Source organism: Pezoporus occidentalis, unplaced genomic scaffold, assembly GCF_034315485.1.
Source record: "Pezoporus occidentalis ecotype Australia unplaced genomic scaffold, CSIRO_AGI_Poc_V1 ctg214, whole genome shotgun sequence".
In the NCBI taxonomy this organism is placed as follows: Eukaryota; Metazoa; Chordata; class Aves; order Psittaciformes; family Psittacidae; genus Pezoporus; species Pezoporus occidentalis.
Genome location: NW_026914007.1, coordinates 946,889 through 1,077,997, shown reverse-complemented (window position 1 = coordinate 1,077,997; position 131,109 = coordinate 946,889). Strand labels below are relative to the sequence as shown.

General features: G+C 40.6%; 2 protein-coding genes across 10 annotated transcripts; one reads left to right on the top strand and one right to left on the bottom strand.

Annotated features, from left to right (window-relative positions):
• Positions 1–10,941: 10,941 nt before the first annotated feature.
• Positions 10,942–87,803, top strand: TUB (TUB bipartite transcription factor). Of its 7 annotated transcripts, none has more exons than XM_062619849.1 (13): positions 10,943–11,297; positions 47,509–47,560; positions 48,952–49,114; positions 60,587–60,724; positions 71,373–71,540; positions 74,999–75,070; positions 75,988–76,109; positions 76,989–77,180; positions 77,700–77,812; positions 78,984–79,098; positions 84,115–84,213; positions 84,616–84,787; positions 86,028–87,803. In XM_062619849.1, exons 1-13 carry the CDS (start codon positions 11,260–11,262, stop codon positions 86,159–86,161), a joined length of 1,578 nt encoding a protein of 525 aa, XP_062475833.1. In that variant the 5' UTR covers positions 10,943–11,259; the 3' UTR covers positions 86,162–87,803. The 7 variants fall into 7 exon arrangements, with proteins under 7 accessions (XP_062475836.1, XP_062475833.1, XP_062475837.1 ...); XM_062619850.1 differs by having other exon boundaries at positions 10,944–11,297; positions 60,590–60,724; XM_062619851.1 differs by lacking the exon at positions 10,943–11,297 and adding an exon at positions 45,326–45,348.
• Positions 87,804–97,117: 9,314 nt separating this feature from the next.
• RIC3 (RIC3 acetylcholine receptor chaperone) lies at positions 97,118–117,838 on the bottom strand. 3 transcript variants are annotated; one of them, XM_062619847.1, is made up of 6 exons: positions 117,612–117,838; positions 109,652–109,875; positions 109,002–109,080; positions 106,758–106,851; positions 100,733–100,878; positions 97,118–99,644 (listed from the first exon to the last, which is right to left on the bottom strand). In XM_062619847.1, exons 1-6 carry the CDS (start codon positions 117,757–117,759, stop codon positions 99,151–99,153), a joined length of 1,185 nt encoding a protein of 394 aa, XP_062475831.1. In that variant the 5' UTR covers positions 117,760–117,838; the 3' UTR covers positions 97,118–99,150. The 3 variants fall into 3 exon arrangements, with proteins under 3 accessions (XP_062475831.1, XP_062475830.1, XP_062475832.1); XM_062619846.1 differs by having other exon boundaries at positions 100,733–100,881; positions 117,612–117,836; XM_062619848.1 differs by having other exon boundaries at positions 100,733–100,881; positions 117,326–117,754.
• Positions 117,839–131,109: the final 13,271 nt, after the last annotated feature.

The following is a 131,109-nucleotide window of genomic DNA, read 5'->3' as shown; positions in this document are numbered from 1 at the left end:
TTTATACCTGCTCTCATAATTGGGGTTGATAGTGATTTAAATGTGTTGACTGTTGGTCGGTTATACTCAGTGTTACAGTTTTAGAATATTGTTACTGGGTTCCTGGTGTTGTCGTTTAACATCGTGTCTTGCAGCTCATGAATGGTGTTAGGGGACCCATAGCAGCATGCAGTTTAAATAACTGATCTCATTGGAAATTTTATTTCCATCGTTCAGGTTCTTGCCTCCATTGGTTTAAAGTATAAGTTTTATTAAACTGAGTAAGCGATAGCAGATAAAACAGCGCTGGGTGCGCCGAGGAGTCCCCCACTCCGCCCAAGACGTGCACACGTGGTCCCTGGGAGGTGGTCCTTTATCTTTTTCGGTTCAAGGCCCCAGCCAATCCTGTCGCCCCTCCTCACTCGGTTGTTGACATGGCTCTTCCCCATTGGTTCCCTTTGTTGCAGGGGTCTCATTACCGAGAAGTTTCGGGAAGTTTCGAGAAGCTGCCAGAGGCTTCGAGAAGCGTCCACTGCCAGCCTCCTCACCGTCGCAGCCCTCTCCCCTCAAGCGTTGCAACCAGACACCACTTCGAGCCACCCAGCCCCCTTTTCTCTCTCACAATCCTGTGCAGCAATACAACTGACCCCCCCCCCCCCCATTACTTACAGAGTACAACAGTTACAGAGTCAAAAGGAGTATTGTTTCACATAAGGACAGCCACAGAGAGCCTCCCTCCCCCAAACTTCTTGATGAACAAACCCCACACATTACAATTCCCCCCTTTTTCTTTTCATCATTTTTGTTCATCAAATCGTTGTAACACATCTTGGCTTAACAGCAATGAATTTTCTTGTTCTACAGGTTCATATTTTGTTCCTATCAGCATTAGGTGAGCTGCTTTGAGTCTACCTCATGCAATTTCTAATATTTTATTAAAAATACATGGTCCAAATGTTAATCCCAGTATAATTAATATCAGGTGACCTGCTATTGTTGACAGTAAGGTTGTAAGCCAGGAGGATTGAGTAAACCAAGATTCATACCAACTGCATTGTGCCTCTCGTTCTTTTCGTCTTTTTTCCAATCCTTCTCGTAATTTGGTCATAGTATCCTGTACCACCCCTGTGTGATCTGCGTATACACAGCACTCTTCCTTAAGTGCTGCACATACCCCTCCTTGTTGTAAATACATTAAATCTAGTCCTCTTCGGTTTTGTAAGACCACTTCTGACAGCGATCTAATGGATTTTTCTAAGGCCGTTGCTGATTGTTCAATTCTTACCAGGTCTTCGTCTACTGCTATCCTCAGTGCTTTAAATTCTTGGCTTTGTTGTATCAATGAGGTTACTCCTGTGCCTACTCCCATGCCCCCCAAGATCATTAAAGTGGCTATTGTTAATGCCGTGAATGGCTCTCGTTTAGTCAGGTGGTGTCCCTGAGTAATGTATGCATCGTAAATAAAGTTCTCAGGGTGATAAAAAATTTTAGGGACTATTGTTACTTGAATGCAGAAGTCTGAGGATTCATGAAAATGTTTTAACGACAGGCAAGGTGTAACTCCTACAGGAGCAAACCCACTTGGTGTTATCAGCTGGTACTAATAATTTTGCAGATTTCTCAGGTCTTTTTGACCCTATTTTATCAGCGTTGGCACATAACCTCTTTTTGTGTTCTGGAATTTTTCCTACACACAGGCCTTTTCCTGTCACTTGGGTTACGGTGATTCCTGGTTTTTCTGTGTCCCACATACACTGTGCCGGATTAGTACCATTTAGGCGTTTAGGTTTCTTAGTTACTCCAACAGCCTCATAAAAAGGTGGTTTCACCCCATAACACAACCAACAGTGTTCCGTAAGATTTGGATTGGTTTTGCTCAACACCAAGTAACTAGCATGCATTAACTTCCAAAGGGGATTAATTTCAGGGGTTTTGTTACGGGTTGGGTTATTCCCAAGGGTTTCATCAGGAGTTTGGGTGATTCGAGTAATCTTCATTTCTGAAGTTATTGTTATATTGTCTATTTTAGGAATTCTTGTTGTACTATCCATTGTTCCTTCAGCCAAATCATCAGTTAATATCTGGTTAAGGCCTACCGGCAGTGGATCATTTGGGACCACTTCCTTTTTTTTATGAGAATTAAACCGCCCTTATCTGTCCCTGGTTCCGTATACCTCACTCCCCACACTCTTCCAATTATCCATCCTACGTCTTCAGGGCTGGTGACATTTAAGAAGAGGTATCTGCAGTTTCCATGTCCTCCCCACCCTTGTGGTGGTCTGCACCCATATGGACCCCACTGCACCTTTAGGTACCTGTCTATACTACCCGGTATCTAACCAGGGGCTATGGTCTCACAACCCCAATAACTGCAGTAATATTGATTAGGGTAGTTACAATATCCCTTTCCAGGATTCGAACTAGGGCACACATAGAATCCCAGGTATTCCCAGCATCAGGGTCTCGGGACAAGCTGACATAGGGTAGCATTAATGCTTGGTTCTCCCGGTGTTATTTGGGTTGCGATAACCTGTTGGTCCTCAAATCGGAGTAGGGTCCACTTAAATGGTTGGTGGGGTTGGTAGTTCATTCCCTTAGCCCATGTTTGTGGTATACATATTATAAGCAGAATAAGCAGTATGTCTAGGATGTGCCAAAAAGGGTGGAATCTTTTCCATTTTTTTGTTGTTAATAGTTTTGGATCAATTATACCAATATTATCCCTCCAATTAGAACCTTGGATATACTTGTTATAAGGGACTTTCAAGTCCCTTTGGGCATTGAGGCGGTTCTTCCAGTACTCCCGTATAGCTCTAATGACAAGAGTCAGTTCTCCACAGTATTTTACCTCTCTACCTGGCCCGTTGACTTGGTTGCTTCGAGCCACGAGGGATAACATCTTCTCGGTAGCAGGGGTAGTCTTCAGGAGAGGGAGTGCTACTTCGGGTGTTTGACTCCGTTTATACAGTTCCCTTACCTGGTTCCTTTTGGAGTAATATTTTGATATATTCAATTTATATATATAACTTAATGTATTCGATTACCACCGTTCTTGGCACTCTTACAGACAACCGATTTCACACCAATCTCAAAATGTTATTATTGTTATTACATATCCCAGACCCCTTTACGTCCATTTAAACCTTCTTGAGGGTGACTTTTAGATCTCCAGGTGGGCTCACAACTTCCCAAGACTGGTCCAAGTCTCTGATAGGTCCTTTTACACGGCTTGCATGAGTCCAACCCTTCTCTGCTGTCCGGATGGCGGTTTCTGTGGTGAGTAAAACAAGATAGGGTCCTTCCCAACGAGGGATTAGTGGGGATTCCTTCCAAGTTTTAATTAGTACCTTATCCCCTGGTTTTATAGAATGAATGTGCATATTTAATGGAGGTCGTTGAGATATCATACCTCGTTTACGTAATTCCTCTCTTCGTTTGGTTACATGAATTAGGTATGGTCTCAACATTATGTCTTCAATTATTGGATGTTCAACTGGCATTTCCATATTATAACGCATACCATATAACATTTCAAAGGGAGAAACTCCCAAATCGGACCTGGGTTGTGTTCTGATGTTTAACAAAGCTAGTGGTAGACATTTAGCCCAGGAGAGTTTTGTTTCTATCATGATTTTAGTTTATTGTTTCTTGATTTCTCCGTTCATTCTTTCCACCCGTCCTGAGCTTTGGGGATTCCAAGGGGTGTGATACTCCCATTTTATGCCCAGTTGATTCATTGTTTCCCTAATTACCTTTGAAGTAAAATGTGGGCCTTTGTCTGAGTCTATGGCTTCAACAATTCCATATCTTGGAATTGTAAGTTCTAAAAGAATTTTTATCACAGTTCGTGTCGTTGCCCGGGAGGTGGGAAATGCCTCTACAAAATTGGTTAGATGATCTACCATCACTAAGAGGTATTTGTAGTTACCACTCTTAGGCATTTCAGTAAAATCAATCTGTATTCGTGAAAAGGGTCTTACAGCTAATTCAGACCTCCTGGAATTGTTTTTCGTTGATGTTGTTTGTTTATCCTTTGACAAGTTAAACAGGATCTTACTATTTCCTTTGCTATATCATATATTCCTACACACATATACTGCAGGGCAAATTGGTTGACAAGGGCTTGGGTTCCCCAATGTGTTCTTTCATGTATTCTCACCATAATTTGGTGAGCTAAAGTCTTTGGGACAACTTGTCTCCCATCTTCTAATTTCCATTTGCCTTGCTGTTCTTCTAGACCCATTTTAGTCAATTTTTCTTTTTCTACTTGAGTAAATTTATGTGCATCATTTATTTTTTCAGACTCCATAGAGGAGTTTGGCATTATTTTTACAACCCCCAGAGCTGCCCGTTTTGCCTCCATGTCTGCTAAATTGTTTCCTCTTATCTCAAAGGTTGTTCCTTTTTGGTGTCCTTTTATATGGACTACCGCAATGCTTTCAGGTTCTCTCAGGGCCTGGAGGATTTGAATTATTAGCTCTTCATGAATTAAGCCTTTTCCTTGAGAATTTATCAATCTTCTTTCCTCCCAAATTTTTCCAAAAGTATGTACTGCACCATATGCGTATCTAGAGTCTGTATATATCGTGCCCCGTCTACTCTTCAATAGTTTTAAGGCCTGTAATACTGCATATACCTCACATGCCTGCGCGGACCAACTGGGGTTCAGGGGTCCCGATTGCACAACACTAAAGTTTTTCCTGTCTATAATGGCATATCCTGACTTCCTTTTCCCTTCTATCACTCTTGAAGAACCATCTACAAAGAATTTTTCGCCTCCTATTAATTCTTCTTCCTCCAAATCTGGGCATATTTTTACTTGTTCCTCTATATTACGTATACAATCGTGATAATTCTTGAGCCGGATCCCCATATAAAAATTGAGCAGGGTTTTGGAGGCTCATGCTTTCTAATTCCAATTTAGAAGAAGAAACTAGAATTCCTTCGTATTTGAGGAGCCTAGTATCAGTAATCCATTTGTCAGCCTTCTGCTGTAGTACTCCCCGAATGTTGTGGGGTGATAATACCTTTAATTCCCACCCGAATGTGTTTTTTCTGGCTTCTTCTACCAGAAGCGCAGTGGCCACCACGGCTCGTAAGCAGGTCGGCCACCCTCTACTGACTGGATCTAACAATTTTGATAGATATCCTATAGGTTTTTTCCATCCGGCCCAATCCTGGGCCAAAACCCCATACCCGGTACCCTCATCTACGTTTACAAACAAATAAAAAGGTCTTTTTAGATCAGGTAAACTTAGGACAGGTGCATTTTTTCCTAATGTCGATCCATGAACTAACTATAAATTGGGCCTTAATTAATGCTTGCCCAACTGGCGTGTTGGGGTCTACTCCTGAATATAGCTGGAAACCCTTTCGCAAACGCTCCAGCCATTCTGTGGGAGTTTCCTCCTTTTTCTGATGTTCGCTAAAAGCCTTATTGATATTCTGGCCTCTGGGGACCGAGTCTCTTACACCTTGGATTACTGTAGTCCTCAGGTCTTGCATATGACCCCTGTGTATTTCATTTTGGTTATTCCAGTTAGGTCTCTGTAGAGGCCATTTTGTATCAGCTGCGGGACCCTGTTGGTGTTGTTGGTCCCATATTCTCATACCGGCTCTCCTGATCATATCCCTCTCCTCGGCTGTAAACAAAATCCCCAGTATCGCCTGCAACTCCTCCCAAGTATATATATTAGGTCCTAGGAATGGATCCACTCTCTCTGCAACCCCCAAGGGATCTTCCAGCAAAGTCCCCATTTCTTTCTTAAATTCCCTAGCATCTGCTGAATTCAAGGGTATTGAAACATATCCCACTTCTGGGTGTGCCCCTCCCATTGATATTTCCCTTAAAGGGTATAGCGAGGCTTCAGTTTGTTACTTGCTTTTACTTCGTGTGACCGGTCCCTCGGTCTCAGAAGTATCGGGGGGTGCCTCCGGGTCCTCACACGGAGCACTTGGAACATTAGAGGGAGTCTCGGGTGGGGGCAAAGGCTGAGGTGGAGGAGGAGGAGGTATATATGGTGGGGGCGACATGGGAACCTCCTCCTCTGGCCTAGTCTTTTTTCGTCCCCCTTTTTCTTTTAAGGGGTATAGATTGGCTCTGGTCTCTGATCCTATCCACAATTGGGCATATTCACTTTCTTCCAAATCAAAAGGCTCTTTCGAATTGACATAGATATTCAGGGCCTGACATATCCAATTTTCAAAAGACCCATATACTGGCCAATATAGGTGATCAGTCCTAATCTGTTTACCCCCCCATACTTCCATACAATAATGTATCATTTTTGCCCTGTCTTTCCCTTTTCTTGAGGGATAATCATTCCAATACTTAATCATTAAACCTAAAGGACTATCTGGAGGTATCTGAGGTAACTTTAATCTCTCCTTAGAACCTCCCATGGGATCAGAACCCTTACTCTTTTTCTATCCCATCTTCCGGTGTGCCTTGTTTCACTCAGTCTTTCGTATGCCCTCTCCTCGTGGCCCAGTCCCTCGCGGGAGATGGTCCCTCGCACTACTAAGAGGTCCACACTCGCTTCGTCCGCACTTGGACGTCTCACTCATGCACACACCGGGATCCCAACCCCAACCAAACGGATCTCAGTTTCGCAATATACTCACATCCTCTTCATTCGGGCTTCTGTCCTCTTCGTTCGGGCTTCGTGCGGGCTTCGTGCACAAAATTAAGGGGTTGCTGGCTTCATCTTTTCTCTGCTATCAAATTTTGGGTTCGTCGGTGGAAAAGCTGGCAGAATGAACCACAAACAGGGGGCCACTCCTGAGAGTGGGGCGCCCTCCCCAGAAGGTGAGTCCCATTAGAATTTCTCCATCCGAGTCACGGCACCAATTTGTTATCAATATTGTAGCCAATTTTGGTTTAAAGTATAAGTTTTATTAAACTGAGTAAGCGATAGCAGATAAAACAGCGCTGGGTGCGCCGGGGAGTCCCCCACTCCGCCCAAGACGTGCACACGTGGTCCCTGGGAGGTGGTCCTTTATCTTTTTCGGTTCAAGGCCCCAGCCAATCCTGTCGCCCCTCCTCACTCGGTTGTTGACATGGCTCTTCCCCATTGGTTCCCTTTGTTGCAGGGGTCTCATTACCGAGAAGTTTCGGGAAGTTTCGAGAAGCTCCCAGAGGCTTCGAGAAGCGTCCACTGCCAGCCTCCTCACCGTCGCAGCCCTCTCCCCTCAAGCGTTGCAACCAGACACCACTTCGAGCCACCCAGCCCCCTTTTCTCTCTCACAATCCTGTGCAGCAATAAAACTGACCCCCCCCCCCCCCCCCCCCCATTACTTACAGAGTACAACAGAGTCAAAAGGAGTATTGTTTCACATAAGGACAGCCACAGAGAGCCTCCCTCTCCCCAAACTTCTTGATGAACAAACCCCACACATTACATATCCATAGCTGAACCTTTAAAGCACTGTTTTCCTAACAGGCTACCTTGCCCATCAAGCTGGTATCTGAAACTAATTAAGTATGGCTTTTGAAAAGTACAATTCTCTTTACAGATAGCACTTAAAAATCATCATTGTGTGAAAGGGTTACTTGTTACATTCTGGTATTTTTTTCCTGTTTTTGTTGTAGAAGTACTGGGGGAAACTGACACCTGCAAAAAACAGGACTTCCCTGAGCTGTTGAAAATTATTAGAAATGTCAGTGAGCAGATCTGTACCTCACAGTCAATCTTGAGGCTTGTTACACAGCAAAATGGTCACCCACCCACCAAAGATTTTCTTGAAATTCTTGCCCTCTCATTCAGAGTCAGCTCTGTGTGCCATGTAGACAAAGCAGTGGCATCCATAGGAGACTGGTGAGTTGGGATCTTGCTCTGAGTTAGAGAGGTGCAATAGCCCTGCTCTTAACACTGCCAGCTTTAGAGGGCTGAGATTCACCTTTCTGCTCAGCTCGCTGGCTTCCAAAATGGGGGCAGAGCACTGCCAGTGAGAAAGAACTAAAGCTGGGGAGTGAAGCAGTCTAAAAGCAAGCCACCCAAGATGGTAAAGGGATAAGGGAGAATCAGGGTGGGGGCGGATGAGGAACATGGTTGGAAGCATAAATAAACCCTATCAGAGTTTTTCCCTTCTCCCCATGCGATTTTCCTGAGCTTTTTTCTCCTTCATGTCAGCTCTCCCTGATTTACATTGTGCTCTGCACAATCCCATCTTCCAATACACCCTGACAGCCTCCCATTTTGAACATCTAGTAAACCCCATATCCTTTGCATTTGTTAACACAAACATGGTCTTGGGCTGTTTAAATGACAGTGAAGCATTTCCATATTTCATATCCTTTAAAGGCTCAGAGGGATCTTTTTGATGTGTTCACATTAGTTCATCTATCAGACTTTACACTTATGGCTCTTTGAAAACAGATATTCTAATCATCACCTTTGAGAGCTTTTGACTCCCATGACACAAAACTCTTCCTAGTTTTCATCCTCCTTCTTTTCTATGGAAGCCTCAGTAAAAGGGTATGTTTACAAAGCACTCATCTTAGTGGCGGGAGACGGGATCTCTCCTGCAGCTGCCTCCTCAGCAACCACCACTGCCAGTACGTGGTGAAACCTGTTGGTTTACAGTACCAGGTTGTGCTTGACTGGAATGGAGGTCTGTGAAGTCCAGTGCCTGATGCTGGTCAAAAACCCAGCAAACTATTCACATAGATGTGAGGGAATTTTTCCTAAAAAGTAGATCTTATTCTGACTTTTGGAAAACATTTAAATTATGGTTTCTGGCTTTAAAACAAAATAGCCTCTCAGAAGTTTACAACAGTGAAGAAACTGGTAACATTCCTGTTATCTGTTAAGCATGCCATTTTCTGTTGGTTCTTGCTGGCTTCCTGTCCCTACCCATGTTCTTTGGTAGCAAACTCTACCACATGTTCATGTTGTGTGAAAAACTAGCTCTTTCAATTGTTTTTTAATTTGTAAAATCGTAATAGTCTCCTTGGGTTTTTATGCTATAAAACCAAAAACAGAAGTTCTTTTTCTAGTGTTCTGCTCCACTATTTCTAAACACTTTCCTCTAAACTCCCTACTTTCTTAGGTGAACATTTTTTTTCACTCTCCAGTCAGACACGCACCTTTCCACAGCCCTAATCATTCATCTTTCTCTCTAATTCTGCAATACCTTGCAATGGGATAATCTGTGCCATACCCTTCTTCCACATGAGTTCACACCATGAAGACTAATGTTGCAAACTGGTGGTGGCTTAGCAGGTCAGAGCTTCATGTCTTTGTCACTTGGGTGTCCCTTTCCATCTTAGCTTCTCCGTTTTAGCCTCTTCAGGGCACAAAAGGTAGCCACAATTAACTCTTTGGTGGTTTATCCTACAACTCCTGTTCTGTGTGAAAAGGTGACTTCAGCTAACTCATAAAAGTCTTTTCTTTAAGCATCTCCACACAGTACAAATGTTACCAGCAACAAAACTTCTGAGTTTTGCCATTATTCAAAGAGATTATGATGCGCGGATTGACTCCACAACTCGTTAAAGTTGTAAAGTAGGTATGCTTTTTATTCAGATAATTCCTCAAAGTCATGCGTACCTCAGTGCTGTTTCCCTCTGCATTTATTCTCTAAAGTTATATATATTCATAAGGTTGCACAATACGCCTATACATATTCATGTCCTATCCCCGCTTCGTATTATTATGAGCCAGAAGGTCCTCTGCGCCTGCGCAGTGCCCCCTCTGGTCATGGGCAGGGGTCTCAAGATGAAGTAAATGAGTCTTCCTCCTCTGGGTAGGGGTCTTCAAGATGAAGTAAATGAGTCTTCCTCTTCTTGCACTTTTCACCTTTTTAGTCTTTATGTGTGGCCTTAGAGTTTGGTCAGTGTCCCAGCCGTAAATCCTCTACTTCTCCCCTTTATCAGTAGAGTTTGATCAGTGTCCCAGCCGTAAATCCTCTGCTTCTCCCCTTTATCAGTAGATTCAGGCGTCTGCTTATTAACAGGACCGGAGGTCTCTGTTCTGCTTAGCAGGCATTTACAACAGATAGTCCTTTTTTTTAAACAAATTCCTCTAACCCCCTTGTACAACCCTCCTGTACAACCCCCTTGTACAACCCCCTTGTACTACCCCCCTGTACAATGGTCAACCCTCTGTATCAATTATATATTTCATCCATCTTCATCTTTCACTTATTCCTTCTTTCTTCAGATAGTTTTTTTCCACAAAGTCAGGAATTGTTTCTGTAAGCGTATAGTCTGACACAGATTAAGGGGACGAGGAGGATTTACAATAGTTTAAATGGACTTTATTTGTGCTCTGGCTGTAAGGCTGGAGCAGAGCTGGTCTAACAGCCTGTAGGACACTTGTGTAGCGACAGGCGGGGGTCTCAGGGAGCTGTGACCGTGCTTTGGGCAGCCAGCCCCAGCCTCGCACCACGGTTTACCCCAGGAACGCTGCCGGCGCTCACAGCCATGCTGGTCCCAGCTGAGGTGGGCGGCAGACACCATGTCCCTGCGGCTCTGCATCAACTGCGAGGCGCCTGTCCAGCACCAGCGAACAGAAATCACCGCTTTTCCCCTAAGGGCCGCGTTAAGATTTTACAAGCAGACCCCGGCCCGTGGCTCCTCAGCCATTTTGGGTCGAGCTGCTGAAACTGACAGACCTTGCCAGTAGGGCTGCCGGAGAAGCGCCTGGGCGCAGGATGCTTTCTCCTCGCACCTTTTCCGCCTCAGCCGGCTGCCAGGGCCGCACGCCCGCTGCCCGCGCGGAGGGATGCCCCGCACATGCCCAGTGGCGGGGCGGGCGTCGGCCGTGAGTCAGTTGCGGCGCGGCTGACGGGCAGGGGCGGGCTCGGCGCGGGGGCCGGTTCAGCTCTGCTCGTCCCGGCCCGCCTCGCCCGGGCGATGCCTCCGCGCGGCGGCGGCGGCGGCAGCAGCGGGGGGGCGGGGGGGTAGCGGCAGCGGGGACGAGCGCTGCTGCCCTGCCTTGCCCTGCCTTTCCCTGCCTTTCTCTGCCCGCCGCTGGCCCTTCCTCCGCCCACCTCCCACCCCTCCTTCCCCGCTCCTGCGCCCGACCCAGCCGCCGCTCCGGGCAGGGAGGAAGGGCTTGGAGCCGCCTCCCGCTGCCCCTGGCCGCCCCCCTCCCCATGCAGCCCGGCCCGCAGCTGGGAGCTGGGGGGATGTTTCTGCGGCCGCTGCCGGGATAACCGGCGCGCCGTCCGCCCCCGCCCCGGACGGAGGATGCTGCCCGCGCTGTGGCGGGTTCCGACTCGGGCAGCAGCGGCCGCGTCCCTCTCCTCGGCTCCGGGCAGCGTCGCCGCGGAGAGATGACTTCAAGGCACCAGGCGGACTGGATCCCTTACAGGTAGGGGGGACCCCCGCCGGGCTGTGAGAGCGGCCAGAGGGACCGGAGCTGCTCCTGGATTGGAGTCGCTGCCCCCCGGTGTCTTCGGGGGATGGCTGCCGGAACCCAGCCCAGAGCAGATCTGGCTCCGGCGGCGGAGCCGAGGGTCCGGACCATGCCCGGGGCGCTGAGTAGAGGCGGTGAAGAGCGGGTCGTGGGCCAGCCCCATGCCTGCCGGCTGGCGGCTGCTCTCGGAGGAGGCCCGGTGTCGCTTCCCAACTTCGGGCGGTCCCGCTCCGCGAAGTTAAAGCGCTAGTTTCTGGGGAGAGCTGTCAGGCCCGCGGAGAGAGGGAGAGCAATCCTCCGCGCTTCCGCCCGTAGTGACCCCCTCCCGGGTGGGCCAGGCGGCAGCAGGCGGGGCGCTGCATCGTCGGTGGCGGCCTCGACCCTCGGCTGCGGAGACCCCGGCCCCGCCGTGCGCTGCCGGCTCAGCGCCCGCTGCGCGTTCCGCTGGGCGCCGCCGAGAGTGGAGCTGCGCAGGGCGAACCGAGCAGCACGCGGGCGCTGCTCCTGCTTCCTCGCGGCGCGGAGCTCCCGGGTCCGTTGGTGCCGCCATGGCGCGGAGCGGGATCGCCATGGCAGCGCCCGGCGGCCGGCTGCCATTGGCTCCGCCGTTGCCATAAGCTACGGGAGCCGCCGCGCGGCGGCTGCTGCTGCCCGGGAGCCCCGTGCGTCAGCGGCGGCGGGGAGCGGGAGCCGGCCCCGGGACGTGCGGCGGTACGGGCTGGCCCCCGGCCCGGCGGTGCTGGAGCGGCTCCTGCGTGCCCTTCCGTGCCTACCACAGCGCCCGGCCCTGGAGCGGAAGCGTTTGCTGGTGGAAGATGAGAACAGCTCGTTTCTGGGTCGCCGGTGCGAGGGGAAAGCGAGCCAAAGCAGGTCTAGCTCCGGGCGGGCTGGGCTGGGCTCCGAAGCAGGAATAAACCCATTTCTGCATTTGCTTTTCAGAGTGGCGTTAGGGTTCTGAGGCTTCTTAGTCTTCATGAAAGTATCTTTTCCAAACTGAATCATCGCAGAAAGGAATCATGGGCGTTTAAAAAGGTGCTCTGGATAAGCAGCGTTTGTTTCATTTGGCTGGTTGTAAATAAGATAAGGTAGATACAGTAACGTAAATATTTTCCTTCTTTTATTTTGTAAACACTCATGAAATAAAAAATACTTCCAGAGTGTGCTTTAAAACAAAGACAGATGTTTAAACAGCTCAGTTGTAGTTTGCCCTGTTCTAAATGACAATATTTATAGCAACCATATGCCACAATAAGTGCAACCTAAACACAAATAAATCACTCCTTAATACACAGAAAAAAACCCGACCTGATAGACACACAAATGGAAGTCTGCTGCTTCAATCTGTGTGCATGATTGATAGTTCTAATCAATAGAAGAATCAGAAAGAAAGAAATTGATTGCAATGAACCTGAGAATATTGTGGCTCTGTCCAAAAGCTGCTTCAGACCATGTGCTTTATAAGATGTAACAAGTTGGCAATAAGGCTTCAAAAATGAGTAGCGGATGCATTCTGATGTAATTTTGAAGCCCTGTAATAATGGCAAAAATACCACAAGAACAGCTGTTCGTGGCTCTTCCCAGCAGCAGAGGAACTGTTTCTCTGTTCTCCCGCTGTACATGAGGCTCTTCAGAGGCCAGTGCCAAAAGTTTGCTGAGCAGTTTTGTAGCTGTGGCCTTGAAGAAGGAAATAAAACATCTCTTCAGTTCCTGCTTAGTGCAGTTCAGATAAGCAAAGGGAGGCAAAACAGTAGATTTTCAGAGAAACACAGATCTGATAATGCTTATATCTTTTCTAATATGCTATTGAATGTTAACCATATCGAATTGCTGAGGACTGCCCTAGACCAAAAGGCAAACAAACCACGCTTCTGCTCTGAAAGTCTTTGTCTAGGCTTCTAAAATAGAGTTCTCTTAAGAAGTTGGCTTATTTTTAATTCTTCAGAGCTACTTCCTGAGTTAGCAGTATAGCATTGCAAATCTCATTGAGCTTGCTTGTTTAAAGCATCCTCCAGGATCTCCTGAGTGTGTTTACACAGAAAGCGATAGTTTCTGAGTGCACATGTGGCTGAGATTCCACATGAAAACACTGCATTAGCAAATTAGGTCAGAGAACTGTTTTGTACGAGTGAAACACTATGAGAGGGAGAGGCCTGATGTGCACCCCTGGGGATAGTTCATCTGCTCTTCCACCTTCTTTATGGCCTGGGTGGCATGTGACAGCTAGCAATTTCTCTGCTGCTAGTGTGGGGGACAGGGCACAGGCTCTTGGGCATGCTGAAGTCTGTAAAGACGTATGTGACATATCCTGAGCCTCACTGATGTACAGTATGGTAGAAAATACTGCGAGCCTTTCTCCAAGCTTGGCAAAGCTGTTTCAACTTTGGCATGGACTTTAAAATGTTAGCAAGACTCAAACCTGTATTGTTCCTCCTGGCAATCGGTTGTACATGCAGCTGTATACCTGAATTAATTCAAGCAGAAAAGTGTGGTATTTTTTCTTCAGTAGAATGTCATATTTTTCTTTACAAGTGAAAGGAGACAGAGGGAATCAGTTCTGTGTGTGTTGTGCACAACTCATTAAGCAATCCACCTGCATGTCCAAAGCTCACAAAATCATAGAATCATAGAATAGTCAGGGTTGGAAAGGACCTTAAGATCATCTAGTTCCAACCCCCCTGCCATGGACAGGGACACCTCCCACTAAACCATGTCACCCAAGGCTCTGTCCAACCTAGATTATACTTCCACTTTCAAGATGCTGAGAATGTTTTGGGTGAATTAGCAAAAAAGAGAAGGCAATTCTTTCAGTGTCAGTGCTAGCTTTTTATACTGAGATGGATAAAAGAGTCATACTATTTGTGAGTTTGCTATTTTGGCATTTTGCTCTTAATGTCTTCTCTTATATATTCTGCTTTTGAAACGCTAATAGTCATAGGGTGAGGGGATTTGAGTTCATTAATATTATGAAATACAATCAAAAGTTTTTTAGAAATAAATATATGGCATTTATTTCATGAAACTGCATAGATAGAACGTCGAATATATGATTAAGCACTTCCACAAGCCTACACACCAAATAAAATGAGCTAGGAATTATTCTTAAAACTTAATTAATTTAAAACAATATTTCTGTCCTTTATTACTAAGAATCAAAATAGTTTAGACTCCAGTAAAAAGTCAGTTGCAGTTCATGTAGCTGCCCCCTGCCCTTAAGAGGTGGCTCCTGATGGCACTTAAAAGCAAGATGTAACTTCTTGAGGAATTAAGTTCTCAAGCACAGTACTGTTTTCCTTTGGTATCCTTTAGCAGTTTCCAGTAGAAAATAGCAGAAATATCTTGGAATCATTACAGATTCACAGGAGTTTGTTGTTGTTTTTTTTCAAAAGTACACTTTGTTTTCCTGTCCTTTTCCTGAACTCATTTTAATTGGTAGAATTTCTGAAATTAACATACTCATTTTTATTTTATGCTGGTCTGCCTGGAGTAAGTGAACACAGTCCTCATACTGCATAACTGTAGTTAGATGACTCTTGCTTGCTAAGATAAAAATATCAGTCACAGTAAGGTCCCAGTCCCTGTTATTATTTATTATTATGACTTCTTATATTTTCACTTGTTTCTTTAACAATAAATCTTAATACTATAACTTAAAAAGCAGCATTTACAAAACAATCTCACCTGTTTAATGAGAAATATATGAAGACTGTCAGCTGAAAAGCGCAGTCCACAGAGAAATGAGTTTGCCGCAAGTCCCCAGAGTTCTTTGTGAAGCTTCTGGAATTCTACTGAGACTTGGTTTGTGCGGGAAAAACCTTCCATAGCCCAAGAGGACCCCATGAACGGTGCCACAGGGGGTCAGGCACTTTGTGCAAAGGGCTCTGTATAAAGCAGATTACACAGCATGCATTTTGCAGTGGCATAATATATCTTGATATGTACATGATGATGGTAATAATATGCCTTATTTTGTGACATTTTTTATTATGCTCAATTTTTGTAGCTTTCATGAACTTGCTCTGAAGTTTTAAGGCTGTGCTTAGATATTGCAGCTATAAAGAGTCACTAGTTATTTACTTGCAAAGTGAAGGATTACAGTTGCATGAAAATTGTGGAGCGCATCGGTGTTGTAAATTCATGAATCATGGCAGTTAGAGCAGGTAAGATTTCAAAAAGTGTGATGTGTAAAGAAGTTGTGAAACAGGACCAGCCTTGAAGACCAAGGGTGTCCCACACTCACTTCCATGCATTTATTTGAGTTATTGGGGTATTATCTATCCTTATGCCTCAACATTTTAAAGGTAACAGTGATAGTAGAGTGCTCACCCTGCTGCAAGGTGCAGTTTTTGACTGAGTGCATCACAGTGCAGACAGGCTCGCTCTCAGCTGCCTGCTGTGGGGAATGGCATTGATAATTTATGAGAGCTGCTTTTTCTGAGGAAAAGGGTACAGAGAGCATGCGTCTCCTCTAAATTAGGCTATCTTGTCTCAGGTTATTATGATGTATAAAATTAGCCTAGTCATGTGCTTTTAAAACATTTAAGTTAGAGCTTTCCCTTAATGGGGGTCTGCGCTCTTATACAGGGCACTACTGCTCTAGTGCATAGAGACTCCAGGTGAGATCAAAGTCCTGTTTTGCCCAGCATTATTGTTAGGGAGCGGTACAAGCACATTGTCAGAGGCAATTGCTACCCTGAAGCTGATAGCCTAAGTCAACCAGGCGGAAAAGAAAGGCGAGGAAAGTAACGTATCACTTCAGTTTTACCAGGGAGAGAAATAGAGACCTGTGGAAGTTGTAGGGAATTGGCTTGAACGGAAATGGGACAAGGCTCAAGGGAGATCAGCCTCAGTGCTGGGAGTAAAACTTAGCTGGTCTGTGCTTTGCAGTGTGCCAAGGGTGGGTTTAAGTAAGGGGCTGAAGGGTCTTTGCCACTTCTTGCAGGGCGCACTGTGGGCCTTGCAACAGATAAATGGCTTCCCTAACTGCCCTAGGGTATTGTTGCCCCCGACCACTTTTGCCGTATCAACATCCAGATCGAGACTAAAAGTTATTTATTTCATAATTGGCCAGTGGGTTTGTGATAGCGACAGTCATTTTCAGGCTTCTGGCATGACAATCATTTACAAGCCGTCTGTGCCAGATTTAGATCACAGCTGGAAAGCGGATATGAAATGTTATGTCGTCTCTTGCAGTTCCCGGAGTTGGGCAGTTTTGACTCTTACGCCTTAGGGTTTTTGGACATTTACATAAAGCGCCATCCATTTAAACATGCAAGCAGCAGCATTTCTGGAAGGTGGTACTTTTTGTTAGTAACTAAAAATTGCCATAGTAGAGAGCTGGATTCTTTTCACACTTCCACCTTGTTCCTCATTCCCTCACACTAATGACTTATTTTCTAATTCATGCTTTTCTGCTCTTTCTCTTTATGAACAGATTTCTTTTTGCTGTTTCTCCCTACATCTTGTTCTCCGTGCCTTTTGTTTTTCTTTTCTCTTTCCTTCATAATTCATTTTAATGAACACAGAATTCTAGTTTAGCAGCTATATGGTGCCTGCAGAAGATACCTCCTCTGTAAATGTTTGCTATTTAATTTGTATTTTAGTGTTTGTAACTTTTGAATAATTCCAGCTTCTCATTGTATTACTAAAATAGTTTTGCCATTTTTTGACATTTATTTTTGAGATTTTTGAGTTTTTTTTCTTTTTTTTTTTTTTTTGCACAGATTATTAAAAGATTAAGCGTGGATGTTAAAATGAATGTTTATTTTCTATCTCATTGCTGGAGTTTTTGTTACTGTCGTATATGAAGGCCAGTAACTGGAATTAGGAGATCCCCTTCTTGGTCATAGTCTGTGTAATGAAAATGTGGATGGGGGGGAACAGAAGGACTGTTCTCTCACAGTTTTAAAATCTCTTTTAACGTTATGTAGTGGCAGGACAATACCTGCAAGTTCTGAAGACTCTCAGCTGAGAATGTAACACCTCTCTGGGCTCTGTTACTGTTTGTATAATGCTAATAGTATGGAGGTGTACAGCAACAGAGTCTTCAGTCTGAAGAATTTTCAGTTTAGAAGACAAATGCAAAAGAGAGGTACAAGCAAAAAAGATCAGGATGATTGTTGGCATACTTGTTGCTTTCACTTTTGTTAACAGACATGGTCATCAGCATCTTTTGACTATCCCGTTCTTAAGAAAATTGGAATTAAAGGGGTAGTGCTTAAATAGATATGAAAATGTGCTCCCAGAGAAGGGTTTATTGAGTGTGCAAAGGTAACTGTGGGAGGTGGAAAGATTGGAGTAATTATTTTGGTACACATAATAAAAAAATGAAACTTTTTTTTTTTTTCTGCTGTAGTTGTTTTGCACCAGCTCATTTTATCTAATACTTGATGGTAATGTAGCTTTTTTGTTTTATACCAGTTCAGTAACTGTGGGTATATTGTGGGTCATCTATGGAGTAATTTCTGTTTAGGTCTACATTGTGTAGCTTTGTGATATTTGTCTTTAAATACTCAGTTTGCTTTGTAACTAAATTGTTTGCTAGATGTATTTATATTTTCTTCCTTTACATTAACAAGAACCTAAAATACAGCTTTGCTTTTTTTTGGATTGCTAGTAAGTTGTGAGGTTATGTATTTATCTATTATTTACTCTTAAAGGGAAAAAGTGCCCTGATTTCAAGCTGCTTCCTTTGGGGAAATGCAGCAGTGCCTTATACAGCAAATGATAGTAACTGCTTCTGCTAGTACAAGAACTTTGCAGATCTTGGATGCTGATTCTGTGCAGTCAGACTACCACCCTTGTAGTAGTGAGACTACTTCCCTGGAGGTAGGGATACTGCAGCATCTAACACCGTCCTCTGCAACACAGATGTGTGGTTTCTTGCAGGAAGCAGTCACAAAGAGGTGCCACAGAAGCGTTTCTAATGACTTGAAAAGGAATTGGATTGGTTCCATGACCTTCTCTGAGCTCATGTTTTAGCCGAGCAAATAATGGCAAGCAGTCTGTAATACATTAGTATGAATGTGCAAACGCACTTTGTTTGTGGGTGACATACTTACCTTGCTCTCTGACAATGCCAGTGCCCGAGTTATTCTTTCATGGAGTTTTAGCTTGAGTTCTTAGATGTTTACCAAAATTAAGGCTGGGATTGCAGATTTCAGTGGAAACTTCAAGGTTCCTGTTGAGATGCGTGCTAAGACAAGTTTGTGAATATCATAATTCATAATTAATGTAACTCATTTGACGCAGGTAATGAAACCACAGCATGAAGTTTTTAATGGTAATTTTAATTGTAATCACAGTTCTAACTACCTGCAGGTGAAAAATTACAAGATGAAGAAATTCCTTGATTAACTTCAAGTAATGACTGAGTTAGAAACTGTATCTGCAAGTGAAATAGAGATACATCAGTATTTCATCCATTTCATCCATCAAAACAGGTTTGTCTTTCAATTTGGTCTCAGTTTGAAAGCAAAATAAAAAAAGCTAAAAGATGGGTATTTCCATTAATGGTACCTGTGTTGCAGCAAGAGGCATAAGGAAAATTGGTCTGTGTTTTTTCCAGAGCATGTTATTGCTGACCGATGCTATTGTGGCAGCATTTTCACTTGTCTACAGCAACAGCAACAATAAAATAATATGTAGCACCATGTTGCAATTTTTATTTCTGTAAATTTGAAAAAATTATTTGATATATTATAGAAATTAAAGAATAGATAACTTGTTCAGACAATGACTTGGACTTACTGCTGAGGTCAGGTTGAGTGGCAACTGAGAGACTAAGACACTTACAGTACCTTGGAATGCATCCCACTATTTTTGGCAGATATAAATCCTAAGACTCAAGCCAGGAGTGTGAATTTCCATTAACAATCTTTTGCAGACCTAGGGATTGCGTGAACTATTACATGCTTACCTAAAACTTTAAGTTAGTTATATGGGTAAAGAATGCATGTTTTGGGACACTGCATCTGTAGAGGAATGTTAAATAATATTAAAGATGTCTCTCACCAGTGAGACAGACTTTGACAAGTGACTCTTCCAGGTATTGTTTTTTAACATTTTACTGGATGTTAAATCAGTTCACTGGATGTTGGTGCAGATTTAAAAAGTGAAGTACAAGGTTTGAGAGGCAGATTTTGTGCTTGCCCTAGAATAACACTAGCGCTATTTTATTGCCTGTCCTTAAGGCAGAGTTCAGGTGCCTCTGCACATTGCATATTATTAAATCTATGCAGTCATAGAATCATACAATGATAAAGGATTGGAAAAGACCTTTAAGATCACCAAGTCAAACTGTAACGTAAGACTCACTGCCAAGTTCATCACTAAACCATGTCACTAAGTGCCACATCTATGTGAGGTCTTTTAAATACCTCCAAGGATGGTGACTCAACCACTTTCCTGGGCAGCCTATTCCAGTGCCTGACAACCCATTCAGTGAAAAGAATTTTCTTGATATCCAGTATAAATCTCCCCTGGAGCAATTTGAGGCCATTTCTTCTTGTCGTATCACTTGTTACTTGGGAGAAGAGACCGACCCTCATCTTGCTTCATCTTCCTTTCAGGTAGCTATAGAGGGCAGTAAGGTCCCCCATGAGCTTTCTGTTGTCCAGACTAAAGAACCCCAGTTCCCTCAGCTGTTCCTCGTAACGCTTGTGCTCCAGGCCCTTCACCAGTTTCATTGCCTTTCTCTGGCCTTGGTACAGCAACTCAGTATCTCTCTTGCAGTGAGGAGCCCAGAACTGAGCACAGGATTCAAGGTGTGGTGTCACCAATGCCAAGTACAGGAGATAGATCACTTCCCTACTCCTGCTGGCCACACTGTGTCTGGTAAAAGACAGGATCCAGCCTGTTCAGACCCCTCTGCGGAGCCTTCCTATCCTCCAGCAGATCAACACTGCCGGCCCAGCTTGGTGTCGTCTGTGAATTTACTAAGGGTGCACTTGATCCCCCCATCCAGGTCACTGGCAAAGATATTAAACAGAACTGGCACCAGTCCTGAGACCTGGGGAACACCACTTGTGACTGGGTTTAACTTCCCCTGGAGGTTCCCATGCACTGTGCTGGAGGGCGCCACTGCGGATCATGACAGCATCAGAGTTTCTTGCCTTAGTGACAGATGGAAACACAAAGAACCATGTAGCTTTGCTTGGTGTTGAATTGGTTAAATTCTTTCCTTCTGTATTTGATCTCTGTGGTATGTCCATGCTGCATACTGCGGTGCAGTAGAGAGACACTTGGGTGAGCTGCATATGAGCTGACACAGCTCACTGGTATTGAAAGCTGTACAACCACATCAAAAATGCAGGAGTGATTTACTCCTTTGAGGAGCAATGCAGTTCAGTCTGTGAGGAATTAGAGAATACCATAGTTAAATTGTTTCCAGTATATGTATTAGCATGTTTTCAGCTGCCTGGGTATCTGTCATAGCACAGTTCACAATGTGGATGTAACTTTTAAATTATTATCTGGTCTAAACAAATTTATTATCTGGTCTAAACTTTTAATTCAGTATCAGGTCTAAACAAACAATGTTAATTTTTGTGTGTTAAGAACACCAGCCACCTATGAGAGACCTAATCTAGGCTCTGGCTTTTCAGAATACTAGGATAATTCATCTTGGATATGCCAGATACATTGGTAAAGGAATACTATGTTAATACCTAGAGAAACTGGGCCATCATATCAGTGCAGAAAGATCATGACATTGCTAGAAGTTTGAGGCATCCTGGAAGATGCCTTTTAAATGTTAGCTATTTCAAAGAATGATATAATGTAGTATCCTGGCAGTATTGATCCAGCTTGAAAAAATGTTAATTACTTCTTCAGGGCTTGAATATCACAGACAGATTTTAAAGATCAAGAAAAACCAACACAAGAGAAATTTAAATGAAATGAAAGGTTCTCCCTTTTCTTCCTGCCTGCCTTCCCTTTTTCCTTGCTGTTTGATTCTTGGGCACCTTCTGTTATTTATTCATTTAATGCTATATGCCTGAGGCACAGTAGAGGTTGTTCTGTGTAGTATGGGAATGACAAAAAGTTTTCCAATCCTGTGCACTCTGTATCAGAGTGATTTGCAGATTATTTTATTGGAAAAAATGTGAAATTACATTTGCATAGCCTGGAAGGCGGGATATGCAAGTTCAAGTGATGAAGTCTCTGCCCTCTGTGTTTCATACCTTAGGAGGAGGGTATTTCTGATACCTTAGATGAGTGCCTGGGCTTTCAGGTTATTTGTTGGTGTGGCCTGGTCCTGTCCCTCCCACCCCCAAAATTTTCTTCTGAAACTCTGGCGGTCATTGAGTTTACAAGTCCTGGATTTGATGAACTGGCATTCTCTTACAGCACTTCTGGCAAAATAATCCAGTGAATTCTAGACTTGGGCGGAAAGATACTAGGGCTTAGAAAATTGATTTTACTTATAATAAATTATAATTTCTGAAAGACATCATTTCACTGAAGTAGTACCAAATAATATAAGCTGTTAACAAAAACTGAAGGAGACTGTAAGGCAACTAGCAGCTCACTGGAAATGAGTATTCAGTTGCTAAACTTCCAGCTTATTGATTGTTGCATTCCATTAAAATACAAAGATTTTGAAGCAGAAGATTTAAGAAATGTGCAGAATTGCCGTATTTTCACATTAGCTGGCATAGGCCTTTCAAAAGATGGAATGTGAGACTACACAGGGAACCTTGCAGAGAGTCTATGGCTGGATTTTCAAGAGTGTTCAGGGTCACTCTGATTCTCTGCTTATGTTATTTCCTAATTGTGAGCCTCTTTGAAAATCTGAAGTTTCTGATGAAAATACTTAGGTGGAGAGAGAAGAGAGGAGAATGACTGTTGTGCTGTCTAGTCAAAACGACAAACTGCATGTAACACGTTGCAGGTTTTAAGTGTTCTTTGGCAAGAATGGCTCATTCTCGACTGAAAAAGCTTATTCTGATTAAAATGTGGGATACATTAGAGGCATTGAAGTTTTCACTGCGTTGCACAATGAATTGCATGCCCAACTGACATTGCGAGGAGTCCTCAACGTAATTCTCTAGCACTGGGGATGAAAATTCATCCCACAGGGTTTTAGTTTACAGCTAGCTCTGCAGTATTGCATTTACTGTGGACTTGGATTAACAATGCCAAACATGACTGCATATGGGTTTAAACTTAAACAGGGGAAGTTCAAGTTATATATAAGGAAGAAGTTCTTTACTGTGAGGCTGGTGAGGCACTGGGACAGGTTGCCCAAAGAAGTGATAAATGTTCCATCCCTGGCACTGTTCAAGGCCAGGTTGGACAGAGCCTTGGGTGACATGGTCTAGTGTGAGGCATCCCTGCCCATGACAGGGGGGTTGGAACTTCATGATCTTAAAGTCCTTTCCAACCCTAACTATTCTATGATTCTATGATTCTATATTGCAATAAATAGTAAATAGAAAGATGGTGTTTATGGTTTTGCTTTTCACTTTGCTGTTGATGATTTAATCTTGCTGCTAATTTTTCATCATGTCTATGATATTGTTTCTGTATTTTTTATTTTCACTCCGAGCAGGTCTGTACCTAACAATGATTGAGTTACTATTAATAATTCCCTAGGTTAATTACTTTGTGAAATAAAGCATCAGTTTTCTTTTTGCAACACAAAATGCCTGCCTCTGTATTGTGGTGATATGTGGCACTTCAGGAAACTTATTCAGGTTTTGTGGTTCTTTCCCTTTTTGTATGAGTCCTCTATATCTGGAAATTGGATCTGTAGTGCTCTGTCCAGTGTTCTGTCAAATGGCTGATGTTGGTTTTGGGGAGAATAGTGTATGTGCTGCTGGGAGAGTGCCCAGACATAATATGAATTGAGTTAAATTTGTAAGTAAGTCAATGGCAGTATTTCCTTATAATCTTCCAGCTTTTCTTAAATTAAATGTTTTAATGATCCTAAAGCAGATAAATATTTGAGCAGGAGCTGTCATCAAAAGTCTTTCTAAAGCAGGTTACAGATGCAAGCAGAGGTTCCTCTGTCAGCAGTTGGGAGCAGGGAGAGCATGTGTTCCCTGGGGAGAGCAGCATAGTTTGCAGGCACGCATGGCTTCAGCAGTGTGGGTGAGCAGTCTCTGATCACTGCTGTAGTCACTGTTGTGGGGCTGGCAGTCCAGTGAAGCATGCTGCATGCTCCCAGTTTGCTGCACATAAAGGTGCAGCCTGTACACTGATAGCAGTACAGTGCTACCCCAGAATAATAAACTCTTCTGAAGGGTCATGTAGAGGAAGCTGTGCTGTCTTACACATTTCTAGCTTGCTTGTGCTTATGGGCTTGCTTTCCATAATTCTTGGGCTGAACTCCTCCTCATCATGTTATGGTTTTGGCTAAGTCCTGAAAGAGCAAGAACATTGAGCTCTCTACATCTGACAGAATGAAAGTGAATGTGGATCATCCTTGTAACCTTATATTCACAATAAACACAAAGTCATGGGTGTGCATTGAAATATTAGGGCTGTGAAAAGTGTCCAAATAACAGTGATCGCATGCTTGATCAATTTTTGTGCAGTGGGCAATTAGTGTTCCATAAAGCAACCGGAAGATCCACAGCCATATGTAGTTATCTAAGAGGAGTAGAAAAACATCTGCTGGTGTATGAGTGTTGATTAGACCCCAAGGGGGATCTTATTTTTACTCTTTTTTTTAATGGTCCAATAGCTAAAATGATACTTTCTGCCTTTCTCAAATGCATTTGGAAACAGCTTCCCACAGTGCCAGAAGTGGTTTAATTACATCTGATACAGTTAAAAGGGGTCTCCAGCTTTGTCTGATACAGCTTCCCCTCTCTGAGAGTACATGTGCTTGCTTATTATTCCTACTGTTGTCTCCTTTTCCTAGTGCTATATAAAGTATGACTGCGGCCTGAGCTCGGTGGTGTGGGTGTGCCTTGGTGTGGTGCTATAGTGCACTGCCGGTCCTGTGTCTCACCCTCACATGCTGTGTTTTGTGTGGAGCTCTGGGAGATGCTCCAAAGGCAGAGGCATATTACCCTGTATTACAGATGAGGACACTGCACATACAGCAGAAGTGTGGCTCTTCCAGGGTAAAATTTCAGTAGCAGGAATTGTATTTGCTTTATCTTCCACCCTTCTTGCCTCTAAAACAGATTATCTTTTTAATTTCTTTTGTATTTCTGTTTGTCTGCTTATAAGAAATCCAAATAAGAGCCATGCATATATTGACAAGAAAAAATGAACCCAGTAATCTTTCTTCACCATGTGTTGGGGTTGAAAGGGATCTTCTGCATATACCTTGTAATAATTGATCCTAGGATCCCTACAGCTTTTGAAGCCAGAATTCCTATAGCTTTTGTACATCATGTTTCCTTACGTGAATTCTCATTAATAATACTGATCTGAGTCTAAAACCTTCCTCTCCACAGAGAGGCCATTTAAGGTCTTTGACTCTACCCAGCCACCACCTTCATCATGAAAGCTGTTGGACTTTGCTTTTAGTTGAAATTAATCAACTGAAGAAAAAAAATTATGGACATTACGAATGTATAAATCTTTCTTCCTTAAGAAACCAGGCGAAAGGCAACCCCCCCTCATTGTACAGATACTGAATTGGCAGTGAAGGAATTTGAAGTTTGAATGCGCTGGTCAAATTTTATTACGGAACCCCTTTGGACATGAAAATTGTTCCTGAAACTTCCAGATATACATCTGTTCACTGCTTTTTGTCTTTTCCACAACATGCAGCGCTAACACACATGTTTCAGGTGAGACAGAAATGCCTCTTTGTCAAAGAACTGAATGTTTTGAATTTAATTTCACTTGCATGGTATGATTTGCTTCCTGTTCTAGAAAAACAGCAACCAGTCTGATAATCGCGTATTTCTATTCACATTTTACCCACATTTTAACTGAAAATGTTTCATAGGAGGGAACTAGCAGGCTTAGAAATATGTCTGCTTTCAAGGCTGTATGTATGTGGCTCTTCAGTCCCCAGTGGAGATTGATTTTGCTATAATTGTTGCCAACAGGCATTCTAGCAGGTGAATTAGAAGAATTAAAGTGGCAACTTCAGACACATATTAAAAAGAATATGAAAAGGAAGGTAAAAAGCCCTTTCCTGTAATGGGTTGCTTTTGATGTCGCAGCACCTGAACAGCTCTTTGTTCAACAAAAACCTTTACATCTTTGTTGAGGTTTAACCCCAGCCAGCAACTAAGCCCCACACAGCTGCTTGCTCACTCCCCCCTGGGTGGGATGGGGGAAAGAATCAGAAGGGTAAAAGTGAGAAATCTCATGGATTGAGATACAGACAGTTTAATAGGTAAAGCAAAAGCGGCACACACAAGCAAAGCAAAACAAGGAATTCCTTCACCACTTCCCATGGTCAGGCAGGTGTTCAGTCATCTCCAGGACAGCAGGGCTCCCTCAATGTAATGGTTACTTGAGAAGACAAACACCATCACTCCCAGTGTCCCTCCCTTCCTTCCTTTTTTCGCCAGCTTTATATGGAGGAAGAGGAAGGAAGAGCATGGCATTCTGTGGTATGGAGCATCCCTTTGGTCAGTTGGGGGCAGCTGTCCCAGCTGTGTCCCCTCCCAGCTTCTTTTGCACCTCAGCCTGCTCACTGGTGGGGTGGGGTTAGAGGCAGAAAATGCCTTGACTCTGTGATAGCACTGCTCAACACTTAACAAAAATGTAGCCCATGCCACCTACTATGAAGAAAATTAACTCTTATCCCAGTCAAAACCAGCATAATCTCATTCTTCCATTCTTCACTTTACAAGAAGCTAAACGCAAGCTTAGGACAGCCTTCCGGGTAAATAGATTTATGTGTTTTACTGTGCTTTTTTTATCCACAAAAAATGCTGATAAAACTTTTCTGTACTGCTTGTCAACACGCTCTTTCTTTAGTAGCTAATCTGATCTACTTCATCTTTGATCTCTTTAGTTACACAAAACCAGCAGTAGTTTATCTGTAGACTTTTTAAATGACACACTGGAGCAAATTAGTTTATGCTTGTTTTCTTTGTTGAAAAATAGAAAGCACAAAATCCAAGACCTGTGCATCTTGAATTACCTCAGGATCTATTTGTCATGCTTAAACAAATCTGCTACAAATCGTGTGGCTCTCATCAGTGATTTCTCTCTAAGCCTGTGCTGATTTTCAAATTAGAAACGGAGGTGGCTTCATGCAGACATGGTTTTAATTTGTTATTCAAACGCTTGGGGTGGGAAAACATTTGCACTTTTTTGGAATACATGGAAAGTGACATTTACAAAAATCTAGATTCTGATTATTCTTTGTATCTTGAAGTTATTTTTGTCAAGTTGTAAAGACATAGGAAGCAGTACTTCTCACAATATAATTGAGTACTGAAGATTTGTTTGAGCTCCTCAGGTTGAATCCACAGGTTGAAATTCAATGTAGGACTATCTTTCATCTTTTCTTTAAAAACAAGAAGGGAATAAAGATCCGAAAAAAAACAAAGCCAGTGATACCAAATTTTCTGTGTCTGAATTATGTTTTAAAAAAGAGAGTTTGTCTACTCTATGCAGTAAGTATAGAGTAGATTTTTGCTTTGTTATTTCTGGCCAATAAATTTATCTCTGTCTTTCTGTGGGTTCATAATATGCCTGAATCTTGGAGAAAAGAGAAGAAAAAGACAAGGGAAACTGTTTTTGTCTTAATTGGTAAATGAACTGCAGTGTGCTCAGTATCTGTATTTAGCTTCAAAACAGTCATTAGAATTGCAGATTTTGCTATCCATTTTGTTTCGAGGAACTAAACCCGTACAATTTGCAATCCTGTATAATTATAATCTGGTTCTAGAGAACTGTAATTTCTACTGATATTTAGAAATAAATCATTTGAGCTTAAATTTTCAGTACACTCTGTAGAGGGATTAATGGCACAATCTTAATGAGAATTAGGCTGATTACTTTCTTCGATATCATGCTGGTATTTTATCCTTTACTTTGAGAGGTCAAATTATACTGAAAATCTGTAGCACATGACTGGCAAAGAATGCTTGTGGTTTTGTGTTGTAGCTCTTTGGTTTGTAAAACATGGTGCCCTATTTGGTTAGCAATTTTCATATGCTGAAGGACAAAAATAATGCTTAACTTTGGTAAGAACAGTTTAAAAAATAGAAGATTGGATAGATGCTGAAATCTTTTCTTGATCTCATGCCATTGCATGGTTTGTTACAGTTACAGAGAAAACCTGCTTGCCAATTTAAGACACACCCCCCCCCCCAACTTCAGTATACTTTTTTAAATCTAATTATCTCATGCATGCTTTATTTTAAAGAAAAGATTATTCTTTTTGCTTGTAAAATGTTTGTGCACATCCTAGGACTTCGAAAAACAATTTAAAAAAGCATCTTTTATCTTTCCCCTTTTTTTTGGTTATTGCTTGATGGAACTGGTGAATGTTTGACAAACAGTTTAGAAAACAAAGATAAAAATCATTTGTTACCAGCCTTTTCTTTTGGTGTTCACTAATTCACATAAGCTTTGATTTTGCAAATACTTAGCCATTTGAGCAGGCTCAGATAGCAATATTTATGACCAGCAACAGCAATTTGTATTAGTCTGCTCAGGATCAGAACCCTAAACATTAGGTGGTGTGCATGTACCAGACCCTATTTTAAGTCTTCTTCAAATACAGTGACATTGGTGTTGTAGAGTCTGAAATGTCTTTGCATGGGGGACCGATGGAGGCTCTCAGACAGTACCACACAGGCTATTCATGTGAGTACTTTCAAGGCTAGAACAGTAGTTTGGAAAAGATAGTTGCAGCTAGAAATATGAATTAGTTGGGTTGCGATAATTAGCTCTTAATTTTCCAGTAATTTGATGACTGTGCCAACTATAAGCTGTGCACTGCAGAGAAGATTTTCAGATGGAAATCCAAAGCTTTTTAGGGACATCAAATCCCAGTTCTCTGAAAGTGTGAGTCTGTGTGTTTTCTGATTCCTCTGCCACAGCCTTTCCCACCGTTCTGGTTTCTTGCTGGCAGCACACATTCTTGCATGTCCCATAGGTGTTGTAGAGCAAAATCTTATGTTTTGAAAGGAAGGATTGCTATACCAATTAACTGCCCAGTGCTGAAAGAATCCAACATGAGTCCTACCAGTTAAAGATGATACTTTTCCAAACTGTCCAGAAAAAGGTAGTAGTTTTCCAGATATTCTCTCCCAGTTTTATATATATATATACATATACCTATGTATATGTAGTTAAATATGAGGAAATAGTGTCTTGCCCGGTTACCTGTTGAGAGGTCAAGCTGGGCATAGCAGATAGTGTATTACTTTTATCAAGTCATCACACTTCTTGGTAATTAAATGCTTTTTTGTATTTTTCCATTTATATATCACTACAGCAAGGCTTTTCACATAGCTCTTTGTAGCCCCACACAGTATATTATAAAGTGCTGAGAGAGCAATCCAGAGTAATTATTAGACTAAATGATAATTTCACTGGGGGCAGTCTGAGAGAACCAGACTAATCAGTTAAAGGTCCCATTGTCAGGATAATTTGGTTCTCTTGCTTGCTGAAATATTGAGGACATACAGTATATCCGTGAAAGCACTGGGGAAAATCCCAAGGTGTAACCCCCTCCTTATATTTTACATGCTCTACCTTCTGTAGTTTCCCGTAATTTTCAGTTTGTGGTGTACGCAGCTTTCTACCGATACCCTTGTCAACTAAGCTTTCTTCAACTGTGCTTCATTTGCCATGAGATTCTGCTTGAATATTTAAAAATTTCCTGGCTAAACATATAAACATATAAAGCTAATGCTTTATAGTTGAACTTAAAACTTTGCACACCAGGTGGCTTCATGTGTGTTCATGATTCATATCAGGACAGAAAATTCTAGCTGCTGGAATCTTTCTTACACAAAGAAAGACTGCTGCAACCCTGAAAACTAAATCTTTGTGTGAGGAAGTATCAAAAATGGAGTCAAAAGGTCACACGGTAGATTTCCATTAACAGTTGTAGTTTTCTGAGCAAACAGGTATTGTTTCATGTATATATTGTTTTGCAATTCTGGTGGTAGAAGTAGAAGACTTAATAGCTGAAATCTTCCTGTTGTGTGGCACAGGAACAACCCAGGCGTGTTTGTACTTCTTAATATCATTTCCTCTAGTATGCTTCCATAGGTAAAAGGTGCCTCATGATTGCGAGATGTAACAAAAAAGGCCTCAGAGTAGTCAGCAAGAAGTACAGTTAACAAATATTTATAGCAAATATTTGATGTTCTAGTTTTGCTAATTTATTTGAAATACTTGAAGCTGATACACTAAACTAGGTATATAAATTAAAATTGGTGATTTAAGAAAATCAAAGATGATTAAAATTCATGCAAGGTACACGTCTTAGTATACAACAAAAAGAGGTAAGTTGCATAACAGTGCTGACACTGTTACTTGTAACACTCCAAGTATTTATAAATGTAGTTAATGCATTTTACTATTAAAAAGACTTTTTTTTTCTCCATTTGAAACACAAAAATGCATGCCAGCATATCTGGGGTTAAATAAAGTACAGTCAGAATGCAGAAATATGGGTTTCATGGGACAAGTTGGATTTTTTTCCCCTAAAATGTGTCAAAAAGTAGTATTTGTTCCCTTTCCCAATATGTCCTGTGACATGAGAATCTTTGCAGTATTGCTCCTTACTTTGTTTCTCCCTCCTCGTGTTTGTTTTCTCTCTACAATTGTTTTTACTAGAGAAAGTTGGAAACTGACACAGGATGAAATCTGCATATAGTAGTTCAGCTTTCTTGGCTGGGGATTACATACAGGTGTGGAGAAAGTCTCTTCACATATCAGAAAGCTGCTGTGCCTTACAGTAATGCACACTTTTCTCCTCCACCCGTTGAGAACTATTTATAATGGAGATAATTTTACCCTGTGCTAGAGCTATTACACTCTGCCTGATAGTAGTTAGAATTTTATTGCCTCCTGTCCAAGACTGCATTCTTCCAACACAGTACCAGGACTTAACAACATCTTTGAAAGCGAGTTACTTGCTACAGAGAAGGGTGAAAGGTTTATGACAGATTAACAGAATAGTTTGGGGTTGGGAGGAACTATTAAAGGTCACCTAGTCCAGCCCACTTGCAGTGAGCAGGGATGTGTTCAACTGGAGCAGGTTGCTCAGAACCTGTCCAGCCTGACCTTGAACACTCCTAGGCATGGGGCATCTGCCACCTCTCTGGGCAACCTGTGCCAGTTCCTCACCACTGTGACTGTAAAACATTTCTTCCTGTATCTATTCAGAATCTACCCTCTTCCAATTTAAAAAAAAAACCTTGTCCTATTGCTACAGGCCCTATTAAAAGGTCTGTCCCCATCTTTCTTATAAGCCCCCTTTAAGTATTGAAAGGCCCCAGGGAGGTCTCCCCAGAGCCTTCTCTTCTCCAGGCTAAACAGCCAGTGTTGGTTATCTGCCACTGCTTTTCAATAGCTGTTTGCTTCCCAGCTGCAACAAAACCTCTGACCATGTCATAAAGTTTTCCTGCCACTTCCTAAGCCTTGAGAGTAGATTTCACTTACCCACCTTTGGCAGAACACAGAAGCAAAGGACAGAGAGCAGCTTAGTTCTGAAATGGAGAATAATGCTCTTCAGATTGTTTACTTGCAAGATCATCTTTTCAGAGGGAACTGATAAATTAGAAAAGATGAAATGTGTAAGTTCTCCTGAAATTATCTTTGAATACTTCAGACATTACCATGTTTTAGAAAGGAGTGGATACCTGCATATCATTAAAAAAAGGGGGGGAGGAGGGAAGTCACCATCCCAACCTTGTTATTACTATGCTTTTCAAAGATTGTATTAATACCTGGAAGACTCCATCAGAAAAAAGAGTCTCTTTTGTGCAGGCACTGTATATGCACATTTTTAAAATAATTCTCTGTCCCAGAAGTTTATAATTAAAAGTCCCAGTCTGAAAGGGTTTATACGCATGCATCTTTTTTTGCCATGTGAAATTAGTGGGAACATTTTCATGAGTTTGAATTAATATAGCTTGGGATCAGGGCCTGAGTATGTAGATCAGACTGCATGGAATACTTCATCTGCATAGAGTGCTGTTAGAAGTAACGACTTAGTTTTCATTACTGGGTACAAAATCTAGGCCAAATGATGTTTGTTGCTTTTGACAGCCATCGACATCTTACCAGTCTTGAAAATCCGCATCATGTACTCAGGTACCAGCGTCTGACAAACTCATTTTCCAGGATTGTCCAGGATTGTCAGAATTTGCTGCCAGCACGGAAGGTAACTACAGAAAATGAACTCAAACCAAAATGAAAAATCTGTTTTCTTCAGTTCCACCAAAAGAGTACTAGATTGAATTATAAAGATAGTATGTGTGGGGGGAAAAGTGACAAAATATTTTGTTTCAGGGTTAGTATTTATCATGAAATGACATGTCTTCCCTTAGAAACTGTATTCCATAGAAACTGTAAAACCACCTGTAAAAAAGGAAGAAGAATCTCGGCTGTTTCACTACACTAACATTTCCTATCACAGTTGTAATTCTCACTGTATTTTTCTTCATTTTTGATTGTTAAATCAGCCAAGAGAGATTAGGTAGTTTCTTTCACCTTCACAATTTCAATAAATTGATAGCTTAATTTTATTGTTTCTTTAAAGATCCAATAAATACAACTGTGTCTTTTTCCTATCCTGTCCTAAAAACATAGGTAGCAGTGGCACCTCTTAATAAGTTGCTGCATTAATGAATTACCTCAGATATCATCTCTTTCAGCAGCAGGGTATTTGATCTACCTATTTGTGCCTGTGTTTGCATGCCTGCTGCAGGGAGAAGCCTCTTGGAACACCTGCAACATTGAACCTATTGTTGGTATCAGTGTTTTGTTTGTTAAACACTTCACAATTAGACTATTATTTTGAAGGCCAGCATTGTGTTAACTTAGTTGCTGTACCTGTAATGCTTCATTCTTGCATCACAAAGTTCTTTCCAAGAGAAGTTAAGACTTGTTTGTTAATCTCCTGGGTTCCGCAGTAGCAGTCATGTTTTTTCCTTTGTGTTAACTGGTACAGTGCTGTGTTTTGACTTCCAGTTTGAGAACAGTGTTGGTGAAGCCGATGTTCTCGGTTGTTGCTAAGTGATGTTTACCCTGACCAAGGACTCTGTGAGGCTCATGCTCTGCCAGGGAGGAGGGGAGGCTGTGAGGAAGCAGAGACGGGGCGCCTGACCCGGGCTAGCCGGGGAGGTATTCCATACCACAGCACGTCATGCCCGGGGTGAGGGGTAACTGGGAGTGACCCGGAAGGACAGGGGTTTTCCGGGTGGAGCTCGTTTCTCTTGGCCGGTGGTATCGTATTCTCTTCCCTTGTTATTTTCCCTTATCATTGTTGTAGCTGATAGTAGCGGTGGTGATTTGTTGCTGGACTGTTTTTGTCTCAACCCGTAGGAGTTGCACTCTCTCGATCCTCCTCCCCGTTCCTCCGGGAGCGGGGAAGGGGAGAGCCCCGGTGCGGGGAGGCAGAGGGGGAAGACGGACACGGACCTCGATTGTTGTCAGCTCGGCACCACTCACTGGGAGTGAGTGAACAAGCTACCTGACTGGGTTTAAACCACGACAGTTCTTTTTGGCGCCCAACGTGGGGCACGAAGGGTTGAGATAAGAACAGATCTGACTGGATTGATAGTCACTCGTCACAATGCTGATTTATTGGCTCTCAAGGTTGTTCCTCTTGATCTCACAGTTTCAGTATATGATATCTTACGTCCATCCGGTACTTGCTGTATTAGTGTTTTTCAAGTATGGGGCTTGGGCTAAGGTTTTTATCCCATTGTACTTTATGGTAATGACTTGTAATACAATAGAATCATTGATCATGAAATTGATCTGGCTTATGTTCCCAGTGTGGTCACCACCTTTATACTTTGGGAGGTATATGATGGAGGTGCTTAGCAATTACACATCTTTTTTCTCCTTCTCAGGTGCTCAACCTGGGAAGGAGACATCCTTTTACCCTCCTAGTCGTCCCCCCAGACCATTTACATTTGAGAGTTTTGAATTTTTTGAATGGCCTTTTAATGCTGTTGAGACTTGTTTGCTGATGGTGATGGGAATCACCATGCTAACACGCATACAGAGTGTGTTTTACCCACTACTGATTTCAAGAGTTAAGCAGATTCAGGTTTGGGTCTTGTCTGGGGTCAAACGACGATGTAGGAGGACCGAGAGATTTTCCCTGAGGCTGGACAGCCATGAGTGGCAGGGTGTGTGGGATAGTATGGGCAAGTATCTAGGTCAGTGGGCCCCTCCAGTACTTTGGAATTTCACTACTGAACAACTGCAAAATCCAGAAGAATTAGTAAAACACTTAAATGAGGTGTGTGGTCATTCTGGCCATACCAGAGATGGACAAATCATGGCAACGTGCTGGGGCTTGGCCTATGCTTACAGGGCCTTGTTCAACACTATCCAGCACCTTCAAAAGGAAAAGAATGTCGGCGGATCTGAGGGCAAAGCAACAGTCGCTACTCAAACTTTGGCTGCAATGAACAGCACAGCTGTCCCAGTGGCAAGTACAGCAGCTGCTCAAACTTCAACTGCAACAGACAGCGCGGTTACCCCAGCTCCAAGCACAGTAGCTACACCACCCCCAGTAACAAGTACAGTTGCTACTCAAACCACAGTGATAATCACTGCAGCCAAACCAGAGGACCAATTCGTACCAATATCAGTTGCCCCTGTACGCAAGAGAACAAGCAAAAAGGAGGCAAAAAGGGTGAAGCGAGATGAAGAACCAATGAATTCACCACCCGGTCCAGAATCTGATCAGGAGTCATCATCACATGACGAAGAAGAAGAAGAAGAGGTAACTTCTCGACCTCGGACCTCAACCGAGCTGCGGAATATGCGAAAAGATTTTACCCGTCAACCAGGGGAGCACATCATCACCTGGTTACTCCGATGCTGGGACAATGGGGCTGATGGTCACGAACTAGAAGGTACAGAAGCCAAGCAGCTGGGATCACTTGCTAGAGAAGGGGGAATTGACAAAGCAATTGCAAGAGAGAAAAAGTCCCTCAGCCTTTGGAGGAGGCTCTTGGCAGCTGTGAAAGAAAGGTTTCCGTACAAGGACGATGTTACGAGTCGTTCGGCCAAGTGGAATACTATAGACAAAGGCATCCAGTCTCTGAGGGAATCGGCCATCGTAGAGATGATCTATCACATCAAGCCGAATAACGGGGATACACCTATAGATCCAGATGAAGTTGAATGTACACGACCCATGTGGCGAAAACTTACACGGAATGCACCATCATCATATGCCCATTCATTGGCAACAGTAACCTGGAATGACATAGTACCACTAACAGTGGATGAAATGGTTCATAAACTCCGAGAGTTCGAAGACAATCTCACCCCTTCCATCATCTCAGCTGTGAAAAAACTGTCCCAGGACATCGAACAATTGAAGGACAATCTATCTGATTTATCCGGCTCCTCACGTGTACCAACACACGTCTCAGCTATTAACAAAAGGCGTCCTATTGTTCAAGAGAGGAGATACAGGAGGTATACGCCACGGGGTACCCTATGGTTTTACCTGCTGGATCACGGAGAAGACATGACAAAGTGGGATGGAAAACCTACTTCAGCTTTGGAGGAACGGGTGAGTGAACTGAAGAGGGGAGCAAGGGCCAAGACTGATCGTCCCATGAGAGCTACGGCTTCAGTCTCTGGTGATCAGTTTCCCAGATGGAGTGGAAGAGCTGATTTCACTCCAGCTCCTGTGATAAAGAAGAATAATCCCTTTCAACACGACTTAAGTGTCCAATGCTGTGACGACTGTTAGAGGGGCCCTGCCTCCAGCCAGGTGGAGGTAGGGGACAATCGGATTTACTGGACTGTGTGGATCAGATGGCCTGGCACATCAGTCCCACAGAAGTATAAGGCTCTAGTAGATACCGGTGCACAGTGTACCCTGATGCCATCAAGCTGTCAAGGGGTGGAACCCATCTATATTTCTGGAGTAACAGGAGGATCCCAAGAGTTGACTGTGCTGGAGGCTGAAATCAGCCTGACTGGGAGGGAATGGCAAAAGCACCCTATTGTGACTGGTCCAGAGGCTCCATGCATTCTCGGCATAGACTACCTCAAGAGAGGGTACTTCAAAGACCCAAAAGGGTACCGGTGGGCTTTTGGTATTGCTGCTTTGGAGACTGAGGAAATTGAGCAGCTGTCCACCTTGCCTGGTCTCTCAGAAGATCCCTCTGCTGTGGGGTTGCTGAAAGTTGAAGAACAACAAGTGCCAATTGCGACCACAACAGTGCACCGGCGGCAATATCGCACCAACCGAGACTCCCTGATTCCCATCCATCAGCTGATCCGTAGACTGGAGAGTCAGGGGGTGATCAGCAGGACCCGCTCACCCTTCAATAGCCCCATATGGCCAGTGCGAAAGTCTAATGGAGAATGGAGACTAACAGTAGACTATCGTGGCCTGAATGAAGTCACACCACCATTGAGTGCTGCCGTACCGGACATGCTAGAACTTCAGTATGAACTAGAGTCAAAGGCAGCCAAGTGGTATGCCACGATTGATATTGCCAATGCATTTTTCTCAATCCCTTTGGCAGCAGAGTGCAGGCCACAGTTTGCTTTTACTTGGAGGGGTGTCCAGTTCACTTGGAACCGACTGCCCCAGGGGTGGAAACACAGCCCTACCATCTGCCATGGACTGATCCAGACTGCACTGGAACAGGGGCAAGCTCCAGAACACCTGCAATACATTGATGACATTATTGTGTGGGGCGATACAGCGGAAGAAGTCTTTGAGAAAGGGAGGAAAATAATCCAAATCCTGCTGAAAGCCGGTTTTGCCATAAAACGGAGTAAGGTCAAGGGACCTGCACAGGAGATTCAATTTTTGGGAATAAAATGGCAAGATGGACGTAGACAGATCCCCACAGATGTGATCAACAAGATAACAGCAATGTCTCCGCCAACTAATAAGAAAGAAACGCAAGCTTTCTTGGGTGCAGTGGGGTTCTGGAGAATGCACATCCCAAATTACAGTTCGATTGTAAGCCCTCTCTATCATGTGACCCGGAAGAAGAATGATTTTAAATGGGGCCCTGAGCAGCAACAAGCCTTTGAGCAAATTAAACGCGAGATAGTTCATGCAGTAGCCCTTGGACCAGTCCGGACCGGACCAGATGTAAAAAATGTACTGTACACTGCAGCTGGGGAGAACGGTCCTACCTGGAGCCTCTGGCAGAAAGCTCCAGGGGAGACTCGAGGTCGACCCCTCGGCTTTTGGAGTCGGGGATATAAAGGATCTGAGGCCAGCTATACCCCAACTGAGAAAGAAATACTGGCAGCCTATGAAGGGGTTCGAGCTGCTTCGGAAGTGATTGGCACTGAAGCACAGCTCCTTCTGGCACCCCGGCTGCCCGTGCTGGGCTGGATGTTCAAAGGCAGGGTCTCCTCTACACATCATGCAACCGATGCTACATGGAGTAAATGGGCTGCACTAATTACACAACGAACTCGAATAGGAAATCCCAGTCGTCCAGGCATTCTAGAAGTCATCATGGACTGGCCAGAGGGCAAAGATTTCGGAATGTCACCAGAGGAGGAGGTGATGCGCGCTGAAGAGGCCCCACCATATAATAAACTGTCAGAAAGTGAAAAGCAGTATGCCTTGTTTACTGATGGCTCTTGCCGTATTGTGGGAAAACATCGGAGATGGAAGGCAGCTGTATGGAGTCCTGGACGACAAGTTGCAGAAACTGCTGACGGAGAGGGTGAATCGAGTCAGTTTGCCGAGGTGAAAGCCATCCAGCTGGCCCTGGACATTGCTGAACGAGAAAAGTGGCCAGTACTTTATCTCTATACTGACTCATGGATGGTGGCAAATGCCCTGTGGGGGTGGTTGAAGCAGTGGAAGCAGAGCAACTGGCAACGCAGAGGTAAACCCATCTGGGCTGCTGCACTGTGGAAAGATATTGCTGCCAGGGTGCAGAACCTGGTGGTGAAGGTACGTCATGTAGATGCCCATGTACCCAAGAGTCGGGCCACTGAGGAACACCAGAACAACCAACAAGTGGATAAAGCGGCTAAGATTGAAGTGGCTCAGATGGACTTAGATTGGCAACGTAAAGGTGAATTATTTTTGGCCCGGTGGGCCCATGACACTTCAGGCCATCAGGGCAGAGATGCAACATATAGATGGGCCCGTGACCGAGGGGTGGACTTAACAATGGACACTATTGCCCAGGTTATTCATGAGTGTGAAACATGTGCTGCAATTAAACAAGCCAAGCGGTTAAAGCCTCTTTGGTATGGAGGACGATGGTTGAAGTATAAATATGGGGAGGCCTGGCAGATTGACTATATCACACTGCCACCAACCCGCCAAGGCAAGCGCCATGTGCTTACCATGGTGGAAGCAACCACCGGGTGGCTGGAAACATACGCCGTGCCCCATGCCACTGCCCGGAACACCATCCTGGGCCTTGAGAAACAAATTTTGTGGCGACACGGCACCCCAGAGAGAATTGAGTCAGACAATGGGACTCATTTCCGGAATAACCTTATAGATATTTGGGCCAAAGAGCATGGCATTGAGTGGGTATATCACATCCCCTACCATGCACCAGCCTCTGGGAAAATCGAACGGTACAATGGGCTGTTAAAAACTACACTGAGAGCGATGGGTGGGGGAACTTTCAAGCATTGGGATACACACTTACCAAAGGCCACCTGGTTGGTCAACACCAGAGGATCTGCCAACAGGGCTGGCCCAGCCCAGTCAGAACTGTTACATATTGTAGAGGGGGACAAAGTTCCCGTGGTGCATATGAAGAATTTGCTGGGAAAGACAGTCTGGGTAATTCCTGCTTCAGGTAAAGGCAAACCCACTCGTGGGATTGCTTTTGCTCAGGGACCTGGATATACTTGGTGGGTAATGCGGGAAGATGGGGAAGTCCGATGTATACCTCAAGGGGATTTGATTTTAGGGGAAAACAGCCAGTGAACTCAATTGTATGCTGTTGCCTGCTGTGTAATGCTTTTATAGCCCATCAACTAGATGTCTCCAGGTCACCAGCGACTGGCCCTGACTTCCCTCCAGCCATCATCCCAACAGAGAATGAACTTTGAACATCATGGACCGAATGGACTCGGCAGCATTATAGGGATTGGTCCATGCACTAAGAAAATGATTTTTCCTCTTGGTCTGTATGTATATGGATGTATATATGTGGGAGAGCGATGGTGTATTGAAAAATGTGGGATCTGAGCACGACGTGAATGGTATGGAATAAGGGGTGGATAATGTCCTGGGTTCCGCAGTAGCAGTCATGTTTTTTCCTTTGTGTTAACTGGTACAGTGCTGTGTTTTGACTTCCAGTTTGAGAACAGTGTTGGTGAAGCCGATGTTCTCGGTTGTTGCTAAGTGATGTTTACCCTGACCAAGGACTCTGTGAGGCTCATGCTCTGCCAGGGAGGAGGGGAGGCTGTGAGGAAGCAGAGACGGGGCGCCTGACCCGGGCTAGCCGGGGAGGTATTCCATACCACAGCACGTCATGCCCGGGGTGAGGGGTAACTGGGAGTGACCCGGAAGGACAGGGGTTTTCCGGGTGGAGCTCGTTTCTCTTGGCCGGTGGTATCGTATTCTCTTCCCTTGTTATTTTCCCTTATCATTGTTGTAGCTGATAGTAGCGGTGGTGATTTGTTGCTGGACTGTTTTTGTCTCAACCCGTAGGAGTTGCACTCTCTCGATCCTCCTCCCCGTTCCTCCGGGAGCGGGGAAGGGGAGAGCCCCGGTGCGGGGAGGCAGGGGGGGAAGACGGACACGGACCTCGATTGTTGTCAGCTCGGCACCACTCACTGGGAGTGAGTGAACAAGCTACCTGACTGGGTTTAAACCACGACAATGGGTGTCTTGGAAGGTTATACTGTTTGATGTAAAATAGGTCCCGTATGCTGCCAACTGGACAAAACCATGTTTTACAGACTAGGTATAAGAGAGAAAGCAGCCAGCAGTTATCTTACGCGGTTTTTCTCTTGGTTGCACTTGTTCAGTCTTTTCCACATCAGAATCACAGAGGTCTGTTCTAGGTGATGCCTTTTACCAGTGCTATAGTGGAATGGGACATTTGTCATGGTCCCCTGAGGTCCAGGCACAGAACTCTTATTCTGCACTGTATGTGTAAGCACAGTTTTCTTATCCAGACAATACTCCGCTTATTTGACTTACTGTTTGTTGTGGTCGTCTGCTTTGTACATTAATGGGTTGGTTTTGTTTGTGCATGTATTTTATGGTTTTAATGATTGAGATCAGATGATTTTTGATACTGAAAGAGAAATCAGATTGACTGTTAGGGCTGGATCTTTCCTGTGGCTGACAGCAATGTGTTTTCAATAAGCACACTTCCTGAAAGTCATGTCATTTGTCATCTGGATCCATCTGCATTGCAGGTAGTGTGTCTCCAGGTCAGCTTGTTGGTTTTGGGCTTTTTTATCTTTCCAGTTTACTCCTATTAAGGCACTTCTCATCAGTCTACTTTAAACACAATTTTAGCATAGCTCATAAATATCCAAAGGCTATTGTGTGTTTGTGCACCATCATTCATGTTTATTAAATTCGCCTCTCTCTTTTGGGACATAGATTTTGTTTCTAACATTGTGTTCAGAGTTTGTGTGTGTTGAGAGAGGGCAAGAAATAGCCCAGCCATCCACTCTTCCCTTAGGTGTTATTTTCATTACCTGCAATTTACTGCTGTGTTATCTTATTCAGCTCTGTGTAATTGCAGAGAATGAATCTGTACAAATATTAGTTCAACTGATCTTTCCAGGGCAATAGTGGCAGCCCCGTAATTCAGGTTATTTAAAATGCGTAATGTGCTTTAGGGAATAGTTTTGCTTTTTTTCCTCTCATTAGAGCTCTTCCTGGCTTCTTACCATCCTCACTAAAGCTGTCAGCCTAGACATTTCAGATTCTAAACTGTAGTTTCTTTTTCCCAGTGACTTCAGTTTTGTTCTTGGAAGGTGAGTGGCAGTTTTATGATTGAAGTCAAAACCGGATCTCATTAATACGAAGCACTATCTACAGTATCTGTAAGAGCTCCTGTTGTTTCCTTTGGCACAGAGAGTCTGTTGGACTGTTTGCTCTTTGTCAGTGCCTGGTGCTTGATCTCCCGTTCCTTCTGAAGAGGGCCTACATTTACCCTAGCCTCCCTTTTATCACTGAGGCACTTACAGAAGCTTTTTTTGTTACCCTGAACATATCTGGCCAGATTGAATTCTGTCAGGGTTTTAGCTTTTCTAATGTGATCCCTGGCTGCTTGGACAATTTCACAATATTCCTCTGTAGGCTTCCTTTTTGTGTTAGAGTTTGCCCAGGAGCTCCTTGTCCAGCAGAGCACCTCTTCTCATTGGTTCCTCTATCAGTTGGAGAAAAAAGTTACCATCAGTGCCTTCCCGAGCCTCCTGGATTGCTCGTGCCCTGATGTTGTTGTCTCTCCAACGGATACTGGGGTGTTTGAAGTTCCCATGAAAACCAGAGCTTGTGAATGTGATGCTGCTCCTATATGTCTATAGAAGGCCTCCTCCACTTGGTCTTTCTGGTTGGGTGGCCTGTAGCAGACCCCCACTGGAACGTCCCCTATCCCTGCTCTCCCTTTAATCACGACACATAAACTTTCAGTTGGCTCCTCATACATCCCCAGGCAGAGCTCCGTGCACTGCAGCTGGTCATTGACTCCAGCTGATCTCATCTGCCTTGCCTGTCCTTCCTGAAGAGCCTGTGTCCTTCCGTTCCAGCACTCCAGTCATAAGAGGAGTCAGCCTGTCACATCTCTGTGATGCTGATAAGATCACGCCTTGCAGGCATGCACACATCTCTAACTCCTTTTGTTTATTCCCTATTTGTGTACCAGGATGCTCAAAACTGGATGCAGTTGTCTACACTGGGTCTCACAAGTGTGGAGAAAAGGAAGGATGTTAATCACTTCACTTGGTGTAACGGCCATGCTCCTGTCAGAACGGTCCAGGGTGCTGTTGGCCACCTTTGCTGCTAGGGCACACTGCAGGCTCACACCCAGCTCACTGTCCACCCAGGTCTTATTTGGCCACGTGGTCCCCAGTCTGTGTTGTTCTGGAGCCTTCCTTCCCAGGTGCAGAGCTTTACATTTGTCCTTGTTGAGTACCATAAGGCTCCTTATTCTTTCAGCCTGGCAGGGTCCCAATGAACGGCAGCCTTGCAGCAGGGATAACAACTGGCCCCCCAGCCTGTCATCTCTGCAGAGGTGGTAAGCATGCACTCAGTTGTCTTCTCCAGGTCACTGATAAAATTTTTATCTCTTGCCCAGGTGCAAATGTGACTGAGGAGAATGGAAGAGAAAAACATTAACAAATAATGTTCTGCATTGACTTACTGGAGTGCTAAAAAGTTTTCTGTTGTTCTTTTCAAAATCCCCAAAACAGAACTGTTGGACAGACATAACGAGTATCATAGATCTTAATGTACACTGGAGGTTTAGATAAACCTTACTGAAGCAAATGGGATCAGCAATTCAGGAAGGACTCGATCATTTACTGATTTTTAAGGTAGTTTTCCAGGCAGGATTTGAAAAGAAAATACAACATTTGGCTCTGTAATTATTTGTGCAACTACAAATTCAGTCTCTGCTTTCAGCCGTCTGCCCTGCAAGCATTACTTTTAGAGCCATTTGGATCACTGGCACAGTGTTGGATCCTCTTCATCGTCTTATGTTTTGTCACTGACTTGGTGCTGATAATTCTGATACAAATATCAGTGTTTATATTCCTGCCTTTTCTCCCTGTCCTTTGTTTAATCTCTTTTAGGCTTTTTAAGGATCTTCAGAACATCTGGACAGGCAGGCGAAGCAATTCTGAACACTTACTGTTATTTACTGAGATTCACAGTGAAACAGTTTTATTCCTCTGAAGCTTTACATAAAGAAATGCTACCTTCATTTCTGCAGCTGTTCCTGGTGTCAATACTTCACTGCTTAGTTCAGTGGTAACTGTTAGGTGTATCAGATAGGTAATCTCTGCCATATGTGAATATGCTTCTGCTCTTGCTGCTGTTGGCAATAGAAGGGCAAACTACAGTTGAATGTCCTTGGGCTCCTTCTCAATGAAGAAGATGGCCAGGCTTTTGCTTGCTTAGATGGCCTAGGAGCAAAGTTACTAATTTTACCATAAAGATTGTAGCTGCAGCTTTTACTCTGAATCAGATGCCTGAGCAACTGCCTTGGGTCAGAAAACCTTGTTGATTCCTAGCATGAGGGGAGCCCTTGCAGTCTTTCAGAGTGATTTGTTTCATTTAAAAGTCTTTGATTACGGTGTGTGTCTGATTATAATAATGTTCTTCCAAGTGGCTTCAGGTGAACTCAGCATATGGTGTACGTGGAGGAGCAGAACTTATTTTATGTGGGGACTTGCAGGTGTAGGGCTTTGGAGATGTTGGCACTTTATAGACATTGCTGGCTTTAATGGTTAGGAATTCAGTGAATTTCACTTCTTTGAAGAACCTAACTGAGTGCTATTCCCTCTGGAGCATGACTTCAGCCTGCAGGTCCCTGACCCTGTTAATGGGCTTTAACAGTAGCATTTCATCGATGCTGCTAGAAAGCTTATTCCTAAAAGCCTAACAGTAATATTATCCAGAACAGTTGGGTTTTATGGAACTACGGAAACTTCATGGAGGTATAGAGATTATAGAGAAGTGTAATTAGGTGAATATGACAGATGGTATTCAATAAGCCAAGTGCTATCTCTTTGCAGGAATTTTGTTTCATATGTTTTTAGAGACTTCGTAATGTTCAGATTGCACATTGCACCCATTCGTGTCCTTTTGAGGCAGCCATGCTCTAAGAGATCCCACAACACAGCAGCATACCAGCTTTCTTCACAGCAAGAGTGCATGGAAAAGATCTAAGTGATCTTGAAGATTAGTCTGGTATGGTGTATTTTTTTTTTCCCTTTCTATCTGGTTTGAATTGCAGTTGACAATATGACAGAAGAAACTTAAGATGAAAATATCTCCTCTAATTTTCCATTGCTTCTGGTTTAGTGCTGCAAATGGGAGTAATATTTTCTTATCTATCTCCTTATTTTTTTATAATGTGAACTGTTTGTTTCAGGAATTTTCCCTGACGATGTATGTTCATTTTGCTTGTGCAAAGGTCCCTGATTTCACATAGAATCTATGGGTGCTGCTATTAGTAATGTGTTATTGAGAAGTGGCAGAAAGAGAAAACGCAAGGGTGAAAGTTGAGTATTATGAATTTTTGTTTGTTTGACCAGCAACCCTTCTCAGTGCAATTAGTGCTGGGCTGCAGAGATGTGATAGGTATGGTTTTGGACCTTTGTCCTGGTAAAACAGTTATTGTCATGGAAAATATTTCTTTATGAAGCAGTCTCAGGAAGAAACAAAAACATCTGCTCATTTGTCAGGCAGAAACAATAGAGCTGCTTTACTGAGTCAGAGTTTTTCTTTTTAAAAAAGTAAATCAGTGTCTACATGCAGTTCGCACACTCTAATTGGAAACATTTCTTCGTAATTCTTTTTTCTTGCAGTAGCTCACTGAAATGCAAGCAGTTTGCATATTCAGAGTGCTTACTGTGAAATGTGTTCTTGGAATTAAGGCTTTTCTGATTTTACTTGAAATCAGTCCATGTGGAATTACAGTAAAATGTAGCAAGATGTTGACTTACATATTCTTCTGCCTTCATCTCAGAAGTAAATTGTGGAGCTTCATATAATCATGAAACTTTATCCTTAAAACTTGATTGGTCTTAGGTTTTTTTCTAAATGATTTTTAAGGAATACAGATTATGAAAAGCTTAGGATACTAAAGTTCTTGCTTATATTTTTGTCTTCATTATTACATGCAGCAATATAGAAAGCCTGGTTATTTTTGTGTAAATTGAATTTAACGTTGAAACCGTCTCTACAATATGATTTTATGTCTTAAAAAGATGGTATTAAAAGCAATACTTTGGCAAAAAGGTGATTGTTCATTTGATGCATTTTCCTTTACAAAACAGGAGGCAGGAATATGTGAATCAAATGCCATGTTTAACTTTTGGAAAGAATACTATCTAAATTTAAGACTTAAGTCTCTGTATGCCTTGGTCCAGGCTGCTAATATGAATCTTTTCAGTACATAGCTATACGCTTGACTTCTTAACCCCAGCATCCAGTAAGCTCTAATGGGTAGGTTGCTAGAGTTGTGTATAGACTAGGGTCTTCCCTGCATAATTATTTGCAAAGAAATATATACAGGCTGTGATTTGTTAACTGAATTTGGATTAGACTATTACTGCAGAGCTGAAGGTGCTGTTTACAATATCATATATGGTGTAAGATTGCTTTTTGTTTTAAATGGGTCACAGCCGTAGCCAATATGCCAGGTGGATACATGATACTTGACCAAATAGGAGTAAAAATGAACCTTACTGGATCTTCAGGATACTTCAGCATGCTCAGCAGATTGCTAATATGTATGCATCCTCTTCAGTAATTCATTTTTCATGAATTTTAAAGTTACATTTCTCTATTAAGACTGACTGAGTTTCATGCTACTGCTGGGATTTTCTAGCATCGTATCAAACATGGGAAGAACTGTTGTAGCAGTTCTCTATGATACTATTTTCTGTAGTGGTCATGCCATATTAAAGCCATAGTTTTTTCACTGTGCTGGGCCTTTAGTCTCTTGACTATCCCAGTTATCTGGACCACTGAGCAACAAAAAAGTGGCTGCTTCTGAAATGGGGCAGAATAGGTTGTGTCCTCAGCATGAGCACAACTCTTCCAGAGGAGAAAGCGATTGATTTGTGTTCTTTTCAAAGAAAATGAAGGGCAAAGGCTGTCCCGCTCCTCAACTTCTGTGTTTTCCAAAGAAAGAAGAGGGTAGGTTTTCTGGATTTCAGCTCTTGGCCCCTGGAGCATGTCAGAGTGCATGGAATGACAGATGCTGTGGTAAGATCAACTGCCAAATCTTTCTGTAAGGATTTGCTGAATTGTGAGAAAAAGGGTCAGTCATGGTTACACGCACTTCAGAGTCCACTACAGACGTTTTTGAAAGCAGCAAGAGCGAGGGTCTGATGGAATTGCTACAGAAACAGAGCCTATTTTATATACATATGTATGTATTTATTGACAACCTGATGTCCCTTAATGGGCAGTGTTGGGAGTCACCCAGTCTCAGGAGACTGAAAATCTGCGAATGTGAAATATTGGTTGCTAATCAGCAACTCCAGGGTCCACTAGTCCTGTAGAAAATATTAACAAAGTGCATAGTCTCAAGCTGGAGTGCTCTACTGTTATAGCAGAGGAATAAATGGGCTAAATTGGATCCTCTTTTTATCTGGACTTGCATAAGCATTATTTAGGCATCAAGAAAGGATAGAACTGCAGGCTTTTCAGTGATATTCAGTGATCATTCTCCTGCTCCCTTGTACTGTTCAGTGTGTTATGCCATGATATGGATGGTAGGATGGTATATGCATTGCTGCCTCTGCTGTTCTTATGGCCTGTATTAGCATCATTACTTTTTTTTTTTTGCTTTTTTCAAGCATTGTCTTAAATGAGGAGGATTTTCTCAGGCTGTTAAGTCTGAAACTTTAGGCATCTTTTACACAATTGTTTGGCTAATCCATTAGGGTAGTTTTATTTTCTAGTAGTGTAGCTAATACGTATTGCAGTTGTAGTGAAGAACTACTGAAAAAAGCTGCTGACATTGTATGCCATGGAGAAATGTGTGTCTTCTTTTTATAACTTGCTTCTGTAATTCATCGAATTAGGAATGCGTGATGTAAAGAAGAACATTTTTGTGAGTGCGACGGTTCTTCCTGTAATTTTTTTTTTTTTTTTCTTTTTTCATGTGGACTATGAGTACTGCGCTGTCTCTACAAGAGACTGTGTAATTTCATACCCAAGGTACTTGTACTGCACAGCTGAATTCTGTAGAGCATCAGCCTTTTGTAACATAGAACTTGAGTGTAAATTGTGAAAAGCTAATGCTTCATTATAGTCTTAGATAATGCTGGCAGTGGAAAGGTGGCATTCTGCATGCCTTTATTAGCTGTTCTAAGTCTACAATGTTACTGTCTCCTAAAGTGTATATATTGATACATGGGAAGTAATATTTTTATTTTGCAGTGCAGTTTGGTTGGATGTAGGTCAGAATCCAGGTTTGTTTGTTCTGGAGTTTTTTCTTTCTTTATCCTTTTGATTGTTAAGAGTGTTTATAAAACAAAAAGGAGGCTAATCTTTTATAAAAATGTGTTGTAAGAGAAAATTAATTCCACATGTAAGAGGCTATTTTTTTGCTTTATAGCACTTCCTTCTTTTGTAGATGACATACTACAGTTTAAAAGATGTAATTATCTATGTGCAATATTTAACCATAATGTTCTTACACTAGAGACCTTTGTTCTCCAGAAGAATAAAGTGTGGTCAGTAGTCTGACAAAATGCTTCACAAAAATAATTTTCTGACTTCAGTGGCATTGGTTTTTAACATCTAATTAATAAAAATAATTTAATGTGCCAGAGCTAATCTCCCAACTACCAACAATAAGCAGAAAGATTATATGGCAGCGCACCAAACTGTTTGTCTTGCCAGTCTCTGAAGTTGAAGTGTATGGCAGTAAGTGTGACTTTTCAGATATTCAGGAATAAATTCTGGTTTTCAGTGTATGAAAGATTAGCCAGTTAATTTTCTTAATGTAATTTTAAATACTGCAGAGTTGCTAAGCAGCTCATTTATACTCCTCACTTCTTATATGCTTTACCTGCAAATTTTCTGTCAAACCCCATTGCTGTGTACCTCAACATTTTGCGTTAGAAGACAGTGGAGAAGAAAGCAATCTGTAGACTGTGAATCTTGTATTTATTTGTGAACTGTCTGAATACATATTTCCGTTGAAGTTTATGTAAGCCAGAGATTTTCAGTTTTCCCTGGACTGCACTTAAATTCTCTTCAGCTAATGTTTGTAGGTTAGGGCAGGCAAACTTCCCTGAAACATAGTGGGAGTTTTATATGGATAACTCCTTCAAGAGTTTGCTCCAGTGATTGCTGTTAGGTGTTATTTTGAGTGATAAATTTGTTCCAATTACGTACTCTTTGTCTTTGCAGTGTTCTGGATGATGAGGGGAGCAGCCTGCGTCAGCAGAAGCTTGACAGGCAGGTAAGATTTTGGGAGGGGGACCTTCTTGCTCTCTAGATCTTGAAGTAATGAAATCACTGACACGTGTATCTGGTAATTGATAGAAAATTGCATCCTCTGATTGGGGAATGCAGAAGAAAGGTCTGTGGAGGTTACAGCTTATTTAGACTTCTAACTTCCATTAAAATTTTTCTTATGATTGTGGTTTGAGTGATTCTCATCTCCACTGCCTTGGACTTGTTTTAAGCTGATTTACAATGTATTTGTTACTCCTTTAATGGATCAGGAAGGACAAGAGGTTCTGGCAGACATGCCGGTTCACGGCAGTTTACCACAAAGGTTTTATGTCCTTTAATTCCATGGATTTAACCCCTGTGGCTGTACACTAGTGGCACTATCGCTATGTTCACTATTTTGCTACTGTATTCCTACATGACTTGTACAAGAAAGTAATGTAGAATCTCTTCAGAATCTCTCCCACGAAATCTCAGGAAATGTTACTATCAAATTTTATTTTGATGTTTGCACTTTCCCTTTGATTTTTCTGTGGTCCTTTGTCGTGTTTTTAGTTAAACCTTGTGAGTTTAATTTTATGTTTTTCTGTGCATTTCCTTACTCATTGTTTTATCAGCTTGCATGTCTACCGGCATCTCATTTTCAAATTCAAATGCTGTCTCTTAATGCCATAATCCTGTACTAGATTCTGATCATTTTGAAGTCATGTTGAGGTGTTCCACACAACTTATGGAGCTGAAGCAGTCCATTCTTCATTCTTATTCTTCCCTAAAAGGAGATTTGTGTATCTCCTTTCTAGAAAAGAAAAGAAAAAAAAAAAAATCATTGTACAGGAGCAGGGAAATGGGAAGATAATGGATAAGTAAAATCAGCAGTTCTCTGAGGTTGTGAAAGAGGGCTTAAAAAGAGAAGTGCCATTGGATGCTGAAGGTTTTGGTTTTCAGCTGGTCTAGCTGAGAAATTAATGTGTTTAATTACAGTTTGACTTGTATAGTTGTTAAATTAGGCTCATGTCCAGCATTATCACTTGATTCTAGTTTGCAGATTTCCTGCTTTCAATTTACAGAAATTTAAATTGGTGTTTGTCTCATGCCCTTGCTTTCCCTCCCAGCCAGTACTCTCATACTGTTGTTTTCCCAAGGGTTATTTCCAAGAGGCTGTGACAGCTGGTAGACTGCTCAGAAAGATCTATTTTAATTATTTGCTGTTTTCAGCAGGTGTTTTAGCAGTGGGCTGGCTGTGGCTTTTTTGGAAAGATTTCCTAGAACCCAGTATCCCAATATCCCACTTGCCAACTGCTGCCACTGCAGAAGGTGTAAAGGTGTCCATTGTTTTTTATCATAGGTTGCTACCGTTTGGAGTCCAGTAACAGATGCTTTTCTTTGTATTTTTCTCAGCGAGCATTGCTAGAACAGAAGCAGAAAAAAAAGCGCCAGGAGCCATTAATGGTTCAGTCCAATGTGGACAGTCGCACAAGGACACGCAGAATGAAACATTCAGAAGAGCAAGCACCATTGGTTGAATCATATCTTAACAGCAACAGCAGCACCATATATCATGGTATACAAATATGATCTATTGCATGTGTATTTACTGCAAGTCATAGTATGATACTTCTATGTTACATGTATGCTAATGGGAACAACGGTGGTTTTTTTGGATTTTTTTAATAAATAATTGAAATCCTTCACTTGTGTTTTGAGATAAAAGCATCAGAACTTGCAATGCTAGCCTAGCAGGAGGGAGTGAGGTAGCTACCTGCCATTTCAGTGCTGTGGGAAGAGAGAGTGGCTTGTCCCTTCTACCATATATATTTAGGTGTCTTCAGCCTTGATTCCTACAGAAGTAATGCTTATGCTGTTCCATTCTACATTTTCTTCTATATGTAATTTTGCTTAAGCCTGACAGTGTTAATGATAAATTGGAAACATGTTAACTAATTTCAGCTTAGTTTGAATATAATCAGTTCAAAGATACTGTGTTTCTGCAAGGATCCTTAAAATTAGTAAGCAGGTAGAGAACAACATTTCAAGCTTGTACAATGTGGTCTGTGCTTTTTTATTGAAGATTACAGAATCCAGAAGGGGTAGAGATGCTTCAGGTATCATAGACATAGGGAAAAAAATATGCCATTTCTGTATTATTAGACATCAAAGAATTTAATCATCAGGAATAAAATCTATGGAAAACAGTTGTTAGTTCTGTTCTCAATATGCCCCATGCTTGTTGGCTCCCTAGTGAGGGTAGATGCATACTTTTCCTCAGGATTCCCTTGAGGGAAGCTTGGGTAGCCCTTCTTCAATATTGTGTCTCTTGTAAATCTTGTTCCAGGTTGCTAACACCTCCAAGGGTTATAGAGAACAGTAATTTTCAAATGTTCTTGTTTTGCAGATTGTTAAGTTGAATTTGATTCATAAGGGATTCATAAACCTCAGTAGAAAAAGGCTTCCTTTCCCTCAGTATTAATGGGCATGTTAATACTCAGGGAATATTTCAGAGCTGAAATCTGCTTGTTCTGGTAATGCAGTTCTCAGGTTGGGAATGCTACTAGGTGCCAGAATAATTAAGGTTTAATGTCTAAAATCTAAAATCCAAAACCTCTGGTAGAAATAAACCCAAATCAGCCAGAATCCTGCTCTTAAAACAAACAAACAAAACCTGAATCCATTATTCAGTTCAGATCTCTGAACTGCACATGGTTACTTTTCATCTACCCTGTCACTTCATTTTCAGTTGTTTATCACATCATTCAAAAATGAGATAGCAGGTATTTACTGGACTAAGTAATCATGCTGTGAGAAATGCAGTTCCGGAGTTTCTACCCCTGGTTTGCAAATTGGTGGAATTTTTTGCTGTGGTTACAGCTACAGAATTTATTGTTAGAAACTGGAAAATTGTGTTGATACATGTTAAGGTTTCATTAAAATGGGCTTTTTTATCTTGCTTCTGTACACAATAGGCTACCATAAGTGAGAATTAATTTTTCTCTTAGTATTAATTATGTTATTATTTTAATTATGTATTAAAAGCATCAGTAATATTTCTTACTCTTATTGTCTTTTTCTTAGGGTCTGGGAAGAAAATTTTTAAGAAGAAATTTATTTTCATTCCAGTTTGACTTAAGAATTTTATTTTGCACAGAAGTTTAGTTTGTTTTCCTTACATTTTTCTTTTTAATCAGAAAACTCAGAAATTTTCTCTTTCCTCTTTCACTCAATAGCTTATCAAAGGTACAGAACTGTTCTAAACCTTCTGTAATATCAACTGAACAAGGTTTTAATTTTCACAGATCAGAGAAACAAACATTATCACCCCATAAATGGTACTAAATTTCATATCTGCACTGAGCTAAATTTTGAACAGTTTGCACTAGAGTGGACTTTCTAATTTAAGATTAACCGTCCTCTTAAGGTAAAAGTGACCCTTCCTGTAAAATTACACCATACCATTTACTGCACTACTTATTAATTTATTTGACTTAAATAAGTTTGTTCTAAATTTGTCTCTCAGACCCTTTCAATATTTCTTAAGGTTCAGATGAGAAAAAAAATATAGCAATATTTCTCATATTCAGCATGGAGTTTGTTAATCCCTGGGAACAGCTCTCCTTGTAATAAACTGTGCAGTTAGCAAAAGCCAATTTAGGAGAATTTAATTACCTAGTAAAGTGTTAGGAACAGTGCTTTTGAAAATATTGTAAGAACTTCAGATTTGTCCTTTTATGGTGTGGTCTTCTCTATGAAGGTGCTTTGTGTCTTAAGTTACACTGCATGGTATGTATTTAGGTTTTGATGACCGTTTTTAACTATGGTATTCAGCTTCAGGGTAGGCTTTTTTTTCCCTTTCAATGAAAACATTTGTATGTGGCAGTGTTGGATGCATGAGACAGCTGGGCTTTTTCTAAAGAACTATTCTGCTCTTTTCCGTTCATTTGTTTCTGTTATGGGCATGCTGATTTTAAGTTAAGAATGACTCTTTGATGGGAGCTGATGGTCTACTAAATGAGCTACATTGCTCGGATGAGCATGTTTGTGAAATCAATTCCTGTACTGCAAATGCTACAAAAAAGTCCCTTCTTTTGACCTATCATCCTCCTGTACTCTCTTTTTTTAGCTTGTACTGATTCTGTGTAGCACAAAAGTACTTGTTGATTTCAACAAATAATTGGATGCCTTTGTGGAGGTATCTCTATGGTGCTTTGAGCAAAGTAGGTCAGAGATAACAGCAATTCTGAGATGTTAGGCTTTCCGTGCTGGGAAATTTTCTTTCATACACCTCCATAACTTATTCTGATGCAGTTATCTGTGCTGCGATAGTTCCCTGATGGGCAACTCTACTCTGGAATAAAAACTCACTTCATTCCAGAGTAATAATCAGTTTGTGGAGTAAAAGGTCAGTCACTTCTGTTCTGGAATGCAACATAGGCCTGATGAGCTATTTGTAGGTAGATACAGTGGAAGAGCATATTTCACTAGTTAAGCTGATCACAAGTTTTTCCATATAAAGAAGGCCTTAACTGGTTTCGATCCTCTGCAGGGAGTTACAGGGTGATCGCTGCTAGTCCTCTGTATTTTGCTTCCTCTAGCTTGGAGCTAAAGGGAAGTGTAAATAAATCTTAAGATGCAGTAGGATGGAGGGGCTGTGACTGAGTACAGCTGGGGCAGCTCACAAAAGGGATAATACAAATGTGACTTTCCTACATCTGTGTTTCTTAGGATTGAGGATGCTGGGACCAGTTTAATTCGGTATGAAACTGAGCAGGTACAGGGCTCTCTTGAGTTTTTGTTTTTTGTTGGTTTAATAAGTAACAAAATGGCCTTGCTGAAAGGGTTTCTTCACAGAGTAAGGAGGAATATTGCTGGGATCATTCTTCTTAGATACCTTCAAAACAGAGAAGTGATGCTTTGGTAGGATGAAATTGTGTCTCTTTTCCCTGACAAGTGTTACTAGCAATTCCTCTGGGTGCTGTGAGACTTTGAAGGAGAAGGGTGCCCTTCCACTGGGGAAGTGGCTCTGCAGAGTTCACCATGCACCAGTCTCTATACAGATCACTTCTTGTCAGTTCCTACCCATATGTCACCTACAGGTAAAAGTTTTCCAATCCTGTAGCTTGCAGATGACTTGCATGTAATATATATTTTTAAAACCATTTGGTTGTTGGCATAATGACTAATTAATAACAACAGAAGTACTTGAGTTGTCTGCAGGACCTGACAGGAATTAAGTTGAATAGGCCAACTCAAGATAAAATGAATCTTTGGCACTCTGGTCCAAATGGAAAGTGTTCATGTAAAATGATGAACATAGTGTCTCTCCCCATCTTTCCCCTGCCCTTAAATGCAAGTATTAATATACTTTTGAGACCACACTTGTAGCTTAAACACTAAATTATCTTCCTGCTGTTTCTAGGAGCAGGTATCCTTCCATTAACTTCCATGATGTTTGGCTCCAGTTATTACAACTCTTACAAATAATGCATCTCTCTCTTGCAGTACCAAATACAACTTCATCACTATTTCATCATTATAAATAGCGAAATAAGAACCAATAACAAAATTTTCTATTGCTATGAAGTGTACATTGTATGTAAAAGACAACAAAGTCATTTATTCACTGGAATAAATTTAATTCTCCTGATCTGAGCGATCACTTACAAGTTGCTCTCTCTTCTCTTTTTTGTATTCTTGTTTATTTTCAATTCAGTGTCCTTCATAAGAATATATTTAAACCTGTTTGTTTAAATTTTTTATTAAATTTTACTTCCCATTCTGTAATGCCTTTCAGTCACATCTGCTGGTTTGTTTTCCTGTATCTCTACACTACATATTTTGTGAAGTTTGTTGAGAACCTGAACAAACATTTTAGCCTGATATGACATTGCCAAATTCTGCTATGAGTTCTTTTCAGTCTAGATTGAAATTACATACTGAGCATTCCAGGAGCCAGGTAGCATGCAGAGATACACTAGTTACCGCAACAATTTAATTACATTATTTAATTACATTTAATGCAAATGATGAAAGCCCATTTTTACAGAGAAGAGTAATTTTACTTCTGTGAAAATGGTGAATATCCATTGGGGAGCAATTTTTCCTTTTGCAGCACTGAGGAAGGCAGAGATTTGAATGAGTGCCAGATATGCTTTCATTAATATTACCATACTTTGTTGCAGCTGTGGCTTGTTTTTTTTTAAGGCTTGAAATTAAAAATGTTTTCAATTACATATTCTCAGAGTAATTTTCATAGCAACTTTCAATTTAGAGATTTAGATTAACCATGTGTAAAAATTACTTTCTTACTTTCCTTCTTTGACATTTGGCAGCACATTTAGATGTAATGGCTGTGTTGTGTGTTGAACAGGCTTCTGATGATAAGTCATAGCTCTGGATGGTTAATTTTGATGTGTCATTCTGTTCCTTTACCACGAATGATGAGAGTTTTTTGAGAAGTATCAAGCTGTCAGATATATAAGATGACATCAATTAACTATCCATTTAAAACTCCATATATTTGCATGTTCATCAAAACAGTGCCTTGCCATCCCTGTTTTCCACTGACCTTGAAATGAGAAGGTTTATTTTTTGAAGATAGCAAGGAATGTTCTGTGCACAAGACTAGTAATACTGAGAGATCAGGCACCACTCCAAGTATCGTGTGGGCAAAATACTTAACTTCCAATAAACATATATTCTGAAATTTCCCTTTCAGCTGCAGTCTCTTCGCCTTCATCCTTTAAAGCATCTTTTTGATTTATCAGCAATCCTGATTGCACTAGTACATTTCCAAAATAAAGTCAACGCAGCAGCAATGATCAGAGAGCATCGGGTAGCAAGAGGTTTAGAGGTCTTTTTGTGCTTCTTGGTGCTGAAAGATTTGAGATAAGCTCCACCTACATTGTATTTGCTTTCAGTTACTACTTCAGCACTAGCTGTTATTTTCTGTCCTTGACAATCTCAGTATATGGGAGGAGCAGGGGCCAGGAGATGAGGGTGACCCCAGCATGGGTGATGCCCTCACAGATCAACCCACCTGCTTCAGACACAGCATGCAGAACTGGCCACTGCCAACAGGATTCTCAGGAGATTCACAACAAGGGATGAATCCAGGGCTATCCAGGGTGCTTCCAGGTTGGAAAGGAGATGGGGCTGCAGCGTACATACGAGCAGTCCACCATGCAGATGAGCTACCTAGAGTGTAGCACCAAGGTCCTCCCAAGAGGCATACCTGGGACACACCACACCTGCATCATGAGCTGAAAGAGAGCCCATGGCCCATGGGTAGGATGAGGGTGGAAGCCCCCAGGGATGCTCACTGGGGCAATTAAACCTGCTCGTGCCCTCAGGGCCCCAGTACACTAAACAATTATGTAATTCCTTACTGCCTTTAATCTTCATGGCATAGGTTTCTCATGGATAATTTTAGCTCTCCTTATTAGTTGTCTGCTTCCCAAAGAGTCGAAATCATTGCTATTAACTATCCATTTCACATGATTCCTTTTCTTTCCCCCCATCCCCAGGGTCAGACAGCAGTTATGTGGGGGTTGGGAAGAATTTTTTGTTTAATTCTTGCCTTTGTTCTTTCTGAGGAAATCTTACATCAGTGAGCTTTTAATAGTGACCTTAAGCAGCACCAGATTCTCGTGTACACTTGTTTCTTTTTTTGCAGCCCATTCCCATTCAGTTTTACTTATGAGAATTTTCACCTTTGTAGAAGCAGCCTAGTCAACACATCAGTGTTAGATACACAAGCTGCAAGGATACATAGGGAATTTATGGGCACTATAAGTTTTTGGGAATATGATTGTTACTAGCTGCAGGGGTAATGCCTTTGATTATAAGCATTTTGAAGCAGAAATCAAATCTTTGCGTGTGATTGAATGTTAACTAACATACCAGTGTCCTTGCCCTAATTCAGGCCCTTCCATTTAGCTAATTTTATTGTTTATATAAAACTCATAAAAATATTGTATTGCATTGTAAAATACAGTGCATTTGCCCATCTTTACAATATTTCTGGTAGATTCAAGTATCATTTAGATGGATTGTAGACCAGACCAGAATCTAAGTTGATAAATAAAGTAATAATGAACAGCCCAAATCAGTAGCAAGATTCACTAAGGCTAGAACTTTACAAAGTAAAATAGCAAGCTGTTCTTACAGTGAAGCACAAGAACATCTCAGTCAACTGTAAGAAAAGGACAATCAATTTGCATTGATTTAAGGTACACTGAACTGTAATTTATGTTTTTTTTCATGGTATTTATTCTGGATTTCACTTTAATTGTTGAGAGGACATTGGTAAATAAAATAAACATTTGCCTTACCCAGTGGAGCCAATAGTTTTTCTCACATACCTCATCATCTGTTTCATCCTCTTTCTACTTCAGGTGTTTTCCACAGAGACTGTACAAATTTTTAATGTAGCCATTTAATTTTCTTTTCTTTTTCTTTTCTTTTTCCTTTTTTGTTTTTTTTTTGTGATTTTTCACTCATGTCATTCTTCAGATAGCGTACTGATCAAATCCACTGATTTTCAGCACACGGTATTTTTATGTGATAGAGATCGGTAAGTTTTGATTCATAGAGATTCTTTTTTTGTTTCTTCCTCTAAGATCATCAGAATGTGCAAGCACTCCTATCAAGACAAGTGGCCATGTAAATGGAAAAAAAAATCTGCATTTTCATTGCATGCTACTTTGAAAGTAATGTCCTGTGTGAACTTCTCATCATGAAGGCCAGACGAAAAATTGTGCTTTTCATTTACTCATATAAATGTGTGTGGATAACTGTCTTTCAATTTTTTTTTTTCCAATTCTGTGTTATCTGTCACAGATAATACAGAATTTGTCACTCCCTTACAAATTGCATCTTTTTGTTTGATTGTGTACTGTAGCTTTATCCCTCTTCCTTGTAACATGCAGTGTTGTCCAACATGGAAGTGCTTCATGGGGGTGGCTTCTTTTTTCCCACTTTTTAGCAGTTAAGCCATTGGTGATGCAGGGCAAAGACAGGATACTGCCCTTCTCTGCTTAGATGCGAGTCCTTCTACACTCACCTTGTTAATGGACTGTTTGTTTGTTCCTCTTTCCAGCTCAGATCTTGAATTGAGATAGCACTGTATGCTGCTTTCTATCTCCCCAAAAGTATTTTTTTCCTAATCCTGTATTGAGGGTAGTAGTCAATACTTGATTTAATGAACATGAATGAATAACACTAAAATTAAAATCATGTCTTTGTTGTATTTGAAAGCTTGCCAATTTTGTCAAAACTGTTTCTTACAATTTAGGAGTTGAAATGAGAATGAAACACCGTATCTGAGAGTTCATTGCTATTTGCTGTTAGGAATTCTGTCTCACCACAACACATGCTCCTCCATTTTTGTCTTGTCCAAATGCAAATTCTAGTACAAATGAATAATTCTAATAGAAAAGGAAAATACTGGAGGGGGTCAGGTGCTTAAGTGAAGATTTTGACAATTTGGGGTGGGGCCCATGGAATATCAGGCTAAATTTTCAAATGTCATCTTCTATTGTTTAAGGTAACTCTCATAAGGATTTTTGAAGTTGTCTAAATTTCTCTTAGTACTGAAATGAATGCATTTTTGAGTGACAGTCTTTGAAATTTCATCCCTGTATAACTGCATTTAAGATTCTTTTTTTATACTCTGTTACTGCCTGTCATTGTTTTTAACTCTTTAACATCCAACTAGGCATGTAATTTGCTGTCATATCAGCAAATATTATCTAGGGAGGCCAATTTATCTAATTTTCCTTATTCAGATTTTCTTGCGGAGAACTGTTTTATGGGGCTATCTAAAGGCTGTGGATAATGCAGGTTAGAGTTTGCCTCAAGGTTCCCATCCTGCTGAGAAGGGAAATTCTTGTCAGGCTGTTACTTAGTGATCCAAAAATGTAGTAAAGGGCAGAGGGGAAGACATCTGATCCCCTGCAACATGCTTGGAGATAAACATTACCTCTATGAATTGCTTCATCTCTACAGAGACAGACTAGGAGTTCTGGTTCAGTAAGTTCAAAGTTCCACATGCTAATGGCCAGCTGCTGAGTGAGTACAGAGGGTATCAGAAATGCTTGTTCTTACAGCTCTCCAGGGCAGGAGAAAGCACTGGAAACACAAAACAGAGTTTTTTACTTTGTTCCACATCTAAATCTGTTGGACCCACTAAACAAGGAAGGTCTACAGAGCTCTCTCTGCAGGTTGGCAAGCTTCAGAAGACAGCCCATTGCCCACTCCTCTGCGGGGATCAAAGTACTGGTTGGCCCTGTTGGCAGGAACTGTGCACTGTGAACTTCACTTCCTGCCTCGTTGCAGTGGGCAGCAGTTACCCATGAGGAGGTTAGTGCTTATAGGCAGGGGAGACCAGTGCTTATCCTGTGCTTAAATGCATACGTGTAGCCAAATGTCCAGGAATTCAGCTCTGTCCTGAACTGAATTTGTACAGTCAGTAGCAAAAATACGTTATTTCTTTGGCATCTGCAGTCACGAGAGAAAACATTAGTGAGTAGATGAGCCTTACTTGAGATTTTCCCAATAATTAATAGCTAAGAATAAGATGGTTTTGTGGTGCAGATGGTATTTTGGGATTAGATTTGAATTTATCTTAGAGGTGGTGCTTTAAACGTAATTGTAAAGCTCAGAAAATCATCCTTTAGGAACAGGAAATTCTGTGCCAATTCTTTTCATGAACCCAGCTGCAGCATCTGCACATTTATGGTTTAAATCTTATTTTTAAGCCTCTATCACTTAAAGTGAAAGTCCTCTTTACCAGAGGCAGCAGTGATGGTGTATGCTCAGAATGGCTACTGAACTGAAATCTTGTTCTCTGCCTTAGAAAGAAATGAAAATAATTGCCTTTTCTGCATTTTGGAGCTCCATCATGTATGTACTTAGATACCTCTTGCTGAAAGTTGTAAGACAAAAGTAATTCAAAAAGCTTCAGGCTTTTAGTTGTTAGATCAAAGGATGGCTGACAAGATAGTGAAGATAAGTCTTTAGCTTTTCAATTAGCAGTGTCAGAATGTTTCATCCTTTGCTGATTAATTGTTGCTTTGGACCAAGTAAATGATGCTTCATCTGAGTGAATGAATATGGCCATATTTAAAATGATTTAGAGAACTGTCTGCTCATTTAATACAGGCAATTTGTACTGAATTTAATTATAATGTGGATTAGCATTTTCAAAGCAAAAGAACCCCTGTTTTTTAAAGAGAGACTGAGCTACAAATACAGGATAGATTGCTGGGTTGGTAAGTCACACATTTAAAGACTGTGGAGCAGGGACTCTTTGGTTCCCTGCTTAGCCCAAGGCTGCCATGTCCATGAAAATAGGACCCAGTGTACTCTTTAATGGCATTTTCCCTAGCATCCTGTGCACTCACTCCTTTGGTTATGTCTTACTCATTTCCAGTGCTCCTCTACACTCAGCGAAGGGACTGCAGTCTTGTGAGTAATGGATGATGAAGACACATATGAGGTGTTGGGCAGTGACAAGCTGTTTCTTTGGGCTTTTACTCACCCCTCTACTGATTTAATGTATATTTTTTATAAATCTGGAACTCTTCCGCTGTGTAATGAGAAAAGGAGCGTGTGTTTAGAGTGCCTCAGATGCTCATTGTGTTGTGAATGTAATGCTACTCATGACAGATTGTTTTGCTGAAGAGGGTAGCTGTGTAGTTTGTAAGCTACAGTCTCCACAGACAGAGATAAATCCATTTCATCTTACTCCTCTAAGAATTTCCTTGGTGCTTCTATTGCCGTTCATTTGCAGGAAGGATTCCTGACAAACAGGGAAATTGCCTCACAGACCAGAAGCCTAGGGAGAATTTCCGCCTTCAGAGAGAGATTACTGGCAGTCCACATGTCATTGAGCATCATTTGGCCTTTTGGGGGTTTATTTAGTTTCTCAGGATATTTTAAAAGTAATTTTATGGGCAACCAGTTCCTTCTGGTAAGGTTCCTTAGTGGACTGTTTTTATCCTTTTAAATAAAGCACTTTAGTTTCGAGAAATAAAAAGGGATGGTGGGAGGCCATCTCCATCTGAGATAAACCACAATCAAGTGAAGCCAGTGGAGCTTAGTAACTGACCGTGACCAACAGCTAACACCAACATCACTTAGTGCCTACTTACAAGTTGTTTCCTTAGGGGGGTAAAGTTGGATGATTATTTTATTGTATTTCACAAAGGTAGTTACATTTATGTCTTTGTAAACTCAATATTATTTCACTTCAAGGCTTGGCCTGGCCAGAAGAAAGAGTTTCTGTGTGTTGCTTTCACGGATTCACATATTGACCTCAAAGTGTGTCATGCTTTTAGAAAATGAAAAAGCATCCTTTTACTTTGAAAACAGTTGGCATTGCATGAATTATGCTGGCATTCACAGTTTATGCCATGCATATTATATTGAGACTTCTAAGGAATTAATTAGTTTTTGCATATGTTACAAAGCAGGAGGAGTTTGTATTTTCGGCTTGGGTGTATTTTCACCGTAAAATGCATGGCCATTCTGTTCATCGTACTGTGATATATACAACTGTGCAAGCTGTATTTTGAAAATAACCTTCCAATGATTCCATGTTTTCAGGTTAAGATGTAGGTTTAAGCACAGGCAGTGCAAACTCTAAATACAATTTTTCCGGCTTCATGCTGCCACAGTTGATGATCAGTCTTGCAGAGCTTTACTGTGAGGAAAAGTGCTTCCTACAATAGCTCAGCAACACATTAATATTCTGATGTCACTTTTGAGCTGAAAGTTAGAAGCTAGTAGATTATTGGAAGGAGGAAAAAAGTTAGGAAATACATTCCAGGTAACCTAACACTTTCAGGTTTACCATAGCTTTGCAAATTATGGTTTATTTGACTCTTCTGTCTGCATGAATTGTCTGAAATACCAAACAAACTCTGCTGTGTCTGCTTGCGCTTTTATACCTTCACAGAGTTCTGAAATCATTCTCTCATCTCTCTTTGTTTCTTTCTTCTCTGTTTTCTTTATGGTGGGGTACCCTGAATCTCTCAAGCAGTGCAGGAGGCCGAGCAGGAAGATGTAAAGGTGGTAGTGGATGCCCAAGCTCCGAAACCAGCTAAAAAAACCAAGGCTGCAGCTGCAAGCTGTCAGACTGGCGGCACCAGAAAGGAGAAAAAAGGGAAACACAAAGGTTAGCTGCATGCAGCTGAATGTCAGATGTGGAATTGACTGCAAAATACACCTTTTTCTTCTCTTCTTTTTTTTTTTATTTTTTTAATTTCTTTGAATTTTTGTAAAGAGCCTGAAAGTAATTTCTTGAAAATTTTGTGCGATTGGAAAATGTGAGTGGTCTGGTCTTGCTTTGGCATGTATAACCTGGAATTGAAGGAGGGCTAAAATTTGTAAACTGAGTCTTTTCCAAAAGGAGAGCATTCAAATTGCAGAGGAGGAAAAAAGTACTGATGGAAAAATAGCTGGTGTTTTCCTGCTGTGTTAAAGAAATGAGAGTCATCTTACATCAATGTGGTTTCTTTAGACTGTCTGTATGTAATGTAATTTGGCAAAAGAGCCTTAAATTGCAGTCAGTTCTGTCCAGTCTTACTGAGGCTTGAGCTGTGCAAATTAGAGATGTAAGTAGGCATTTTGTAAATCAGTTCAACAAAACCGAGATAACATTCTTGAAAGGGTTCTTCAGGTTGTTATTTCAGTGTTACTCTGTCTCACCTGGTCGACATATGGGGGTGTTTGTATGAAAAAAATTCTGTAATGATTTTGGGTGAGAGTAGGTAGACAAAAAATACACTACAGACAATGACAAAGGGGTAGGTGGAAATGACATTGCCATTATTAGATTTACTATTTGAGCTACATAGTGATGGAAGAAGTAGCATGATCTACTTTAGAGGTATTCAAATTTTGTGTATATGTGTGTGCGTATGGTTTTTGTACCACATACAATTTTTATTTGATGGTAAATGACTAATAAATACCTTTCCAGTAATGTGCAGTTCTTGGATAAAGTCAGTGTAACACTATCCTGTCTGGACTATACTGTATTCTTGTCTTGTGTATGTCCAACAGTCTCTCCATTACTGCTTAAGTAAGAAAATAGTGTATATCCTTGACAAGTCTATTTAAAAGTAGCAATGACTAATAAAGGTAATTACTGAGGTCAGAGTATTGGGGCTTACCTGCAGGGATTTTGCAGGACTTGAGCCTACCTTTTCCAAATCTTTCACACATATTTTACATATTGCATCTGAATCTACAGCATCCCTATGTATGTAGTCTCTCTGGCTAAAAAGAAAGCCCTAGGTTAGACAGGCTTTGGTCTGGCCCTGAAGCAAACACTTTATCCAGATATTTGAAAAAAGATGGTGTGTGTCAATACCTAGGCTTAAAATAAGTAAAAGTCAAAGGTAAAATTATCAGAATTTAAAAATTGGCAAAATAATTGAACAGAAACCTAATGTTTCTCAGTTTAATGCAAAAAGTAGTGCCGCTGCAGCACACTGATACAGATGCCAAATTTTACTTTGAAGTGCATCTTGCTGAAAAGTAAAAATTCTTTTACTAGTTTAAAGGTAAACCTTTCATAGGCTGTAACTGAGCATCGTGCAGGGTAGTACTTAAATTATGGTTCCTACATGACCTTGAGGTTCTGTTTAATCTCATAGTGCCTGGTTTGCCTTCATGGCGTGTCCGTGTCTGTGCTATGTTCAGAACTTCAGAGCTGCGCTGGTCAGTTCCAGCACAGAGCAAGAAGCAGTAATCATTTGAGTGTGTGATTTCCAGGGCCATTCTGCAGATGCCAGTCACACTCATGCTGGGGCTGCCCGGGATCGATAGCTGTCTTCAAACTTACTGCTAGATGTAGGCAATTTAAGTTAAACCCTGAGCACTGTGTGCTTACTGTGAAGGAGTGGCACAGTTTTCTATTGCCTCTCAGCAGGTAACACCTAGTATTTTTCTTATATGCCAGTAATATTTTTATTAATTTTCTGAGAAATTCCCCAAACAGGCAAATGTTGACATATTTTAATATAAGCAAGTTGTGTCAGTAAAAGTAACACAACTTAATGTAGACCGAGAGCTTCTGCATGCTGATACTGCTCTGTGTGGTGGAAACTAATATTCTTAGCTATAAAAACCTCTGCTTTTGCTGCAATTCTTATTGCTTATCCTGCTGTAGTCTTCTCTCGCCTTCAGCATTTCCCCACCAATGGCACCTTGTGTATGTTTCCATGGAGTGGGGAGGTGTTACTCACCAACTATACTAAAGAAAATATTGAGTACCTCCTCTCCTGAAGTTTATGTTGATGACTAGTAACAAATCTCAAGCAACAAGCATCCCTGACAGTTGAATTGTGTTCGGAGCATACACGTAGCATCTTCTCATCCAGCTCATCTACTTTTTTTGCACAGTGGTATTTAACTGTTCATTCATGTATAATTTCACCCTTAGAATCATACCTGGTTTAGCTTTGATACTGTTGTAAAACTGTAGTGTTTGCAGGGGATTATAACCGGATTTCTGTTCTTACATCCCTACAGAAGCTGCAAAATATTTTGGTTTTGGTTGAAAAAGTAAAACCAAATGCAACTTTAAAATTCCTGAGGGATTTTACTGAACAATCCACTGCAGACATAGCTAGTTCATGTTACTTAGGAATGAAGCAAATGGAATTGATAAGCAGAGCCCTGTAGTAGAACTTGCATCATTTTTTCATTACTGTTAAGAGTGTGAATCTTGTAAAAAAAAAAAAAAAAAGGAATGGATTTGCTAACGGCTTCAGATCTAAGTAACGAAAATGGATGAAGGGTAAATTGGTTTATGCCATTTTGTGGCACAAGAGATTTTGTTGGAGAAAGTTCGTCGGTAATTAGATGAAATCGTGAAAGTTTTAGGTTCTGCTTTTTCTGGTTTTGTCTCCACTCTGACTACTCTGGCTGTAACCTTTGTACGTCCTGTAAACAAGCAGGATAAATGCACTTAATATGCTAAAATAACATTTTAAAGGTTTCTTTAGGTTTAAAGGTTTCAACTACAGTGAGCATTACCTTTCCAAGCATAGCTAATCTCTTTGTGATTTAAGAAAAAAGAACCTATAGACCAGATCCTGTGAATAAGCTAATTCAGAGAGAAAATCATTGACTTATACATGGATAGCTCTTGAAGATGTAGTGTAATGATTGTACTCTGGTCTTAGATGTGTAATATATTTTTAAGTGGCTCAGAGAACAATGAAACTATGATCAGAACAATGTGCTAAACACAAACGTGAAGGAAACATTAGGTTTAATGAGGTTACACTGACATTAGGCAAGAAGAGGAATGTGGCTAATTGCTCATGTAGAGCTGATTGTGCCTCTCAACTTAGAGGTGAGTGCATTTTGTAATTCTGTGCTGGGTAGTATGGTACTTAGCTTTCTTTCCCCTTATATCTGTGATTATTACTGGTATTTCATTATTAATGGAGATGTCTAGTATCCACTCTGTTTTTAAAAAGAAACATCACTTTGGTGAGACAGAGCCTGCAAATGCAGTAAATTTAGGATGTTTTATAGTAGCTTAGCTCACTAAGCTGGTATGTCTGAAAGCTTTGGTCTCCCAGTGTATTGTTTGACATAGTATTCAGTATTGGAAAAAAAAAATGAACAAAATATAATGAATTAATGTGAATATGGTTGTCTTTCCAGTGGAAATAGTGGATTAAATTCTGCTTTGGTTTGTGATGCTAGTAAGGGATGACTAAGGCCATTACTGAACAGGATTGTTGGATGGTTCAACAGAAAAATAATGCAAACAAATGAAAATGGTTGTGGCAGGAACCTATGAAAAGTATTTAACCTGCATAGTATTACAAGCATCTTTAGATATCAAATACCTTGATGATTCTTTAAAAATTGAGATTCATGAAAGCATTACAGGTGCATAGTGGCGTGGGTTTTTTGTTTGGTTGTTTTTTCTCCCCAAGATATGTTTGTGAAGAAATTAATAAATATCCTAGATAAAGTGGGGGTTTTTGCCTATGTGCAATGAATGGCAAAAACAAATCAGGAAGATAAAATGGAACCTTTAAAAAGACCCAGAAAATCTGCAAACCAGGAGTTAAAGGGGAATCTATTAAGAAAATTCAGGAATCATTCTGTGAAAAACTGTTGTTTTGGGGTTTTCTTCCTACCACTCTTGCACTTACAGCATGTAAATACATTCTACAAAACCCCTGCTTTGAACTGCACTGGTTCACTCAATGCCATGGGCATTATGATTTTTGTCATTGAAATCAGAAATCTTGATGAGTTTAAAATGTTCAAATAAATGATACCTTCCCAGCAATTTTTTTTCTTACACTGTACATTAAATGTGTATATAGTATGTTGGGTATTCCCTGCTGTCTTTAAGAGATCCAGAAAGCAAGTGAGCTGCTTTGAAATACAGCAGTTTTTCTGCCAGGATGGCTATTTCATGTTTTGATTTGGTTTGCTGCTTCTGTGTTTCTGTTCTTTCTTTCACGCTTGTCTGCCTGTTTTGATTTGTGCCTCCTGTTCCATTTTTATATGTAACAAGCAACTACATTAGCTCTGGCTGCCTAAGAAAGCAGGACCATTTGTTGGATACTTCTCGTTTCTCAGTGTAGCACTTCCTTTCTGATAGGGGGAGGGAGGTTCATGTAGAGTAGATTTATCTTGGCTTCTGTTCCCTGCGCATTAAAGAGAAAGGGCAGGAGGAACAGTAAAAGAGTTTCCAGCAAGAAAAGTCCAGTTATTTCTAGATCTGACAACCCTTTCAGGCTGTGCTTTGGCAACACATGGACTTGATTGCGAAAAAGTCATTTTAGCCTCCTCAGGGTAGAGATTTATGGAAGCAAAGTTCCTGCCAGAGTTTTTTAGATTTCATCACAGTGAATGTAGAGCTTGGTGCTGAAGCACTTGCTTTTTAGTGACCTGATCTGGTGTTATGAATAGGCCTTCTTTTGATGGAAGTTTGGGCTCAATCACCTCCAGAGGTCCTTTCCTAAAAAGCTTTCTATTTGCCCCCCTGTCCCTATAAACAAATCTCTCTGTGATTTTGGAGTTGCTTGAACCCGTATCAGTGAGTGAACAGCTCATATAGGGTGTATACTGGGAAATGGCTTGCAAAATATAGACTGCTACAATGTACTTAAGGTTATTCTGTCCTAAAATAGACTAAAAGAAAAGCTTTTCCCACCCTTTAAACATTCCTGTTTTTCAGTAAATTCTTTCTCTCACCCAGCAGTGAGATTTTTTTTATTTTTTTTTATTTTTTTTTTTAAGCAATGGAGTTCTACATTTCTAGAAGGTGAAGTTTCATGATACTTCATTCTGTCCATTTTCTTGGAGCTTCCTAAGCAATCATTCTGAGAAAGAACTTTTTCCACTTACTGATTTGTGCAATGCTATTTTCTTGTACTGGAATTAAATGCTAATAGACTCAGCTCAGTGCTGTCCTCAGCATTGAGCGTTATTCACATGGGTATGACTTCTGTGTCAGACCAGTGGCTAATCTAACCTGGTATCTAGTGTGCCTGCATTTGCTGTCAGCTTGTTTGTAGAGGAAGGACATACTTACTGTAGAACCCTTATTGTATGTAACTGAGGTCAGAAAATGTGGCTTGAGATTTTCTCTGGTTCCAGAGACCTCCCACCTGACCTCAGTCAACTCTTCAGATCTGATCTGCAGAGGATTCAAGCATATTCTTAAAACTTTGTCTGTGAGCAATATGCCTGACTTCACATGTTGAATTTGTGTCCTAAGTGTTTTATAAAAAGAGAACAAGAATTTTTGTATCTTGCAGTTCCTCGAGTGTAAAGTAGGGACAGAAATACTTGTTCTCTGAGTTATGTTCCTTTCCTGATACGTAATCTTGTTTGATGTTAGTCACTGAGCAAAATCAGTTCTCTCTGATGTATGATACTTTCTTTTTAGTTTTTCTTAGTTTGCAAATTTCCTATGAAGAAATTCTTCATTTATTCTAAGTTATTGTCAAGTAATTTAGAAATCTGTCTTTTCATGTGTCCTAGGAGCGTTAAAGACTCTCTGTAAATAATCGGTTAATCATTCTTTCCTGTACTTACAAGTTCATGTAAAAGAACCAAGAGGAAATAACATTTGCTGAAAATCTTTTCACAGCAAAATTTTTGCATGTATAAATACATGCAGAGGGGAACATACTGTGTATAAATACAATTAGATTCTTTTCCTGCAAGATCCAATTACTGGGGATTCATGTTGTATATAGCCAAATACTTAAATAATGTTCTGGAGAGCTGACTCACCATGCTTACGCCTGTAATTTGCTGCTGGGTAGTTTGTCACATATTTAATCTGTAACTAATTTTTTCAAGACTACCATTGTGCGTCATGTACTACTGTCAGATAGCAAAATCTTTCCTCATGTTTGATCTTGTACTCATCTATCAGTGGTGGCCACATACATCAGCTGCCTGTCTTTAGTTTCCCTGGTCGTACATAGCTTGGTGGCATGTAATCTTTTCCTTCCATTTGACATTGTTCCCCCACCCCTTAAAAATTTTCAGTACTCTTTCTTAATTATTTCTTCAGTAGTGAAATAGTAAAAATTGCAGTTCTGCCTGTCCTCTTTAATTTTCTAACTTTGCTGTAGCATTACAGTGCCATTAGACTCTCATGACTTTGAGAATTTCTCTGGTGCAGTGTCTAGAAAGGCTTAATTTCTCTACAGTTTTGAGAGAAAGTTCCATTTAGACTTAATTCTGTTACAGATTTTAGGTTTAGATAGGACTATTCAAGAGACTGATCTAAGGTTTGAGTTCAGCGTGACCAGGCCCTTCCTTAGTTTCCCACTTTCAAATAGGGTTAGGAAGTGTATTTCTTTTCTGCAAAATAATTTTGAAGATTGTGAAGCTGAAATAAGAATGCATGAGACTCAAATGAGTGCCCAGAACTGCACTTGTAATGGTCTACTAGTGCTATTGTGGGGAAAAAAAAAAAACATCCCAAACTGACCTCTAGATCTGTAAGGTCAAGGAGGAGGGATATACTTTAGGATATATAGACTCCATTCCATGTAGTCTGTACTTACTTAGTCTGTCAGAAAGAAATTTGGTAACTACATCTGGTAGAACTGAGATGGCTCACCTATGTTTATTTTAGCATCTATCTATAGGACATATTAAAATTGTTGGAAGCTATTCAGCTTCCAACTGATGGAGATCTAGGACAGACAAATTTATGCTCCCATAAGGAGATTTCTTTAAATTGCAGGATTAGAACAGTAAAACAAGCTCTTAACTTCATATCCTTGAAATGTATTGTTATTCCTAAATCCAGTGAGGCTGAATGGATTTTGGGTTGTTGATACATCCTTTAGAAGCTAAAGTTTCAAATAGGCATAGTGAGGTATCATAAGATGCATAAAGGTTTAGATTTGTTTCTCATACATCAAAAATACTAAGCAAAAGTTTACCACTTTATTCCTTTCCCAAGGCTTCCAGTAGCAGTTCTCTTCTTCTTTTCCCCATACCTTTTTCTCTCTCCCCACATTCCAGGCCTGGGTCTTGTGCTTTTTTTGTGTAGATAGCTAACATTTTGTGTATTTAAAGCAAAAGAAAAAAAATCCTATCTAAAAATCCCATACCTGAGATCAAAATTAAGTGCATGCCCACCTAATGTATTTTGCATTTCTTACGATTTAGATTAATTCAGGTTATAAAAACATTCTAAAAGATAGTTTAGATTATTAGTTTTTAAGAGCATGATACTGTCTATTTATAAATACTGTCTGGATGATTTTAAGTGCTGACAGAATGTAGGCTTTGATAAATATTAGTTTATAGGGTGGAAATGCCAGTGAATGCCAATTTTGTGTTGCATTTTTTTCATTATCTCTTTGTTTTCATTTCTGGGTTTCATCCAAGACATCACCCTGTTAAAGTTTACCAGAAGGCCGTTACTGAAGGGATTGGTATTCTGGGGGTTGTTTCAAGTCTTCGTATTTCCTCCCTGCCCTCCTTCATAGTTGCCTATCAAAAATTCCCTTTTCTTATTAGCAGGTATTCAAGGACATCTCGATCAGGCTTTTTTCTATCTGATTTTTCAGAAAAGCTGTAGAAAATGCTGACTGTATCAATAAAGACTTTCTTTTTTGGCACAGTCTCGTCAGCTTCTTTGCCTCTTTTGACCCTGTCCTTAAACTGGGAAACTTATAACTATAGACATGAATGGTTTGTTCTATTGCACGGTGAACTGTCCTTCCAGTAAGTGGGTAGAAAGGAATCACAAGATAAAGAAAGTGAAAACATAGGGAGAGATCAACCTTGAGTATCACAATTACACAAGCTTGGAAGTGTTTTCAGACAATAGTTAAAGCTGCCTTTTGAACTATGACTTACAAAGATACACTTAGATCTCATGATACAGAAAAAAGCAGCATGTATGTATGTTTGCATTTAATGCCATTTTACAAATCTGCATATAGCAACCAAGATGTGTTCACACACACAAATATTAAATAGTTAACGCTGCATTTGTCACGAACCATCTACAGTATTCTAATGCAGTGAAGGTTCTTTTTTTTTTCTCCTTTCTGTCTGGCTGCGTCTTCCATTCCCTTAAATGGGGTTGCCAGTGGAACTGTTTGTAATGCTTAATAACACACACTATCAGTGATGCACTCTTCAGAACACAAATTGATTCTTCTTCTCTAAAAGTGTGACCTGGCAGCGTAGCCTTTGTCCTAATGCCCAGTAATACGTGATGTTCCTGACAGCACGGGATGTGAGCGCAGATGTTCTGCAGGCATCAGAAAAAAGCAGCCTCAGTGCAGTGTCTTAACGCTGTTGAAGGCATTTCATTTGCTGCAGGTCAGTGTCTGTTTTGAAGAATAAGATGGTCTGTTCCTTTTTGAAATAGGTTCTCAAAATCAGGTTTGTGTTGTCTGAAGCTTAATATTGGGCTAGATAGATATGCATGAGGTATGAGCATTTTGTTAAACTCATGGATGCTTAATACTTTTGAAATTCAGAGTATTGAGGTAAGAACTTAACTTTAGGCAGCCGCTTTAATGATAATGGTTAATATGGTTAAAGCTGTTAAAAATGCCATGGTGGATCTCAGCATCTGTCTGTTCTAGAGCACCTTTGTTGTAGTGCTTATCTTGAGGTTTTAAGAAAAATGCTGTTCTGTTCACTGCCATATTATACCTGCAACACAGGAAATTATACTCTTTATTCTGCATCACACAGAGCTTCTGTCTGAAATCATCATTCTACCAAGATGAGAGAACTATTTTCATGGACTTTATTTAGTTCTTCAAGGTTGGAGAGACAGCTTGTTTATTTGTAGCAAGTTGTTATTAGTTTTGCTGTAAATCAGAATTTACAGGGTTGGTGCAGAAACTGCTAGATAAGGGTCTGTGTGATGTAGATGAGTCAGGAATTCCTTGTGGTCTTGAACTCTGTGAATTTAATGTTTCTGCAGTGTTGGACTGCATGCTGTCGGGTAGTTGCACAGCCGGTGCTGTTCCTGAGGGTGTGCACCACTCTCTTTTCCACTTGTGCTTTGTACTGCAGTGGCAGTGAGAGCAAGTGTGGAAAGTACAGTGAAGCGTGCTAAATGTATAATCCAGTTGTCTTTTAATGCAAGTTGACAGCTGCTGGCAGAGTGGGTTGAAATGGTGTTCTTGGAGACTTCAGCTACAGATCACACTGAAAAAATCCCAATCCCTGCAGCTTCTTCTTACAGGATTAATTTAGCTCTGTTTAGTGTGGGAAGCACCAAATTCTTTTACTCATCTAGTTCTCTATAATGCTTGCTAATTCTCCACTGTGTTACTTGCTTTTAAACAAAGTATTTCAGAACAGCAACAGTATACAGTGTGATATTATTTACTATATCATACATGATAATACTAGCATTTTTATTGGTGCAAATGTGCTTTTTTTTTATGGCTAACATAGCAGTATATGCTAGCACTAAGTCTTAACCAAGAGCTGAAGTATATTTGCAATCTCATGTTTTAACTTGCTATCTTGAAGAGAAAAAACGAAGTTAATTTGTGATAAGAACACACCCCACCCCGTATTTTCATTTTCTGTCTTTAGAGGTGATTTACAGGTGTAAGGAAATAGTTTCTTTCTGGCTGTCATCAGAAGCCACAGAATCGCAGTATGAAGCTGTAAGGCATCCTTGGGGACTCTGGGAACCTCAGAGTGGGTTTCCCAGGACCATGTCCATCTCAGAGAATGGAGGAGCCAATGAATATATATTGTCTTCTTTATAGTTTAACTCTGATGTTTTAACTGTATAGTAATTTACTAATTCAGCAGGCATATTTAGGCTTGTTAACATGCTGCTCTTCCTGTTGTGTACACTGATAGATATACTTGTGAGTTGTCCAGGTTTCTGAAACTTTGAAGCATTGTTTCATACCAGCAGTGTTGTTTATTAGGGGACATGGAATAATCTGGGACTCAGTCTTAACTGTTTCTGGACCAGTTGTGTGTCCTTATGAAATCTGCATGTGTTTTCTATGTTGATCCTCTTGAGTGCATTTATTTTCTGCTTCGTTTTCAGTGTTTCTGGTGCATGGGTGGGTGTGCTTTAGGAATGAGGCACGCAACAGTGGAATCTGGTTCACCTCGTGGAGATTCTCTAGTGCAGTGTGTGGGAAGTAACATATTTGCCTTGGAGGCTAGTTTAGTCGTGTTTAAGTCTAGAAGTATTACTGAATGTGAATCTCTGATTCTTAGAAAAGATGCTTTTTGTGAGTGAGCAATTCTCTTTTCAGTAACTCCTTGACACAAAGGCAACTGAGGCTTTTGATGTTGTCTGACAGGGATTGATGGCCCAGCTGCTTTTCAAGATGATGTCCAGAAGATAAGTGGTCAGGTACAGATTCTTACTGTTGGACAGTCCAGCCATGATGAAGATGACGGAGAGAAAGCAGCTAGTGGCCAACAACAGCAAAGCAAACAAGATCTTAGAACAGCAATGCAGAAAAAAGGTAAGTAGTCAAAGATGCCTTCATAGTCTGATTGCTTGCTTGATGTACGTCGACTCCTTTTCCTCTTCTCATTCTCGTCCCTAACCTAAGAAGAGATTGTTACTCTGTGTTTCTTCTCCTAAGAGCTTGTTAGGCTCTATTCTATTGTCTAAAAAAAAAAATGAAAATGTTCTCACTTGTGCCAAGGATCAAGAGCTCTCCAGGCTTTTCCATCTGCAGTGCAGTGTTGTTGTTAAGGTACCAGGCAGATGCTAACGCTCATATCCACCTGCTCACATTTTTATGTTGTACAATTCTGGAAATCACTTACTTGAGGGTTAAGCAGGATAGCAGCAGAATAGCAGCATTCAAACTAGAGTATTAATTTTAGTTGTGTTGCCAGTTAAACGTTGTTTGGGTTTTCTTAACGTGTGTTTGTGCTTATGAGGTGAAGATTACAGCACTGTGTATTCTGCAGCATTTCCCATGTATAGTCCCCAAATGTTGTGGAATTTTTGTTTTGTTTTGTGGTTTTTGTTTTTCTAGAGGCACACATGATTTGGGAGATAGATTGTGTACGTACACATTCATGCATCTGTCCCTTCCTTCCTGTGCTGTTATTAGCTCTCATTAGACATTAACTGTAGGAAGGAAAAAAATTCCTAAAATCCTCACAAAGCTTTTTTCTGAAGGCTTTTGCTTTGGAGTTGTTCTTCTTCAGTGTGCAGCTTTTGAAGCAAAGATGGCTCAAGCCAAGAGTGCTCTGAGGCTTTAAGAATAAACTCTTTGTGTATAAAGAGCAAAATGCAAGTACGAACTTGACTTATCTAGAATAGACTATTCATACCTAAATGCCCACTTCTTGTCTGCAGAGCAGTTCTCACTAAGATTCATTTTTTTTCTGGGACGTTACTCTGCAGATGCGAGCAACTTCAACTGAAATGGGCAGCTTTTCTCCAAGTGTGGTATTTCCTGGGCATTTGAGTCCGAGGGATGTTGGGCATGACTAACAAGTTCTGATCTGTGTGGTGATTGTGTTGCCTTAAACCGTGGCTCAGAATGTTTAATCATCAGGCACGCTACTAAAGCTGATTGATTTAAAAACTACGGACAGACTTCTCAAATTAGGTCAGAGCACTCAGATTTTTACTTTAGGGGACATTTCTATTTTGGATGTTTTTTTTCCAGGATATATTTTTATTCTCCCCAATTTTTTGTTGATTTTTTAGTAGAAGCAGTGGATGGGTGTTTTCATTTTGATTTGGTTTAGTTTTGCTTTGTTGCTCTCTATTCTTAAATATAGGGTATGATTTTTTTTTACCAGGTCTGAGTATCCTCCTCATCAAACACTGCTAAGAGTGGACCATCAATATGCTTCAAGTCGGGGGGAGGCACTTTTTAAAACTGGGAATGCTGAGGTTTACTTATTTTAATTAAAAACAGAGCTATGCTCTGTGAGACACAAACGAAAGGTATCAAGACAAGACTGCAACTAGCAGCACCTCCATACAATATTTTTACTATATGTGGTTTGCTACTTGGTACCAGCAGAGGAGGCTTGTTAGAAAGTTTTGAGTATCCCAGTATTCATGGCAAACTTTGTGTAGTGCTAAGGCTTTTCATATGGGCTCCCACTGCCACTTCGCTGCTTGTGTCATGTCCTTACTGGCATGTCCCCATTGGTCTGAAAAGCATTTAGAATTATTGTCTCCCACCAGTCCTTCTCTTGCATGAAGTAGGAACAAAAGGAAAATAACACAGAAGTAAATGCTACCTGGATCAATGGGGAAGACTTGAGTCCCACCAGGTTTGCATAGCCCTGATTTGTACCCATGCTGCTCTTTGACACTAACTTTGTGGAGAGAAGCCTCTCTCAGCCTGTCTCTGCTTCCCCAGCAAGTTAAGTTCTGTCACAAGACAAGAACCTATAGGCTACCCAAATGTGAAAAAAATAAAGAAAATGCCAAATGTTTTATTTGATCTCTCCATCTGTTGGAAATTGCCATACTAGAATCGTTTTCTTCTTGCAGGAAGAATATTTGTCCTTTTGATTTCCAAAGGCTTAATATGTAGAGTTCTTCTGTGGCAGATGAGTCACTAGGACAGAGACAGACTTTCATAAGTTTTAACAGTGAATAACTAACACTTAGTCTTCACATTTATCGGATTCCAGTATGTCTCTGTAAAGAGTTGGAATGAGCAATTTGGTCTTGGTTCTTCTTTACCACCTGAATTTACAACTGTTTTGAGATTTAAGGAATGAGTAGATTTGATTTCTGAGTTAGAAAAGGAGCTCTCTGAAACATTCTTCCGCACAGATCATGAATGCAGACTTTTCTAAGGCTGGCACATCACCAAAATATTGGTGGTGAAATAGCGAGCAGGGATGTAGAAATAAACTGAGAAATAATGCTGGTGATTAGTATCTGTGATTATTAATGAGTGAGTTCTACAGGCTTGAAAATACCTGTTGACCTGAGAACTCAGGCCTCCCTTGCATAAGCAGATCCTGTTGAAACCTCTTGCTGTGGGGTGTATGTCCAGACTGGAGGAAATGAAGAAGCTAGTAACGAGACCATTCATGGTGCAGCTGAATGGAATTACAAGCATTGTATATGCTTCTGGTTTACTTTTATCCACTTGCTCTTACCATTCTGGTGTTGTTTCATCATCCAGTGTGCACGTGGTGTCAAAAGCTATCTCAAAGGGATTTGCATTGAAGTTATTGGAAGCAGTAATAACATAAAAACTATTTGAAAACCTTTTTCATATCTCTTTTTTCTCATTCCATTCCAAAAATTTGAACTGAAGAAAACCATTACTGATATCATCTCTAATGTTTATATTTCTCTACATTAGTTTGGTTCAGTCTCTGCTTGTTGCAGACCAAACTTGTGTTCCAAAAGACTAACTGACACAAAAGTCTCTGTGTATCCCTGGAGGTCCCAGAAGAACAGTTTATAAAGCCTGAGAAAGATGATGAGGACTCAGTAGGCACAGGGGAATATTTAGAGTTTATGCCATCTGAATATGAGTCTAAATACTTTTTTCAATGTTACTGAATGAATATTTGTATGGGATCCGTGTATACCACTTGTGTCGATCAGATTTTTTGTGTGTGTGTGTTAGAATTCAGGAATAAGCTGAAAACCTACCGTGCAGAGCGTATCATGCAAAGAAGGATTTGTGGCACAACAGTTTAGCGTGGATGATGTTTTCTGAAGCTTCACAGTGTGATCCAGGGCTTTTTGACTTCATTCAGAGTACTAAAAAAGAGGGTCATAGAAGGTATAAACAGATAGAAGATGAATTATGATTGTGTGAAAGGAGTAAATGTCCATAACCGAGAATTCAGGCAGCAGCATTATGGCCCCATCCAGTAAGCCTTTGCCCCTGTGTGGAGTCCTGATGGCAAGTTAAGCTTGTTCACTCAATTAAGGGTTTGCAGAATCAAGCCCATGGATTTTTTCCTTTCCCAGATCCCCATGCAAATACATCCTGGTCCTCTTCCACCTCCCAATCCAGTCTTGTCGCCCTGGATCATGTTCCTGGTAAGTATAGAAGGAAAAAGTTAATTACGCCCATGCTGCTTGGCTCCGGAAATCTTTGCATTTCATTTCTCCTTCTGCACTGGGCTTACCAATAGTGGCAATTCTGGACCAAGTGTTTCCTTTTGTTTGTTTGGTTTAGCAGAAAATATTGTGTAGGTAGCCTGTAACATGTGGAATGTAGAGTTTGAACCTGAATAGAGGATAGCTTCATCTGCATGATACTCCTTGAAAAACTTGGCTTGGCAAATGTCCACCATCGACGCTTTCTGCTGCAAAGTCCTATTTGATGTTCAAAGTTCCATTTCCCTTTGAAATGTCTGAGGCTTTGAATTCTTGTAAAGTCAAGTTTTCAAGTGCTGTAAGGCAGTTCTTTTGGCCCGGGCTGATACTGGTTCTTATGTGAAATAAATATGCATGAGAACATTTCCTTGATGTGAATGTTTCTTCTCAGTCTAAGATCTGCTTTTCATCAGATCACATAGGAATAGTTGAAAGTATGCTGTAGAAGGGCTCGTGTTTTAATTGCTAAGGTTTCCAAGTGGCTGTGACAGGTTGTCTACTCAACTCCAATTTCAGGTTTAAGATTTTGTGTTGTGTTTGAAGTACTTGAGTGAATGAAGGAGATCTGGATTTAATTCCTAACTGGTTATTGCTCCTGTATCTCTGGGTAACTCAGTCCTCCCTGTCGAATGGAAACTATATTTCCTTTCTCATTTGCTGAAATGTTTTGGCTTCTCAGGGCATGTACTGTCTCACCCGTGTATTTGTAAATGTCCTCACACAGTAAATCCCCTCTCACACACCCTCTCTCACCTGTGAGCCTAAGGGTGCAAGAGTATAATAAATGATGCTTTACAGCAAGTATAGACGGATTTAATGTATTAATATTTCATATAAGTGTGGTGCTTTCTCCTCAGGCATCTCAAGCAGCATGAATTTTGAGGAGGAAGAAGATGAGGAAGATGAAGACAGCTCCAGTTCTTCACAATTAAACAGTAATACCCGCCCTGGATCTGCCACGAGCAAGAAATCCAATAAGGTAAGGAGTGAGTGCCAAAGAAAGATCATGCAGGCTACTATGTACTGCATGATTTCAGAGTGCAGTCACAATAGGCCCGGCTTTCTTGCTTCATTTTTAATATGGACTAGAGTATCTCCAAGGTGATTTACTGTTATAGCTCTCAGGGTTCACAGGAGCAAGCAATGAAAATAATGACTTGGAGAAAAGAATAGCAAATATTGTCTGAACTTGAATGAAGAGAAAGGTAAACAATAAATATTTACCTTTCTACCTCTTGCAGGTGCTCAGAAGGACCTTTTGTTTCTATTGCTTATTTCTGAACATTTTCTCACCCTGTTCTTGCTGCTACTATTCGAACAAAATAAGACTTTGGCTTGTTCAAATACTCTAAATCACAAGTTCTTGCTAAACCAGTTGATAGTGCCCCACTCTTAAGTACTGCACTGACTTCACACCTCTGTTATACCTCTAGTTAACCTGTATCTCCCTATTTCTTCCTTTCAGCAATGGCCATCACTGCCCTTGGGTATGGCCCTTCTGAAGAAAGCAGTGTGGGGAGATGGGGAGGTGGGAGCCAGGTTTTGATTTGTTAACATTACAGCACTCTGCCAGTGCAGCCACCCTATTCTGGTCTGCCAGATGTATCTGTATGCTGAGCACCAGTGGTGCAGGGAGCTGCTCCCTGGGCCTTTGGTGGTCAGGAGCTTGACTGATTGGAGGAGACTGATCCTAAGCTTGGTAAACTGCCTTCAAGGCTGCTCAGGAGTCAGAATGAGGAAGACAGTATGTCCATTGTTCTTACTGTTTTAATGTGCAGCTTCTATCAAATGTCATTCTTTGGTCCTCTAACCTTGTAAGTGAAAGTTGAGGAAACCTGAGTTTTGCTTACTGTTCTAGGAAGCCGCCTCAGCCCCCAGTCCTTCCACGAATGAGCCTCTCATAGATGTTGATGACCTGGAGGAATTTGCCATAAGACCTGCTCCACAGGGTGTCACTGTCAAATGCAGAATCACAAGAGACAAGAAGGGAATGGACCGAGGGATGTACCCTACTTATTACCTCCACATGGAAAGGGAGCATGGTAAAAAGGTCATAAAATAACTTGAATGGCATACCAGTTGCACCTCAATATATATTAAAAAATATTTAAAGTCTGAAGAAGTTTTACTAAGAAAATATAATCTTGTATTTTAAATATAATTTTGCTTGAACTGAGATCTGCCCTACAGTCTTCCAAAAGCAAAGCAATACTTTCACTTTGTTCTGCCTTTCTTCTTTGGCCTTAAATAATCCCTGCATGGCACCTTTATGGGACAGTCAGCAGTTGGGGCTGTTTGCATTCTGTGGCCTGAAAAACATCTATTTTCAGTTCAGTTGAAAGAGCCAGAGCAACTTAGAACGAAACATTTAACAAAATAGGTACAATTTAATTATTTAAACTGTAAATAATGAAGTGAATGGTTGAGAAGTCACTTTCCAGATTTTCTGTTGCTTCTCTAATGATGCTGGAAGACAAAAAAATCGCCTATGGTTTCCTTATGTCGAAGCAGGAAGTGGTGTGCGCTAACTCGTTTGGCATTCTAGAATAATTTTTTTTGCACTGCTTAGGTGTTTCTGTTAGCTGGGAGGAAACGAAAGAAGAGTAAAACCTCTAATTACCTCATCTCTATAGACCCAACTGACCTGTCTCGGGGTGGAGAGAGTTTTATTGGAAAACTGAGGTAAACACGAATACGTCTTCGAATTGTCTTTATATAATGTAGTTCGTTTGAAATTAGGAAGCCTGTAAGCCACTATGACCTCTTAGAGGCTTGACTGTATCATGTGATAACAGTCTTTAAGTTCGCCAGTATTCAAGGCATGTTTTCAAAACATTTCAAGTACTTACAAGACCACATTTTATTAAAAGTCGACAGGATTGAAGCTCTTAAATGCTCAAAGGCCAGATTCTCAAGGGGGTATGAGTACAATTTATCTTAATGAGATTTTCAGGAGTGCGCGAGTAGATTGTTTATAGCCCCTAATGATATAAATACCTTGGAATGGAAGTTCTCTCTGTTACACAATCTGAAAATCTCTTCGGTTTTGCCTGTTTAAGATCCTAATTAGAGTTATTTATTGGTCTAGTGGGAGGTGTCCCTGCCTGTGGCAGGGGGGTTGGAATTAGATGATCTTTAAAGGTCCCTTACAACCATAACCATTCCATGATTCTGTGAAGTAGTGGGATTCTTTCAGAACCATGCTTCTTTTCTGTCTTGTCTCCCCATCATACATCAGTCTTTCGTTGAGACCTACGTGGAGCCTCCCAGTGTATGTTTAGATTGTCTGTGCCTGGGGAGAGGGGCTGTGCTGTTAATGGCCACTTGCCTGCATGGATCTTGGGACTTCATCTGCTACTCCTTGCAGTACAGAATGTGGTTTTAGTATGTTCTAAGTTACATTTTGCTCTTCTTGGTGTGATTTCTGTTGAAATAGGAAAGGTTCATCTTAAAACTTTATGAAAATACTCTCTATATTCTAACAGAGTTAGTAGTCAAGTAACAAAGCAGATAGTTTTGTAGAGAGTAAGCATATTTTTAAACCCAAGCAAACAAACAAAATAACTCCTCCAGAGTGTTTTCTTATCGCTTTCTTGAATTAACTGCTTTGCAAGGTGTTATGAGAAGTCTCTGGTGTAATAATAAAGGACCTTTAGTATACTCTGCCCTACTGTACCTCTACATTTTTGTTACGGCCCTTAATCCAGGAGTTGATACATAGATGGGATTGAATTAACAGCTATTTGTACTCAGTATTACCTGTCTTTCCTTTGGGGCTACAGTGCAGGAAAGGATAGATGTCTCAGGCAGCACTGCTGGCAAACGGTGATTGGATTTTCCATTTTTTTGATAGATCAAATCTCATGGGAACTAAGTTTACAGTTTATGACAATGGAGTAAATCCAATGAAAACAACATCAAGCCTGGAGGCGAGTATCCTGCGTCAGGAGCTAGCTGCTATTTGTTATGTAAGTACTGCTCACAGGCAAAATATGCAAGAAGGGCAGATCAGTTTCTGAAATAGCACACTGAATTTACTTCTCAGTTATGATTATGTAAATCACCATTCATACTTAGATGTAATCAAACAGCTGCTCTTCACTAGAGAAACCAGGAAATTCAGTGGAAAGCAGAGGTGAATAAAGTTGTGCACAGAACCAGGTTGCCCGGTTCTCACTTTTGGTCAGAAGGTGAGAGGCTTTTACATAACCCTCTGGAAGACGTAGGGTGCTTGACAGCCTGCAGGTGTCATCTGAGAGAGCCTCCTGAACATGGAATTACTGCACTGAAGTCTGACCACTTGCAATAACATTTTGGAGGACTCTGATTCAAAACACAAGTAGCTGAACAGCTAGGTCTGCCACATTGGCTTGGAGACTGAGATAAAAACCTCTATAACTCCTTTTTACCAGAAAATAACCCAAACAAACCCCAAACAAAATTAAAAATTCAATTTAATAAGAGAAACCAGCCTCTTATAGGACAGTAAATAGCATTTGTCAGGAGCAACGCAGACAATCGAGACTTGAAATACAGTTGCTGTTGTTTTCATGATGACTGGATGGCTATTTTGGTGGGAGTGTTCTTTCTGTCCAGAAATATCCGGGTCCAAGAAACTCTTCCAATCAAAATGGGTATGTACACTGCTACAGAAAGTTCTGTTTTCACAAACCAACACCTTCTGACAAAAATACCCAAGAACCACTTTTGTGGAAAGCTCCTGCCCAGCTCTAATCAAGGATGCCTGGAAATCCATCAAATAGAGATCCAGCATATATGCAAAGAATGGGTTCCTAGAAAGGGCAGCTTCAGGTTGTGGGGAGCAATGCCTCTGGCAGATTTCAGCACATGGAAAGGAAAGCAGAGAACTATCCTTCCCATGCGAACTGCTGAGAGCACTGGAGGGTGGCTGACGTGTTATTTTCCTGCTGCTTAGGATGCAGTTTTGCTGTGAATAGAGAATAAATAGTGCCTTTGGTCACATGTGCTGTTATTCAGGCACATCGCCTGCAGTTGCAGACAAGACAGAAAGATACATGTCCCTCCATTGCCGTTGAATTTGAAACTCTCTGAAAATTTCAGAAAGTCCAGCTAACAGGATTTAACAAGACTGTCCAGAATCTGATGTTAAGAGTTTAGAGTTGGAACCGAGGAGACCTTATACTTTTAGTAAATAGGTTTTTATAGGAGGGCATTCCCTGGAGCCAGGCAACTAATCTTCTGGTGGAATCTGGAAATGCAAGGAGGAAAATACCCAAACCCAACAATTAAAAAAAAAAATACATATTGAACAATTTAGACATTGCTTGGTTAAGTGAAAAACAACAGCATTTGTACCATTAATGTTGCCAACTAAAAACCTCAGTTGGGGTCAGCAGAGGTGATTAGAAGTGTGAGTGTTGGAAAGAACAGAACCATGCCCACCGTTTGGAGAATGTGGCAAAGATAAGCTGCTTTCATATGTCTATTTTGAGATCAGCAGTTTAAAACTTGTACATTTATGTAAGAGAATGATTTGTTGCATTGATATTTTGATACTCATGAAGAAAGGCATCAGGCTTTCGGGTGTGCTGTGGCCAGAGGACAAAAAGAAACTGTAATGATATTTCATTATTAGCCAGGCTTGCTAAAGTGAGATTATTCATGAGCACTGCTGAAGCATCCTTGTCCTAAGGTAACCTTTTTATTCCTGCCCTGAGATTTTTCCTTGCAGCAAGCCCTATAACAAACAGTACTTTGAAAGCACCACTATGCCTCTTGCTGTCTTTCAGCACAGCCAGTCAGCTACCCACCCAGAGAGGAAGCTGTACCCACTTCCACCAACTTACTGAGCCTGACCTGCTGAATTTTCTCAGCAGGTCTGTTTTGTACTGGCAGAAGTTGCTGGTGCATCTGCTGTTAACTGTGGGATAAATGTATGAGAACTCTCATTGTGGAGCTCACCTTAGGGCATGTTTCAAGCAACAGGAATAAAATCGGTGCAAGGACCGAGTTTTACCAGGTGCTGCAAGCCATTTTTACTCTCCCTGCGGGTGGCAGTCTAGCTTATTAATAAACCTGCAGCAGCACCTAATGGCTGATTTCAGAATTGCCTGGCAAAATTTATCAAGAAGCAGTAAGGTATGACTACCATTTGTACCAGAGTTTTCTGTGCTGGATTCCTTTATATCCATAGGATCTTACAACTCAGTCTGCATCAGACATGGAGCTCTGCTAATATTCTGGGGTGTGACTCAACTTTCAGCAAAGCAATAAAACTGTGACTTTCTACTCAGGCCTCAGGCACCTGCATTCTGCTCCAGTGTAGTGGGTTCTATGTTTGGGCTTTCTATGGAATGACAGTTTCTACACAAGTCCAGAAAGGGAAGTGGCTGAAAGAAAATTGCAGTAACTAAGTTGTGAATCTCTTGAGAGCTGCTGGGATATACAACTTGCTGCTTTTATCATGGCAGATATTTCCACTTTAGTGAAATGCTTACATAATTTTATGAAAGTAAGATTTTAAAAGCAACCTTAAGGATAAACTCCATGTTCTTTTAGTCCAGTGTCTTGTGAGACATGCTAAGCTTAGCACGTGGGCAATGGTAGAGAGTGCAGCCCTGAAGCAATACTGGGCCAAGTCCTTAGCTGATTTAAATCACTGGCATGCTAGCTCTGTCAGTAGTGCTCTGCCAGCTAGCAGCCCTTATTTTGAATTCCTGTGTAAACCAAGTCTGTCATTGTCATTAAAACTGTGTAAAATCAGAATCTGGCCTATGTTCCCCTAATGATGCTATTTGTAGTCTTACACACAAAATAGCACAGGAAGGAAATAAAAGAGAAGGAGGGAATGAGACAGGAGATATGGAGAATTAATTTTACTTGGGTGCAGGTAGTTTGGAAAGGTCTACTTTGAATTAAAGCTTCTCTTCTGTCCCTACTGCTTTACTCATATATTCTGTGTTTCTAAAATTTCAGTTCTGTACCTTGGTTTTAGCAAAAGGGTTGCATTTGCCAGTAAAATGTTTGATGAAATTGGTGAATGGCGTAATGTGCATCTAGAAACCATTCCCTTATCATTTGGCAGAAGTCCTGATTTTAATGTTTCTGAGTAACCCTGAAGAATATAGTCCTTTTTTTTTTCAGAGTGATAATACCGCTTGTTGGGAGGGAAGTGATTCAGTGCTGTTATTGAATTTTACCTTGAACAAAGTCTAAAACCAGTTAGCATCTAAATTAGTTGTATGTAGCATAACTGCAGCTTGGTGAGAAGAAAAGCTTGTAAGACATTACAGAGAAGACTAAAACTGTCAGTAGTTAGTGGAAAATAAGCTTAAGCATGAATCTTTTCTTAGAAATTGGCCCCTGCTGTGCTGAGTTTCTCCTGCTTATAAAATGTGCTGGCAGTCATTTTAGTTTGAGTCTCACCATGATGCAGAACCAAATATAAATTTCTAAATGAACTGATAGCTTTGGTTTACTCTGCCAAAGGCCATGACATAAATGATTCAGAAAAGAGGTAGGATCTTCCCATTAATGTACAGACTTACAGAGATATATGGATATACCTGGATTGCTTCAATATTATTCAGTAAAATAACCCAGTGGAATTGTTTTTTGCATGCCTAAAAATCTTTAATGGGTTGTGTGAAATCTCCAGATGGTTTGCTGAAACAACCAAAGTTATTTCAAAGGTCTGATGGATGACAGAACTTCTGTGCAAGTAAACCTTAGGCGGGTATTTTCAGATGTTTACAAGGGGCAGAGATGCATGGATTTTTATTTGTACATGTAGAGTTATCCTACAAAGTTGAGTGTTCCTTAAAATCAGGACACCTTAGTTAAAAATATAAAAGCAGGGATATCTGAAAATGTCACTTCTAAATGTCCCAGTGGTAGAGCCACAGCAGCTGGAGCACAGGGGTGGCATTTTGTAGTATGTTGCTGGGAATAGCGCCAATGGGAATTTCCTTCCTGAGGTTCCTTAGTGTGTGTGTGTCCACAGCCCTTCACTTGGAAAGATCAGGAGGGGAAAAATGCGTGTGACTGAAAAAGCAATAAATAAAAAGTAAGTAGCACAAAACATGAGGAGATGAACTTTCAGAGATGTCAGTGTTTCACTTACCTGATTCATGCAAGAACAGGCAACTGGGTTTTACTGAGTGGATTGGAAATACCACCCTTTATTTTTTCTTTTTCAAAAGTAGATAGATGATGACCTGCTGAAATACATGGCTCTGGTTGCTTCTGTGGAGAAAAAAAAGTCAGAAGCATAAAACTTTAGGTCCATTTAGATTTTAGTGGTTGTGTTTTGAGAGGATACTGTGGAGTGCTCCTGTAAAATGCGGGTCAGAAAGGCATTGAATCATTTTTATTGGAAAAAGTTGCATTTTCTGTGGATTTATTTTTTCTGCCTTTGTTTCTTTACTTTCCCTGCCTTCACAGCTCAAAAATTTGCATTCATGCTAATGTGTTTGTTTTATACCATGCTTGTCTCTAAGTATAACATATCTGAAGACTTTGAGAACCACAGCACTGCTAACAGATGCTCTTACTGGCAGCTTCTTCTTGTTTGCTTTTGTGCTGGCTCTGGAATAAATGGAGTTGATCCCATATATTTAATTTTGTCGCTCATCAAAATGTGTGACTGCATTTTATGATTTTTAAATTATAACCGCTTTATTTTAGGATCTAGCAGTAGCCAAGCAATCTGGTTAGTTCATATCCTTTTTAACAAAGGACTAGGTTTTTTTTAATTGTATTAAGGTTGCTGGCAGCCAATGCTAGGAATGTTTTTTGCAAAGTTCTCTATTTCCATTTTTCCTGTTGTCAGAGCTTCTAAAACAAAGTCAGAAAGTTTGGCAGTGCCAGCGAAGGTAGGAGTTTCAAGATGTTTTTTGAGTTGACTAAGAAATAAGTCCCCTGGGCTGCCACTGTGTCTCTCTACTGAAGAAATTAACTTCAAGAATACAGAACATGCTGAACTGTTTTAAAAACATTTTTAGGAAACAAATGTCTTGGGGTTTAAAGGACCACGCAAAATGAGTGTGATCATACCAGGAATGAATATGGACCATGAAAGAGTTTCCATCAGACCACGAAATGTAAGTCATACCATCAGCCAATGATAAAAATTACTTGAATTCTTTTTCAGTTTGAGTTGGGTTTTTTTTTGCATTGCTGAAGATTCAGAGGTAAAAAACATTTGAATAATTGAAGAACAATGTGATGGGTGACTAGTCCTGTGGCTCACAAAAGTACTGCAAATAATAATGTAGTTAGATAACAAAAGGCAGAACTAATACTTTTGAAGCTGTGGAAAGGATTCTAATGCACATTCTCATTAAGATACTCCAGAGTTCTCAGTTTAATTTAGTGATGCCGTTTTGGTGGTTGAGGGTGCCAGTTTAGTCTAGAGTTTATGAATGGTTTTGTTTTGTGTGTATTAATTTACTTTTTGTCTTGTGAGAGTGTTAAACTGAAGTGTGTATCTGTGGTGTGTGCAGGAACATGAGACGCTTCTTGCAAGATGGCAGAACAAAAATACAGAGAGTGTCATTGAGCTGCATAACAAAACACCAGTCTGGAATGATGACACACAGTCCTATGTTTTAAATTTCCATGGTCGAGTCACACAGGCCTCAGTGAAAAACTTCCAAATTATTCATGATAATGATCGTAAGTATAGCTCTAACATGTAGAAACACTACTGCTTTCACAGTCTGACAGTCATTCTGCCCTTACTGTCGTTCCTTGAGTGAGTTTAGTTTATGTGGGCTGCTCTGCCTTGTGGCCATGACATTGATGCAAGTTAGGTGTTTAAATGCTTATGCTGGAGATGGGTGATTCTGCTATGTGCTGTCTTAGTTTTCTTCTTTGGCTGCCTGGCTTGTGAACTGAGCACTACCTTAAGAGTTGTTCCTGCTGTCAGAGCTGCAGTACTTTCAGTCAGCAGTGCCAGTATCACTCCTCTCAAGCACAAGTATCACACAATCCTTCCACGCTGAAAGTGTCAGGACTGCTTTTCACTCCATCACTAGGACCTTACCAGTGTGCTGCTTTCTGACAGAAGTGTGCAATGCCCTTTTTTCTCAAGCTTAGGTACAATTGTTGGAGCAAGGATGAAGACAATTGCTCGAGTGGAGTGATGCTGCCCCACTTTACGCTCACTGTGGGCAGGCAATAGTCAGTAGGTGCTGGAGTGCACTGGGCTGCACTAGTTCTGTGCTTAGACTGTAGGGAATATTGCAGTATGTTGAAAGTGGCTGTCCTGATCTCTGAGAGCAATGCTGAATTTAAAATGGTGGTGTATTGGTGTATGCATTTCCTGCATTTTATAAGGTGAAACAAATATACCTGCTTCCACAATTAAACATTTAAAATTGTGAATGAGGCTGAGATTTCGTTTTGCATGATAAAGAGTACAAAAGGGGAAAAAAGTTGAGAAAAAATTCATGAAAATGATGTAACAAGGAGACATGATTAGGTCTTGATCACAGTCATGCATTTTCTTCTCCCGTTATCCTTGCTTGTCCACTTGCCTGAAGTTAAGTGGGAATAGAATTAATTGGTTCTTGGTACACATGAAACTTGCACTAAATCTGTATAAGAGCATTCTATACAGCAGCAATTTTCTCTCTGTGCTTACAAAACCCCCTCTTTATCTGTGCAATTTTTTTGTCAGTAGCAAGTCTTGCAATCTTTTGTCACTCAGCTGTTCCTCACTCAAGCTACCCTTGCTTCTCTTTGATACCAGCGCACCCACTTGCATGAATAAGTGTTGTGAAGTTTGATGAGTGAGCATGTTTTGTTTGTATTTTGTTGAAGTGGGCCAGGGGATGATGTTGAATACACACTTACTTAGTAAGGGCTGCAAACAAAAATAATGCTTTGTCACCTTTTATGTTGTTTCTTGCAGCTGAATATATAGTGATGCAGTTTGGCCGTGTGGCTGAGGATGTGTTCACCATGGACTACAACTACCCAATGTGCGCACTACAAGCCTTTGCCATTGCCCTTTCAAGTTTTGACAGCAAGCTGGCTTGTGAGTAAAGGGGCATGGGTGAGCATCCTCTCAAAGGAAGCAGTTTGCTATATGATTCCCAGTTCCTGCTGATGTCACTTATGGTCCATACTAAACAGGGCAGGGAAAATGTAGTTGTGGAGGATCACTCTATTGCTGAAGAAAAAGTAAAAGGAATCTTCTAAAAATTCAGGACATTCAGGAAATATGTTTCCCTTTTTTTTTTTTCTGTCATATTTTTCTGGAAGTGACATCAAGTTTGTGTAAATAGAAGTTCTCTCTCATGTCCTTGAATATGTTATGGAGATGTGCCATGATGTACTGTACCGTGGCTCTAGTAGCACCATTATAACGGTGTCTTTTTTAAATCCAGAAAGGGCGCGCACGCTCGAAAAGTTCCTTTTTACATGTAAGAATTATTCTGAGGCTGCAATCGTACCTCAAGGTTGCATTCCTACGTCGACTAATCAGAGCTTCACATCAGCCAACGTAAAAGAAAGATCACAGAAAAGATGCACTTTTTTGAATGTGCAAGGATCTCGTGTAGTATAAAGCAAAGTGTGAAGGTTAAAAACCTATACTGGACTGAACTTGATGCATTGCTATTGCATATGTAGTAGGGCATGATGAATTTTAATAGCAGTAGGAGGAAATGGAGAAGTAGTAAGCACAAAACAATGTTGCACAAGTCACTTGAATTCTAAGCTGTTATTATGTTTTAACATCTACATGCTTTTTTAATGTTTCAAATGAAAATGTTTTTGGAGTACAGAAAAGGAAAACATCTAGTTGCCAAGAAAGCATAACTTATGTTGAATTTGGCATGTCGTCTGTTAGGAGTTTATATCCTTGTAATGCTGTGGTAATTCAAACACATATTTTGTATGAAGTGATGCAAACAGTTGGATAAAGGCTCTCTGCAGAGAATCTTATTATTTTGACCAGGCTGTGTAAAGCTGAAGAAGGTAAATGGAAATATTTTATTAAATTTGTCTGGCCTTTTCGCGATTTTACAAGTTGTTGATTGCATTATTTGAACTTTCAGCAGCAACCACTTTTCATATTTATTTCCCATTGTAAGAACACTTGAAATCGATTGAAACTGTGTATGTCATTCTTTAATGTAAATGTGCCAGCTACTGAGCTAAATCCTTCTAGGCAAATGTAGTGTATGCCACGTACAAATGAGACACTAGCAGGACACAAAATAGCTTAAAATAGTGTGGATTTTTTTTTTTTTCCTGATTTATCTGGAATATATAAACAAATACCATTTCAAAACTCAAGCAAAGAATAAGCCATTCTCTTCTGAACATTTCAAAAGCCACGAGCTGTAACTGAAAACACACTGTAAAGCACCTTTAAAAATAACGAGTCTTTCTCCCATGTTCTGTACAATGTTATCCTTAATGGTGCACAAAATAATAGAATTTATATGTAGTTCACCCAGAAGGATACTGAAATGTCAATGAAGTAGTTGTGTTTTATACTGTGTGTATTCAGGTCCCCTTTTTTAGTCTCTACAGACTCTTGCATTGCACAAACAAAGATTATGTAACGAGAAAAATGAGATCAAATCTGCTTGTTTCATAAGAGATAGGCCATAAGGAGAGGTTGTGCCATTTGGACTGTTTAATTTCAACTAATAAAAGAAATCCGCTCTCTTCTTCACATTTGCCTTTAGGTGTCCTTCCCAGTATACAGACAAGGAAATTTCAGATAAGAGATGGAAATAAGTAATTGCCATCATTCTTTCTAATATTTTTTAAAATCTATTGAAAAATGTCAGCTGGCTTTGAACAGCATTTTGTTGATGGACTCAGCCTATCAAATGTCATCTTTCAATAACAGGAGGCTCTTTCATTGTTTTATTTATTCAAATCTTGTTGCAAGAAGCCTTTCCGTGCAGTGGTATAAAATGGAAAGACACCTTTTGTTTGTGAGGAATGAGCGGTCAGTTCCCTCAGTGAATGATCAAAATTCATGATCATGAGCTGCTGTGTGATACTGAGGCTTTGCACATGGATGCTTTGCTTTCCCCTGTAGTTGGTGGTTTCTCACCACTTCACACCCCCATCTATGATCTCACTCTGGATTTTAACAGAGAGGCCCTTAGGCCTCACATCAGTCTTTAAAAACCAGCTCCAGTGATAACCAGAATTTTTGTTTAGACTGCTGCAAAACCAGACAGGAATTCCCACTGCTGTTATTTAGGTGTGATGTGCATTTAAAGAATCTGCAGCATGGGAAGGGCTGAATCTGCATGGCTTTAATTCTGTGGCTCTCCAGTCATGTTTGCTTTAAAGCCTGGAAAAGTGGCACCTGAGAGTTTCCTGCCTCTCCCTGTGCACAACACTGTGTCAAAGGAACCGAGCGTCATATGATGCAAATAACACAATCTGCTGGCTTTAATAGTGGAGCTGGTTTAGGAAGGATTATTTTGAACATGGATCATAACAATGGTCTGGCTTGCATCATGGCCCCACAGGGAATTGGCACAAAAAGGAAGCTCATGTGCAGTGAACTCCTGCACAAGGGTGAGAATGAGAGGCTGGGGAAAGGCAGAGTTCAGTTTCTTGGGACAGTTTTGCTGCCAGCACATTGTGTAACTTCACTCTCCCTGTATGTTCTTCCAAGCCAGGTATTTTTTTAACCTGTAAGCATGCTGGGAGGAAAGTGGTGACTCAAATTCCCATCACCTTAACCGAATCATACAGGGACATCAGCCAACGAGCTGCTGAGGAAAAAAATTCACCACCATAAATTGAAGTCACTAGAGGGGGATGTTAACCCGGGACTAAGAGGAATGAGGAGCTCTTGTTAAATCTGGTTCAGTTACAGTAGGATTGTGCCTAGTGGCCATTGCCAAAACCCTAATTCCTCACTGATGTTGAGCAAGGGACTGGGTTCTTTTGATTCACTTGACCATTGCCATCTGCTCCAGAAGCACTTGCTTTTTATTGAGCATCTGTATAATTTCCAGTGGACATTTTCTGATGCAGATTGCTTTTGGTGGTATCACAAGTTTTCCAGCACATCTCCGAATTCTGTTTTTCTAACTTGGTAAAGTCACAACATGTTCTGTCTTAACATACAGTCATACCTGAAATTACTCATAAAGTGTTACTCAAAACTCACAAAGTTAGTTTTTCCTCCACACCAGTAATAAAATCTTGGCACCAGTATGTATTTTCAGAGCTATATGCATGCTAAAGTAACCAAGGAGCAGTTAGTGGCACACTCACATTAGTAAGAGTTTCTGTGGGGCCTTCATGTCAGTGTGCATAACCTTGTTTACTTTGTGTCACAAAGAATATCATGGCACTGAGCTGTGTATTTCTATCACACAGTCCTAGTGAGTGTTTGCATATGGTAGATTTAATATTATTTAAAATCCCAGTATCGATGATTTTTTTGCACCTGCTGTTGATTTTGGCAGAGAGTTGTAAACAACTTCCCTGTCTGAATTGCTTATAGGCAAATAACTGCATGCTTTAATGAGAGTTCTTAATCTAACTTGTCACTCTGTTTACATCAAACAGTTTCTCCCTGGCCCGTTATCTAGTTTTCTTCATCTCTGATGTTCTCTTCCCTCTCATTCTCTTCACAATCCCTTTATCTTTTCCGCAAGGATGTGCAATTCAGAAGCGTCTGACGATATTACTCAGTGATCTCTCCACAGATGAATAATGCCTTTGGTGCACATCCAATGATGCCTCAACAACAGAAGCCTGATCGGAGTGGTGAATTTAGCCCTTCAGCTTTTCAGTGGAGTAAATTAACACATTAAAAGGTAGCAGATAAAAAAGCTTGCCTAAAATATAATCAGAATTTTTCTCAGTAAACATTCAGTAACCAGAGTTTCCAAACCGTTAGTTGCAAATCAATGAGCAGCACTGTCCACAAGCCTGGAGGCAGGCTGTTAGATTGCCTTTGTAGTGCTGCCTTATTTTTCCTTTTTCAAAAGGTTGAAAGTGATTCTGTGAGCTGAAGTGTGTTGATGCCCTAAAATAGAGTTTATTTTTTAGAAACTAGAAATCTCTATAGATTTCTCTCTATATATATAGAATAATATATGGCCATAAAACAGTAATGTTGTAGGCCATTGTTAGAAATTCTGATGCTAAGAAGTCTGTGAGAATGGTTTTGTAATAATGACTGGGCAAAGCTCTCACTATTCAAGTTGCCTTACAATAGTTCTGGAGTTCCCAGCCAGCTGTCCTCGTGAGGTACTAGAACTGAAGGAGCTTTAGTAAAAAGGGCTCTGTAACAAAATCTGATAGATGCACAATTGAAAAACGTTGTGGAGTCAAATGACGCCAGAGTTTTATCGGTCACAGTGAATCAGTGCCATCAATTCAGATTTTCTCATTTTTTGCTCCCTTTTGATGAACAAAAGGAGAGACTTTCAGCAAGCAGAGCTATCAGAGAGGTCTCTACAAGTATTGAGATTTAGTCTACTTTTCTACCTATAAAAATCTGACTCCTACCTGAGTGCTGCCCATTAAAAAAGAAGGAAATCATCCCACTCCTTACTATAGAAAATCACTCCCAGTTCTTATGTCTTAGCTTTTTACAAATTTTAATTTTTTTTTTAATTTAATTTATTAGTGACTTCACATAAAGATACAACAAGGAGTGCACATCGCATGGCAAACAAGAGTTCTTGCCCTGAAGAGATGATGACTGTAGACCAGTATTTATCTTTGATTACTGTAGTCCGATAGGACAGGGGGTTGCCTGGTGTTCCAGGCAGAGAGAGATTCTCCTGATACGTGGCAGGTGTCAGGAAGATTTTGGGTTTGATCCTGTGGCATTCTAACTAGTTCTCCCATGCTATCCCATTGCTCTCCTAAAACATCATTTGCAAGTTTTTTCCTCATTTTTAGAGAAGCATGTGTTCACCAACAAAGTAATTGTGGTAATTGGCAAATAAGGACAGCAAATGTGATAAAGCAGCAGTCATATAACCTGCTTAGAACCTAACTATAACCTTAATTAGAATTGTAGTCTGATAACTCTCAGATTTATCAAAAGGCCTCATAGGTTGCTAGAAGAAAGTAGTTTTATACATATAAATCTTGCACTAGAATTACTCTAACTGTAGATGCAGGCTTCCCTTATATGTGCTACTTGATGAAATTGGGTTTCGGTTGTTCTTCATGTATGAAATGTACCTGCCAGGGTTCTGCTGTGTGTTTGAAATTAAGTAGGTATTTTTCAGTTCTTTCTGTTGCTTGCCAAAGAACTAAGAAAAGGATTTGCACAAAACTTGATGCTTTGTTATTTTGCTATAAGCTGTAGCTCAGTAGCTGATACTCACAAATGCCTGTATATTGGATGAAAATGCATTAAAACTTATATGTTGTATTTTATTTAACTGCCCTGAAATTTTAAATTCCTCTTTTTCAGTAAGGGTATGTTTATCCATACCTTCACTGGGGAGACTTGAATTAACTCTCTGTCTTGAAACTGTTTAATGGAACCAGTACACAGATTTCCTGAATTGCTTTAGGAAGAGGACACATTTCAGAAAAAATCATGCTTATGTTCTTGAGAAAAAAAAGCCCTTCCTATTCACTTTGTAATTGGATTACTCAGTAACACTGAAAGCTTATCATGGTTTTATTCACGTCTACAATGGCAGTTTGAAAATTACTCTGACAAAAGCTTGCGAGCACATGAACTGGAATGCAGTCCTACTTGAGAGCCAGAACCAAGCAGTACCAGTGAATACTCGTGCATCTATTCTGTGCCTAGGTACTGACTGCATGCAAAAAAAGCCCTGAAGTGTTACAAATGTGTGTTAAAATCATCTAGTCTTTTAGGCTGTCCAGCAGCTGAGAGAACACAGGCCTGCAAATCAGGTCACCTGGGTTTCAAACCCAACTGACTGTGTGACTGTGCAAATCTTGTAACCTCTTTGTGCCTCAGTTCCAATGAGTTGAGTGGAAATAATGGTTTTGCGGCCTGCCTATGTCTATCCCTGTTCTGCTGAGAGGCTTCTCAGGAGGGTTTTGAGGCTGGTGGGTGGCAGGAGTGGTTTGTGTGCTCAGTAACCTGTTTGATTCTCACTGAAGGAACCGCAGTAAAATATGAAAAGTTTTCTGGCACCTATGTAGAAACTGAATAGCTAACTAATGTCTTAAGATAAAATCTTGACACTGTTGAATTCTATGGAAATCTTGTCACATTTTAGTGAGGCTTGAATTTTTAAACTTACATAATTTTTGGTCACTAAACGTGCAGAAAAATACCAGTAAGGACAAACCATCTGATACACTTTCCCTTCTCATAGTGGTATGTTGTTGGTTGTGTTTTAGTTTGCACCATCAGTTGTTTTAAAGCTGTTACTCTTGAACACCTTGCAGAGGTCCAGTTAATGCAACTGCTTATTAATGCTTTTATGTAGCAGCAAACCGAGACACTTGGCAATTGTGCTGCAAATTGCCTTTTCGTACTTGTGCTGGTTTTGGTTTTTTTCCTTGGATGCAACTCGACTGTTCAACACTGTTGTTACTGCAGATTTTGACTCTGTCACGCACATCTGATTTAAAAACGAGTCTCATGTTTTATATACTCAAATGGGATGTTTACAATGCAATCTGTTTCTCACATTTGACCCTGTATCTATGGCTTCTTACTGAGGTTATCCCAGTTGGAATAATGCCATCAAAAGTACCAGTACTTTGTAAAGTGAACTCTTTCAAAGTAACAGGGTGTAATTTATAAGCATTTTTACAGATTTTAACATTAAAATCTAGCTTACAGATTGGGTGAAATTGCAAGGAAATTATTTTTTCAAAATTTTGTTTTCCTTAAGCTTGTCTTGACATTTGAGCTCTCATTTAAGCATAAGCTCCCTATCCTGCAGCTCCGTCTGCACAAGTGGGATGCAGGTTGGCCTGTGCAGCAGACTGCCAGACTTTGGCTGCAGAAATCTGTCAGTGTGATCAGGACGCAGTAAGTGATGGAATTTCCTAACAAGAGAGCACTTCCTAATTCTGTTAGGCATCAAGTTCTGTTGAACATCACGTAAGATATCATGACTTTTCCTGTGCTGACTTACCAAACAACAGCAGGAATATTTTAATCTGTTTGATTTTCAATTTTGGTTGCTTGTTTTGTTTGTTTGTTTGTTTGTTTTTTTCCAAGGCTATGCTTACTGTCCAGGCTCTCACAAGTACACAAAACCAGAGTATGTTTTGTGACAGTGGGCTTTGGGCACTGCTCATGCTATGAAGTTCAGCATCCAAATGAGTCTGTGAACTCTGACACCTCTTAACAGGAGGATTTCATTCCAGTCCGGGACATCAGAAGATAACTCAGTTATTACCATCCTGTTCTGTTCCCCAGGGAGAAACTCCTGTTCTCACTGGCTAGAAGTAGAACTATTGATTCTGAAGTATCTTTAAACTTTATGGTATTTTGTAGTTATTTAAAAATGTTTTCAAAGTTATAGCTTGAGCTCAAAGAAGAGAGTCTTTGAAGTAGCTATAGGTGTGCCAGGTTGATTTGATTGAGTGGCAGCTGCCTTTTCCAGCAATTTTCTCAGTTGACATATGAGCAGTGCTTGATAGTCCTGCTGGAAAAAACATAACATAGCCATTTTAATACGCTTCCTTATGATACTGCTTTTTTGTGTACCACTACATTTATTTCTGAAGGTCAGTACTTACTGTGCTAAATGCAAGCAGAGCAGTGTTTTCTACTAAAGTCTCTGCCTCATTTTCTGCTGCCTTATTTGTGGAGGTTTGATATTTTATACTAAAAATAGAAACTTTTCATCCTAGAAGAAAACCATCATTTCTAGGTGACATCATTAACTTGTTGAGCTATGTGCCTGGATTGACAGAGGGCTTTTTTTTCCAATCAGGAATCTTATTACTAGCAGAGTAGTGTGCGCCATGAAACATCCTGTGATACCCTGTTGCATACTACATCTGCGATGCAGTTCAAGGACATGGTCAAAAGATACAGCCCCCTCTCACCAAAATGGCACCACTTGCCTTTTTTTGGGGCTTTCTGTTCATTCTTTAATGCTTGTAGCAGTATCTTCTATCTTGGGGCCAATCTGTGATTAGGCTGGTAAATACCAGCTTTAACAAACACCCACAAACTAAAAACACCACTTCACAAAGACATTAAGACATTCCATATTAGCTAGTAAAGCCTTACAGCAGCCCAGGAGCAGCAGGTAGGTATTATTACCCTTTTAATGCCAGTGAAGCTGTGATTTGGAGCTTATAAAAGCAAATAGACAATGAAGAGTTATATATAGAGCTGGCACTAGAAATCAGTTCTTAGTCCCTAAGCCTGTCTTCTTGCTGTTTCCCTGGATGGCCAACTAGTAGACAGAGGCTCTTTGTTTTGAACTTTCTTGTGAAGAATAAACTGGTTCATTGCAATTTGGAATCCTGGAAAACCACATTACTACAGAAAGTTCTCATCAGGCAATTGAAATTACACTGAAATCAAGTTTCATGCATATTAATTTATGAGGATGGCCCAGAACAGCACGAGGGTACTGTACAAGTATCAGGAACTCAAAAGTTCCTCAGCAAGTAACTTAAATTCCTGTTTGGTATCACTTCAAATGCTGTCTTGCAGGTGGTAGATGCTTTTCAGTTTAGTAATCTGTGTTACTACAATTTCCTTGGTTTTTTTTAAGCTCCCTGCTTTTTTTTTCATCTATAACTTTCACTTGTCTCAAACATGTACAGGTTTTTCCATATAGAGACACTCCAGAAAGCTAAGTTAGTGAAACCTATGAAGTTAATGCCTGTGAATTAAAGTGTGTTAAATCCCTGTGTATATGTTCTCATTCTGATGTAGGTTGGCCTCTAATTCCAGTTGCATAATCCTCAGCGGGGATATTCGTCACATTGCGCAATTCAAGGTTGTTGGTGAATTTTAAAGTGCTGAATATGTTTCTGACCAAGACACTGGAGAACATATGTAAAAGGATTCATGTTCTGTATTCTCAGGGTGGAGGTTATGACTTAGAGTGCAGCATTTCTAACAGTTGGCTCCTTGAATTGTATTTGCAAAGCTCAGCACCAGCACACTACAGGCCACATTTCCCAAGTCCTCTTTTTCTACTGCAGTGGTTTGCAGTGCTCTCTGATTTATTGCCACCTGTATGATGATGAATTTAAGCTTCCTAACAACACTGTGCTTTCTTCTTTACATTGTGTGATGCCAGGGATCTGGGGACTGTATGCTGAAAGCAAGTGCTTTACTAGGGTACCAGAGACTGGTATTCTATAAATGATGCCAATATAACTAGATCTCTTTTTACAGTATCCATCAGAAATACACTTGTTTCTCAGAAAATAATCTTCCTTTCTCTTTTTCTTCTTCATTTGCATCTGCCTGGATCTGGAGGATGAGAGCCTCTCTTAGCATTCATACAAGCAGCCACCACACGAGAAACAGGTTTATTATGGATGGGTTTATCGCTAAGTAATGCAACTAATACATGCTAACTGACATCCTGCTGTGTAACAGTGCATGTTTTGACCTGTGAGCTGTTTCCCACCCCATGAGCTTGGCATCAGTCAGAGGATACGGCTGCAAAGATGGGCATGGAAGCTTAGCATAGAAACTGCAGAACCAAAGCCATTAAGATACAGCTCTCCTAATACTGAAGAAAGAGCTCCTCCTGAAGGCAGAAACTGGGACCTGTGGCTCTTAAGTTCTTTGAACTTTCCGTGTGTTTGCGTTGCACATAAGACTTTTTTATTATACTTGCACTATCTCGAGCCCTAAGCCCAGAAAAAGGAACGTACGGTCCAAGGAGCGCAGTTACGGAAAATCAGACTAAAGTGCAAACAAGTTCCATGTACAGATGTGGAGGAGCTCCAGCATGCAGGCAGGGCAGCAGCATGTGCTGGGGAAGGGCTGCAAGGTGATTTCTTACTGGAGAATTAGCACACTGCCTGGCATCGCTGATCACAAGTAATGGATTTTAGTATTCATTGATAGACTGATGGTCACTGGTTATGTTGCATCATGCTGGTAAGAACTCTGACAATACCATTTGTATGTCTCCTAAACAGTTTATGTGGAGATTTCTCCATTATGACATTTTCACCAATTTATTTCTATTTCAGGGCTAATACAAAGCTTACTGGTGTAACTAAATATTTCTTTCTAACTTCTGTCATTTCTCTGTAATGCCCCATTTGCGTGTCTCTGCAAGAGTCCTAATATTTTCTTATCTGTCTTTGTTTAAAAGTGGGCTTACCTGGATCTCAGAAATTGGCCATTACTGGCATGAATACTTCAGAAAATTTCATGTGTAAGGAAGGCCAATTTTTGCTCATATATACAAGCCATGAAGCCTTGTTGACATTCAAAGGGGTATCTAAAATATCTGTTGGTGAAGAAGTTGACATCTTCTGTTAAATGTGTCTCAAAGTCTATGATGTCATTACTGCAACTAAACAGGGTGTTTAGAAATTAATCCTATATAGTCTTAAAACATTTCCTTTGGTGATATATGAAGATTACTCAGTCTTCTCTCCCACTGTTGTGACTGACAACATAAACAATGATAATAGTTTCTCTTGGCACTAATTATTGCAAAATATCTCTAAAGAGTCTGTTATCTGAAACCCCTTTTAAAATAATTTTGAACAGGTGAAATCTTTCTTTGGAAAAGATTAAAAAAAATCTCTTAAATGCTCTCCCTGTAAGTGTCTGTACCTGTTACAGATAGACATCTGCTTCTCCTTTTTCCTTTGAGCTGACTTCTCAGTGGGCTTGATCCATAGAGGGTGTCAGTCTGTACCCTATCATTACAAAACTGGGGCTTTTGTTTCTCCTGTTTGAACAATTTCTTTTACTCAAGAGTAGGAGAAGACCAGTAAAACTATCTGTTGATGATGTTTTGTAATTGGATACACCTTTAGAATTGTCTCAGAAAGCAAATACTTCAGAGGTGGTTCATTTCTGAGAGTTCCTAGTACATACTGGCTTGGTTTTGTATTTCCCAACACTGTTTTCATCCCACTTATGACAGTCTGAAAGATCCAGTGTTTGGGAGCAGCTGCAGAAATACCCATTTTAGAATGTGCTGGGACTGTATCTGCCTGCAAAAAAAACATACATCTTTGTTTCTGACTTGTTTACTTAAACTTCGAGAAGTAGAAAATGTCAGCAAGTGCTACATGAATGTTTCCATCCCCATAAAATTAAAAAACAGTTTAGATAGGGTTTTTTAATTAGTTTTTTTTATTTCCACAGTCAACAAGTTAGCATCATCTAATTAATCACTTTGCCTTTCTTAAATAAACCAATGATATACAGTAGAATTTGAGTATGTTATGGTCTAGATTTCCTTTACATTATATGGGGTTTAAAGAGTGGAAAATATCAAACTGTCAAAAGATGTCTTAGCCATGAGAACTAATATTTAACCAGTCATTTTTTTCATAATGTAATATGTTCACTTGTTTGCACACAAGACTGTCTTGACCTGTTTTGAGTTGTTGGAAATCTCATTTTTGTTCAGACCTATGTAGAGTTTTAGATAAACCTGCAAGAATGTGCTTTTACAAAGTAAATTTTTTTAAAGAAACTCTTTGGTATTCTGTAGTAAATGTATTTATTTACCAGTATGTGCAACGACTCATTTTTTGTATTTTCACATTATTTACCTTGTGTATGTCATAGAGATTCTAGTGTTTGTCAATACAGAACACTGTGCAGAAATATTAAACTTGATTTGTTTGAAGCAACTATGTCTTTCCCTACCACGGGTCATAAACACCGTGGTAAATTACCTACATAAAGTATGGAGGTTATTTAACATGAGGAGTTTCCAGTGCTGTTTATACTGTATTTTTGCCTTTAAAGCTAATACGAATTCAAACAAAAGGTCAGTGATCCCACTGGTGGGAAAGGGAGGCACTCCATAGTCTCCCAGAGTCTCCCAGCATTCCATAGAAGAGTTGCTGATGGCCAAGTGATGTGTGGGCCCTTCTTCCCCATCTCCTGGCCCAGCCCCTGGAGCATGGGGAGGTGCCATTTCCTCTGCACAGAGCCTGGAGGGAGACAGGGGAGAGGCCCTTTGGCAACATCCTTTGGACCGTTGTGCCAATGCCACATGAGGAGTCTGTAGGAGGAGACTGTGGGAGGTCCCTGGGGCCTGGAAATGGTGGGGTTTCTTTTCAGTCCAAGGTTCACCCTTACTCTCTTCTCTGCTTTCAAGTTCAGACCTTCTCACTGCCTTTTGTTCTTTTAAACAGCAGGGGTATTGTTGGTGTTCTTCTGTAACAGTATGGCCTGATGCCTGCACTCATCTGGGAGTTTCACCAACAAAATGTTTCACCACAGCTATAAGCAAAGACAAAGAGCAACTCACAATGCTTCAGTCTTTCTCATGGAAGAGGCTACATAGATTAGGCTACTGGTCCTGCAGCATGGAATAAGCTGGGAAATGGGCTGTGGTTTGGGGTAGCATGTGAATCTTGTGGACTGTAGTGACAATGGTTTCTTGGGCATACAGCAGCAATGACACAGTTGAGAAAGAAGTTACGTGTATGACTATGGTCTGTTCTGCTGACCAGTTAGCTTTCAGGTAAGAGAAAGAAGGCATATTTCCTCCTCCAGCTTCATGGTAATCTCATAAATATTTATGGATTTGATTAATTTTCATAACTGGTAGCACACAAATATATGTTTTTGAGAAAGTCAGAAGAGACATTTGGTGACCTCTGGGATGACAAAGGGCAAAACCAAGGACTGTTTCTTCAGAATTAGAAAGAATCACAAATATCTGAACCAAATAATCTGCTCTGAGATACCAGTCTCCAAAAAGCAAGGACAAATTGCTGTTGGCAAAGCAGTAATAAGCCATGACAAGACTGCATGAAAGAGGGCATTGGCTTCCACTTCAGGTAGATGATATTGATTGTTACCATGGAAATGAAATGATACAAGGAGATGAACATGAAGTTTTCACACGAGTAACAGTTTGTGACCATCTAGGTAACATCAGCCATTGTCCGTATTACTCAAGTCCTTTTGTGTTGCGCTTTCTCAGTGTGCCTGTTTCATCTGAATCACTGGCTTTTTGCTTTTTCAGTGCTGCATTTTCATTTTCTGATTGCATAGACAGATCCTCTTGGCTTGATTCTTCTGCTTCGCTGCAGCTCTCAGAGTGGAATACAGCATTCTCTGCTATGACAGCAGGATCGTCATCCTCGTAACAACAGCAACACTCCTCAGTGCTTTGGCTGTGATGAAGTTCCCTCTCCTCTTCTTCACTGATGCCAGTTACCTCATCCTTTTTCTGCACTAAATCATGACTGCCCCTTCCCATGATGAGATCAGATAGCAGGGTTTCATTACACAGAAGCTCCTCATCTTCCATGCCCTCCATTCTTTCTGCCAGCTCTTCTGCTGAGGGCTGGCTCAGGTCAGGGTAGTCTACTAGGATTGTGTCCTGTTTCCTCTTGAAGCAATCAGAATTATCATAGAGAGGATAGGTCTCTTCTGGATAACCTAAGGATTAATAAAGTGATATGCAACTTGAAGTGTTACCAGCATTTAAAAGTAGAACTGACTTCAGTGACAGATGTGTAAGTTTATTAGAACAGTTGATTTTAACACTGTCAGTATAAGTCTCATCTATTTAATGGCATGTATATACCACAGTGTTAAATCCATGGCGAGAATGTGCAAAACATGAGTTCTTGGGTAATGATGAGACAGCTCCACTTACTTTTAGGGAGCCAGGATACCAACTCTAACTTTCAGGACTGAGTATCTGAGTTTTGCTGAAAGCAATGGGAGCTATCAGGTAAAAACTGGGTAATTTAGATCTTTAAATACATCAATTTTTTTTGTTTGTTTCTATCTACAGATGGACTGATTCATGTTTTGAAGACTTTTGCTATAAACAGCATTATTTATATAGTTGAAAAAACAGATATGTGAATTATTTTGTGCATTTTATTTTAGAAAATGCAGCATGAACTTGACTTAAGAAAACAGAGCTCGAGTCCACTGTTTATGTTTTGGATCATTTTGAAAGCTTCTTAAAGAGCAAGGATTTAAGTCTGCATTTAAAATTATGATACTGAGCAGCTCAACTAGGGTATCTTGAAAGCACATTTATGTAACAAGTAAACTCCAAGGAAGGAAAAGGACATGAAAATACAGAGTTACTGAAAGACAGACTTCCTGAGGATCACTTTTACAACATTGGAACAAACAATTACTAATCAAAAGTAAAAACTGTAAGTTATCCAAAATGTACTGATTCTGATTTCCAAGGGGTTTATGATTTTGCATAAAATCTAGCCCTGCAAAGAAAAAAAATATACAAACCTACATCAGCCAAGACCCAGAAGCAGATGGAGTGTGTGAGAATCTTCATATGCCACTTTGGCAGCAGATAGCATAGTGACTACACTAAAGGCAATGCTGGATACCTCAAAATCCTTTTTTTTGTTTGTCTGTTTTTATTATGGTTGGGAAAACTAACCACCTTTTGCAAAGTTTAGAACACTGACTTCTGAAAGGAAGGATATAAGTAGTCCTAACTCAGTCTTTCTCATCAGGGTAGTGGTAAGAAAGGCCTTGCTTACCTTCCCAGTCCTCCATGTAAGGAGCTTCTTCAGCTTCCTTCTCAGGAGAGTTGCCATCTATGAATTTTCCTTCTTTCATAACTCTAGTGATTTCTCGAAGTTGCTGAAGTAACCTTTTTTCCTGGTCTGTTGTAACATTTTGAGTCCTGCTAGAAAATATTAGACACCAGAATTCAGTCCACTATTATTACAACCTATTAACAGGGTTTGAACCCAACTATTTGGACTGTCCCAGCAGTAGAGTCTGAAGAAACCTGGCTGCAGAATGATCACTGCTCAACATCTGCATGTGGTCTGTACTTCAGCTTGGTATAAAGTTTATCCATTTACCCAGAAAACCTGGAAACTTAAACAGGCAAAGGAAGGTAGGTACAGCCAATGTGAGAGCAAAATGGAAGTGACACACAGGGAAGAGTTATGGTGCAAAAGATACTACAGAAATTTCTGGCCTTTAAAAGAGCTGAGAATTAGGGGGGCATGCCTTGTTTAAAGCATTATTAGAAAATGTAATTCAAAATTTATGCTACATTTAAAACGGCTGATCAAAATGTCTCACACAGACATTAGTCTCGAGAGTCTATTGATACCTAATTATGACCACTACATGTATCAGATTTGCTAGGCTTCATTAAAAAATATCAGTTGGACAGATCACGATGTTGTTAGAGAGAGTCCACTATGCTGCCTGGTGGGGAGGTGGGGTGAGAAGAAGGAAGATTTAAAAATGAAAACAAGGTGTTACATTTAACTTGCCCTTTAGAATCAAATGGAGAGTGGGAGAGGACTGAGGTTTTTATCAGATTGAAAGCAAACTCTAATTTTGACTGGTTCTACACTGTTGATTCTATTAATTACTGCTGCTCAGGTAATACAATTACTGTTGTAACAAGAATGCTTCCAACAGATAAGATCATGTAGTCATTACATGTTATTTTCTTGGGAAAAAGAAATAGTCTTCTAAAAATATTATGGACAAAAAAGTACTTGGAGAGCAGTGATCTGAGCTCTAGTGACTAACTCAGTAGGTCAGAATAAGAAAGATACTGGCTGTACTTACGTGTGAAAATGATGCTTGTTTCATCTGGAGTTTCAATTTGCTCTTGAGCAGGTGTTTGACCTCTGTGTAAGTGCCACTTCGAGCCTCTCAGGGGACTGAGGCACTACTCTAGTGCTCTTTTGAATCCTGATATGTTTTAGGCAGGATCCATTGCCCCTAGTTACCCAGAGAGGGTGGCCCTTGGGATGCATATAATGCTGTACTATAGGAGGTAAGCGAGGTCAGAGCAGTGATCTCTGGTGAGCTGCAGACTATCAGACAGATAATCTCCAAGACAAGACAGCTGCTCAGGGAATCTTAGGGGCGAGATGGGAAGAGGGGAGCTGGAAACAGGTTAATGATTTTCGATTTATGTGATTAGTATTTGCCTAAACCTTGTTTCAGGTGCCTGAAATCTCAAAAAACTTGAAAACTTGTGGCATCCATCTTTAGTATTCCCTCTGAATAACTGTCATCACTAGAGCAGCAGTTTTAAGAGGTACTTTGTGCTATTCTACATATCCAGGAATGGTGATGACACAACAGTTACTTCACTAAAGGCAGCAGAGTCATGCAGGTTTAAAGCCAAAAAGATTAGCATTGTACTGCTGATTTGTGCGATGCTGATCACAGTGCTGACAATGGGCTAGATTTTGTGCACAGTTGCACTCACAGTTGTCTGTAACTGAACTTAGTTTGAGAGCAGGCCCACTAGTTCCATTAGCAGCTACACAGATTAAACTGTTTGAGATCACAAAGCTAAATATCATTTCTCTGTGCTTCCCCTGAGGGGCCCCACAGTTTGAAAGGCTGATATGCCCCCAGCGTTATATGGAGGTTGCGCTGAGTCTCCTCAACTTGTGGTGGCAGTTTTTTCCACAGAACAAATGAAGGTGTGACACTGCATCTTCTGAAAAGTCTGGGCTAGGCAGATGTAGAATTTGAGATATGAATTAAGAGACACACAAAAAGAAATGGTTTCATCAGCTAGCTGCCTTTGACAGAAGCTTTAATAGAACTGCCAAACTAATCCTCCTCTTACAGAAAAAAAGTGCACGTAATTTGAATATATATAACCTGCACGAAGACAGGTTTATTTAACACAATGGGGAGATTGCTAGCTCAGATATAGGATCAATCAAAGCAGCTGCATCACTGTGGTATTTCGTATGGGAAAATTTCTAATGTGCTGGATACTCGCATTAAAAAGCACTACTGTCTTATTGCAACACAAGGGCTCCGTATTTCAGAGTATTCCTCCTCAAAATACCTTGCTTAAATGACAAATATCCCTTTAGAGGGGGAGAAACCAAAGCCCATGCACTATTTCTACTTCATTTAAGGCTTCTAGGAAAACTTAGTGTAGGATGTTGGCAATGTATAGGACATCTGGCTGTCTGCATATGAGGGATTTACCAGGGTATAATGCACTTCAGAACACGAAGGACAACAGATGCAAAAGGTTTACAGTATAAGAAAAGGTAATTATTTTTGATTTGTGTGCTTGTGGCTCCAACATGGCTATTACTTTTCATAGTAGCAATGCACTAACAGGTAGTTTCATATTCTTACACTGAGATCAGAACATCTCCTAAAGAGCTATCATGACTTTAGTGAAAATCCACAATCTAACATAGTATCTCAGATGTGTCAACTAGTGTGTTTTTTGATTCATGACCTGAAAATAATCACTATTAACAATAGCCCAAAACTGGCACTCCACAGATTACAGCCTCTCTCTTTCTTCCATATTACATTTGTTTAGTTTATAGTAAAAAGATAATTTTTAGTTTTAGACAGCCTAGTAAAGATGGTTTTAAAAGCAGGTAATTGAGCTGATTATTTCTACCTCTTACCTAATCACCACAAACTGAGAATTTTTTACAAGAGAGAATTGTACAATACTCCCATTGAGAAAAATATTTACCAGTATTTTTCAATTTAAAGTGGTTTCAAAATACCAAACTTTACAAACAGTGGTGAAAAGAATATGGGTAAGACATCCATGAGAATGGGTAGGGAAAAATTTCATACCCATTATATCACCGTTCCAACACTGAAACACTGCTAAAAGCCTGGAAAAAAAAGCATGCATGCTTTCAATGTGGAGAGCCCTATTATAGCCATCAACCAAGTCTTTATTTCTGAATCACCAAATTTCCAGCAAAGGTTTTCATCTCTGCTGAGAGATACTGGGCTATAAAGGTCTACATTTATAAACTGGAGATACTGAGGTCCCCTTAGTGATAGGATGTGATGATAAATTATAAAAGCATGTAATTTAAATTTACAACCTGTTAAAAAAAGTGCTGGGAAAAGTGCTAGATTTTCTCAGAGCTGTGAATCATTATATCCTTAGGTACTATGTACTACCCATTTAAATATGTGCATTAGGTAGCAACTGTCTTTATCCATCTCAGTTTAGATTTGGTTATGTTGCTGAGGACCTGGCCAGGTAGTTCTTTCTTCCTCTTGCTTTCCTTAACTTGCTTCTAGTCCTTGCTACTACATGCTAGGCCTTTTTAAAAGCATCTGTGCTTTTACTTTCTGAAAGTAAGTTTTGCATTTCTGCAAACTCTGCTTAAGGCTGTAGCAACTCCAGTTAGTATGCTGGTTTGGAAAGAGGTCTTCTTGGTTGGTTTGAAGGTTGGTCTTCCAGCCTCATAAAAAAAAACCAACCAGCCTACCTTCTGCAACATAGAGCTGGATGATATGAGCTATCCCATCTGAGAAAACCTGCTAAGAGCATTGAGAGGTCTTCCAGCCTCATTTGCTCAAATACTTTTGACAGAAAAAGAAAGGGGCAGGACACACCACAGCAAGAAATCAGCACATTCACTTGCTACAGAAGAAAGAGTAAAATCACACAGCACAATATACACTACTCCTTCGGAAAAAGCTTTCTTTCTGAGGTACAGCGTTATCTGAGAATAAACTGTCCTTCCAAACGTATCCAATTTCAAAAGCAACAGTTCTTTTAAGAAAATACACAAAACGAGAATTTTTTTTGATTCTAAAAATCTTCACCAGGAGAAAGCCAGGATGAACCCTTGGAGCAGTTCAGCTGGGAGAATAATACTCCTGAAGTACAGTGAGAGGACACAGGGGCACGAGCTCAGACCTCAGTGCTGTTGCAAACACTAGGTTATGGTGATACATCGTTTTTGTGACAATGCAAAATACAGCCTTTGGTTTGGGTACTAGCACCTCACTTCGCAGGCTGGGAGTCACTTTGCCTTATCTAGTATAACAGGCCACGGTCTCACCTGGGTTCTTTCAGCATTAGTTTAAATTTGATACCATTTATTTCTTCCTCTGCCTTTTCTGTTGTATGTCAAAATAAAAATAAATACTTATGTTCAACTGCATATTAATAAATGGGGCTCAAGTATTTTTGCTCTCCTCCTCTTTCATCTATCAACATCCAGATTGGATAATGCTAGCACTACACTCTGTGCTGTAATTACACTTTCTAACCGTACATTTTCTTTTAAGACCTTCATCCAGTATTACTGAACTTAACAAGTATCACAGGATAGATTAAGAAAGCTTCAAAGTCTAGGTCTTTTCTTCGAAGTCTGGTGTCTTAAGACACCAAGTCTGAGTGTATTTTAAAAGCAGCTATTTGCTCCATCTAGAGGTGCTTTTTCCCTTCTCTTTAAAGAAGGTACATAAAAAAATTTTCATTAGGTTCAGATTCTGATTTCCCCTGAGGCCTTTAGATCCATCTATATAAATAGTTTGGTTGAACAAAGAAGGGAAGTTCCACTAAATAGAGGCTCTGAGCCAGTAAGACAGAGTGGAACAAACACTGGATCAGACCCTAAACCCATTTTCTCAGTAAAAATATCCTATCTGAGAGTCAGCACAGTATCTGTGTAGCTCATAAGCCTCTTTCTGGCAGCTTAACGGTAAGCATAGAGTACTGTGTTAGCTCTCCAAAACAGAGATAGACAAAATAGTATCCTTCTGTTTCGCTAAAACCAGGGTAGTTTAGGGGTTCTCCTGCTGGAACCTGGAATAATACAGGCAAGTCTGGCACCTCATCTTGCTGATACTAGTGCAACCACAATACAGGGCGTGGTGCAAAGTGGGCAGAACTACACACTCAAAGAGAATGCAGTTTGAAGCCTAAATAAACATCATGTGCAAGTTCAGCACAGATTTGTTCCTACAGAATGGGTTAAACCAGGCATTGACAGATCCAAAGTTAATATGTATTACAACCTGAACAGCTATTTATTTTGCTTGCAAGCATCACTTCAGTATTCATGGTATTTAAATTTTCAACACTGCAGTTATGCATTTCCTATTGATGTGTTGTTACACTCCTCATGAAAAATGGACTTGTTTCCAGTTTCCTTATACATAGAATAGTGATCTCAGATTTATAGCAAACAATAAACATAATAAATTTTTTAAATCCTGACTTTACAACTCTTATTTTTTCTGTTATGTTTAGAAACAAATGCATGGATTTACTAGTTACAGGGTGGAACTAAGTTATGGAATCAGATTATTATACAGTTCTGTCCTTTAAGAAATATTTTATGGCTATTCTAACAGGCATTTACATAGATTATAACAGCATTTCTATTTAGAAAAATAATTCATATAACCGGAAAATAACATGAAACGAATGGGTCTCTTAGGAATTATTCAGAATATTACTTTGGTCACATAAGACAGGTTGTTTTATATACTTTAAATCTTTTTTGTGTAGACATACCCGTCATTATGCACTGTACAAACGGGAAGTTAGGGATAGTTGCTTTTCTGCTTAAGGAGAACGGAGTTGGAAGAAATCATTTACTTTAAATCTAGATGCTGAAAAGTTAAAAACTGCAGAACAAAAAGTGTGATGTGTAAAATCAAATTCCTACCATTTGAAGTAATAATAAAATGCTATTTTAATATAGCAAAAGTAAGAAAGTTTGATTTCTAATCAGAGCAGAATCTGTCTGTAAAATGCTGTAATTTGAAACATACCCGTCACAATTAGGTCCTACTCTGTTGATTAATTTTTCCATAGCTTCTTCTGTCTCCCTCAGTTTTTCCTGAAGTTGAGTGAGCTCATAGTCAGCTGTAAACCAAACAAAATCCCAAGATCTGTCAGTAGAAGCTTTGAAAATGTATCCCTGTTCCATTATCACAGGTAGCACATGCTGTACCAAACCAGACTGGTTATGAGTGAACTAAAACATGCAGCTAAAAGAGTTCTACGTACTTTTCCTGGTATAGGAACATGAAATCTATTGCTAACGGTAATAGGACATACAGAAAAGACCTTCTTTCAAAAGGCTCCTGAGCAACCTCACACTAGGATGAGTGGGCCACTGTAAATGTCCTGGACATTAAAGTTAGGGAACGGAAAATAGGTTGGGTTTGGGTTTTTTTTCTACTAAGGAAGCCATTCTGTTTTACTGTCTATTGCTGAATTAATAGTTCTCATGGAATTTCCCTGTTAAGTCCATGGGAACAGAGGCAAAAGGTCACTTGAGCATTTTTAAGAAGTCTCAAGGTTTGAGAAACCATATCTTTATCAAAGAGAATTAAGTTCATGGGCATGATGGCATCCAACTAACCCTGCATAGGTGTGCTGCAGCAGGCAGCAAGTGCTAACGGTCTTCCAGGCTTACCAGGAAGAACAGCTAGCCTGTCTGGGGAGCAAAGCATGGTATGTCCATAGTTGTGCCTCTTTACAAAACGTGTCTACGCTGCAATATTAGACACACATGCAGACATGCAGGAACACCCGTACTGGCTTTAATGTAGCCAAAAATGTTAACAGTAAAGATGCAACAGCAAGGACATCTATAAGAAAGCTGAAGCTTCTTGTTTGGCTGTTGTAACTCATGCTCAAAATCTTGTAGCTGAGACTTCATTGTTCCCCACTGCAGAACAAAATGAAGCCAACCTAGCTTAGTTAAACATTCAGCTGCTACAGGTACATCTATCTAAGTAGCACAAAGGCACGACAGAACTTCAACATAGTAGGAATAGAGAAAGCCATCCACAAAGATCTTGCTTTTAAAAAGATCTCTACTTTGCACAGAGCATCATTACTTAATGTATCACTGATGTCATTGTTTTGCATGTCTGAGCCTTTAAAAATAGGGGAAGGGAAACTGGCATAGAAAAAGGAAGTTACTCCCTCCAAGTCCCTATGTAAATAGTCACTTGTCTTCAGGTTCCTAGTCCAGTGACTTGCCCCCTGCTCTGCTACAGCTTACCATGGATGCTTTAGGAATACAAATGAAGACCTCTAGAAGAAGGCTGAATAATTTTTGTCACTAGTTCTTTGGGTTATAATGATGGCAAATGTTTTAACTTAACTGCAAAGTTAGTTTCTCTCACCAAGCGTTAGAGGAAAAAATACAATTACTGTTGCTAATAAATTGCACAAAATTTCCAGGCACAACACAGAACAAGTGCACTGAAAACACAATCTGTAGTTCTGAGTAATTAGGTATTCCTAAATATACACAGTAATGTTAAGGTAATTACAGCATGTTAGAGAAAATAACCTAGTGGTAGCACTTTCTATAAAGCCCTAAGTACTTTTCTTCCCTATTACAATTTAGTCAGCTAATTTAAATACTATTATGGTAACTACTCATCCAATCTTCAATAGTAAACTTATTAATTTATCTAATAAATATCTACAAGTAGTTGAATCTATCCCACTGATTGTTGTTTAGGTAAAATCAAAATAATATTTCAGAATACTATTTGCTTTCTTTATTGCACTCATGAAAACTTCGAGCATTGCAAAACTGGAAAGGAGAAAGTAGGGAAGTACTTGGGGGTGGCTAAGAATTCACAAATTCAAATAAAGGAAGCTAGCTTTTAATAATATCTCTATATACTATTACTAGAATACCACAGATTATAGAATAATTATAGATGGACATCCTATTATCCCTTTTTAATCATTAGCTACATAGCTTTTCAGCAAATCTGTACAGTTAATTCAGTGAACCTCATGAGAAGCCATTGCTTCCAGAGGGGCTTGGGATCAGTATACTCTCACAGAGTCTCATTAGCTGAATGAGATTAGAAAGTGACAGTGCAGTAATTCACTTTAACTCTTGCTCATTCCAACACAGAAGCTTCTGGCTAGTTCTTCATGGGGGAAAACAACAGCTTTACAGTGTGCCCAGAACTTGAAGAACACAGTTGGACTGTACCTCTACAGAGTCAACACAGCTGTAACTCAGAAATCATACATACTGATTTTCCTCTTCATGTTTCCAGGTGCAGCAGTAGGGCATTTCCGCTCTCCAGCAGTAGTTTTCCCCTTAGAAGCCAACTAATGAGTGAAAAAAGATGACACTTCTATGAGTTACTGCAATAGTAAAATACAAGCCCCAAATGCAACAGAAAAAGGATAGAAGATTAAAATATGCTAGAAAATAACTACAGAAAAGCATGCACAGCAGCAAAGCAGCAAAACCAGCAATCATGAAAGATGCCTGGGAGACTGTATAAAACACAATACATGACATACACAGTATATATCATATGTAGTCACACATTAAAAAAAAGAGAATACTATGTGTATAATGAAAATTAATCTAATGATGTTCTAGGCATACACAATTTCCAGGGGGAAAAGAAAATCCTTAAAAAAATTGCATGAGGTCAGATGCCAATACAGGATTGCACCAACCCACCCCTACATTCTCTGTTACAGTCTTTACAATAGCAAAACCCAGAGGACACACCAATCTTTCAACCACTAATCAAAGGTCCAGCATGAACACTTGTGGGGTTTACTCTGGAGCTAGGCTGAAATAGAACCAGGTACAGAAATGAGACTTTGCTGTTTTGAGGGGTTTTAGTTGTTATTTCCCTGACTTTTCCATTTATGTTGGTCTTACCTTAAATAAAATGTACAGGATATATAAGAAGATGCCAAACCCATATATAGGGATAATCTGCCCCACAAGGCCTCTCCCAGTTCCACCGGTGCTTCCACCACCACTTCCACCTGCCTTGGCTTTGGCAACTGCTTCAGCAAGGTGAGACCTTGGAAAATGAGGAGTAGCTCGGCTGTCAGGAGCAGCCTGGTAATGCATCCTTGGTGGAAAGCGACCGAGCTTCCCTGCAAAAAAACACACCACCATTATTCTTATTCTGTTACTCTTCACCCTTCTACAGGCAGCCTACAACTGCAGCAGGTGCAGCTGACCTATTTTCTCTATTTTTAAATGTACCATCACTGATGAATAAAGTAACTTGTTGGACTGTAAGTACGAAGTCTGTAAACTCAACCCTCAGTCACTTACTATATGTAGCACTAGGAGTTAGGTATATGCAATTACTCTCTGGATTTCAAGAAGAGAAAAAGCTGGCAGGGCAATTAAAATATAGATTTTAATAGGTACATAATTGTCCAAAGAACCCTATGAATCAGCATCTCTAACAGGATGAAAACCTAAAGTCTTACTTCTGGCTCTCTAGCCAGAACCAACCTAGCAATCTATCAGTTTTCTATTGTGAGCTTGATCTGTCAATATTACACAAAGGCATGTTAATATATAAACCCATACATTTACTACTACATGTACTACCCACCTACATCCTGATACATGACTCTAGTGTTTGCCCGGTAGAGATTTTCAGCTATAGGCATAAGAAATAGTATTTCACCTGATTTTGACAAATGAACTATGAAAGATAAAGAAATTGGTAGTACTGCAAATGGTTCTGCTTAAAAAGGTGTTAGCTAAAGCAATGTACGAGATTGAATATAGCTTGGGACATATTATCTTCAGCATTTGAGAGGAAAAAAAAATAGTTTCTAGCCTTGAGAGCAGCAAAGACAAGAAATGGGAGTGAGCTTACATGAATGCATGGATGCTACAATAAGACTCCAGAGAGCCTGAAACAGTGCTGTGGATGATTTCATTCAACTGAAATGCACTAGAATCTCAATAAATGTAAGTTCACACATTATTCTGTTTTCTTGCTGTTATGAATTCAACACTTTTGCCATGAAATTCGCTATTTTACTCCTCCATGTACTTGACATCCTTCTTTCTATCTCCATATCCAGCTTGGACTTGCACCTGCACTCCCTCCCACTGATCGGGACTGAACCGAATTATTCAGCTCCTCTGCCACAGAGTCTGGTGGTGGGAGGCATTGGATGTAAGAACCAGAGATGGGGAGTGCCACACTGAGCTGCAGCTCACCCCTTGATGCCAGCTGCAGAACTCTCCAACCCTGGCACATGCAGCAGGAAAGCCAGGCAGCCTGCTCACTGGCACTGGGGCAGCCTGCATGCATTTGCATAAAGAAAATGAAAAGCAGGTTTGAAATAGCACTGAAAATAACTAACTTTGCTTCTGTGAGTACCCAGCTGCAACTATTTTTATGAGAAGCAAGCTAAGAGAAAACTAAATTAACATTTGCTCTTGCTAGGAAACACCATCATAGGAAGCTAAATTCCTGAGCATAGAAAATTACAGTAAATATATATCAGGAAGTGATATCAATAATTCGTAAAGTGCTACCATTAAAAACACATTTCCTTATAAGTGACGGCATACATTCTTTGAGTGCTGTAGGCTTTAGTGGAACTATCGAGGTATACCACCGCTGACAAAACCACTCTCAGATTAGCTCAGGGTTAACTCTGAGGAAGCTTTATCACACATTTTAATATTAGTGAATTATTCAAGGTTTGTGATGGAAAGCATAGCATCTTATTTACAAAACAGTCCCATTGCTCCAGCAGGAATGCCTTGTAGCAGTAGGTCACTGTGAAAATAAGTGTGATGTCGTGCAGAGAGCAGTATGACTGAGGCAGGGATGGAACAGCAGGGTAGATAAACCTTTGTAAAACATCTTACACTCATGCAAATATTTGTTATTAAAAAAAAAAAAGAAATAAAGAAAACAGAAAATAATTGACAAAGGTGAAACTGTATTTAAACGAAATAGTTTTCTAATTTAGACACAAGGCCTTGTTTGTGCTTTAAAACCTTCAATACAATTAAAGATAATCAGGCCAAAGGGACACATACTAGTCATTTCAATATCAAAATAATTTAAAAGGGGAATTTCATGGCTCCTAGTTCTAAATCTATTGATTTTAAAACTTTCATAATGATTTCCTTATTAAAATATATATTATTTTTCATAGTTTTTTATTGTGAAGAACCCATGCAAACTGTAAAGGAAATTGGCAGCACATGTGACTCAAAAGCAACATATGCACAAAACTGTCAAGTGTACAGTATATAGATGGAAATGAGTAATGATTTGGATGCCACTGCCAAATGAACAAGACACCCTGTGCTATTAAAAACCCCAACACCCTAACCCCATAACCGAGGAGGTGATGTGTCCAGATGACACGTTTCTAGGAATGAAACAAACCACTTTCAAATGGAGACAACAACATACTCTACATCAATAAAATCAAGTGACACTTCTACAGGAGCATGGAAGGGCACACATTGGGCCCTTGTTTTGAATACACCCTACCTGGCTTTGCAATCTTTTTACCTAAGGTTTACCCAACACATTTAACAATTTGTCTGTTTAATGTTTCAAACCAACTTTGCAAAGCAGCTACAGGGCAAGCAGAGCATTGTCTAATCCTGGCCCTTCAATAGCTGTAAGTCCAAAAATGAAATTATGCCCCAACTAACATTTGTGTTGTCTAAGAGACTGTAGATTTCTGCATGTAGATAAAGTCCTTAATAGCAGTACCATGTTAGAATTACTGTGGGGTTTTTAATCTCTTAACAATAAGAACACTCAACTGAAAAAAGCAACTCTTAAGGAAGTATTTATAGCACACAACAGCCAACAAGCTGATAATACACAGACCATCCAAGTATCTGGTTTCCAAGAAAGCTGTTCTGTGGTTCTGTTTGAATGGGATTTAGGAATTGCTACTGAGCCCAACTTGACTATTTAAAAAGGTATTTAGACTTCAGTTATTGTACAGTTCAGCCACTCTTAGTCTAGATAATACATCTTTCTGTGACATCTGACCAGCTGTAAAATGCTGGAACATAGACATATACACATGTATAATACAAAAATAAAAGTTTGACATACAGTACATATGGGCTGCTGCTATGTTAACTTTGCACTCAATTCATCAGGAAACATATGATACATTACTTCATTTATAAAATGTGCATGTTCTTCAGACACCAGGAAGCGTCAGAGAGGGGTTAGAGACAGGAAATGGCAGTCTGAGAAGTGCATGTGATTCTTCCAAGCTGACAGCAAAGGACGCTGTTCTCATTGCTCCTCAAATCTCAACTATGGGGGACAGCACCCACAGTTCTGGCTATTCTCTGTATTAGGCGCTCTGCTTTTTTAATTTGTTTCCATTCCAAAACCACGATTATACCACTTTGGTTTGGAAATGCTAAGATTAAGTGTGTTTGTTTCCAAGTAAGACATTTACTTTTCCTTGCTGTGCATGCAAAACCAACCAACCAAAAAACACAGCCCAAGAGCAAACAGCCAAGAACAAACCCAGCTAGATGTTTTGCAAAAGCTTTAACAAAAAAAAAATCATGTGACAGTGGGATACAGAACTATCCTCCTGCCTCAGCAATGCAAATTCCAGTTCTCAAACCTATCTTCAAACTGTACTTGGACTCCCACATTTAGGGATGCTTATTTACATTAGCTGACATTTACATTTGCCTGGTAAAATGTTCATCGTAGTGACTGAAAAAGAAAAGCAGCATTTTTTCAGACAGTCGCAGGGATCAGCAATGAAATATGCTTCTGTAAGAACCAGAACTCAGAGTTTTGTACATTTTTCTCCCCTGCTCTGTTTGACTTGATATTTGAAGAAGATATGTGCTCTAAGCAAAGCTTTTCCTGAGTAGGCTATGCAAAACCTCCCTCTCTGGTAGATGCCAATAAAGAGGCATTCATACTGAAATCTGCATCTCAGGACACTCGAATCAATCTTTAGCCCCTCTCAGCAGTGTATTTTCATAAAACATTTATTTTTTCACCCTCTGACTAACAAGATGAATTGGCCAAAGGGTTCTAAAGCTGCAAGTGACAACACACAGGAAATCCCATGGACTCCATGATAAAGTAACTTCATCTTCTTTTGGCTGAAAGTGTCATCCTAGGTTTTCTTGCATAACCTCCATGTTTGGTATAATAGCTTAGACTAATATATACAGAAACTGTTTTCTTGACATTTAATTTAAATCCTCTTTCAAGCCACTATATCATTTCTGCTGCTATTCTTTAACACCCTGTAATTTCCCCAACTCATCTGCCCACAGAAAGCCCAAGTAACTAATCCTTTATATAACACTACAAGTTCATGTTCGGTTTATTGTTGAGGCCACTATTTCAGTGTTATACACTATCATGAGACCCATGTTTTAGAGTTTCTACACATGTAGTCATTTATATTTTTCTCTTCTAAATCTTTTTATAAATACTTTTCACTCTGGCAGACAGTCTAACATCAAGATAAAATGGACAAACAGTATGCGTTCATTTAGTTCTTGTTCTTTTACTGACATTTACAGAATAGCTCTAGCTGTGCTTCCAACAACACAACTTTAGAAACCTACACAAAAAAAAAGGTTAGAAGGAATGATAGACTTGAAATCCTAACTGTAAACCACCGCATTAGTGTTTTTAATGGACACAGTGAAATGCTTCAACATTTTCTATTAAATATCGCAGGTGGAGTTTAAAAAGGAAAACACAAAAAATACCCCAAATGGAAACAAACACCTTAATTTTCCTAAGGACAGCTGCAGGCCACTGATACATGCATTGCACAAACCCAAGCTGGACAGATGCATTACCTGAACAGTCATGTATTTTTCTAGTAAAGCTGATGCCACTTGATTGTTCATAAGAATACAGAGAGACTAAACACCCGTTGTCATGGAGCTGAAAGGCTTTTCTTAAATTACCATCTCAGAGAGTAGCTTTACAAAATGCATGGCAAATATTTGTGAACAGTAAACTTAAAGGTACTTTTGAAATTGCTAGTAGCAATTTCTTCCTCGTTTCCAAAAGATTAAAAAAAAAAATTCTAATGCCTGCCCATGAAGTAAACCAGAAATGTGATACATTCACAATGAGCTCTTTAAATAAGTTATCTCAAGGCCTATAAGGATGGTGGGGATGGACTCTTCATTAGGGACTGTAGTGATAGGACAAGGGGTAACAGGTTAAAACTTAAACAGGTGAAGTTTAGATTGGATATAATGAGGAAGTTCTTTACTGTAAGGGTGGTGAGGCGCTGGAATGAGTTGAGCAAGGAAGTTGTGAATGCTCCGTCCCTGGTGGTATTCAAGGCCAGGTTGGACAAAGCCTTGAGTGAGATGGTTTAGTGTGAGGTGTCCCTGCCCATGGCAGGGGGATGGAACTAGATGATCTTAAGGTCCTTTCCAACCCTGACTATTCTACGATTCTGTTCTCTATACATGAAACTATTACTGTGATAAAGAACAACCTTTCTGTCTGAAAGATCATACTAACCTCTACTAATATAGAAGCCATGTTCAGAATTTTCCTAGGGGACTTCTGAAAATGGCTTTACTACAGGAAGCAACATTTCCATGCTTAAACCCTGTTTAAATAAAAAGCCTTCTTGTTAACACTGAGTTTTAACAAAAGGTAGTAAACTTTAAGAATGTTTTATTCAGAGGCATTTTGCCCCCACGACTACAATAAGCACTTCATTAACTTCAAGAATGAAATGATTACTTCAAGTCCCTGAAACTTTTGCCAGGTAACTGCAGTTACCAGTTCACCGAAGAGCAAAACTAATGACAGAGATGTGAACTGAACTGTTCAATCAAGATTTATGCTTCCAATAAAAAAATAACTTCAGGTGAAATAAAGTTTGGTCTACAGAGCAGGTGTAATGAAATTCTTGCTATCAAATTGAAAATATGGACTATAAATTCTCACCTGAAATGGATAAGCTGAGGTGAGGTATTGCATTCTCAGCCAAAGGCAGGTGCTAGGCTACAAGAGGTGCATGCCAAGCATTCACTCTGCGCCAGGCACACGCTAACCCATGCTGAACTGTTATTTCCTGCAGGATGATGGAGAGAGTATTTAGACTACATGTTTATGATGGAAATAGTATTTATGTTAAGCATTTAACGGTGGCTGTGATTAGTCAGCTTATGACAGCACAGCTTAAAGCAGGCCATGCTATAGCAGGTATGAACATTGTTCATCATACAACTGTGACTGAAAACAAGTTGGGAGCAAGATTTTTCTTCTGGTTTGTTTTTTTAAAAGCTCTTTTTTTTCTGTCAGACCAATCCAGTCCAAAGAAAGAAGCCCCACAACATTAACCACAACTGCCTAAGACTTCACTGCTACAGGAAAATGGTTTGTCAAACCCCACCATCTGGTATCACTGTGGAATCAGTCAGGAGCTACACGGGTCAGATGTTAATGGAGACAGGTACCAGCTCGCAGAGCATCTGCTCCCATCCCTGCTTCAGGCAGGTGTCTCCAATGTCCTTACAGAACCTCTGTGCTGACTTCTGAGCCTCTGCGGGCCCTCATGGTAACTGCTCTTGAAGTTCTGCCAAAAGAACCATCAGCTACCATTCAGGACTTTGGTGTTCAGAGATTCTGCAACAAAACTACAGACCTGTAGATCTACAGTGATGATAAACCTATACCGACACTCTTAAAAGACCAAGAATACAAACCACCATGGGAGACTAGCTACAGAAGGCAAGACACAGATTTCGGTTCAATGTAACACTGTTTCAGCAGAAACTTCAACCTAAAGTCCTTAAAAAATCCTGGACAAATGACAACAATGTTGCAGAATGGTACAGTCACATCAGTACCAGGGTGTTGCAGAAGATGAAGTCACTAACAGGCATCCCTGTGGGACAGCATTCAGTGCCACCCAGAAGTTTTCTGTACTTCCACCAGACTCACCTTTGGTTTGCTGCCAGACATGGGGCTATGATACTAGCTACTTCTGTGAAGTGCCCTGGGGAGAAAAACCTCCAGCAAAAGGCAACGGGCATAAAGAGAATGGCACATGCATGTATGAATCCATTCCTCCAGAACTTAAAAGGAAACATGCAGTGGGAGGCAAGGCAAGGACATAGGTTGAGGGACAACATGGACAGGACCTGACTCTAAATGTGCACATACATTATGGTGCATGAAAGCCAAGTTTAAAATACCAGAGTAGGAAACTAAACAATGAAGACAATTCAAATGAACTTTTATTTCATGTGCAACAACAAAAGCATTCTGTACAGAAAATAACAAAGTAATGAAGCATTCAAATAAAAAGTGATGTATCACAATGGGAAAAAAATAAACAGAAAAGTGGTATGTGTCTTTCCAGTAGCTTTAGTACCTCACTTATACAAAAGAAAGTGAAATTTGGAAAATTTTTAAACTTTTTTTTTTTTTGTATGGAAAAGCAAAAGGTAAATCACAGAGCAGTGAATTCAATCTCTGTCATGCCACACATCATTAAGGACAGCACGAGAGTGTCACAGGTAACACTCACGGGAAGGATGCACTACGCTACGTTTCCGTACCAGGCGGCAGCGCACCCTCCAGACGCTCCGTGCAGCCGGGGCCCGCTCGCACCAGCCTGGCCGCCGGCACCAGCAACCCCGTCAGCGGGGTCCTCACGGGCCGGGCCCAGCGCAGCACCGACGCCCGCCGCTGCCGAGCCCCAAACTCTCCGCTGAGCCCTCGTGCGGCCGCCGAAACACGGACCTCTGCGCACCGAGGCGGGAGACCAGGGCTGGCAGCGGAGAGCGACCTGCCCTCTCCTCCGCGGAGCCGCCGCCACCAGCGGGGCCCGCCGCGGCCTCTTACCCTCGGACGGCGCGGACGCTGCGAGCGGCGCAGCCCCGGGCTCCTGCCGCCCGCCGCCCCGAGACAAGAAGGTCCGCGGCAGGAGCAGAGACACGCAGAGCACCAGACAGGAGACCACGGCCACCCTGCAGCACGTCGAGTACGCCATAGCTGGACACGGCCGCCGAGCCGTTACCCGGCCCTGAGATCCCCTACAGTTTACGCGCAGATGCGCGCATGCGCCCTGCGGCCGAGGCCGGGCGGGAGCCTGATAGAGGCAAGGGGGGGTGTGTCGCTGAGGCAGACTCGTCTGCCCTGCGGGGCTGGGGTTGCGCAGTGGGAAGCCCAGGTCATGGTCTGTTCTTCCCGTAGGCACGTAGAGAAACGGCCTTCAACCTCAAATCAGGCAAGGGCTGGAGGGGGCATTTGCGTCCCTTCTTAATCCCTCCGTTTTCCATACTCAGTCCCCTGCTTTGGCTATAGCACTGCAAACGCTTACTGAGGGAAGATAAAAAAAATACACGCGTGAACAGTTTCTTGTTGCCTGTGAAGGGGTTTTGGTGCTGTCTGTACTAGTGGCAGTGGTGGCAGGACACAGCCCTGGGTACTGGAAACCGTCGTTGCTGGTGCGCTGTGAGCTGATACCGGTACCAGCAGTGTGGTTAGTGTGCTTTCCACAGCCTGAGAAGCACCCAGAAGAGCCTTACCTGGGGTAGAACTGATGCTGGGAGGGCAGCAGTACTTGAAGGGGCATGGAAGAGCTTGGCTCAAAGAGCTGGTTGAGGTCCGTGTGGAATTGTTTCCCTCCTTTGAGCACATGGGACAGGTGTAGAAAAGTTCAGACCATGTTTAAAATTAATTCAATTTACTGCAACTAAGAAATTTCAAAATTGTAAATGTGCATACATTTTTAGAAGAGTTTGAAATTTGCATATTGTCAGTGTGTTTGGTTAGCTTGCAGCTGCATAAAGTCATCCTGAAACCACCTTCTTGCTGTACTAACAATAAAAGATGGCAGTAAAGAGGGAAGTTCAGTGTTTGTACTTGTTCATTTTCACCGACTTAAGCAAAAAAACTGCCAGTCATGTCAAATTAAATTATATGGTTTTGTATTTCCATTATATTTATATTACACTGTATTACTGTAGTTGAATTAGACTATTTTCTGTGGGGTCTGGGCTGTGACTACTGAATTTAACTCACTTTACGCAAGAGCTACCCTTAATTAGTCTTGAGCTGAGAGCAGAATTGCTTTGACTGATGCTGCAGACCATTGCAGTAGCTGAATACCAGACTCTTAAATTACTACAAAAGAGATAGCTACTGTCTGAACAGCTGGAACTGGGCGGATGACTCCAGAAATTTTTCCTGCTGAGCACCTCAGCCACAGGGAGATGGCAGTCCTTGGCCACGTCCTGCCAGCCATTACCAGACTAACCTGACGGACTGTCTCCTTCTGCAGCTCCATCACCCATCACTCATTCACCAGAGCTCAGGCAACTCACAGTAGGATTTCTGGGAGTCCCTGCTTTGGTCCTAGAAACAGGAATTGGGGGAACTATCATTTCAGTGTCTGTGTCTCTTCTAAACTGGCCAGCAGTTCTTGATGCTGGCAGTGGCAAAGTTAGTGTGTAAAGGCATCGAAAGGACCATTGTTGCCCTGATCAGAAATGTGTCATCAGTCCTCTACCAACAAATAATTCACTCGATCTCTCATGAAAAATACATTGTTCTGTGGCAATGATGTACTTAACCAGGGGCAGCTTTTGTCTCTTCATGGAGAAAGAAAAGAGTTATAGCATAGTAGTGGTGAGATTTTGCAGTTGCTTCAAACAGTCATCCTCAGCATCTGATAACTGAAGTTACCCAAAGCATCAATCCTTAAGCCAAATGCAAACAACCTTCCACGACCACCAGGAGAGCACCACTGGCTTGGCACAGCACTCCTGGGAATCACTTCTCTTCCATTGTAACTCTGGAGATACGCAGGATCACCAGCAGCTGGAAGAGCAGCAGTATCACCTGAGCCTTTTTAGGCGTTAGCTACAGCTGTCAGAGGGTGGTTTCACCATTGTAAGTGTTGTGGTGTCATCAAGGCAGCCTAATCAAAATGCTTCCTAGGTGATTGGGTTTGGATGAATTAGATTGTTCCTTTCTACTCTTACCTGGCTCCTAAGAAGGTCACCAGAAGGAAAACATAAATGCTTATGGCAGTTTTATCAGTGTTTTTCTTCACATCATTCAAAGCCAAGGAGAATGGGAAGACAGGTGCTCTACAACTAGCATTTCATGTGGAACCACCAGCTTTCTGGTCCCTGCATGGCAGTTGGTCCATAGCCACTCAAGGAGCCTACAACAGCTCAAAGCCAAATCAAGGAATTTAATACTGGGTTTATACGTAGAGACTGCATAGGTGTGATTTCTCTTTGTGAAGCCTTCAATAATCAAGAGCTATGTTTAAACAGACAGGAGGACTTGAAAAAACGTATTTTTCTTCTACAGCCAAATACAGAACTCCTGTAGGGGAAGCCTAGGGTACGGGTCTTGAACTTCGCAAAAAGGACAGGCCCAGTCCTTTGTCTGTGGAAGTCACAAGTGAAATCCTTCTGTAAGAGGAGCAAGCTGAACGCTTGCTGCAGAACCCTTTTCTAATAATACAAAACAACCATTTAAAACAGCATCCTAACAAAGGAGATCACGATAATGTTTTAGATGATTTTAAGTTCTGTAAAGAGAAATAGAAAATACCATAAACATATTCTGATCTGAATATGTGTTTTCAGACCACAGTCTGAGTACTACAGATGTGCTGATTGCTGGGACAGGCCTCAAAAGGCCAGCCTCATGAAGAGGGTTTTGCTGCATTTAGATTGCTTTGAATTGTGTTTGCCATTATGTGGAAAGAGATGTTTTCATAGAATGATGACCTCATACCTCATAAGTGCTGGTATTCATAGATACATTGTTTATGTTTCAAAACTGATTTAAGTACAGCCCTGCTAGTATTCAGAAAAAACACCTAGCAAAATACCTTCCAGGGAGTATAATAGCTATTCAGCAGGTATCGATAGCAATCTCCTTCAGAGGGTTTTATTTTGAACTTCTGTAAAGGAACATTAGAAATTAATTTCAGGAAGTGATATTCTCCCACTTACTTGCCTCTCTACTGTCCTGTGCTTACCAACTTTCCTAGTTTCTCCTTCTCATTGGACAAATGTTGACAAAAGTTTTTAAAGAATTTACCCAGTATGAATCAGACTTTTTTTTTCTTTTATGTTTGAGTTTTTTGAATTAATTTTTAATTAAGGGTGTTCTTTGCAAGAAAGCTCAAAACCCAGGAAAATTATAGTGTGATATGAGGAAATTGTACATGTTCATGCCACTGTCTACACTGGCAATATTGGCACGGAATCAACCATCCATTTTTACAAATATTTGCAACTTACTGTAACTTTTTCCTTTCATAAGGGAAGTGTTGTCTTCAGAAGCTAGAGCCTTCTCCACATGTGTGGGTAAAGATCTTCACAAACCACAGTCTATGGCCTAATGAATGCCAAACTATAGATTATGTAGAACAATATTCAACAATGCTGAAAAACAGGAAAGGCACGAATCACAGAATCACAGAATCCCAAGGGTTGGAAGGGACCTCAAAAGATCATCTAGTCCAGCCCCCCTGCAAGAGCAGGGTAACCTAGAGTACATCACACAGGAACATGTCCAGGTGGGCCTTGAGTATCTCCGATGTATTGCTGACAATTCAGTGAAAAGAAAATTAATGTGAAAGAACTTGAAATCATTAATTTCAAGGCCTATCTTGTTGTCTGTTTTTTCTTTGTCTCTTCATTCTTGACTGGCCACATATAAATTGCTATAAAAATGAATAATCTTTGATATAAATATAAAAATTAGGAACAAATGTCTTAACTTAATCAAATTAACAAATATCTCAAGAGCCTTCTCATCTGTCTAGGTCTTGCCAAAAGCTGTGCCAGCACAGCTTCCCTCACCTAACTTAGGAGGGTGCCTACATGTATGCTGCAAGCATACTTCTCATTGCAGATTATTTTAGTAGTAAAGGGCCAAGGGCTGCAGTATTAGGTAAATGCAAACATCCATAGGAAGCCAGAGAGGTTTTTTTCAGGAACAATGTAATGTCTTGGTAATTCCCAAATCTGTTAATTAGCTGCAGAGCAGACAAAAATCAATGATTAGGCTGCACTGCCAGTGTTTGCTAGTAAGATCTCTGTGGGGTGTTGTACTCATTGTATATGTGGTATCTTGTGCAGTGAGGATGTAGTGCACAGCACAAGAGCTTGCACAGCCATCATCCTTGCAGTATGCTAAGCCAGTGCTATACCTAAGCACTAAAAATGGGTCACATCCTCTGTGCCTTCTGTGGGTAGCCTGGAACAAGGATGTGGTTTCTTGTCTTCTGTGCATGAGCAAACCTATTTGGCATATCTTCAAATCTTTCCCACACTGAGAATTGGAGGCTTTGCCCCTAAATGAGCAGTGTTGACTAGAGGCTGCCTGTGTGTTTGCCAACTCCGTGGTGAGTTGATAAGGTAACATCAGGTAACAGATGGGATTGCTTACACAGTGTGATCAGGAATACAAGAAAGGGGATGGTATAACCTATGGACAAAGTGATGCCTTGCAGAGGGAAGACCTTTTCTCTGCATTTTTCTTGCTGTCATTGATCAGCAGAAAGAAAGCTCAGACTTGAATTCTGTGGGCTGTTCTGTCACAAAAAGAAAAAATAAATAAAATAAAGGAAGTAGTATTCTGTTCCAATTAATTAAACAAACTGATATAAATTCCCTGCTTAACTTGCACTTTGCATATCCATAATCTCTGCACTACATTTTATGTATACTTTACCCTTGGGTAAAAATTTGTGAGCATGTAAATGCTTTCTCATATAATCTTGCTAAAGCACGCTCTTCCCTATAAATATTCATACTACTGCCAAAACATTTGCAAGCTTTCCCCAAAGGTGAAATATGTGTAATGTACTTTGCCTTCTGGGTATAAATATTATCCAATACATTTTGGTTAATATGAATACACTAATTATTCTTGTAACCCTTTTTAAAAGGGTCATCCTCATGATGTGAATTTTTTTTAAATGTAATTACAGTAATTGGATACTTAATCTAATTAAAATTGGCTTTATCTTTAATAGGAATTTTTCTAAAGAGGCAGAATGACAATTGACTTTCTGATAATCACTGTTTTTTTTCAGCTAGAGGATGCACTTAATACAGTAGGAACCAGAGAACATGGCCTCTTTACTACATGCCAACCACCTATAGGGCCAGTTAAAATATAATTTTATCCATGACCAGGCAAAACTTTCACTTCACTTAGAAATAAAATTTCTTCATCCTGAATCGATTTCTTTGTGGCTCAAGTACATATAGTTTAGTGAGTGTTTATTGTGCTGACTATGATGCAAAACTTCCCTTAAAGAAGATTCTGGGGGAAGTTGCCAGCCTCAGAAAGCCAGCCTCTGTTGGTGGCTGTAGGCTCATTCCCATGTATGATGAGCTCCACTGTCTCCAGAAGGTGCACCTGGATGGACCCCAGCATGCTTAGGGTGCATGGCAATTCCCACTGAACTCGACAGAACTCCAACACAGAGGTCATTTGGATTACCTCCTGGGTACTGATCCTGGGATCAGCATTTGTAGTGTGTCCTCTAAAGGCATTTACTTGCACAGTGTGACTGGCAGGACTGTCACTGTTCAAAAGCTGAAAGCTATTTTGAGTCCACATTGCCAGGTATAGAGTGCATCCTTTACTGTGAGAAGCCAAGTAGAACAAGGCAGTGGAAAAGCTGAGAGTTGTGTAAGAATGAGACTGGAGAAGTGGATTCATGTTGCTAGCGTCAGACACCTGTGATGTACACATTTATGTTGCAAGACGTGTTTGATTTATTGGTGAGAAATTGATATTTTAAGGTGTGATTGACCTGATCATAGGCGGAGGTCTACTTTCAATTGTGATAGATCACACTATATTTTTATTTCTTGACAATAAAAGGTGCTGGGGGTGCCTTGCCCCGAGTTTGATAGGCACCCTGTAAATGTGAATATTGAGCCAGATGAACGCCACCAACTGAGAAGCAACACAAACCCCTGTCTGTGGAGAGCAACAATTCATTCAGGAAGAGCAAAAGAGAATACCAGCCTTAGAAGCCAGGTGGGGTTCATAAAGTTTTGCTCTCTGGATCTCTAAAGATGCAGAAGCCCAGCTGAAGGCTGGGTTGAAAGAAGTAAGAAAAAAAGGAAAAAAAAACTATCTTGAGAAAGAAATTAAAGTCCGTGGTAAAGTGTGTGATTTGAACTGTCATTGTGAAACAGTTCAAAACTGGGGAAGAGCTTCCCTGATGAGCTCAACAAATGAAAATCTGGAAAAACAAACAGAAAAGGAAATTCCTGTGAGCAAATATGACTGACCCATACCTGATGATGTTACAGAGATGGCACTGTCTGCAAAGACACTTTGTCATTGGATTGGTGTGAGCCCTTGACATGCTGTTTGATCCAGCCATCAGGCTGAACTAATGGGAGCCCAACTTATATCATAACCTGGAGAACATGGCTTCAGGTTGAAATATGTGGAGGCAGATCTTTTATAAAGCTGCTGCACCTTTCATGGTCTTTGCTTCTAGCAAAAGGCATTACTGGAAGCGTGTTTTCACATTGACTAAAGTCAATGAGAGATATTTAGTAGAGGAACTAAACATTGTTTACTAAGAAGGATAATTATCTACATCTACAGAGTGATTGCTAAAAAACCCACCCAAGATTGTGTTGACTGTGCCAAATCACCCCCCTCCCCTTGGTTTCTGAGGTACCTGCCCTGAACTGAAGTCAGTGCCAGTTGGTGATTCATGAAATTGCCAGAAGAGTCTTCTGAGTTTCAGCCCCACAGCATGGTATCTGCTATAGCAAGACCCACTTGCAGGATGTCTGTGACAATGTCCAGTAGAAAATCCGTGCTCCTGCCTCTGTAAATGCTTCCTGTGCCCCTCACATCTGCCCAACTGCTGCACCTGGGAAGTCTGAGCTGATAGACCGAAGCACCAGCCTTACAGTTTGCATAGGAAGCTGTGATTTGTGCCCAGAGAGTTTCTGCTGAGCTCAGCCCTCTTGTAGCCTCCTCCAGCAAGCAATCAGCTGATGAACAAAGAGAACTGGTTGTATTATTATATTACTTTTTGATGAATAAATATGCATCTAGTTCTGTTGAGCATGATGTAGAAGAAATGAGGAAAAGGAGGATGCAGATGATGTAATGATTGAAATGATATGTTTCAGCACCAACCTGTATATATACATTTGATACAAAAGAGGCTTCTTAAACAGCTATTGATGTACTGAGAAAAAAAAAAATCATTAATTTTGGAGTGAAATTAGCACTGATTAGAAGAAGTATTTCAATTAAAAACAGTTACCAGGGAAAGTTGAGCATAAAATGAGTGCATAAGTTCAAAACAACACCAGAAGTGCCAAGGCAAGCCTCAAGCTTCATCTGAGAAGTTCAGGTGGTCTTGAACTGTAGTCTTCAGCTTATTAAAAATATTTGCCGTGTGAAAATATTTGATGCTGAGAATATTGAAAAGTATGGCCTTTCCCATCAATTTGCTTTACCAAAGTGATATCTTTGTGTAACCTGAAACATTGGATCAAGAAATAAACATGGAATCATAGAATAGTTAGGGTTGGAAAGGACCTTAAGATCATCTAGTTCCAACCCCCCTGCCAGGGGCAGGGACACCTCACACTAAACCATCTCACCCAAGGCTCCCTCCAACCTGGCCTTGAACAGCACCAGGGATGGAGCATTCACAGCTTCCCTGGGCAACCCATTCCAGTGCCTCAGCACCCTTAGAATAAAGAACTTCTTCCTTATATCCAATCTAAACTTCCCCTATTTAAGTTTGAACCCATTACCCCTTGTCCTGTCACTATAGTCCCTAATGAAGAGTCCCTCCCCAGCATCCCTATAGGCCCCCTTCAGATACTGGAAGGCTGCTATGAGGTCTCCACACAGCCTTCTCTTCTCCAGGCTGAACAGCCCCAAGTTCCTCAGCCTGTCTTCATATGGGAGGTGCTCCCTGATCATCCTCGTGGCCCTCCTCTGGACTTGTTCCAACAGTTCCATGTCCTTTTTATGCTGAGAACACCAGAACTGCACACAATACTCCAAGTGAGGTCTCACAAGAGCAGAGTAGAGGGGCAGGATCACCTCCTTTGACCTGCTGGTCACGCTCCTTTTGATGCAGCCCAGGATACGGTTGGCTTTCTGGGCTGCGAGCGCACACTGAAGCCGGCTCATGTTCATTTTCTCATCTACCAACACCCCCAAGTCCTTCTCCGCAGGGCTGCTCTGAATCTCTTCTCTGCCCAACCTGTAGCTGTGCCTGGGATTGCTCCAACCCAGGTGTAGGACCTTGCATTTGGCATGGTTAAACTTCATAAGGTTGGCATCAGCCCACCTCACAAGTGTGTCAAGGTCCCTCTGGATGGCATTCCTTCCCTCCAGCGTATCAACCGAACCACACAGCTTGGTGTCATCGGCAAACTTGCTGAGGGCGCACTCAATCCCACTGTCCATGTCAGCGACGAAGATGTTGAACAAGACCGGTCCAAGCACCTGTCCCTGAGGGACACCACTCATTACTGGTCTCCAGCTGGACATTGAGCCATTGACCACAACTCTTTGTGTGCGGCCATCCAGCCAGTTCTTTACCCACTGAGTGGTCCATCTATCAAATTGATCAAATCATCTGTTAGCCTTCATTAAGTTTAAAGCTTCCAAATAGAAATTAAGCATGAAGGTGACACTGAACCATCCAACAGGGGCATTTGTAGGTTTGGCAGTACTTCAGAAATGTAGGAGGTGAGAAAAAGGGAGTGTTGTAATGGTCAGATGCATGAACTCTCATATTTTCAGAGCTGAAGATCCTTCTAGTTAGTGATTTTGCTTTGGGGTCACTATTGGCTACTCAGTACAGAGAAGCTGGGATGATAAAGGCCAGCTTGAAAAATCTGAGCTCTTCAGAAATAATTTTAAGTATTGTAGAATACCCGTCCCTATTTATGAGGCCAATTCAAACTATGCTTCTTGCAGTACTCTGTGACTGAGGAATCTTGGTAGATGCCCATCTGAATGCTTAGGAAAACAAACAATTCGGTTATTCAATCTGCCTTGGGTAAAAATTCTGCATTGCTGATGTTCTGTCCAGATAGGCTTATTGGAAAACTAATATCAAGCATAGCCCTAAGCATGAGAGAGAACTATTGGCAGCTGAAGGGAATAAATGTGTTCAGGGAAGGAACAAAGTCTGTTGGCTCTCTTCTCCTTGCAGACATACAAATGTTCCTCGTCCTTCAGTGGTACACTTGCAGGAAGAGACTGCCAAATAATGAACCTGGCGTGCGCGTATCCTACAATACTACAGGAAATGTTTTCTTTTCTAGAAAACTTGTAACTTTCTTCTAGGTTGGGAAAACAGTCCTCTTAGGAACTGATACCAGTATCAACTGGTTACATGGAATTTATTTAAAAGAAAATAAAGTACTGGTGCTATTTCATAATTTTAAAAAGGAAGCACAGCCTGCAGTTACAGAAACTTTAGCAAGTCTATAACAAGGAGTGATATAAAAATCTTGCAGAGGAGATTAGGAATAATAAGAAGAAAATCCTCAACAGAGCAACAAGAACTCTTGCTTTGACCACAGTCAAAATGGGTGCCACCTTCCACAGTCCTACTATCCACAGGATTATTTCAGAATGCAACTTGATATTATGCACGGTAAGAAATGCACAGGCTGGGCAACTGAGTGCTAGTGACTTCTTTTGCAGCAGCTTTGATATCTTGCATGCATCACAGGAATTAAAAAAAAATATTTGAATCCAGAGTATTAGTGAAAGGCTGTGAAATTTCTGGATGTCTACGAGGCCAGCATCCCTGCAGCATACGGAGCGTGATGGGAGGGGGAACTGTTCACCTGGAGCTGTGTGTGAATGGCTGACCGAGCAGCCAGCATACCCATATTCCAACACTGTAGAGGTAGGAATGGGACCAGCTGAGGCAGGTGTGGGACTAATGGGTTGCCATTACAGAGACTGTGGATAGTAATGTGTGGATAGATCAGGCGTAGCAACTCCACAGCAGAGAGACAGTAATTGTAAGAGGAATTTGGGTAAAAATATCCATGGTTGTTAACTGGAAATACGAAAATACCCTGAAAACAAGGCCTGACAAATTTTAAGGAATTAGAAATGTATTTTAATTTGGAGGGTTGGGTAGGGTATAAAATGCATGGTCTTACAGGTTACCTGATAAGTGCCAGTGAGGAAGGATTTTATCTTTTGTAGTTGAATGCAATTCCGTAATTTGGAGAAGCAGTAAGAAGCTGTTTTGCTGCAACAAGAGCAGGTTTCCCCCAGCCCTGTCACTGTGCAAACGGAAAAGGTATGCGTGAAGAAGCTGGGCCTGGAGTCAGCCCTGCTTGTGAGATACCACTGCTGAGCAGCTACATGCTTCATGTGTCTGTCTCCTGGGGAAGGGCAGTCCCGTGTGAGACGTGGGTGCCAATCTCCCCCTATTTCTGCAAGAGGGAGCTGAGGCAGGGAGAACAGTCCCTTTCCGTTGTGGGCAGAGCCACAGCTTCATCCTCCAGCTGGTTTTGGACCCAGTCTGGGAAAGCTGAGCCTTGGAAGAGATGAGAGGTTCTTACTACAGTTCCTCCCCAGGCTGAAGGTCACACATAGCAGCCAGAGGTCCAAGCCAATTGGTTGAAAAGCTGGCACTGGGGCAGAATACAACTGGGGATACGGACAAATGTAGCATCTGAGTAACAAAACTGACACTAGACATAGGAGGTGTGTTCAGAGCTGGGGGAAGTCCTACAGTGGCAGCCAGAACCACTGCTTAGTAAGCTGGTAGCATAGCTAATGCTAGTTACCACAGGGTGGTAACAACAAGATACAGTGCCATCTCCTTTCAGATGAAGACTACAGTATAAACCTGTTTACTGCTAAATTTTCATAATCTCAGAGTATCTGTTTCTGGGTTACTAACTGCTGGGGGCATTAAGTAAAGTAATATTGCATCACTTCTTGGGCAGTTCATGATGTATTTAGGGAACTTATGTTTTGTAAAGGAGCAACAAAGCACTGGAGCACCAAGCTGTCCTCACCATCTCCTTTTGATAGGAGTAGCCCACAACACTCCAAATATCACATACATTCTTGTTCCTCAGCAAAATCCTTTAATAAAAGAGTCATGCAGCCATTTCTGCCATTGAAACTAGGTATATCTCAGCAAGTTTGAATGCCTTAAATTGGTTATTGGCTTTTATACTTAACCTCTTGTTCTTGAAAAGTTTCTTTCAAGGTGAAAAATTAGGAAGCACAACTTATGTTTTTCCAGGAGATGGCAGTGCCACTACAGAAAATAGCTCAACAGCTGAGCTCCTGAGGTGACTGTTCTGTAATTTGCCAGCTCAGAACTCATATATAACAAGTTTTGATTTTTTTTTAAATAGACTATCAGATAATTATACTTCAATGACTATCAAAGGCAATAATGATAGCACTCATTACAACTTTAAAGTGTGTCTGGTTTCCCAAGGCTCACAACAAACGTTAATTCATCTGAATGGAAACAGGAGACATAATTAGGCAGTAACTCATTTCTATCACATACAGTATATGCTATAATTAATTTTTGCTTCACGTGTTCACAGTGGATGTTGAACTGCCCTCCTAACATGTGTCTCCTCTGCCCTTACCTGGGGTAAGCATTGCAGGAGCTGCTGTCACAGGCAGGTAGATGCTAAACCCTGGATTCAGTCTGAGGAAATGGCTTAACACATCTGGCAGCACCTGGCACATCTGAAGTATAAAGCAGGTGAATAAATGTATTTAAAACTAATACTGACCACAGCACTGCACCAGATGCAGTGTAGGCTAAACACATTGCTAAATAGATTGCAATATGCTAACTAGACCATCTAAAATGCATTCTTGCTTTTCTTTGTGAGCTGATGCCTTTAATATTCATGTTGAGTTTGATTTCTGATTATTTTTGTCACATCATATTTCAAGGATTTTGTGTTGTGATTACATGTGATTTACTAAAAATAAAAGATCAATGTAGAGATGCAGAACTTGCTGTGCTTCTCTTCCCATTCATTTATTATATTTTCATAAGTCTTTCATTACAAAAAAAAAAAGGCCTCTATTCACACTAGAAAGGCTACCTACCAGTTCAGTGAGAAGAAGGCAAGCAAAGAGTTATTCTACACCCTGCTAACATATTCATATAAAACTCATCCAATTTTGTTAAGACCTTTTGTGGAGAATCAAAAGTTAGTGAAGATTGTATTGTAATTCCTCTTCCTGACCTGAAAGTCACACAGCTGGATTCAAGTAGGCCAGAAATATGTGCTTTATAGAAACACCTTGTGGTTGGGGTGTTTTTGAAGCTCTGAAAGTTTATACCTCTGACCCTGCCATCCGTACCAGCAACCCAGTCTCTAGTAGGACCTTATAGCAGAAGACAATTTGTCTCAACTGTCAAATAGCTGGCAGAAGGAAAGATCCACCTTGTTTCATCAATGTCACCCTCTGTGTTTTCCTTGTAACAGGGCAAGAGTTATGCACTGCTCATTAGAGCTGAGAGATTCTAGTTTTGCAGGACATAATCAAAATTTAAATACCCTGGAGGAAAATAATTTGCTGCTTGATCCAGCAGCACCTTTTGAAGTAAATGTAAAAATGTTCATTATCATCAATGAGATTCAGATTAGATCCTTGTTTCGTAGTCACTGGTAATATAACATAATTGGCTGTTCAACATAATTTTTTGTAAGTCATAAGAACTCATGGAAAGCCATGTCAACAGCAGTCTCACTTATTGTAACAGCAGCAGCACCACCCCAGTGCTCTTTAGAGCCTCATAAGAGTGCAAGTTATACCATCGGCATCCCTCCTAGATGGGGCCAGACCTTGTTGCATACTACACAAGAACCTGTCACAAAGCAGTCACTGCAAATTTCACTGGTGGGTGCTGGTAGAAGGGAATACAGTATTTGTGGTAATGGAGATTAAGATACGAGAAGGAAATGCAGATATTGTATAATAACATTTTATATATCAGTTACTTTTAATTCTCAGTGTTAATGACGATGATGAAGTAACCGGTAATGGTACTTTGCATTACATGTGATAAAAATATTAGGAAATTAATGTGTGTTGTGGAGAATCTCCCCATTATTTATACCTTTCAATTTATTGCAGAGACTTTATGACAAAACATATAATTAAGGTGTTTAAACAATAATTTTTCAAATATAATATTCCATATATTAAGCTGTGCTTTGGATGAGTAGGACAGGTCAGCACTAAGAGTTAATCAAAAAGGAGCTCAGGTCCTATAACAGATACTTGTCATCTTAGGATAAAGAAGGGCATAAATCATACTGATTCCTGAATA

Coding starts and splice junctions, on each gene's coding strand:
- TUB (XM_062619849.1), top strand. CDS start 11,260: ATGACTTCAAGGCACCAGGCGGACTGGATCCCTTACAG. Junction 49,115..60,586: donor CAGCAGCACCATATATCATG/GTATACAAATAT, acceptor GAATCTCTCAAG/CAGTGCAGGAGGCCGAGCAG. Junction 75,071..75,987: donor CGCCCTGGATCATGTTCCTG/GTAAGTATAGAA, acceptor CTTTCTCCTCAG/GCATCTCAAGCAGCATGAAT.
- RIC3 (XM_062619846.1), bottom strand. CDS start 117,759: ATGGCGTACTCGACGTGCTGCAGGGTGGCCGTGGTCTCCTGTCTGGTG. Junction 106,852..109,001: donor AAACATGAAGAGGAAAATCA/GTATGTATGATT, acceptor TTTGGTTTACAG/CTGACTATGAGCTCACTCAA. Junction 99,645..100,732: donor TTACATGGAGGACTGGGAAG/GTAAGCAAGGCC, acceptor ATTAATCCTTAG/GTTATCCAGAAGAGACCTAT.